The 144,179-nt window shown below is 41.4% G+C and overlaps 5 protein-coding genes and 1 long non-coding RNA gene across 31 annotated transcripts; 3 read left to right on the top strand and 3 right to left on the bottom strand.

Annotated features, from left to right (window-relative positions):
* Nucleotides 1-45,767: 45,767 nt before the first annotated feature.
* On the top strand, nt 45,768-52,172 carry LOC135679353 (uncharacterized). Its single transcript, XM_065193021.1, has 3 exons — nt 45,768-46,103; nt 46,189-46,763; nt 51,935-52,172. The coding sequence occupies exons 1-3, from the start codon at nt 45,768-45,770 to the stop codon at nt 52,170-52,172; spliced, it is 1,149 nt and encodes a 382-aa protein (XP_065049093.1).
* Nucleotides 52,173-52,650: 478 nt separating this feature from the next.
* LOC103974959 (uncharacterized) lies at nt 52,651-53,913 on the top strand. The gene has a single exon (XM_009389865.3). The coding sequence runs from the start codon at nt 52,651-52,653 to the stop codon at nt 53,911-53,913; it is 1,263 nt and encodes a 420-aa protein (XP_009388140.3).
* A 32-nt stretch (nt 53,914-53,945) lies between these two features.
* LOC135676477 (serine/threonine-protein kinase STY46-like) lies at nt 53,946-75,903 on the bottom strand. 8 transcript variants are annotated; one of them, XM_065187714.1, is made up of 17 exons: nt 75,506-75,902; nt 74,971-75,085; nt 70,019-70,116; nt 69,735-69,851; nt 69,413-69,467; nt 68,428-68,538; nt 62,129-62,179; nt 60,586-60,761; nt 60,272-60,484; nt 59,355-59,428; nt 59,044-59,249; nt 57,269-57,364; nt 55,880-55,960; nt 55,729-55,782; nt 54,617-54,751; nt 54,442-54,538; nt 53,946-54,083 (listed from the first exon to the last, which is right to left on the bottom strand). In XM_065187714.1, exons 1-16 carry the CDS (start codon nt 75,709-75,711, stop codon nt 54,461-54,463), a joined length of 1,866 nt encoding a protein of 621 aa, XP_065043786.1. In that variant the 5' UTR covers nt 75,712-75,902; the 3' UTR covers nt 53,946-54,083; nt 54,442-54,460. The 8 variants fall into 8 exon arrangements, with proteins under 8 accessions (XP_065043786.1, XP_065043796.1, XP_065043777.1 ...); XM_065187724.1 differs by lacking the exon at nt 53,946-54,083 and having other exon boundaries at nt 54,441-54,538; nt 69,735-69,788; nt 75,506-75,903; XM_065187705.1 differs by lacking the exon at nt 53,946-54,083 and having other exon boundaries at nt 54,441-54,538.
* A 4,077-nt stretch (nt 75,904-79,980) lies between these two features.
* LOC135585776 (serine/threonine-protein kinase ATR-like) lies at nt 79,981-94,136 on the top strand. Of its 6 annotated transcripts, none has more exons than XM_065187668.1 (15): nt 79,981-80,602; nt 80,914-81,026; nt 81,115-81,446; nt 81,549-81,673; nt 83,064-83,208; nt 83,285-83,860; nt 83,967-84,042; nt 85,466-85,814; nt 86,543-87,796; nt 87,886-91,195; nt 91,275-91,841; nt 92,559-93,057; nt 93,130-93,176; nt 93,242-93,436; nt 93,548-94,136. In XM_065187668.1, exons 1-15 carry the CDS (start codon nt 80,271-80,273, stop codon nt 93,713-93,715), a joined length of 8,088 nt encoding a protein of 2,695 aa, XP_065043740.1. In that variant the 5' UTR covers nt 79,981-80,270; the 3' UTR covers nt 93,716-94,136. The 6 variants fall into 6 exon arrangements, with proteins under 6 accessions (XP_065043740.1, XP_065043730.1, XP_065043734.1 ...); XM_065187662.1 differs by adding an exon at nt 80,670-80,814 and having other exon boundaries at nt 80,326-80,602; nt 92,559-93,176; XM_065187658.1 differs by having other exon boundaries at nt 79,984-80,602; nt 92,559-93,176.
* Nucleotides 94,137-95,388: 1,252 nt separating this feature from the next.
* Nucleotides 95,389-97,039, bottom strand: LOC135580870 (transcription factor BHLH3-like). 2 transcript variants are annotated; one of them, XM_065187647.1, is made up of 5 exons: nt 96,949-97,039; nt 96,287-96,849; nt 96,052-96,219; nt 95,808-95,978; nt 95,389-95,721 (listed from the first exon to the last, which is right to left on the bottom strand). In XM_065187647.1, the coding sequence occupies exons 2-5, from the start codon at nt 96,794-96,796 to the stop codon at nt 95,635-95,637; spliced, it is 936 nt and encodes a 311-aa protein (XP_065043719.1). In that variant the 5' UTR covers nt 96,797-96,849; nt 96,949-97,039; the 3' UTR covers nt 95,389-95,634. The 2 variants fall into 2 exon arrangements, with proteins under 2 accessions (XP_065043719.1, XP_065043715.1); XM_065187643.1 differs by having other exon boundaries at nt 96,287-96,992.
* An 8,109-nt stretch (nt 97,040-105,148) lies between these two features.
* On the bottom strand, nt 105,149-129,366 carry LOC135676436 (uncharacterized). Of its 13 annotated transcripts, none has more exons than XR_010514281.1 (7): nt 129,210-129,362; nt 116,985-117,059; nt 107,521-107,624; nt 107,023-107,190; nt 106,169-106,942; nt 105,823-106,033; nt 105,149-105,588 (listed from the first exon to the last, which is right to left on the bottom strand). It is a non-coding gene; the product is annotated as an uncharacterized LOC135676436 (long non-coding RNA). The 13 variants fall into 13 exon arrangements; XR_010514289.1 differs by having other exon boundaries at nt 107,541-107,624; XR_010514286.1 differs by lacking the exon at nt 116,985-117,059 and having other exon boundaries at nt 106,169-106,269; nt 106,848-106,942; nt 129,210-129,356.
* Nucleotides 129,367-144,179: the final 14,813 nt, after the last annotated feature.

Below are 144,179 nucleotides of genomic sequence, written 5' to 3'. Positions count from 1 at the left end.
TTTACACAGTTTTAAGTTACACAGATTTTTGCACATCAATCTTCACACGATGACAAACATATCTTTGGAAAATTGGGGATTTTGTTTTATGTTCTTCCGTTGTGCATATGATGTCGACCCCGAAGATTTCCCAATAGTGGTATCAGAGTCAGGTTGTTCGTGCGAAAAATTGGTTATCATGGATAGGATACCCTATGCCTCAGCGATATGGTCTATCATGTATGTCATATTATGTACCAGGCCTGATATAGTACATACTCTGAGTGTCACGAGCAGGTATCAGATGGATCCAGGCTTGGAGCACTCGAAAGCAGTAAAGTGTAGCCTTAAGTACTTGAGAAGGACTAAGGATCTTTTACTAGTATATGGAGGTAGTAGACTTAGGGATGAAGGCTAGTCCGATGTTGATAATAGCAAGTCAAATTCTGGGTATGTGTATACCCTGAATGGAGGAGCAATGTGCTGGAAGAGTTTCAAGCAAGATACTACTACTGACTCGACCACAGAAGCGGAGTACATTGCTACAGCAGAGGCCGCAAAAGAGGGAGTTTGGATGAAGAAGTTCATCACAGATCTAGGAGTGGTGCCAAGCAACGAGGAGTTGATTCCCTTATATTGCGATAACAATGAGGCGATTGCTCATACGAAGGAACCCAGGTCTCATCAGAAGTCTAAGCACATTCTGAGGAGGTTCCATCTAATCAGAAAGATCATGACCCGAGGATTAGACACATAGGTGATTGGCTTTAGGTCAAGTGGGAGATTGCTAGTCATAGGTGCCCTGTAAGCCAATCACGTAAGTGATGGCACATATGACTTGATACGTAGTATTTTTATTTATTATTATATTTTAACATTTTATCACTTTATATTGCATGTTGCTTGAATATATTATGATGTTCATGGATCTATGCAATGGAAATCGGATTATAATGAGATCACAATAATGAGACTAATTCACCTTTAAACATATATCCTAAATAATCTCGATCATATGTTACTCAAGAGGGATATCGAGATAATTGAACAGATTGGTGTGTTGTATACCCATCCATATGATGGATGTAGCTGGTTGCATAGTTGCTCGTGTGGGGACACTAGGGATACAGTACAAGTGCTTATTGGAGAATGAGTTCACTGATTGATCAACTTACGGAATGTTGGATGGTTGATGATGCCTTATTATCAAACAATGATTCTATAGTCCCAGTGGTGTATCTGGTACTTAGACTTGAGACACCAAGAATGTCCTATATGAGTACTCCACTCCTTGATACCAAACTTATAGGTCTGGAGGTTCCAGATCTAGTATAGTTGGTTATCGGGAGTGGTAGCCAATCTTACGAGGACTATTAAGTGTTGATAAAGGATTATCTACTCTCCGTGTCATGAGAGGAATATCCGATGTATTCTTAATCAGAGAAATCCCTAGCTATGGTCATTCAGATTAAGAGAGAAAGAGTTCTCCGGGAGAATCTGATTAGAGCGAGACTCGAATAGAAACTATATTGGTCTAACAACACCATACCTAGTATACGGTCTTCGGGATATTAGATGGATGAGAGACTATAGGTACATGGTAACTGAGGACAAACAGGTCCAATGGATTGGATTCCCATGTATCGTCTAGGGATTGCGACGTAGTGGCATAATATATCCGCAGTCGATATGTCGAGTGAATTATTATGGAGATAATAATTCACTTAGCCAAAAAGAGTTCTGATAGGTATAACTCATAGCCAACTTGATATTGGGCCTAGAGGGTCATATATATATGGTAGGCATTGCAATGAGTATAGGTTCGGATATGAGATATCCGTCGGAGCCCCTATCTTATTGGATATCCAATAAGCCCCTGAATTATTGGATCCTATGGATGAGATCTAATAAGAGCTCATGAGAGATTATTGGATAGATATCCACTAATATATGAGGCTTGGGTAGTTGGATGGAGATTCAATACCCAATAAGGTAGGATCCATTATGGTTAAGTTAACAAGAGACCTCTATAAATAAGAGGGAACTAGTGGTTCATAGGCTAAAGCTTTTTGGTTACCTCTCCTATTCTCCTCTCCTTCTCCTCCTCAGAGTAGGCCTAGAGTTTTTGATAAGACCCTAGTAGGGTTAGGTCCTACTTAACTAAGAAGCAACAAATAAAAAACCTATAAGATTGTAATAAACCCCACCTAACCGCCACTATCCTATAAAGAAGAGTGGCTAGGGTTTATATTTAGGCCTTTGGGCTTTCTAGCCATTGCCCCCCTTTTACTAGGCTGATCGACTAGGGTTGAGGGCAAAAGGGGGAACTCACTTAAGAAGTAGGCCCTAGGGCTAGGGTTTGGAGCCCTATATAAGTATGTAGCCTCCATCTCTATGAGAATAAGATCTATCTACAATTGTAGCCATTTCGTCGACTTCCAGGAGGGTGGAACTCCTATAGCGTTCCAAGGGTTGATCCCCCTCAAAGATCAATCTATAGAGAATTCCTCTAGGGTTCTATCATCTTGTATCAGAGCAGTGATCTTACTGCTTTTGCTACCACCCCTGCCGCCCACCACCAGCCAAGCAATTCCCACAACTGCTCTTAACGTCGCCATCTCCACCGTCATCTTCTGTTGTAGATCAAATCAATCTATTGTCGTCACCCATCAAGATGTTCGACCACTCGCATACACCAGCAAAGCGTTGTCTCCCTTCCATAAAAAAATATCAATATATGATAAGAAGATGCTTGCCATTATACACGTGGTAACGAGGTGGAGACCCTACCTGATCGGTTGGTGATTTCAAATTAAAACCGACCATAGAAGCCTCAAGTACTTTTTAGAGTAAAAGATATCATCCCCTAAGCAGCAAAAATGGGTAACCAAACTTCTAAAATTTGATTATAAAATTATTTACAAAAAAGAAAAATAAAACATTATTGCAGATGCATTCTCACGGCTACCTAGGCAAGCTAAATTGTCAGCCATCTCCCTTCCTAGTACCGACTTCCTCGATGACATTAGAGAGGAATAGATGAAGGATCCAGAGATCAATAACATCATAAAAAAATTAGAAGAGGATCCAAGCGCAATAGCCCACTATACTTGGGATTCGAAAGATCTACGTTACAAAGGTCGTATTGTGCTTATACCTGACTCCCCTTGCATCAAAATCATTCTGCACGAAATGCACTCCACATCTTCAATAGGGCACTCTAGATTTTTGAGAACCTACAAAAGTGTGAAGCAAATTTTTTATTGGAGATGGATGAAAAAAATTATTTCTGAATATGCGGCACAATGTGATGTATGTCATCGGTAAAATGGTGAAATAGTGGCGAGTTCAGAGAAGCTACAACCACTACCCATACCAGACTCGGTGTGGACTGACATCTCTATGGACTTCATCAAAGGGCTGTCACCTTCCAAATGTAAAAAAATAATCCTCGTGGTGGTTGATTGACTTATAAAATATGCTCATTTTTGTGTTGTGTGAAATCCCTACACTGCTACTAGTATTGCTCAGAATTTCATAGAAAATATTGTTAAACTGCATGGGATGCCAAGGTCCATTGTAAGTGATCATGACAGGATCTTTACTAGTAAATTTTGAACTAAGTTATTTCAATTACAAAGCACCAAACTTAAGATGAGCACAGTATATCATCCACAAATTGACGGCCAAACAGAGGTGGTGAACAAGTGTTTAGAGATGTATCTTCGTTGTTTCGCTAGTGACTGACCAAAAGAGTGGACGAAATGGCTTCTTTGGGCCAAATGGTGGTATAATACTACATATCATTCATCTACAAAATGTATCCCATATGAAACACTATATGGTCGGTCGGCCCTTGTGATTCCAAAGTATATAATTGGCTCAACCAAGGTAGATCAGGTCGACCAAGATTTAATTGACAGGGACAAACTCCTACAGCTGCTAAAGGATAATCTCTCTACCGCTCAAGCCAGAATAAAGCAGCAAACCAACACATGATGAAGCGAAAGAGAATTTTCAATAGGAGATTGGGTTTATCTTCGCATATAGCCATACAAGCAACTCTCCATCAACACACAAGCCTCCATGAAGCTATCCCCATGTTTTTACGGGCTCTATCAGATCACAAAGCATATTGGAGTCATAGCGTACAGACTTAAATTGCTTGAGGATGCCAAAATTCACCTTGTCTTCCATGTGTCATGTATGAAGCCCAAGTTGGGAGAACACGAGTCATCCCAGATCCAACTACCCAACACCACTGATGATGGAGATATTCAAGCCCAACCACAAGCTATCCTCGATCGCAGAATCATGATGCGTCGTCGACGTCCCTCTACTGAAGTACTAGTACATTGGAATAATTTATCACTCAAAGATGTCATATAAGAATCATATGAGGAGCTGAAGACCCTATTGGGAAATCTTAAGGGCGACATCACATGCGCAGCGAAAGAACAAGATAAACAAAATCCCCAATTTTCTAAAAAAATGTTCGTCATCATGCGAAGATTGGTGCGTAAAAATCCGCAAAACAAATTATGTATAAAATAGATTATGTTACATAGGGAGATCGTATATCCCTAAATCTTTGTAGATCTTTAGGAGAGGGTGAAGGAGGTCAAGCGTCCTCCTCTTTGGCGGTAATCCACACAGTAGGGGCTCCGACGGATATATCATATCTAAACCTCTACTCATCATAATGCTTACCATATGTGTGTGATTCTCTAGGCCCAATATCGAGCTGGCCATGAGTCATACCTGTCAGAACTCCTTCTGGCTTAGTGAATTATTATCTCCATAATGATTCACTCGACTCATTAACTACAAACGTACTAGGCCACTATGTCGTAATCCCCAAACGATATAGGGGAATCCAATCCATTGGACCTGTCTGTCCTTAGTTACCGTGTACCTATAGTCTCTCATCCATCTAATATCCTAGAGACCGTATACCGGGTATGGTGTTGTCAGACTCATACAGTTTCTACTCGAGTATCACTCTAATCGGATTCTCCCGGAGAACTCTTTCTCTCTCAATCCGAATGACTCTAGCTAGGGATTTGTCTGAGCAAGAACACATGGGATATTCCTCTCATGACGTTGAGAGTCGATGATCCTCTATTGATACTCAATAACCCTCGTAAGGTCGATTGTCACTCCTAATGGCCGGTTGTACTAGATCTGGGACATCTAAACCTATAATTTCGATATCAAAGAATGGAGCACTCATACATGATATCCTTGGTGTCTCAAGTCTAAGAACTAGATACACCACTAGGACTATGAAATCACTGTCTCACAATAAGACCTCATCAACCATCCAGCATTCCGTAAACAGATCAATTAGTGAACTTATTCTCCAATGAGCACATGTACTGTATCCCTAGTGTCTCCACACGAGCAGCTATGAGACTAGCTGCGTCCATCATATGGACAGGTATACAGCACACCAGTCTATCTGATTATCTCGATGTCCCTCTTGAGTAATCTATGACCGAGATTATTTAGGATCTATATTTAAAAGTGAATATGTCTCATTATTGTGATCTCATCACGATCCAATTCTCATTGCATAGATCCAAGCACATCGCAATATATACATGCATATATGCAATGGTCAATATAAAGTGATAAATGTCAAATATAATAAGCAATAAGATTCCGTGTCAAGTCACACATGTTATGACTCATGTGATTGGTTTGTTGGGCACTTATAACTAGCAAACCCAGTTCCTTAAATTCATGGAACCTCAAGGACAAGGCTGATTTGAAGAGGGCAAGCTTGATAGGACCCTGGCAGGGTTGGGTCCTACTCAACCAAGAAGCAGCTAACAAAAAACCTGTGAAATTATAATAAACCCCACATAGCCGTCTCTATCCTATATAGAAGAGTGGCTATGATTTATATTTGGGCCTTTGGGCTTCCTGGCCACTGCCCCCCTTTTACTGGACTAGTCAACTAGGGTTGAGGGCAAAAGGGAGAACTCACTTAAGAAGCAACCCCTAGGGCTAGGGTTTGGAGCCCTATATAATCATGTAACCTCCATCTCTTCGAGAATAAGATCTATCTACAATTGTAGTCATTTGACCAACTTCTAGGAGGGTGGAACCCCTATAGCGTTCCAAGGGTTGATCCCCCTCAAAGATCAATCTATATAGAATTTCTCTAGGGTTCTATCAGTTTTCAGGAGTATCGTCATAGTCTTACTATGTGAATCACCACTAGAGAGGAGAACGTTTGACCTCATTCACCCTCTCCTAGAGATCTACAGAGATTTAGGAATATATGATTTCCCTAGGTAATACAATCTTTCATTTATACAGTTTTAAATTATGCGGATTTTTGCGCACCAATCTTTGCACGACGATGAACATATCTTTGGGAAATTTGGGGTTTTGTTTTCTATTCTTCCGCTACGCATGTGATGTCACCCCCCAAGATTTCTCTACAAGGTCTGTAGGATTTAAGGGATATATAATCTCCTTAGGTAAAATACTATCTCACATGTGGTTTTCAATTTCGTCAGTTTTGCGCACCAATCTTCGTACAATGACGAACACTTTTTTGAGAAATTTGGGTTTTTTTTATTTTCTATTCTTCCACTGCGCATGCGATGTCACCCCTAGATTTCTCTACACTTTTTAATGGGAAAAGATCAACTACCCTTGTTATAACCCTTTCTCCTTTCAACAGGCTCAGGAGAGAACTTTCGCACCTTTCTTTTACAAAAGATCTCGCTCCTCCCTTAGAAGACTTCTAATTCTAGAATGAAGAGATTCAAAAATTCAAGATAGATTACTGTTAGGATCAAGAGCACTAAGAGGGGGAGGGGGTGAATTAGTGCAGCGGAAAACCTTCTGCGATTAAAATCAAAAACTGCTTTCGTTCGATAGAAGTGATTTTGGTAAGAAAGCCAATTCATAAATCACTTCAACTTTTGACTAGGAGAGATGCAGCAAAGATATGAACGCAGTTTGCAGTTATGATGGAAATCAGAATATAAGCGCAAACTGAAATACGACGTTCGTACGATAAAAGCGATTTCGGTATAAAAGCTGATTCGTAAACCACTTTAACTTGAGATAAGGCGAGATGCAGTTAAAGCAAAGATATAAAGTCAGTTTGCAGTTATAATGGAAATCAGAACGTAAGCGCAAACTGAAATACGAAGTTCATACGATAAAACTGATTTGCGTCTTAAACCTCGATTCGGAAAGCACTGAACTTTGAAACACGTTCGTAAAAACACAGAAGGTAGTAAGCTATTAAGGAGGTTTGCAGTAAAGATAAGATGCTCAAAGTAAATGCAAACCGAGATTTAGAGTGGTTCGGTCAATCTTGACCTACTCCACTTTTGGCTTCCTCCACCGACGAGGTCACCGACGTCAACTAGAGGCCTTCCTTCAATAGGCGAAGGCCAACCACCCTTTTACAGTTTCACTCCTTTTGACGGGCTTAGGAGACAACCCTTACAGAATTTTCTCTCCTCTCTTTACAACTCAGAACTTGGAAGAAAAGAGGGAGAAGAACTTTTAGCCTTTACAACAATTTTGAGCTCTAAGAATCATAGAAAAAGATCAAGATTTCGGTGTAAGTTCATGTTCTTTCAGTGCTAAATGGGTGGGGTATTTATAGGCCCCAACCCAGTTCAAATTTGGAGCTCAAAACTGTCAATTCCCGGAATTCCGGGATCAGGCGTTTGCACCTCCTGACTGGAGCGGTTGCACCGCCTAGCAGAGATCGAAGACTGAGCCTTTGGGCGGTGCTACCTCCTGTCAGGGGCGGTTGCACCTCCTGCCAGAACTCGAAGACCGAGCTCAGGCGGTTGCACCTCCTGACTGAGGCGGTTGCACCGCCTGGCAGAGCTCGAAGACCGAGCTCAAGCGGTGCCACCTCTTGTCAGGGGAGGTTGCACCGCCCAGTCTTGCTCGGAGACTGAGCCCCAGGCGGTGCCACCGCCTGGCTGGAGCGGTTGCACCACCCAGCCTCGCTCGGAGACTGAGCCCAGGCGGTGCAACCTCCTGCGTCACTTAAAACGCATATTAAATCATAAACATATATCAAGTAGTTTCATCATCAAAATACGAGATTCAACAATTACAACTCTTTGCTTACAAGAATTCTTTTTCCTTTCTGTTGAATCTCGTATTTTGATGATGAAACTACTTGATATATGTTTATGATTTAATCTGCGTTTTGAGTGACGCAGGATGCTTTGATCAGGATGAGACAATTAGAGCAGGAAAATCATGTTGTGCCGGAGAAACATGTCAGAAGATTGGACGTCGGGCCGGTAGATCGGTCGACGTATCGATAGAAGGCTTCGGGCCGTGGACTCGGGCATCGGGCCAAGAAGAGCGGGTATTGTGCCAAGGATATCGGAGTTGCGGAGTCAACAGGCCGATTGGGCAATAGGCTGCAGGAAAGGACGATGCGCCGAAGAATCGGACGAAGCGTTGAGGGACCAATGACATGCCGGACAACTTGGTAAATTGCTTAGGATTAATTGTCTCAATCGAAGTTTTGCTTTAAGTGTGCAGGATTAACTACGATGAAAGTTAGACAAGCAGCAGGAGTTGCGCCGGAGTCAAGTTCATGATCACGTTGGGAGTTCGAGAGTTCGACGGAAGTTCATGATCACGTTGGGAGTTCGAGAGTTCGACGGAAGTTCGGACGGTCGTCGGAGGTTCTGCGAGAACAGATCCGAGAAGTCCAGAAGCTTGACAAGCGAAGCTCGTCGGAACTCGCCAAGTGGATCGTCGCAAAGTCCAGGAGTTTGCCGGAAGTCCGCAGGAGCATCACCGAGGGTTCATCGGATGATCGACGGAAGTTCGCCGGAAACTCGCCGGAAGAAGCGATTGACGCACCGAAGCAAAGCTGCAGAAATTGTCTTAGATTTAATCGTAGTTAGCACGTTGATTAAGTTGGAAAATGGGAGGTGATCCCATTGGCTTAATCTTGGGGCAATTGGGCCCCTGAAAGACTGAAATTAGGCCGAATGGAGCTAACCATTCGGACCCTGATTGCACCAGGAGGTGCAACCGCCCAGGCCAGGAGGTGGCACCGCCTGGGCTAAGTCTCCCAGCGAGACTGGGCGGTGCAACCGCCCCAGCCAGGAGGTGGCACCGCCTGAGCTCAGTCTTCGAGCAAGACTGGGCGGTGCAACCTCCCTGACAGAGAGGTGGCACCGCCTGAGCTCGGTCTTCGAGCTCTAGCAGAGAGGTGCAACCGCCTCAGTCAAGAGGTGGCACCGCCTGGGGCTCAGTCTCCGAGCCAGACTCAGGCGGTGCAACCGCCCCTGACAGAGAGGTGCAACCGCCTGAGCTCAGTCTTCGAGCTCTGCCAGGCGGTGCAACCTCTCCAGTCAAGAGGTGCAACCGCCTGATCCCGAAATTCCGGGATTTGATCGTTTTGAGCTCCAAATTTGAATTGGGTTGGGGCCTATAAATACCCCACCCATTCAGCACTGAAAAGATACAGACCTACACCGAAATCTTGATCTTTTCTGTGATTCTAAGAGCTCAAAAGTGTTGTAAAGCCTTTAAGTCTCCTCCTTCTGTTCTTCAAGTTTTGAGTTGTAAAGTGAGGAGAGAAAGGTCTGTAAAGGTTGTCTCCTGAGCCTGTCAAAAGGAGAGAATCTGTAAGAGGGTAGTTGGCCTTCGCCTATTGAAGGAAGGCTTCTAGTTGACGTCGGTGACCTCGTCGGTGGAGGAAGCCAAAAGTGGAGTAGGTCAAGACTGACCGAACCACTCTAAATCTCTGGTTTGCGTTTATTTTGAGCACTTTATCATTACTGCAAACCTCCTTCATAACTACTGCTCTCTGCGCTTTTACGAACAAGTTCTAAGTGTTGTTCTTTCCGAACCTGCATTCAGACGTAAATCGGTGTTTTCGTACATTACAGTTTACGTTTACGTTTTGATTCTGCAAAACTGTCTTCTGCGCCTTCACGAACAAGTTTCTAAGTGCTGATCTGTCCGAATCTGCTTTCAAACGTAAACCAGTGTTTTCGTACGATATTTACATTGCAGTTTACGTTTACGCCTTGATTCTGCAAAACTATCTTCTGCGCTTTTACGAACGAGTTTCTAAGTTCAGATCCCTTTGAAACTGCATCTAGACGTAAAATTACGTTTAGACGTAAAACTGCCCAAACTGTGTTTAGACGTTTTAGACGTAAACTGAGTTTCGACGTAAATCTGCGTTTAGACGTAAATCTGCATTTAGACGTAAAACTGCGTTTAGATGCAAACTACGTTTAAACGTAAAACTGCGTTTTAGACGTAAACTGAGTTTAGATGTAAATCTGCGTTTAGACGTAAATCTGCGTTTAGACGTAAATCTGCGTTTAGACGCAAACTGCATTTAAACGTAAATTGTGTTTAGACGCAAACTGCGGTTAGACGTAAACTGCGCTTAGACGCAAACTGGGTGTAGACGTAAACTGCGTTTAGAAGTAAAACTGCGCTTAATCTTAAGTAATCTTAAAATCAGCTTTTACATCGAAATCGTTTTTATCGAACGAACGCAACTTTCATTTTTAATCGCTGAAAGATTTCCGCTGCACTAATTCACCCCCCCCCCCCCCCCCCCCCCCCTCTTAGTGCTCTCGATCCTAACAATTGGTATCAGAGCCGGGTATTTCTCATTTCGGATTTACACCCGAGAGAAATGGCTCTTCAAGAGGGCTTTTCGGTCTTTCGTCCACCGTTCTTTAACGGATTGGACTATACTTATTGGAAAACTCGAATGAGAGTTTTCTTGATTTCTCTAAATCTGGATTTATGGAATATCATTGAAAACAGTTTTCAACTTCCCTCTAAACCGACAAACGAATGGTCGGATTTGGAGAAGAAGTATTTCTCTTTAAACGCAAAGGCTATGAATGCCTTATTTTGCGCTTTGGACAAAAATGAGTTTAATCGGATTTCTACGTGCGAAACAGCTTTTGACATTTGGCGAACACTTGAAATCACGCACGAGGGAACTAGTAGTGTCAAAGACTCGAAAGTTAACTTTTTATTGAATGATTTCGAGCTTTTTCGAATGCAACCAAGTGAGACTATAGGCGACATGTACACCCGTTTCACGGATGTCGTCAATAGTTTAAGAGCTCTTGGAAAATGTTTTTCGGACTTTGAACTCTTAAACAAGATTTTGCGTTCTCTTTCTAAGAAGTGGGATTCAAAAGTAACTGCAATACAAGAAGCTAAAAACCTAAACAACTTACCACTTGAAGAACTAATTGGTTCATTGATGACATATGAAATGGTACACAATGCACATGATGAACATGTTGAACACAATCACCTTCCAAAGAACAGGAAGGATTTGGGACATAGAACATTTGAAGACCACTCGAGCATAAGCTCAAGTAATGGTGAACTTAAACTACAAATGAAACGAAAATTAAAAAGCAAAAAGAATCGAACTACTTGCTTTAAACGCAAGAAGAAAAACAAAAATTGGGATGAATCGAGCTCCTCCGAAGAAGAGAAAGTCAACAAAAGCAAGGCGGCAAACTACGCCTTAACAGCCTACAATGATGAGGTAATCGAAATCCCCCTAATTTATTTTGAAATTACTTGATGCTTTCATGATGTATTTTTCTCTTTTAGTTTAGAATTAATTTTCTTAAAAATTACATGTTAAAAAAAAAAAATTATTATGATCATACTAAGTAATTTCGAAAATGATAATATTGCATATTTTATGATAAACAAATAAAATGATCTTGATTGAAAATATGAAATCATGGTTAAGAAGTAATAATGTGTATTACGTTGATTTCCATTGTTATTTCTCAATTTTGATTAAAGATCATGTTTGATTTGAAGAAATGCATAATGATGAAATTAAATATTTTGATTAACAATTTTATGTATGAGATTTTAAGCCGATGATAAGCATGTGTTATTCTCATGAGTATATTTGAAAAACTATGGCAAAAATGTGCTCGAATGCATGAACGTGTTAAGATTATTTTTCGGACATTCTTGATTCAATGTTCAAAACACTTAATTGCCATGATGATTTTACACTATAACATGTTGGAAATTATATGTTTTGGATACATAAATTTTTATGATCATGAGCATGTTTTATCTTCATAATTGAACTTGAAAATCTATAGCAAAATCTTATCCGAATGCATGAAAGTACTAATTTCATTTTCGGATTCACTTAACAATTGGTATCCTAACAATCGGATTTTCTCATACACTTTTGAAAAATATTTTTCTAAAATGGATTTGATGAAATGATTCCTGCTTATAAATTCCATCTTGAAATATGAATGATAGTGTCTTTGCTTGCAAAGATTTGTTTCACATACATATCTCCTATGATTCATGTGCAGAAAAAGAATTTATAAATCATAATACAATGAGATTTCTTATGCAAAAATAAAGTGCTTTTGTGATTCTTTGCTAAAGAGAATAATTATTAAAATCATGATCTTGATAATTATAACATGAAGCTCTTTATAAATCAAGATCGTTCATTATGCTCCCTACATTTATCAAAAAGGAGTTCTTCAAATGAAATGCAACTTGTCTTTTGATTTCATGATATTTTGTGAATTTCGAAATTAATTTTAATGACTTGATTATGAGTTTCAAGTTGACGATTTGATTTGAATAAGTTATGTCTAAATCATAATCATGATCTTGCAAAATTGAAATCACAAATAATATCTTTTGGTATTCATGAATTGATACTCACAATATGAAAGTATTGGTATTCATGACTTGATTTTGATTGAAACATTACATGCTTAAATTAATCATTCTTCTATGTTTCAAAAATTCTTTAAATGCCTTATGTGATGACTGAAAATTAATTTGCTTTATGATGAATCACGAATCATGACTTGATCTATGATATTGAAATATTTTAATCATGATTCTTGGTTATATAATTCCTTTGCCCTATTAAAAGGATTTGTTGAATGGATCATGTCCTTCTTGAACTTTCTTGATATCATGACAAGATTTTGTAATATGGCCTGTATAATAATTAAAAAATTTTGACCATTGATTTCTCCCTTCTTTTCGACAAAAACAAAGGGGAGAAAGCTTTTGCTAGTTAGAACATGCAAAGAAAGGCAAGTGCAATCTTGCACATGAAGCAAGTGTTGAATTGCCATGATTGAACCTAAGAATCTTGCTATGCTTTTGTGCTTATATGTTGTGATGAAAATATAGCTTCATGTTATAAAAACTTGCATATATTTTAAAATAGCTAGAGCTACTTCTCCTTTTGTTGATGATAAAGGGGGAGAAATATATGAATTAATACTATAAGTGCCATATTTGAATTTTCATCATGTTAAGATATCAAGAACTTGCATCGTAATTCTACTTGATGATATCTTGCCATGTGATGAAATGCTACGATTTGTTGCTAAAATGATGCATGCAATACTTATGCTTTCTACGTAATGTATTGCATATGATATGAACCTTGATTAAAATTGCCTTGATTTGAATTGAAGGTTTATCTCAATTATGGAATTTTGAAATAAAAATGATTACTCACCTTTGTCATGATTTAGAAATTGACAGAAAGGGTTTTCCCTTCTTTTTGACAATGACTAAGGAGGAGATAACTTGCATGCACAATTCAAGAAGAAAGCAAATTTTCACTTCTCAAAAGAGAAGAAATTGCTATCTTGAACATCTTAAGAAACAAAAAGAACAAAGGTGCTATCTTGCCTATCTCAAGAAGCAAAACATGCTAACTTGCGCATCTAGCAAAGTGGACAAAATTTTTATATTTCAAGAAGCAAGAGTTGCCTTCTTGAACATCTCTAATTTGCTAGCTTGCATGATGTAGAACTTGCTATCTTGAACATCTCTAATTTTCATACCAAGTGCTATCTTGTATGCTATAAAACTTGCATATCTAAAACTTGATAGCTTGAATATTCTAAGCATGATTCAACACTTGCTATATTTTCTAGCAAAATTGCATGATGATAAAACTTGATATTATGTTTTTCATGCAATGAGTTGAACCAATATCACAAACACTTGATTATGGTACTTCTCCTTTTTGTTGATGACAAAGGGGGAGAAGTATTTGATGACATGACATGCATAAGTATTTGATGACATGACATGCATAAGTATTTGATGACATGACATGCATAAGTTTATGCATAAGTTCATGATAACGTGTTGCAAGTATTCATGATTAATATTGCAATGACTTGAATTCAGTTTGAATTCAAGGTTCTATCAATATGGCATATTGATAGGGGGAGTTTGTTTAAACTCTGGGAGTTAAGGTTAACTCCGTTTATGATGACATGTTGCTTAGATTTTTGAATCTAAGAGTTTCTATCAATATGGCATATTGATAGGGGGAGTTTGTTTAAACTCTGGGAGTTAAGGTTAACTCCGTTTATGATGATATGTTGCTTAGATTTTTGAATCTAAGAGTTTCTATCAATATGGCATATTGATAGGGGGAGTTTGTTTAAACTCCGGGAGTTAAGTTTAACTCCGTCATCAAGTGGTTGTCATCATCAAAAAGGGGGAGATTGTTGAATCTCGTATTTTGATGATGAAACTACTTGATATATGTTTATGATTTAATCTGCGTTTTGAGTGACGCAGGATGCTTTGATCAGGATGAGACAATTAGAGCAGGAAAATCATGTTGTGCCGGAGAAACATGTCAGAAGATTGGACGTCGGGCCGGTAGATCGGTCGACGTATCGACAGAAGGCTTCGGGCCGTGGACTCGGGCATCGGGCCAAGAAGAGCGGGTATTGTGCCAAGGATATCGGAGTTGCGGAGTCAACAGGCCGATTGGGCAATAGGCTGCAGGAAAGGACGATGCGTCGAAGAATCGGACGAAGCGTCGAGGGACCAATGACATGCCAGACAACTTGGTAAATTGCTTAGGATTAATTGTCTCGATCGAAGTTTTGCTTTAAGTGTGCAGGATTAACTACGATGAAAGTTAGACAAGCAGCAGGAGTTGCGCCGGAGTCAAGTTCATGATCACGTTGGGAGTTCGAGAGTTCGACGGAAGTTCGGACGGTCGTCGGAGGTTCTGCGAGAACAGATCCGAGAAGTCCAGAAGCTTGCCAAGCGAAGCTCGTCGGAACTCGCCAAGTGGATCGTCGCAAAGTCCAGGAGTTTGCCGGAAGTCCGCAGGAGCATCACCGAGGGTTCATCGGATGATCGACGGAAGTTCGCCGGAAGAAGCGATTGACGCACCGAAGCAAAGTTGCAGAAATTGTCTTAGATTTAATCGTAGTTAGCACGTTGATTAAGTTGGAAAATGGGAGGTGATCCCATTGGCTTAATCTTGGGGCAATTGGGCCCCTGAAAGACTGAAATTGGGCCGAATGGAGCTAACCATTCGGACCCTGATTGCACCAGGAGGTGCAACCGCCCAGGCCAGGAGGTGGCACCGCCTGGGCTAAGTCTCCTAGCGAGACTGGGCGGTGCAACCGCCCCAGCCAGGAGGTGGCACCGCCTGAGCTCAGTCTTCGAGCAAGACTGGGCGGTGCAACCTCCCTGACAGAGAGGTGGCACCGCCTGAGCTCGGTCTTCGAGCTCTGGCAGAGAGGTGCAACCGCCTCAGTCAAGAGGTGGCACCGCCTGGGGCTCAGTCTCCGAGCCAGACTCAGGCGGTGCAACCGCCCCTGACAGAGAGATGCAACCACCTGAGCTCAGTCTTCGAGCTCTGCCAGGCGGTGCAACCTCTCCAATCAAGAGGTGCAACCGCCTGATCCCGGAATTCTGGGATTTGATCGTTTTGAGCTCCAAATTTGAATTGGGTTGGGGCCTATAAATACCCCACCCATTCAGCACTGAAAAGATACAGACCTACACCGAAATCTTGATCTTTTTTGTGATTCTAAGAGCTCAAAAGTGTTGTAAAGCCTTTAAGTCTCCTCCTTCTGTTCTTCAAGTTTTGAGTTGTAAAGTGAGGAGAGAAAGGTCTGTAAAGGTTGTCTCCTGAGCCTGTCAAAAGGAGAGAATCTGTAAGAGGGTAGTTGGCCTTCGCCTATTGAAGGAAGGCTTCTAGTTGACGTCGGTGACCTCGTCGGTGGAGGAAGCCAAAAGTGGAGTAGGTCAAGACTGACCGAACCACTCTAAATCTCTGGTTTGCGTTTATTTTGAGCACTTTATCATTACTGCAAACCTCCTTCATAACTACTGCTCTCTGCGCTTTTACGAACAAGTTCTAAGTGCTGTTCTTTCCGAACCTGCATTCAGACGTAAATCGGTGTTTTCGTACATTACAGTTTACGTTTACGTTTTGATTCTGCAAAACTGTCTTCTGCGCCTTCACGAACAAGTTTCTAAGTGCTGATCTATCCGAATCTGCTTTCAGACGTAAACCAGTGTTTTCGTACGATATTTACATTGCAGTTTACGTTTACGCCTTGATTCTGCAAAACTGTCTTCTGCGCTTTTACGAACGAGTTTCTAAGTTCAGATCCCTTCGAAACTGCGTCTAGACGTAAAATTGCGTTTAGACGTAAAACTGCCCAAAATGTGTTTAGACGTTTTAGACGTAAACTGAGTTTAGACGTAAATCTACGTTTAGACGTAAATCTGCGTTTAGACGTAAATCTGCGTTTAGACGTAAAACTACGTTTAGACGCAAACTACGTTTAAACGTAAAACTGCGTTTTAGACGTAAACTGAGTTTAGACGTAAATCTGCATTTAGACGTAAATCTGCGTTTAGACGTAAATCTGCGTTTAGACGTAAAACTGCGTTTAGACGCAAACTGCATTTAAACGTAAATTGTGTTTAGACGCAAACTGCGGTTAGACGTAAACTGCGCTTAGACGCAAACTGGGTGTAGACGTAAACTGCGTTTAGAAGTAAAACTGCGCTTAATCTTAAGTAATCTTAAAATCAGCTTTTACATCGAAATCGTTTTTATCGAACGAACGCAGCTTTCATTTTTAATCGCTGAAAGATTTTCGCTGCACTAATTCACCCCCCCCCTCTTAGTGCTCTCGATCCTAACACTTTCTACTTTTTTTCTTGCTATACTAAGCAAAAATGAGTGGGGTATTTATATACTCCAAATAACTTCAGAAATGGAGCCAAAAATTTGCATCCCAGGGTTTTCGGGATCGTCGATACCACTACTTGCATTGGGCGGGACCATCGCCTACCACCCTGTGCACAGATGGTACCACCACCTAGTCTGGGTGGTACCATCGCCTAACATAGTTTGGGAGACTGTGTTTGGGCAATACCATTGCTAGTTTGGGTGATACCACTACCTAACACTAGCGATACCACCGTTGGGTCTTTCGGAACTGTACACTTCGTACGTTCTAGCTCATAGGTGGTTCCACCACCTGGTCTAGTGGTGCCACCACCTAACCCAACTATAGGTCACTAAATGGCCCTTCCAATAAGCCTAAATCAACCTTGATTCAGGCCCAATGAGCCCCTAATTGAGTTTGCACAGTTACACCCAAAACTAACTCAATTAAGACCTAAACTACTTCGATCAAGATACAACCAATTACAAACATGAATTATGTGTTGTCTAGTATGCCATTGGTTCATTTGGCACTTCGTCCGAACCTTTGGTGCATCATCCTTTCTTTCAGGGTATTGTTCGATTTATTAGCATGACCTTCTGCAATATCTAATCTTCTATGGGCAATGTCCGATCCTTCTAGCCCAATGCCCGAACTCACGGCACGAAGTTTGTCTTCCGGCATGTCGACCAATCCTCTGGCCCGACGTCCAATCTTCTGACATGATCCATTCCGGCCCAACGTTTGATTCTCTTACTTAAATTGATTTATCTTTCCATGATCGAAGTTAGTCATGTATCACTCAAACAGTCATTAGATCATAACTTCATCAATTATTTTTATCATCAAAATCCGAGATTTAACAATCATAACATATCTGTGTACTTCCACACTACACATCATAGAAAATACGTACACACTCACATCATACGTCGTTATATATGTATGCACATAATATATTTCCATTGTAATTTATATATTCGTATGCTTATGTAATGTATACATTAACATTAACTTTATGCCAAGCTCATAAAAATCATATCATTTGAAATATATTTTCTAAAATATATTATGAATATGATAATTTATATGACCACTATTTTATAGAAAATTAAACTTATACTTAATGATTTAACTCAAAATGAAGATGCTAGTAAAAAATCATGTTCCTTAATAATCGAGTATGCTATGAGCGATACACCTATCGATTTTAGAGCATAAGATCATCAGATACTTCAATTAAGAACCTTATCTCTTAAATTATTATTTTAAAAATTCGTAGCAATAATTCATAAAAATTTTAATAAAATCCCTTCGTAAATGGACTATACTTGCCTAAAATTTATCTAAATTTTACTATAATTGTTTTAACAATTCACTATTATCAAATGAACTAGTTTGTTTCAATAAAATTAATGTACAATTTTGTAAAATAATTTTATTTCACTATTCTAGCTGACATCTTGAATTATCATGAAATTTTACTAAAAACTAGGAGATATATAAAACTAAAAATACATCAATTTTTAGTTTAAAATAAAATCATTTGGAGGCTAAACAATCTTCTTAATTCAACTACTAACACATATTCTATTATAGTGAAATTAGGTTAGAACTAAATACTAGAGATTTTAAGTATCTTAGATTGGGACACTCATAACTCTATACCCCAATCTTATATTAAAGTCATACTATAGGCCTTAGAAACATAAGAGATTCATATAAAATATATTTAAAAATTAAAGATTAATTCAAAGCATAAGTTACTCAAAAGCAACTAAAAAAATTAGTTTATAATCTTTAAGATTGAAATCCTATCTATATTAAGGAAAGAATTGAGCTTTTCTTATGTCAATCTTCCTTGGAGCTGGGTTTTCTAGCCTCTATGAAGATATGATAAAAAGCTGACAAAATGATTGAAGAATGAGAGAAAATATCATAGGTTATTAGGTGAGTAAGAAGGATGAAACCAAAGAGGCACTTAAGAGGTTACTCGAGGTTTAAAGTTCAATCTTATTATGCCTCATTTTAAGGTTTTTTTTTTATCTTTTCTTCTTTTACTAGTATAATTTTAAGATTTTCACAACTTCAATAAAATCTAATTTGGTTTGATAAAAATTATATTTTTGGTCTAAACTTATCCTTTAATCTCACTTATGTATCCTAATATTTTTAGTATAACACTTCTCTTTGATTTTTATCTCCATTTAATTTTTCATTACTTCATTCATACCTAAGTAATTTATTATCCGTAACATATACGATGTTTAAAACTCAAACTTCCTTACTTTAATCATGGTCAAACTCATTTAAGTTTTGAGATTTGTTTAAGGTAGTTAACAATTCAACCATTACTTCTAGTCATTATATGCATATTTATTATTATTGATTAATCTTATACTCAAATTCGCTAGTACACTTAGGAGGTTACTTGAGGTCTATAGTTCAATCTTATTATGCCTCATTTTAAGGTTTTTTTTTTATCTTTTCTTCTTTTACTAGTATAATTTTAAGATTTTCACAACTTCAATAAAATCTTCGCAGCTTCCACACCTAGAGATGGTCATTGCTCTGCTTTTTTTACCGCTTTCATTTTGTCCATCGATCAATTAGAGTTCAAAGTATGACTAGAAGACGTTCCTATAAACAATTGCTGGCAAAAATGAGCATTGAAATCGTGATTGGTGGAATAACTGAGGCTGCCACACCCCGGCGGTTCTCCGAACCATTTCTCAACTGTTCCATAACGGTAAAAATAACAAAGCCGTTGGATGTTGTTAGGACTCTAGGAGAGTCCTAATTGAGAGGGACATTCATGTAAAACTTACCTAAGTCGATCCCTATTAAAGAGGTGAAGTGATCGGGTAGGATTATTAGGTTATTTTTTAGAGACGAATAAGGAGTTGTAAAGGAGTAGGAGTCTTGAGTAGGAGTCCTATTAAGAGTTGGTTAGAAGTATGAGTCTTGATTAAGAGTATATTAGGAGTTGGTTAGAAGTAGGAGTCTTAAGTAAGAGTCCTATTAGGAGTTAGGGTTTAAAAGCCCTATAAATAGTCATGTATTCTACCTCTTTTCATAAGCAATAGATGAATCTTTTCTATAGCCTTTGAGTAGCAACTTGGAGGGAGGAACCCCTATAGAGTTCCAATGAGGCCGATCTCCTAAAGAGATCAACCCCAAGTTTAGAATCTGCAAGGGTTCTAACACTTAGTATCAAAGCAGTGTTCTTGGTGTCTCGCTGCCCTTCCACAGCTATCCATCAACCCTCCACAACCGTCCAAAGCAATTCCCACAATTGCTTAAGAGATTGTTGCCAAATTTCGCCGTCATCTCCACCACCACGGATCATCCTTTGATCTCCCCGTGAATTGCAACAGGTTCTAGTTTTCTACCTTACTACTGCTGCAATTTAGTTATCCTTATTTGAAAATCCCAAAAAAATTATTTCTATATTACTGCATAAACTTTTCGTCATAAAGTTTTCATCTCTACGACGAAAGATACATTGCGGAATTCCAACCGTATAGCACCGTTTGTTTGATCTTGCTATTGTATTTTTTCTATCCAAATCTCTACGAAATTTTTATGACATCTTTGACATTTCCTAACAGCATATTTCATTTGGTTTTGTCAAAAAATTCTCAATATAAACCATTGATATTTTACGTCTAATCTGCTATACTTGAAAATCTACACTGTAAAATTTCAGCCGCATAGCACTGTTTGTTTGATCTTGATACTACGTTGTTTCTATCCAAATCTCTACGAAATTTTTATGATAGCTTTGACACTTCCTAACAATTGAATTTCCTTTGGTTTCATCAAAAAAATTCTCAATATAAACCACTGATCTTTTACGTCCAATCAGCTATACTTAAAAATCTATGCTGCAGAAAATTTTAGCCGCATATTGTTGCCTTAACCCATCTATTTGCAATCCTTTTTGAATAAAATTTCTTATACACTTCATAGATCATCTTGGCTTCCATCTATGATTAATCTATTAAGAAATTCATCTCTAAAAATGATTTTATTGTGCTATAAATTTTCATCGTAACCCGTTGAAATATCTCGACGAGAATTCTGCAATCGCAACTTGCACCAATTTCCTTGCTGTTATACTACCAAAATTTTCTTGATTAAATTAGATATCCTTGCTGTCATATATTCTGTGATTTTGCTATCGATTTCCTTCTCAATTCTCTCAAGTTTTTGGTGGAAATTACGTCGAGAAACCGTAATTTCTTCGACGACAATTCTACTCTTACAAGACAGCACATACTTGCTGAACTTCCATTGATTTCTATCAAACCTTTGCTACCATCTACTACAGATCCAAAACTTTCATCAACAGCCCTAAAACTCTACCAAGCCACACCCTCAAATTGCACCCAAAATAACCACAAAATAAGCCCAAACCGTAGCCTACATCTACCAATCCACCAACCCTTTTGACCATCACCTCTCTCAACCAATACATGCCTTTAACCCGACAACAAAAAAAAGATCTTAACATCACAGATTTGGCGGCATATACTATGGCATCTGAGGAGATAATCAATGCTAAATTTGAAGCCTTCGAAGCGCGAATGGAGGATAAGATTCAGATGCTCTTTACCGAACTCAGATTGGGCCGACCACTAAGCCCGAAGAAATCACATCAAGAAGAGAGCTTTGCCCAATCGCACCAAGCCCGAAGATATGACTTCCAAGAGAAGGGAAGCTCTATGACCAACCCCAACTATTCATGCATGAGAGTGGACTTCCCTAGATGGGAAGAAGGAGACCCAATTGGTTGGATCCCGTGCGCGGAGCGATATATTCGGTACCATAAAACCGCGAATGCATCTATGGTGAAAATTGCAGCTATACATCTTGAAGGGGATGCTATACAGTGGTTTGATTGGTTTGAACATACTTATGGAGTCCTTTCATGGCGGCAATTCAAAGAAGGATTGACGATTCGCTTCAAACCAACCGATTACGAGAATATTGACGGACAACTAGCAAAGATCCGACAAACCTCTACCATTCAGGAGTACCAAACCAGGTTTGAAAGGTTATCTAATCAAACTCATGATTGGTCTCAAAAACAACTATTGAGGACCTTCATTAAGGGCTTGAAGCCGGAGATCCGGGGAGAAGTTAAAGCGCGACAACCGTACACGCTTATGGCAGCCATCTCTTTCGCACGACATCAAGAGGAGCGATTGAATCATGAAGCTTGGAGGACTAGAGTTGCTCCTCAACCAGAAATACTGAAGCCCTCAGCCCCACCTATTGTCGATTGAGTCCCTGCACTAAAGAAGTTGACAAGAGAAGAGCTTCGGGAGCAATCTGCGAAGCGGTTATGTTGGCATTGCGACGAGCCGTGGAGTTACAAGCATTGCTGTAGAAAAGGGAGACTTATTTTGATTGAACCAGTAGAAGAAGAGGTCATTGAGCATTCAAAAGAGAGCCTTAAACATAACAAAGAAGATGCGGAAGAAGAGCCACAACCGACCGACGTTACAGTACACACAATAGTTGACTACTCAAACCCACAAACGATGAAAGGGAGACTTCTTATGTTTGAACCAATAGAAGAAGAGGTCATTGAATATTTAGAAGAGAACCTTGAACATAAAGAAGATGTGGAAGGAGAAACTATTGCTGCAGGACCAAGAGATAATTACAGATTTCTTCCTTCTCCCTCTTAACAATCATGAGGCCATGCTCAGAATTAAATGGTTGACGACATTAGGTGATATTTCCTAAAATTTTATGAAACTAATTATGAAATTTTACAGTAAGGAGAAACAGGTGACATTGCATGGGAAACGTGGGGGCGACATAACAACGATTTGCACACAACAAATGGAGAAGGTTTTGCATAAAGTATGCAGCGGATTTTTGGTACAACTTGAGCAGCAAACTAAGGGAGAGCCAATAGAATTTGAAGATCCAAATCTACTTCCTTTGCTTGCTGAATTTTCAAATATATTTGACGAACCGCGCAACCTACCTCTTACCCGTCGGCATGATCATTGTATAACTATCGTTCTAGGCAAATCTTCAGCAAATGTTCAGCCATATCAGTATTCACATCTCCAGAAGGATGAAATAGAAAGGATTGTAAAAGAGATGCTCGAAACAGGAGTTATTCGGCCAAGTTGCAACCTCTACTCTTCACCGATGCTACTTGTACGCAAGAAGGACGGAACAAGGCAAATATGTGTTGATTACCGAGCTTTCAATGGCATAACCATCAAGGACAAATACCTTATTCCAATTGTAGATGAATTGTTAGATGAAAGGGAGCACAAATCTTTACAAAGCTGGACCTTCGATCCGAGTATCATCAAATATGAGTATGCGAAGAAGACATACCGAAAACCACCTTTTGAACACACAACAACCACTATGAATTTTTGCTTTCTTCAAAAGAAGGTAGAATATCTTGGGCATATCATATCAGAGGAAGGTGTGGCAGTAGACCCCTTCAAAATTGGAGCAATGCAAAACTGGCTGACCTCGAGGAACATAAAATTGCTACATGGCTTTCTGGGTTTAACAGGCTACTATTGCAAGTTCGTGAAAAACTATGGAGAGATTAGTGCACCACTTACTTCCTTACTGAAAAAAGATGTCTTCCAATGGTCGGACAGAGCCTCCACTGCCTTCGACAAACTTAAGGCAGTCATGACGACGACGCCGGTGCTAACACTACCAAATTTCAACCGACCCTTCATTATTGAGGCCGACGTATCTGGAGTCGGAATTGGAGCCATTCTCATGCAAGATGGTCGACCACTCACATACACTAGCAAGGCATTATCTCCCTCCTATCAAAATAAGTCAACATATGATAAGGAGATGCTTGCCATTGTGAGCGCAGCAACGAGGTGGAGACCCTGCTTGATTGGCCGACGATTTCAAATTAAAACTGACCATAAAAGCCTCAAGTACTTTTTGGAGCGAAAGATATCATCCCCTGAGCAGCAAAAATGGGTAACAAAACTTCTTGGATTTGATTATAAAATAACTTACAAAAAGGAGAAAGAGAATGTTCTTGTAGATGCGCTTTCGCAGCTACCCGAGCAAGTTGAAGTTTTAGCCGTTTCACTTCCGACCAACGATTTTCTTAAGGATATTAATATGGAATGGCAGGAAGATTCAGAGACTAGTAAGATTATAAAAAAATTGGAGGAAGCACTAAGCCCCATGGCTCATTACAATTGGGACTCAAAAGAATTACATTATAAGGGTACTAAATTGAAAAGGAGTATGGCATATCACCCACAAACCGACGGCTAGACGGAAGTTGTAAATAGGTGCTTGGAGACAGCCCAAAGCCACCCACCAAATATGATTACCCAAAGAGAACTTCAGACTAAGCCAAGTGCCATTATTGATCGACGGATCGTGACTCAACGACGACGATCCACTACTGAATTGCTAATACAGTGGACAAACCTACTAACAGAAGATGCCACTTGGGAGAACTATGATGACTTGAAGATCAAATTCTCAAAATTCATGAATCGTCAGCCTCGAGGACAAAGCTTATTTGAAGAGAGCGGGTTTGTTAGGACTCTAGCTAGGAGAGTCCTAATTGAGAGGGACATTCATGTAAAACCTACATAAGTCGACCCCTATTAAAGAGGTGAAGTGGCCGGGTAGAGTTAGGAGGTTATTTCTTAGAGACGAATAAGGAGTTGTAAAGGAATAGGAGTCTTGAGTAGGAGTCCTATTAGGAGTTGGTTAGAAGTAGGAGTTTTGATTAGGAGTCCTATTAGGAGTTGGTTAGAAGTAGGTGTCTTAAGTAAGAGTCCAATTATGAGTTAGGGTTTAGAAGCCCTATAAATAGTCATGTATTCCACCTCTTTTCATAAGGAATAGATTAATCTTTTCTGCAGCCTTTGAGCAGTAACTTGGAGGGAGGAACCCCTATAGAGTTCCAAGGAAGCCGATCCCCTAAAGAGTCCCACGAATAGCTATATGGACAGGGCTTCGCCAGCATCTCGTCAAGCTCACCTCCCATTTCTTGAGAAGCGCCTCCGACTACCTCCGCTTCTGCGCCGTCTGCAAGTGTTGGCGTTTCGCCGTCCCCCCCGGCCCCGTCACTTCCCCGCTCAGCTCCCCTTCATCCTCTACCTCTCTACCCCGGAACCAAGAAACAGTTCCGCCTTCTGCCTCGCCAACGCCTTTAATGGAAGCATGCGCCGCCTACCTCACACCACCAGCATGTATTGCATCGGTTCCTCTTACGGGTGGCTCATCCTCATCTCCGAAGCCACCTCCGCGGTCTCCCTCTTCAACCCCGTCACCGCCGAAGACATTCCTCTCCCCCCACTCTCCACCCTCCAATCATTCGTACTGTTCTTGTTCTACTAATCGGAGGACGACATCGGATCTTACTTCATCAAAACGGACTACCCCAACATTACGATCGAGTCCAACACCATCGTCGACAAGGTCGTCTTGTCCTCCGACCCTACCCTCGACAAGGACTTCGTGGCAATCGTCTTCCTCGACGGCATATACAAGCGCTGCTTTACCTGCCGCCCAGGGGACAGATCGTGGAAGGACAACGTCAACGAACCTTTCGATGATCTCCATTGGATTTTCCCAGGAGTGCCGCAGGTGTTCAACCTGACTGACGTCGTGCCCTACGGCGAGCGGAGGTTGTGCGCTATCTACAATGACAAAAATTACTTAGCAGTCTTCGACGTCGACCCAGGCCCGCCGGGGAGGGCGACGATGATCGCATGGAACTCCATGCCGCCCTGCGTGCCGCGCGGTGGTTTACCCACCTACTTGATTGGGTCGGCTGGAGAACTACTCCTGGTTACCGAGTTCTACAAGAGGAGTGCAGCCAGGAAGAACACCAGGAGCTTCCGCGTCTTCAGGCTCGATCCAAGCGACAGAGACCGGCCAGCGAAGGCGATTGAAGTGCAGGACATCGGCGACCGTATGTTGTTTTTGGGTACGAGCCATTCGGTGTTGTTAGAACCCTTGCAGATTCTAAACTTGGGGTTGATCTCTTTAGGGGATCGGCCTCCTTGGAACACTATAGGGGTTCCTCCCTCCAAGTAGCTGCTCAAAGGCTGCAGAAAAGATTCATCTATTGCTTATGAAAAGAGAAGGAATACATGGCTATTTATAGGGCTTCTAAACCCTAACTCCTAATATGACTCCTACTTAAGACTTTTACTTCTAACCAACTCCTAGTAGGACTCCTAGTCAAGACTCCTATTCCCTTACAACTCCTAATTCTTCTCTAAGAAAACACCTCCTACATGAATGCCCCTCTCAATTAGGACTCTCCTAGCTAGAGTCCTAACAGAATGTCCCTCTCAATTAGGACTCTCCTAGCTAGAGTCCTAACAGTTTTACATGAATGTCCCTCTCAATTAGGACTCTCCAAGCTAGAGTCCTAACAGACCCACCCTCTTCAAATCAGCCTTGTCCTCGAGGCTAATGATTCGTGAATTCTGGGAATTTGATCTTCAAGTCATCATAGTTCTCCCAAGTGGCATCTTCTATTGGTAGATTCGCCCATTGTATTAGCACTTCAGTAGTGGATCGTCGTCGTTGAGTCACGATCCGTCGATCAATAATGGCACAGCTTAGTCTGAAGTTCTCTTTGGGTAATCATATTTGGTGGGTGGCTTTGGGCTGTCTCTAAGCACCTATTTACAACTTCCGTCTGGCCGTCGGTTTTTGGGTGATATGCCATACTCCTTTTCAATTTAGTACCCTTATAATGTAATTCTTTTGAGTCCCAATTGTAATGAGCCATGGGGCTTGGTGCTTCCTCCAATTTTTTTATAATCATACTAGTCTCTGAATCTTCCTGCCATTCCAACTTAATATCCTTAAGAAAGTCGCTGGTCGGAAGTGAAACGATCGAAACTTCAACTTGCTCGGGTAGCTGCGAAAGAGCATCTACAAGAACATTCTCTTTCCCCTTTTTGTAAGTTATTTCAAAATCAAATCCAAGAAGTTTTGTTACCCATTTTTGCTGCTCAAGGGATGGTATCTTTCGCTCTAAAAAGTACTTGAGGCTTTTATGGTCGGTTTTAATTTGAAATCGTCGACCAATCAAGTAGGGTCTCCACCGCGTTGCTGCGCGCACAATGGCGAGCATCTCCTTATCATATGTTGACTTATTTTGATGGGAGGGAGATAATGCCTTACTAGTGTATGCGAGTGGTCGACCATCTTGCATGAGAATGGCTCCAATTCCGACTCCAGATGCGTCGGCCTCAATAATGAAGGGTCGGTTGAAATCTGGTAGTGTTAGCACCGGCGTCGTCATCATGGCTGCCTTAAGTTTGTCAAAGGCAGCAGAGGCTCTGTCCGACCATTGGAAGACATCTTTTTTCAGTAAGGAAGTAAGTGGTGCACTGATCTCTCCATAGTTTTTCACGAACTTGCAGTAGTAGCCTGTTAAACCCAGAAAGCCATGTAGCAATTTTATGTTCCTTGGGGTCAGCCAGTTTTGCATTGCTCCAATTTTAAAGGGGTCTACTGCCACACCTTCCTCTGATATGATATGCCCAAGATATTTCACCTTCTTTTGAAGAAAGCAAAAATTCATAGTGGTTGTTGTATGTTCAAAAGGTGGTTTTCGGTATGTCTTCTTCGCATACTCGTATTTGATGATACCCGGATCGAAGGTCCAACTTTGTGAATATTTGTGCTCCCTTTCATCTAGCAACTCATCTACTACTGGAATAGGGTATTTATCCTTGATGGTTATGCCATTGAGAGCTCAGTAATCAACATATAATCGTCATATTTCATCGTTCTTTCGTATGAGGGCACCGGTGAAGAGTAGGGGCTGCAACATGGCCGAATAACTCCTGTTTTGAGCATCTCTTTAACAATTCTTTCTATTTCATCCTTTTGGAGATGTGGATACTGATATGGCTGAGCATTTGCTGGAGATTTGCCTGGAAGAATCGTTATACAATGATCATGCCGACGGGTAAGAGGTAGGTTGCGCAGTTCGTCAAATATATCTGAAAATTCAGCAAGCAAAGGAAGTAGATTTGGATCTTCAAATTTTGTTGGCTCTCCCTTAGTTTGCTGCTCAAGTTGTACCAAAAAGCCGCTGCATGCTTTATGCAAAACCTTCTCCATTTGTTGTGTGCAAATCGTTGTTACATCGCCCCCATGTTTCCCGTTCAGTATCACCTGTTTCTCCTTACTATAAAATTTCATAATTAGTTGCATAAAATTCTAAGAAATATCACTTAATGTCATCAACCATTTAATTCTGAGCATGGCCTCATAATCATCAAGAGGGAGAAGGAAGATATATGCAATTATCTCTTGGTAAGGCCTCATGATCAGCAATAGTTTCACTTGCGGGCGCCTTCGATTATACTTCAAAATCCGTCCGTTGGTGACCTTAATGACAAACCTGCTACAATTCTCAATAGGTAAGTTCATATGGACAGCAACCTTACTGTTTACGAAATTATTAGTGCTACCCGTGTCGATGAGAATAGTGATCGGTTGTTGTTTGAGAAGGCCTCCAACTTTCATCGTTTGCGGGTTTGAGTAGCCAGCTAGTGTATGTACCGTAACTTCGGTCGGTTGTGGCTCTTCTTCTACATCTTCTTCTTCATGTTCAAGGCTCTCTTTTGGATGTTCAATGACCTCTTCTTCTATCGGTTCAATCATAAGAAGTCCCCCTTTACTACAACGATGCTCACGGCTCCACGGCTCGTCACAATGCCAACATAACCCCTTCGCATATCACTTCCAAAGCTCTTCTCTTATTAACCTCTTTGGTGTAGGGCTTTAATATTACTAGTTGAGGAGCGACCCTAGTCCTCCGAGCTTCATGGTTCAATTGCTCCTCTTGATGTCGTGCGAAAGAGATGGCTGCCATAAGCGTATATGGTTGTCGCGCTTTAACTTCTCCTCGGATCTCCGGCTTCAAGCCCTCAATGAAGGTCCTCAATAGCTATTTTTGAGACCAATCATGATTTTGATTAGATAATCTTTCAAACCTGGTTTGGTACTCCTGAATGGTGGAAGTTTGTCGGATCTTTGCTAGTTGTCCATCAATATTCTCGTAATCGGTTGGTCTGAAGCGGATCAGCAGTCCTTCTTTGAATTGTTGCCATGAAAGGACTCCATAAGTATGTTCAAACCAGTCAAACCACTGTATAGCATCCCCTTCAAGATGTATAGCTGCAATTTTCACCATAGATGCATCCGTGGTTTTGTGGTACCGAAAATATCGCTCCGCGTGCAAGATCCAACCAATCGGGTCTCCTTCTTCCTATCTAGGGAAGTCCACCCTTATGCGTGGATAGTTGGGATCGATCATAGAGCCTCCCCTCCCTTGGAACTCATCTCTTCGGGCCTGGTGCGATTGGGCAAAGCTCTCTCTGTGATATGATTTTTTCGGGCTTAGTAGTCGGCCCAATCTGAGTTCGGTAAAGAGCGTCCGAATCTTATCCTCCATTCGCGCCTCCAAGGCTTCGAATTTAGCATCGATTGCCTTCTTAGATGCCATAGTATATGCCTCCAAATATATGATGTTAAGATCTCTCTTTTGTTGTCAGGTTAAAGGCATGTATAGGTTGAGAGAAGTGATGGTCGAAAGGGTTAGTGGATCGATGGATGTCGGCTACGATTTAGGCTTGTTTTGTGGCTATTTTGGGTGCAGTTTGAGGGTGTGGTTTGGTGGAGTTTTAGGGCTGTGGATGAAAGTTTTGGATCTGTGGTAGATGGCAGCAAAGGTTTGAGAGAAATCAGTGGAAGTTGCAGCAAGTATGTGCTGTCTTGTAAGAGCAGAATTGTCGTCGAAGAAACAGCGGTTTCTCGACGTAATTTCCACCAAAAACTTGAAAGAATTGAAGAGGGAATTGATATCAAAATCATAGTTTATATGACAGCAAGGATGACTAATTTAATCAAAAAAATTTCGGCAGTATAATAGCAAGGAAATTGGTGCAAGTTGCGATAGCAGAATTCTCGTCGAAAAATTTCAGCAGCTTACGATGAAAATTTATAGCAACACAAAAATCGGTTTTAGAGATGAATTCCTCAATAGATCAATCTTAGATGAAGCCAAGATGATCTATAAAGTGTATAAGAAATTTCATTCAAAAAAGATTGCAAATAGATGGGTTAAGGCAACAATATGCGGCTGAAATTTTCTGCAGCATAGATTTTTAAGTATAGCAGATTGGACATAAAAGATCAGAAGTTTATATTGAGAATTTTTTGATGAAACCAAAGGGAAATCCACTATTAGGATGTGTCAAAACTATCATAAAAATTTCGTAGAGATTTGGATAGAAACAACGTAGTATCAAGATCAAACAATCAGTGCTACGCGGCTGAAATTTTACGGTGCAGATTTTCAAGTATAGCAGATTAGATGTAAAATATAAATGGTTTATATTGAGAATTTTTTGACAAAACCAAAGGGAAATCTGCTGTTAGGAAGTGTCAAAGATGTCATAAAATTTCGTGGAGATTTGGATAGAAAAAACATAGTAGCAAGATCAAACAGACAGTGCTATACGGTTGGAATTCTGCAATGTATCTTTTGTCGTAGAGATGAAAACTTTATGACGAAAAGTTTATGCAGCAATATAAGAATAATTTTTTTGGGATTTTCAAATAAAGATAACTAAATTGTAGCAGCAGTAAGGTAGAAAACCAGAACCTGTTGCAATTCACGGGGAGATCAAAGGATGATCCGTGGTGGTGGAGATGATGGTGAAATTCGGCGATGATCTTTTAAGCAATTGTGGGAATTGCTTTGGGCGGTTGTGGAGGGCTGATGGATGGCAGTGGAAGGGCAACAAGATGCCAAGAATGCTACTCTGATACCAGGTGTTAGAACCCTTGCAGATTCTAAACTTGGGGTTGATCTCTTTAGGGGATCGGCCTCCTTGGAACACTATAGGGGTTCCTCCCTCCAAGTTGCTGCTCAAAGGCTGCAGAAAAGATTCATCTATTGCTTATGAAAAGAGAAGGAATACATGGCTATTTATAGGGCTTCTAAACCCTAACTCCTAATATGACTCCTACTTAAGACTCTTACTTCTAACCAACTCCTAATAGGACTCCTAGTCAAGACTCCTATTCCCTTACAACTCCTAATTCTTCTCTAAGAAAACACCTCCTACATGAATGCCCCTCTCAATTAGGACTCTCCTAGCTAGAGTCCTAACAGAATATCCCTCTCAATTAGGACTCTACTAGCTAGAGTCCTAACAGTTTTACATGAATGTCCCTCTCAATTAGGACTCTCCAAGCTAGAGTCCTAACAGGTGCGTCGCCGCAGGGGACTTCCCAGGGTTCCTGGGGAATGCCATCTACTACGTGAAGGAAGAGAAGATGAGTTTGGAGGGGGAAGATACCCTGGTGTCGACCGTGAGCGTGGTCAACCTAGAAAATGGTGAGATCACGGAGGTTATCGATTCTGGCGGGTCTGAGCCGGATGGGCTCGAGTGGCTATCGGACCGGTTCGACATCCCCTGGTGGGTGGCCCCCAATCTAGGCAGGGGCAAGAACTAGAGATTACTGGACGTCTTACATTCTGACGAGTGCCGCCGACTATGAAATTGGCACAAATAAAAAAAATAAAATCCTTTCTATGTGGCAAGATTAAAGAATATATTTAAGTCTAACAAATAACATTCCACCTTACGAAGTGGTAACAAATAACAAAAACACAGAGAAAAGAATTAAAAGCATAAAAATTAAGAACCAGGGAAAACAAGCCATGAAATTTGAACACTGTACAGTTTAAAGGTACTATCTCTATCTATGGCTGGAAATTACCGGTGATGAGATCGTACCTACATTTTGATCAAATGAAGTTTCAGTGGCCACGTCGTAGAAGAGAAAGAAATCCACCTGATGACTTATCCTTACGGCAGTCATCGGATTCATCTTCGACCTGTTTGATAGTTTCAAAACCATTATGTCAAAGAAGTTTTGGAATTTAGGAACATAATCCTAGGCTTAGATGATGAACCTCTTTAGCAATAAGCTGTAGTATCTCCAATATTTCTGAGAAGTCAGGCCTGGCAGCTGGATCTTGTTGCCAACACTTGTGCAGCAGCTCATCAAGCTTTGGATGAGTATTCTTTGGTAAGGTAGGCCTCAAACCCTATAGAGTAGAAATAGAAGTAAAAAAGAATGTTGTGGAGGCACATATATAGTTTTCAAACATATATGTTTTTGCTATTGGGGGGAGTCCGAGGCATTATTACCCCTATCATATTCCCCCCCGGAAGAAGCTATGCGTCGGTTTTTGCTATTGGGGGGAGTCCGAGGCATGGCTTTGTCCCTTGGTGTTTGCAGCAGTCTCAGGCGACGTGAGGTCGAGCTCGTCTCGAGCGGGCAAGCGAGAGTATAGAGCCGAGGAGGATGACGCAGGCGGGCTGGCCGCGATGGTGGTCTCGGGCATTATGCAGCCGAGGAGCACAACGCAGGCGGGCTGGCCACGCGGGCGTGTCTCGGGAGCATGGAGCCAAGGAGCACAACGCAGGCAGGCGAGCCGCGTAGGTGTGTCTCGGGAACATGGAGCCAGGGAGCACAACGCAGGCGGGCTGGCCGCGCAGGTGTGTCTCGGGAACATGGGGCCAAGGAGCACGACGCAGGCGGGCTGGCCGCGCAGGTGTGGTCTCGGGCATTATGCGGCCGAGGATCACGACGCAGACGGGCAGACCGCGCAAGCGTGGTCACGATGGTCATGCGGCCGAGTAGCACGACGCAGGCGGACAGACCGTGCGGGTGTGGCTGCGATGGTCATGCGACCGAGTAGCACGACGCGGGCAGACAGAGCGCGCGGGTGTGGCTGCGATGGTCATGCGGCCGAGTAGCACGACGCGGGCGGACAGACCGCGCGGGTGTGGTCTCGGGCATGATGCGGCCGAGGAAGTGGCCTCGGGCATTATGTGGCCGAGGAAGTGGCCTCGGGCGTTATGCGGCCGAGGAGGTGACCTCGGGCGTTACGCGGCCGAGGAGGTGGCCTCGGGCGTTATGCGGCCGAGGAAGTGGCCTCGGGCATTATGCGACTGAGGAAGTGGCCTCGGGCGTTACGCGGCCGAGGAGGTGGCCTCGGGCATTACGTGGCCGAGGAAGTGGCCTCGGGCATTATGCGGCCGAGGAAGTGGCCTCGGGCGTTATGCGGCCGAGGAGGTGGCCTCGGGCATTATGCGGCCGAAGAAGTGGCCTCGGGCGTTACGCGACCGAGGAGGTGGTCTCGGGCATTATGTGGCCGAGGGTGTGGCCTCGGGCATCATGTAGCCAAGGAACAACTTTGTTTTGGTCAGCTATTGATCGTTCAACCGCGGGCGCAGGCGGCCAGGTTGCTTTTTCCCTGGGGAAGGTCAAAGGGCCGCCCCTTTCGGGAGTTGTCGGCTTTCGAGGCTGATATGATTAGCGCCTCCGTACTTTGCATCGCGCTGCCGTTAGCTGCCACGTCAGGCTATATTTATGGCGAGGTGACGTTTGCGTCTTCGTAGCACACTTCCGGAGAGGAAGGGTTGCTGTTTTGGCAGGATGTGGCTTGTTTATAAGTAGCGTGGGGCAAGCCCCCTGAGGGTCTCCTTATCTATTCCGACTCTGCTGCTTCGGACTCCACTATTTCGTTTGCATCGATCGTTCTCCTCTTTTTACTAAAGGTCAGTAAGGATGGTGTCTTCTTCCTCCTTCTCTTCTTCCTCTTCTTCGGCTAGAGCTGGAAGAATGGTGGTAGTGTCGAATCCAAGTTCGTCATCCGACGAAAAAGCGGCCTGGGCCCTCGAAGCCCTGATGTGGCCACACGACCATGACTCAATTATGAGCGAGTCATTGCTTAGTCGCCTTCGGGATCTCTACAGCATCCCGGAGGAGTTTGTTCTCCTGGCACCTGAACCGGGCCAACGGTCGTACGACCCAATTCCGAGGGGTTTTGCCCTCACCATTGATGCTTTTGAGGCCGGGCTGCGCCTCCCCCTTCACCCCCTCATAACCTCTTGTATTTCACGATGGCGCATCTCACCGTCTCAGATGGCGCCCAACTCCTGGCGCTACATCGTGGCGTTCCTGGGGGAATGTCGTTATGCCAATATCGCCTCGACCCTGTCTCTCTTTCTTTCTTGCTTTCGCCTTTCCAAGGGGTCAGGGGGCTACTATCTGTCCGCCCGAGCGGGCTTTCGAGTTAGCAGGGCTCCCTCCAGTAATAAGGGGTGGAAGGAGCGTTTCTTTTTCGTCAGCCGCTCAGAGGACTGGGGGTTCGGGGTCCGGTGGGCGGCGCGCACGATAGACAATGCAACCCCGGCTTTGGACGACGTGGAGCGCCGAGAGCTCCGGAGGCTTAAAGAAATCCTCCCATCCTCAAAAGCCATCTGGAGTATGTCCGAGGAGTGGTTGGTCGAGGCGGGTCTTAGCCCGGTGCCTCGAGGTATGCCTTAAAGAGGGTAGTGGCGGGTCCTCATGTTTTTCGGCGTTCTGACTGAGTTCGGTTTTTTCGCTCAGAGATGGTGAACCTCACTGTCATGCGCAGGAGGAAGACTTCGTCGGCCGCATCATCCCATTCGTCGGCCGCGGCGAGGGTTGGTTCGAGGGAGACCCCGGTGGACGTCGAGGCCGGTCTCCCGCGGAAGAGGGCGAGGGTTTCCTCGGGGGAGGTCTCTGGAGAGGTCACGGTCCAGACGGCGGGGTCCATCACTTGACCGGCGAGCCATGCTGGGGGGAGCCCCGGGAGATGCGAAGCGGGTACCAGTAGGGATGCCGCGGTGGAGGCTCCCCGAGGGCCCTCCGTCCGTGACCTTTGTTGTCTGCCGACCGGGAGGGAGGATGAACCCTACCAGATGCGGGTGGTGGGCAGTCTCCCACGGGGCGAGGCTTCCGATCCACTGGTGGCCCGCTGGCAGGGCCTCACCCGGGGCAGTCGGGTGTGGGCCGAGGGGGATTCAGCCGCCGAGTTTGTCCGCGGGGGGCTTCATCCCGACATAGCTCGGGATTTGTATACGTTGCCCTCCGAGGTCCTCCTCGGCAAGTTTGCTAAGTCACTATTATGGGTGAGTGTTATCCCGCTCCTTTACTTACGTGTGCCCGGATAGTTTTTTGACTCGTTTGTCTGCAGGGCAATCATTACGCCACGGCGCTGATGGACCGCGTTCATGACACGGGGCGAGTCATCGCTGCCATGAGTGGCCGTAACGCCGAGCTCCGGAAATAGGTGGACGAGCTTCGCGCCGGGGGGGGGGGGGGTCTCGAGGCGATCGCGGCGGCTAAGCAGCGCGTCGCGGATTTGGATGCGGAGGCAATGCGCCTTCAATCCAAACTTCAGGCGTCTGAGGCACGAAGTATGGAACTTCATATGCATCTGAAGGCGTCTGTGGCCGAAGCTCGCTCGGCGCAGGCGGATTCACTGGAGTTGATCCGCTGCCTAGAAGAGGCGCGCGCCGAGGCACGGGGGGCTTCCGAGGCCCTTGACGCCGAGGTCCGTCAAAGGCCGGAAAAGGACAAGAAATTGATCGAGGACTACAAAGCTTCCTCGGGCTTTCAACTTGGCCTTGTTCGGACTGGGCGGGTCTCGTACGAATACGGGTACCGGATTGCCCTTGCCCGTTTTAAGGGGCGCTACCCTGACCTGGAGATCACGGAAGACCCCTTCGACTCCTTTCCTGAGGACATGGGTGTCGACATGCCGGAGGAGGTGCCTTTTGACGACAGCCCCGACGCTCCTGAATAAGTGTTGTCGCATCTGTACTTTTCCTTTGTTTGTCTTGTCGCTTGGAAGTTTTGACATGTAATGGGTTTCTTGAATGAACGCAGTCTTTTTCCCCAATTTGTCTGCTTGTGTCTTTTGATGTTGCAATACAATTCTGTCTCTTAGTCAAGTCTCTGCTCACGGGAAGAACTTTTTGAGGTTTTGCGCGTTCCAAGTCCTTGGCAAGGGGCGGCCCATCATCGTCGCGAGTCGAAACGTACCGACCCTGACAACTTCAGTCACCCGGTAAGGGCCTTCCCAATTGGGAGCCAACTTACCACGCGCTCCGGTCGGATCGCTGACCTCGGTCCTCCGGAGGACTAGGCGCCCAGTTTGATGGGTCGGGGTCGTACCTTTCGGTTGTAGACCCTCACGACCGCTCTCTTATAAGAGAGGGGTTTTAAGTGTGCGTCGGCACGCTGCTCCTCCAGCAGGTCGAGGGCGGCTTGAAGTCCTTCGTTCGAGACTTCCTCGTCATAGCTTCCTGTCCGAAGGGTGGCAATGGCTACCTCGGGCGGAAGGACAGCTTCGGTTCCGAACACGAGGCTGTAGGGGGATTCTCCAGTCGCGGTCTTGGGAGTGGTGCGTAGCGACCATAAGACGCTCGGGAGTTCGTCCGTCCAAGCCGATCGGGCAGCGGACACTCCTCTTTTGAGCCCGTCTAGAATGGACCGATTGGTCACCTCTGCTAATCCGTTCGTCTGAGGGTAGGCCACCGAGCTGAACCTTAGCTGGATTCTGTGGTTCGTACAGAACTCTTGAAACCTTCTGCCGATGAACTGGGGCCCGTTGTCTGTGATGATGGTTTTGGGCAAGCCGAACCGAGTCACCAGGTTCTTCCACACGAACTTTTCTATTTGTCGTTCCGTGATCATCGCCAGTGGTTCGGTCTCAACCCACTTTGTGAAATAATCCACACCTAGGACGATGTATTTTCACTATCCCGAGGCTGGGGGGAAAGGACCGAGCAGGTCCAGCCCCCATTGCACGAACGGCCATGCATAGTCGATGGGGGTGAGCGGGACCGCGGGCTGCCGGGGTGTGCGGGCGTGTTCTTGGCACGAACTACACCGTTGCACGTGGGCCTTCGCATCCTGGCGCATGGTCGGCCAGTAGTAACCTTGGCGAAGTATTTTGTGTGCCAGGGTTCGCCCGCCGATGTGTTCCCCGCAGATTCCGTCATGGACCTCAGCCAGAACCATCCGAGCTTCGTCGGGCTCCAAGCATCGTAGGAGGGGGTATGTGAAAGACCGCTTGTAAAGCCGTCCACTCACCTCGGTATACCATGCGTGCGTGCGACGCAGGAGCCGAGCCGCCGCTTCGTCGGGCGGAAGAGTCCCGTCCCATTTGAAGCGCAACAATTCTTGTACCCAGGTGGTAGGCACGCCGCTCGAGGTTGCCTTCGCGACTTCGATGGCACGGGCAGGGAGCTCCTCGACTTCGGGCCCAGCTTCTGGGGCCGGCTTTGATGCTAGCTTAGCTAGCGTGTCGGCTCACCCATTCTCTCCCCTCGGGATACTAGACAATGCAAAATGAGGGAACTTGGCGGTCAGGTTCATTACCTGTGCCAGGTACTTGGCCATGATCGGGTCCCGAGCCTCGTATCCCCCATTGAGTTGCTCGGCTACCAGTTGCGAGTCAGTGAGGACGCGGATGGCGACCACCTGCATCTCGAGGGCCAGCCTGAGTCCTGCTAGGAGCACCTCGTATTCCGCCTCGTTGTTAGTGGCCTGGAACCCGAAGCGGAGGGAACATTCGAACGACCGCCCGTCGGGAGCTTGCAACACCAGCCCCGCGCCGGCACCTTTTGAGTTGGCCGATCCATCGACGTGCAGGACCTAAGCCTCAGGAGGTTGTTCGAGATCCTTGTCCCCGATCTGGGTTAATTCTGCGATGAAGTCGGCCACGGACTGGGCTTTGATAGCGGTCCTGGGCACATATTGTATGTCATGCTCGCCGAGATCCACCGCCCATTTGAGGAGCTCAGCGAGGCGAATTTGCGCAGCGTATTTGCGCAGCGTATTTGGCAGCGTGGCGAACGTCTTGGCCAGATCGGCCAGGTGGGCTCCCGCCTCTTGGCTTTTGACAATCATGTCGTCGACGTAAACTTTCATGTTCCGCCCGATCTGGTGGGCGAACATCTTGTTTACCGTTCTCTGGTATGTAGCCCCGGCGTTCTTCAATCCGAAGGGCATGACCTTGTAGAAGTAGACCCCCTGATCGGTGAGGAAGGTCGTATGCTCTTGGTCTTCGGGTGCCATTCTGATCTGGTTGTATCCCGAGAAGGCGTCCATGAATGAGAGGAGGGCGTGTCCGGCCGTGGCGTCGACCAACTGGTCGATTTTTGGAAGGGGATAGCAATCCTTCGGGCATGCATTATTAAGACTGGTGTAATCAACACACATCCTCCAGCTTCCATTAGCTTTCTTGACGAGGACTACATTGGATAGCCATTGTGGGTGTCTGGCTTCTTCTATGAAGTCCGCTGCCAAAAGTCGGCCTACTTCTTCCCGTATGGCCAGCTGCCGATCAGGGGCCTGTCGTCTAGGTTTTTGTTTTACCGGGTGGGCGTCGGGTGAAATGTTGAGGTGATGCTGCGCTACCTCCGGGTCGACGCCCGTCATGTCAGAGGGCGACCAAGCGAAGACGTCGGCATTCTTCTGTAGGAGGCCGACGAGTTGTCTTCGTTCTTGCTCGGGTAGCCCTGACCCGATCCTAACCGTCTGCTCCGGCCGATCTTCTAGCAGCAGCACATCGATGGTGGACCCCCTCGGCTCAGGATGGGAGGCTGGCTTCTTCGCCTCACGGGGGTCCGCCAACGGTGGTTCGATCCTGGCCCTCTTGGGAAGCGAAACGATGGCTAGGTAGCAACGCCTGGATTCTCGGGGACTTCCTGCGACCTCTCCGATCCCGGCATGGGTCAGGAACTTCACAGTTTGGTAGTAGGTCGAGACAACAGCTCTGATTTTGTTGAGGGTCGGCCGGCCGAGAATGGCGTTATATGCAGCGGGAAGGTCGATTACCAGGAAGGTGGTCATCACCGTCTTCGACCTCGGCGGGGCTCCCAGGGTCAATGGTAAAGTGATCGCCCCCAGCAGCGAGATTCAATCACCGGTGAATCTGGTGAGTGCCGAGAACATCGGCTTCATGTTATCTCCGGATAAGCCGAGCTTTTGGAAGGCGTCGAAGTAGAGTATGTTGGCCGAGCTCCCGGTATCGACCATGATCCTTCTTACTTGCGCATTGGCTATTCTGGCCGATATCACGAGCGCGTCGTCATGCTCGGTTTGTTCGGATGCCTCGGCCGGGAAGGTGATGTTAGGCTCGGGCCCGTGCCTGGGAGCTTCGGCCGGAGCGGCTCTGGCGTACGCCTTTCTTCTGGTCATAGAATCCCCGCCAGATGAGGGGCCGCCAGCTATTACGTCGATGTGTCATTCAATGGGACCCTCCGGGCATGGTGAAAGTTCCTTGTCCGGTCGGAGGTACTGACCGAGGTGTCCCCTACGAATGAGCTCCTCGATCTGCCTCTTTAGCTCCCGACACTATTCAGTGTCATGCCCATGTTGCCGGTGGAAGCGGCAGTACTTCGATTGGTCCGCCAGCGCCCGCGGATTCCTCATCGGGTAAGGTTCATTGAGCAGTCCCTTTTCCCTTATGTGGAGGAATATTTCCGTTCGGGATGAGTTCAAGGCTGGGAGAGGGGGCCTCGATGTCGGCGGGTCGGATCTGTCCAACCTATGCCGAGACGCAGCGGGTTGTTGCTGCCGGGGCAACTCCGTCTTGACCCTCTTGTGCTCTTCGCGCTTCCCGGCCATCCATGTCTCTACGACGACGAACTAGCTCGCCCGCTGGAGCATCTCGGGTACCGTCGTGGGGGGTCGCTCCACCAGAGACCAGAAGAACCTGGAGGGCCGCAGGCCTATCATGAACGCCTGCATCAATAGAGAAGGGTGAGCGTCTGAGAGTCCTCGGATCTGCGTTGTAAAATGGTTTACGAAGTGGGAGAGGGGCTCGTCCTCCCTTTGGTGGAGTCCGAGGAGCAACGCCACGGACGGCTTCGGATGGGGCGTAGGCCAGGAAGTTGAGCTTGAAGTCTCGGGCGAGCTGGTCGAAGGAAGAGATGGTCCCGGTCTTCAGGCCGTTGTACCATGCGCGGGCCGGTCCCCTTAGGGTCGTTGGGAACGCCCTGCACATCAAGGCGTCAAAAGTCCCATATAGCGCCATTTGGGCGCGAAACGCGGCCACGTGATCCGCGGGGTCAGCGGTGCCGTCATAGGCGTCCAGGGATGGGAGCCGGAAGTGTGGTGGAATCACTTGATCTTGTATTTCGGGTGCGAACGGTGATCCTTGGTATCCGTCCGCCCCGAACTCCCCCTTTGACCTGTGAACCTCCTATTGTACTTCGTCGAGGCGTTGATTGAAGAGGCGCAACTGGGCTTGCAGGGCGTTCGTCGAGTCAGCGGGTGGCACCTCAGGCTCTGGGCGGCTCGACGTGCCTTCCGCCTCTCGGTCTCCAAGCTGGGCCGTTCGGTTTCGAGGTGAAATTGGGTGCTTAGGGAGTGGCGCACGCGTCCGGGCGGGGGGCTCACGCTATTGCAAAGGCTGGGTTACATGTGGGGGCGTCGGCTAGGGGACGAGCGGGATGATAGTCTGCATCACGCCCGCCAGTGCTCGGACTTGGTGAGCGAGATCGTGGATGGCTTCGGGCGAAACAGGTCGCGGGCCAACGGGGACGTCGGGCGGCGACAAACCCGGGTCGTTGACCAGCCGCCAGTAGCGCTCCGATGTCGTGGCAGGGCGCTCGTCGCGGGGTTCATCCCGCAGGGGATGTTCTTCTGGGGTGTTGATCGGACGCGACCCCATGGTTGTGGGTTCGCCAGAGTGGATTTGCTGATCGCTCGACATTCGGGCCCTTCCTCTAGCGCCAAAATGTTGCGGGAAACAATTGTATGCCATGGCCTCGGGGCCGACGCGGCTTGGTTTGGATCCGAATGTGCGGGGATCCAGTGCGGCGCTCCTCGGGGCAGTCGTGGTGGCCGGTCACGGTGGTCCGGATGGAATGTAACGTGGGGGTGAAGCCTCACCGCTGCGTCGGGAAGGTGCGACCTCGCCTTCGTTCCTGCACACAGGTCGGGTCGGAAGCTCGGCCCGACCCCTCCGACGATCAAGTCAGATGATGTGGAAGGGAGTTTTTCTCGTGAAGAAGTGTCCTCCCGTTTTGTTTAGAACTCGGGGGTATTTATAGGGTAGTTTAGCGTTACCTGATGTGCCTGCCTGCGGGAGGTAGGATCGTACCTCTGATGGCGTCTGACATTGCTATTGACGTTGTGTGGAGAACCGGACTGCCGCAGGGTATGGGCGAGGGTCGGTCGTCGTCCTCCTCTGCCTCGGTCAAGCGCGCGGGGTCAGAAGTCGTTGCCTGAGAGCGGATGATATCAGCGCGTGTCGAGTCAGCGTTATTGCCCTCCTCCTCGGATAGAGTGGCGCCCAGTGAGACCGACTTCGTGACACGTCATGTCGCCATTATTACCCCTATCACATGTGATTGGTTTGTTGAGCACTTATAACTAGCAAACCCAATTCCTTAAGTTCATGGAACCTCAAGGACAAGGCTGATTTGAAGAGGGCAAGTTTGATAGGACCCTGGCAGGGTTGGGTCCTACTCAACCAAGAAGTAGCTAACAAAAAACCTATGAAATTATAATAAACCCCACCTAGCCATCTCTATCCTATATAGAAGAGTGGCTATGATTTATATTTGGGCCTTTGGGCTTCCTAGCCACTGCCCCCCTTTTACTGGACCAGTCAACTAGGGTTGAGGGCAAAAGGGAGAACTCACTTAAGAAGAAACCCCTAGGGCTAGGGTTTGGAGCCCTATATATCATGTAACCTCCATCTCTTCGAGAATAAGATCTATCTACAATTGTAGTCATTTGACCAACTTCTAGGAGGGTGGAACCCCTATAGCGTTCCAAGGGTTGATCCCCCTCAAAGATCAATCTATATAGAATTTCTCTAGGGTTCTATAAGTTTTTAGGAGTATTGTCGCAGCCCTACTATGTGAATCACCACTAGAGAGGAGAACGTTTGACCTCATTCGCCCTCTCCTAGAGATCTGCAGAGATTCAGGGATATATGATTTCCCTAAGTAACACAATCTTTCATTTATACAGTTTTAAATTACGCGGATTTTTGCGCACCAATCTTTGCACGATGATGAACATATCTTTGGGAAATTGGGGGTTTTGTTTTCTATTCTTCCGCTACGCATGTGATGTCAACCCCCAAGATTTCCCAACAAGGACTGTAGGATTTCAGGGATATATGATCTTCTCAAGTAAAATACTATCTCACATGTGGTTTTTAATTTCGTGAATTTTACGTACCAATCTTCGTACAATGACGAACACTTTTTTTGGAAATTTGGGTTTTTCTATTTTCTATTCTTCCACTGCGTATGTGATATCACCCCTAGATTTCTCTACACTTTTTAATGGGCAAAGATCAACTACCCTTGTTATAACCCTTTCTCCTTTCAACAGGCTCAGGAGAGAACTTTCGCACCTTTCTTTTACAAAAGACCTCGCTCCTCCCTTAGAAGACTTCTAATTCTAGAAGGAAGAGATTCAACAATTCAAGATAGATTAAAACTCTTTTCTTACAAGAATTCTTTTTCCTTTCTACTTTTTTTCTTGCTATACTAAGCAAAAATGAGTGGTATATACTCCAAATGACTTCAGAAATGGAGCCAAAAATTTGAATTCCAAGGTTTTCGGGATCGTCGGTACCACTATTTGCATTGGGTGAGACCATCGCCTACCACCCTCTGCACCGATGGTACCACCACCTAGTTTGGGTGGTACCATCGCCTAACATAGTTTGGGAGACTGTGTTTGGGCAATACCATTGCTAATTTGGGTGATACCACCGCTTAACACTAGCGATACCACCGTTGGGTCTTCCGGAGTTGTACACTTCGTACGTTCCAGCTCATAGGTGGTTCTACCACCTGGTCTAGTGGTGCCACCGCCTAACCCAACTATAGGTCACTAAATGGGCCTTCCAATAGGCCTAAATCAACCTTGATTCAGGCCCAACGAGCCCCTAATTGAGTTCGCATAGTTACACCCAAAACTAACTCAATTAAGACCTAAACTACTTCGATCAAGATACAACCAATTACAAACATGAATTATGTGTTGTCCAGTATGTCATTAGTTCATTCGGTACTTCGTCCGAACCTTTGGTGCATCATCCTTTCTTTCGGGGTATTGTTCGATTTATTAGCATGTTGACCTCCTGCAATATCTAATATTCTATGGGCAATGTCTGATCCTTCTAGCCCGATGCCCGAACTCACAGCACGAAATTTATCTTCCGACATGTCGACCAATCCTTTGGCCCGACGTCCAATCTTCTGACATGATCCATTCCGGCCCAACGTTTGATTCTCTTACTTCAATTGATTTATCTTTCCATGATCGAATTTAGTCATATGTCACTCAAACACTCATTAGATCATAACTTCATCAATTATTTTTATCATCAAAATCTGAGATTTAACAATCATAACATATCTGTGTACTTCCACACTACACATCATAGAAAATACGTACACACTCACATCATACGTCGTTATATATGTATGCACATAATATATTTCCATTGTAATTTATATATTTGTATGCTTATGTAATGTATACATTAACATTAACTTTATGCCAAGCTCATAAAAATCATATCATTTGAAATATATTTTCTAAAATATATTATGAATATGATAATTTATATGACCACTATTTTATAGAAAATTAAACTTATACTTAATGATTTAACTCAAAATGAAGATGCTAGTAAAAAATCATGTTCCTTAATAATCGAGTATGCTATGAGCGATAAACCTATCGATTTTAGAGCATAAGATCATCTGATACTTCAATTAAGAACCTTATCTCTTAAATTATTATTTTAAAAATTCATAGCAATAATTCATAAAAATTTTAATAAAATCCCTTCTTAAATGGACTATACTTAACTAAAATTTATCTAAATTTTACTATAATTGTTTTAACAATTCACTATTATCAAATGAACTAGTTTGTTTCAATAAAATTAATGTACAATTTTGTAAAATAATTTTATTTCACTATTCTAGCTGACATCTTGAATTATCATGAAATTTTACTAAAAACTAGGAGATATATAAAACTAAAAATACATCAAATTTTAGTTTAAAATAAAATCATTTGGAGGCTAAACAATTTTCTTAATTCAACTACTAACACATATTCTATTATAGTAAGATTAGGTTAGAACTAAATACTAGAGATTTTAAGTATCTTAGATTTTGACACTCATAACTCTATACCCCAATCTTATATTAAAGTCATACTATAGGCTTTAGAAACATAAGAGATTCATATAAAATATATTTAAAAATTAAAGATTAATTCAAAGCATAAGTTACTCAAAAGCAACTGAAAAAATTAGTTTATAATCTTTAAGATTGAAATCCTATCTATATTAAGGAAAGAATTGAGCTTTTCTTATGTTAATCTTCCTTGAAGCTGGGGTTTTCTAGCCTTTATGAAGATATGATAAAAAGCTGACAAAACTATTGAAGAATGAGAGAAAATGTCATAGGTTATTAGGTGAGTAAGAAGGATGAAACCAAAGAGGCACTTAAGAGGTTACTCGAGGTCTATAGTTCAATCTTATTATGCCTCATTTTAAGATTTTTTTTTTATCTTTTCTTCTTTTACTAGTATAATTTTAAATCCGAACCCTTCCCAGCAGTACTTCACATTTATCTTTTCCCATTAGATTGATGACATAACCGCATCGATTAACAAACTTCGAACTGCCCCAAGGCCCGGCGTTTTGGTCTCACTTTCCCGGGGCCCACCAGTTTGCTCCTTCAAACATCAATGTGAGTGTGCTTCTTGCACAACCACCGCCCAAAAGGACAATGAAAAGAGAGAACCATTTCTTTGAGCGAGAGAGAGAGAGACAGAGAGAGAGAGAAGGGGGGGGGGGGGGGCGGTGGGCGAGCGTAGAATGTGCGCCACCTTCGAGAACGAGTATTGGGCGGTCTTCGAGGTCAATAATGGCCCGCCGGCGACGCTGACCGCTACCCCGTGGGGCACCCTTCCCTCCTGCGTACCCCGCAGCGATCTTCCCTTCTACTTGGTTGCGTCGGCCGGAGAAGTGCTGTTGGCTTCCCACTGTAACAAGACGACTGCAGATGGAAAGATCGTCGACAGCACCCGTGTCTTCAGGTTCGACCCTGGCGACATAGGCAGGCCGGCGGTGGCCGTGGAACTGGAGGATATCGGGGATCGTATCTTGTTCAAATAACGTACTTTTAGTTCTTTTATGGCAATTGATCATTTTACTATTTATATTAATGTTAGTTGACCATGACCATTGCTTACGTATCAAAACTATTTTTAGTAAGACATATTCCTTTATAGTGAGTCATATTATTTATTAATTCTTTTTTATTCATAAAATATTTCAAGTAATTCCTTGCAAGGAAAGGAAGTTTGAAAAGAGTCAAGTAATTCCTTGCAAGGAAAGGAAAGGTCATTGCTCTGCTTTTTTTACCGCTTTCATTTTGTCCATCGATCAATTAGAGTTCGAAGTATGACTGGAAGACGTTCCTATAAACAATTGCAGGCAAAAATGAGCATTGAAATCGTGATTGGTGGAATAACTGAGGCTGTCACTCCGATTTAAGATTAAACTAATCGAAATCAATCAAGAGAACCAACAACCGTTCCCTTCCCTCTTTCCCCCCCCACCCCCCCCCCCCCCCCCCCTTCCCTTTCCATCCAATCTCCCCCCCCCCCCCCCCCCCAACACGCGCGCCACGCTCCCCCCGCTCCCCCGCCGCGGCTCTCCGTACCATATCTCAACTGTTCCATAACCGTAAAAATAACAAAGCCGTTGGATGCCGTCAAGATGCTGAGGCGGACATCATCTAGATAGAGGTAGAGAGAGTGAGAAAGAGGGGACGCACAATGGCCGACCATGTCCCAAGAATAGCTATGTGGACAGGGCTTCGCCAGCATCTCGTCAAGCTCACCTCCCATTTCTTGAGAAGCGCCTCCGACTACATCCGCTTCCGCGCCGTCTGCAAGTGTTGGCGTTCCGCCGTCCTCCCCCGGCCCCGTCACCTCCCCGCTCAGCTCCCCTTCCTCCTCTACCTCTCTACCCCGGAACCAAGAAACAGTTCCGCCTTCTGCCTCGCCAACGCCTTTAATGGAAGCATGCGCCGCCTACCTCACACCACCAGCATGTATTGCATCGGCTCCTCTTACGGGTGGCTCATCCTCATCTCCGAAGTCACCTCCGCGGTCTCCCTCTTCAACCCCGTCACCGCCGAAGACATTCCTCTCCACCCTCCCATCATGCGTACTGCTCTTGTTCTACCAATCGGAGGACGGCATCGGATCTTACTTCATCAAAACGGACTACCCCAACATTCCGGTCGAGTCCAACGCCATCGTCGACAAGGCCGTCTTGTCCTCCGACCCTACCCTCGACCGGGACTTCGTGGCAATCGTCTTCCTCGACGGCATATACAAGCGCTGCTTTACCTGCCGCCCAGGGGACAGATCGTGGAAGGACAACGTCAACGAACCTTTCGATTATCTCCATTGGATTTTCCCAGGAGTGCCGCAGGTGTTCAACCTGACTGACGCCGTGCCCTACGGCGAGCGGAGGTTGTGCGCTGTCTACAATGACAAAAATTACTTAGCAGTCTTCGACGTCGACCCAGGCCCGCCGGGGAGGGCGACGATGATCGCATGGAACTCCATGCCGCCCTGCGTGCCGCGCGGTGGTTTACCCACCTACTTGATCGGGTCGGCTGGAGAACTACTCCTGGTTACCGAGTTCTACAAGAGGAGTGCAGCCAGGAAGAACACCAGGAGCTTCCGCGTCTTCAGGCTCGATCCAGGCGACGGAGACCGGCCAGCGAAGGCGATCGAAGTGCAGGACATCGGCGACCGTATGTTGTTTTTGATAACAGAGAGATTTTCTCTGATAAGAGAGAGATATTCTCAACTGCATGAGGAAATCTCTCTGTTATCAGTTAAAGAAATATCCTCTTTCACTATGTATAAATAGACTTCACATGATACTTGAAGTGTGCCTTTTGCTTTATCCTTATAATTTCATTCTTCATTCTCTCATTCTATCATGGTATCAGAGCGGCGTTCTCCTCTTTGAGTCTTTCAACCTCACCCATCAGCTTCACGTCAGGCTATGGAAGCTGCTGCTGCATCATCATCTTCCCACCTTTCATCACTGCCAGCGCCTCGTCACTGACCCTCTGCTCCAGATCTGCCAGATCTGCTCTGCTTCCGCGTGCTGGTCCATCGACCAGCTCCTGGCCTTCTCCCTCCAACGCCTCCGCCACCGCTATCCTCGACTCCGGCAACATTATCCTCACTGCTTCCGAGAGGACCTTCTAGGTGCAGGCCTCCCAGCAGCCAGCATCCTGCTCTGCCTTCGCAGAGACAAGCAGCCTTCGATCTGTAGTTGTCTTGCACAAAGCTGATCACGCCACTGGCTGCATCACTGCCCAGAGTCCCTCCTATAGAACTGTTGCATAGAAATCTACAGCTTTACACCATCTTGCATAGGTCTTTTCCTTCAACGAAGACCTTATTCTTTCACAGATCTTATTTGCCACAACCTCAGGTGACATTGATCTATACTAACACTTCTTTCTCCCTGATCATATCTTCCATATGTCATCATCATCTACCTCTGATGCTCCCATTACTGTTCCCGCAGGGAACCATAGTATCTTCCCACATACAAACCTTATCTCCATAAATGCAACAACCCTCATCCCCTTCAAATTATCCAACGGTGGTAACTACGCATCATGGCGTGCTCAATTCTCTAATATACTATTTGGCTATGATCTTCTAGGCTATGTCGATGGCTCTCTTCGTTGTCCACCAGCGATGCTCAACATCCCAGGCGCATCCGATCCAGTACCAAATCCGGATCACAAACTATGGTTACGCCAGGATCGCCTCATTCTTCAAGCAATTCAAGCCTCGGTCGCTGGATCCCTTGCCCCACTCATTTCTTCATGTGACACTGCTGCCGAAGCTTGGCGCAAGTTGCAAACCACCTTGGCCAATCGTTCTCGCACTCGCATTCTTAGTCTTCTATCCAGCCTCATGAAGATAAAACAAGAGGGAAGTAATATTGCTGATTATTTACATAACATAAAGGTTATCATCGATAACTTGGCCTTGGTAGGTCATTCCCTCAGTGATGAAGAAGTTACTGTTCATATCCTCAATGGCCTCGGAGACGAGTACAAGGAATTGGCAACAGCAATACGGGCGCGTGATTCACCAATCACATTCGAAGAACTTTTCGACAAGCTGATTGACTTTGAGATATATCTCAAGCGCGAGGACAAACCGCCAGGACCATCCATCACAGCTCAAGTCACTCAAAAAAGGAGGGGCAATTCGTATAACAAGATTGTCAACAAAGGTTTGACCAAGACACCTTCTGAACCTGTGAGCTCCAAACCAACTATTCCTCCTCCTCATCCTCAACATTCCAATCACAACAACCAAGGTGGCTTCTTCAATCATCCGCAGTCCTGGCGCCCTCACTACACAAACCAACAAAGAATTGTTTGCCAACTATGTGATAAAGTCGGTCACTCTGCAAAGGTCTGTCGATCTCGACCCAGACTTCCTGCTCAATCACATTGGCCTCAAGCAAATCTCACGACTACTCCAACGACCAGTGATCATAATTGGATTGTGGACTCTGGCGCATCCCACCACATCACCTCAGATCTCTAGAACTTGTCCATCCACAACAACTATGGTGGCACTGAGGACATCATCATCGGTGACGGTAAAGGAATTCCTATTACTCATACGGGTTCTACATTGCTTAATTCACCTACCACAACCTTTACACTTGATGATGTTTTATGGGCACCTTACATTAAACGAAATCTCATTTCCGTTTCTCAATTTTGCAAACAAAATAATACCTCCATTGAATTATTTCGTAACTCTTTTCTTGTTAAGGATTTGAGCACGGGGGCATCATTGGTCCAAGGCCAAAGTAAGGACAATGTTTATGAATGGCCGTCACTTCCACAAATAAAACAGCCCACTGCTTACTCCTCCGTTGCAGCTTCAATCGATGTGTGGCATCGTCGTCTCGGTCATCCCTCTCTCCCTATCCAAAATAAATTACTTTCTCGTTATTCTCTTCCTACTCTTACAAATAATAGGGTTGCCACTTATTGTGATGCTTGTCTTCATAATAAAAGTCATAGACTTCCTTTCAGTGTTTCCTCTATATCATGTTCTAAACCATTTGAAATTATTTATACTGATGTTTGGGGCTCTGCTCCTGTCACTTCTTTTGACAAGTTTAGCTTTTATGTTATTTTTGTCGACTATTTTACTAAATACACATGGCTATATCCTCTTCGTCATAAATCAGAAGTTTCAAAAGTCTTTACCAACTTTAAAAAGCTAGTTGAAAACTTTTTTCAGTCTACAATTAAAACAGTCTACTCTGATGGTGGAGGTGAATTTCAAGCCCTCACATCCTACCTCTCAACTTGTGGCATCCAACACCTTAAGTCACCCCCACACACTCCTCAACTAGTTGGCTCTGCTGAACGTAAACATCAACATATCGTAGAAACTGGTCTCACACTTCTACATCAAGCCTCCATGCCACCAACTTTTTGGTCTGCCGCCTTTCAAACTGCTGTCTACCTTATTAATCGTTTGCTCACTCCAGTTCTTCAATACTAGTCTCCATTTGAAAAACTATTTTCTAAATCCCCAAACATTCAAAAACTTAGAATATTTGGTTGTTTATGTTATCCGTGGCTACGTCCCTATGCCCCACACAAGTTAGCGCCAAGATCTAAAGCTTGCATCTTCATAGGATATTCTCTTGAGCATAATGCCTTTCGGTGCTACGAACCACAATCTCAAAAAGTCTTTATTTCATGGCATGTTGTTTTTGTTGAATCTGCCTTTCCATTTCAAAACCATGAATCTCCTACCATTCATAACACTCCAACAAATATTCATTCCTGGAGTATACCCTCAAACGAACCTCCTCCCACACCATCCAGTCCTATTGTTGAAGATCCACACTCTTTTGTTCTCCCGGTTCAACAACTCTCCACTCCCCCCATTCCTTCTCCCCTCCCTTCTTCACAAGTATCCCCTACCACTGAAGTCGTATCCTCAGAAACACAACAACTTTCTTTACCTAGTGCCATCGATGTATCTCAACCTCTCTTGCATCCTGTCGATGCCTCTCCACCACTCTTACCAATAACACAACCTGCAGTTCCTAGCCATCCAATGACAACACGCTCAAAAAGTGGTATCTTTAAACCACGTCAGGTTCTCGACCTCCATACTATCACCAATTCTTCTCTTGAGACCAGTGAACCCACCACAATTACTCAAGCACAAAAATCTTCACATTGGCGTCAAGCTATGTGTGAAGAATATGATGCTCTTATACATAACTCCACATGGACTCTTGTACCCTCTCATCCTGCACAAAATATCATCGGGTGTAAATGGGTATTCCGAATTAAGCGAAACCCCGACGGGTCCGTTGCTCGATATAAAGCACGATTAGTAGCCAAAGGGTTTCATCAATGACCTGGAGTTGATTTTACAGAGACTTTTAGTCCTGTAGTTAAACCCACAACAATTCGGCTTATTCTAAGTTTGGTCATCTCCAGAGGTTGGAACTTACGACAACTGGACGTTAACAATGCCTTTTTACAGGGGACTCTAACTGAAGATGTCTTTATGCAGCAACCCCCTGGCTTTATTCATCACCAGTATCCGAGACATGTTTGCAAATTACAAAAAGCCATTTATGGTCTCCGTCAAGCTCCCAGAGCTTGGTATACTGAACTTGGATCGTTTCTGATATCAATTGGCTTCATCAACTCCAAGTCTGACACCTCTTTATTCCTCCGACAACATCATGGCAATACAATATATCTTCTAGTTTATGTAGATGATATTATTGTTACAGGCAATGATCCCTTGGAGGTTCAGACATTTTTAAATCAATTGGCTGATCGATTCTCCCTCAAAGACTTAGGACCATTGAGCTACTTTCTGGGAATGGAAGCAACATTTACATCCTCCGGTCTCTTTCTCTCTCAAAGAAAGTATATTCAAGACTTATTATCAAAGACAAATATGCAGGATGCAAAAGTAGTTGCTACTCCTCTCTCTACTGGTGAATCACTCAAATTATGTGATGGCAGCCCTACCACAGACTCAACTCAATACCGGCAAGTACTTGGCTCCTTACAATACTTGGCTCTCACCCGTCCAGATATCTCATTTGCAGTCAATAAATTGTCTCAATACATGCACCAACCTTCTGCTATACATTGGTCTGCGGTTAAACGAATTTTGCGATATCTTAAAGGGACCCTTGATCATGGTCTCTTTCTCCGCAAAACCACTCAACTTCATCTCCATGCCTTTGCTGATGCTGATTGGGCGGGAAACTTTGATGATAGAACCTCCACGTCAGGATATGTCATCTTTCTTAGGTCTAATCCAATCAACTGGAGTTCTAAGAAGCAAAAGACAGTGGCCCGGTCTACAACTGAAGCTGAATATCGTGCTATTGCTACCACTACTACTGAACTCAACTGGATCACAAATCTCCTCAAGGAACTCAAAGTCAGCTTTACTCATACTCCCACAATATATTGTGACAATGTTGGAGCTACCTACTTATGTGTCAATCCAGTGTTCCACTCGCGCATGAAACACATCGCCATCGACTTTCACTTCGTGCGAGATCAAGTTGTCAGACATCAACTTCGTGTCTCTCATGTCCATACGGCTGATCAACTTGCAGACTCACTCACGAAGCCTCTAGCACGCAAACTATTTTTGTTTCATCGATCCAAGATCGGTATCCTTGATAGGAGCTCGATCTTGCGGGGACATGATAACAGAGAGATTTTCTCTGATAAGAGAGAGATATTCTCAACTGCATAACAGATGAGATTTCCTCAACTGCATGAGGAAATCTCTCTGTTATCAGTTGATACTACTTGAAGTGTGCCTTTTGCTTTATCCTTATAATTTCATTCTTCATTCTCTCATTCTATCAGTTTTTGGGTACGAGCCATTCGGTGTGCGTCGCCGGCAGGGGACTTCCCAGGGTTCCTGGGGAATGCCATCTACTACGTGAAGGAAGAGAAGATGAGTTTGGAGGGGGAAGATACCCTGGTGTCGACCGTGAGCGTGGTCAACCTGGAAAATGGTGAGATCACGGAGGTTATCGATTCCGGCGGGTCTGAGCCGGATGAGCTCGAGTGGCTGTCGGACCGGTTGGACATCCCCTGGTGAGTGGCCCCCAATCTTGGCAGGGGGCAACAACCAGAGATTGCTGACGTCTTTGTGCTCTTTAGGCGTCGAGGTTAGCAAGGCAAGTTGAGACTCGGTGTGCTCTGGATCGAGGGTCAATTCATTGTGCTATGACGTGACTCGACTCACTATATTTCCATGTCGCTAGTCAAAGTAAAAGTCAGCGTCGTCATCGCCCCGTGTGCTATCGAGGAGACTCATCTTGCCACGTCATCGGTCTACACAGAAGTCATGATCGTCGTTATCATTGCTTCCTCCTTTTGTTATCCGTACCACCTCGTAACTGTCACGGAACGGGGAAGCACACGCGATCATTTTCCCCTTCAAGAAACTACTAACCCAGGAAGAAGACTCCAAGAACATAAAAGGAAGGAAGGAGCCCCAGTTGCAGATATAGAGACCAGAGAGGAAGAGTAAGAGAAATAAAAGATACGCAGCCGACGAAGTCCCAAGAGAGGACATGTGGGCAAGGCTTTCTCCCCGGCTCGTCAAACTCACCTCCCACTTTCTGACGAGTGCCGCCGACTACCTTAGCTTCCGGGCCGTCTGCAAGCCGTGGCGCTCCGCCCTCCCCCTTCGGCCTAGCCACCTGCACACTCATCTCCCCTTCCTCCTCCTCCTCTCCCCCTCGGAACCAAGAATCCGCTCAGCCTTCCGCCTCTCGGCCGCCTCCTACTCCGGAAGCATTCGCCCGCTCCCTAACACCGTCAACAAGTTCTGCATCGGCTCCTCCTTCGGGTGGCTCATCCTCATCTGCGAGGCTTCCTCCGATGTCTCCCTCTTCAACCCCATCACCGCCGAAGAGATTTCGCTCCCCAGCCTCTCCACTCTCCCGGCCGACGTGCTGATCTCGTCCGCCCAATCCGACGACGGCGTCAGAATGTACACCGTCAAGACGGACTGCCACAATCTTCCGGTCGAGTCCGACGCCCTCGTCGACAAGGCTGTCTTGTCGTCCGACCCCACCCTCGACCGGGACTTCGTGGCCATCGTCTTCCTCAACGATGTGCACAAGAAATGCTTTTCGTGCCGACCAGATGACCCGTCGTGGAGGGCGAACGTCAACGGCCCTATCTTGGACCTCTATTTCTTTGCCCCCGGAATACGATTTCTGTTCCGTTTGGTCGACGTCGTGCCCTACGGCACGAGGAGGCTGTGCGCCGTCTACGATGACACTGAGATGTTGGGGATTTTCGAAGTCGATCCAGGCCCGCCGGGGAGGGTGACGATGATCGCATGTGATGTCATGCCTATCAGCGTGCCGCAGAATCGTTTACCCTCCTACTTGGTTCCGTCGGCCGGAGAACTGCTGCTGGTTACCGGGTGCTCCAAGAGGACTGCAGACGGGAGGGACATCGAGAGCTTCCGCGTCTTCTGGCTCGACCCAGGAGACTGGAACAGGGACGCGGAGGCCGTCGAGGTGGACGACATCCACCTCATCAGAGACCGCATCTTTTTCTTGGGCACCAGCCACTCGGTGTCGGTCGATGCTGGGGACTACCCGGGGTTCGAGGGGAACAACATGTACTTCGTGTACCGAGACGAGGTGACCGAGGAGGAGGAAGAGTCGGTGTTCAGCATCGGCTTGCTCAGGCTGGGAGACGGTGAGATCAGAGTCATCGCCGATTCGAACCAGGCTGAGGGGCAAAGGTTCGAGTGGCGGTCTGACGGGTCGGACGCGACTTGGTGGGTGTCCCCTAATCTTCGCGGCCGCTACGAGTAGACATCGACGGACATGGTGGTGAACCCCCATCTCTTTTACGGGTTCCGTTCTTTCTCGATTGCCAAGTCATTAAGTTCCTGACATGATTTCCAAGATTTAGATCTCATGGTTTAATGATGTTGACTGTTTTGACGCTATTCTGTGTCTCTCTTTTTCTCTTTCTATTTTTCCTGCAAAATTTTGAGCAATAACATTGAGTTTGTTACAAATATAACTAATCAATCCCGTAAACTATGAAATTGGCACAAATAAAAAAAATAAAATCCTTTCTATGTGGCAAGATTAAAGAATATATTTAAGTCTAACATACTGAAATGAATTGTTAGACGACCAAAAAAACAAGAGTCCTCCTACTCATCACATTCCACCTTACGAAGTGGTAACAAATAACAAAAACACAGAGAAAAGAATTAAAAGCATAAAAATTAAGAACCAGGAAAAACAAGCCACGAAATTTGAACACTGTACAGTTTTAAGGTACTATCTCTATCTATGGCTGGAAATTGCCGGTGATGAGATCGTACGTACATTTTGATCAAATGAAGTTTCAGTGGCCACGTCGGAGAACAGAAAGAAATCCACCTGATGACTTATCCTTACGGCAGTCATCGGATTCATCTTCGACCTGTTTGATAGTTTCAAAACCATCATGTCAAAGAAGTTTTGGAATTTAGGAACAGAATCCTAGGCTTAGATGATGAACCTCTTTAGCAATAAGCTGTAGTATCTCCAATATTTCTGAGAAGTCAGGCCTGGCAGCTGGATCTAGTTGCCAACACTTGTGCAGCAGCTCATCAAGCTTTGGATGAGTATTCTTTGGTAAGGTAGGCCTCAAACCCTATAGAGTAGAAATTGAAGTCAAAAAGAATGTTGTGCAGGCGCATATATAGTTTTCAAACATATATGTTAAGAAACATAGAGAAGCACTGATACTAATACAAGTATGCAACTCCTACAGAAGTATATTCTTTTCCTTAATAACTAGTTAAGTTAATTTTAGTGATTGGAGGATCCAAGTTCTACGCTGATTAAAACCCATACAATATGGTGTTGGAACTCTGTAGGAGCATCGATCAGATAAAACCAGTCATGTATGGCAAGCAATCATGTGTTGAATGATTTATGGTGATGGAAAAAACTGCTCTATGTGAAAAGGGGAGCAAGATATCTTCATGTTGATATGAAAGTATAAAGATCACCTATGCATGATTATATCTTATCTTTACTTTAAATACACCTTTACTAGTTCTTGCATACTTGGAAGTATTTGTCATAAATTAGCTTCTACTTTTCAACAAGCTATGTTGTTCATGTGATCTCCTCACCTAATCTAAGTCATAGGTATAGAGTTCTAATAAAATAGATTGCAAAACATTCGGCATAAGTAGCATAACCTGCTTTCTCAAGATCCCTCATAATTCTAATAAGATAGATTGCAAAAACATACAGCCATAACATACTCTGCTTTATTCAAGATCCCTCATATCAGAACATATTGTGTCACATAAAACACTGTTTACACATGTTTGTGCTCCATAGGAATGCATGATTTATTGGCTTCAATGCAAGTGGCAAGGAGATTTAGTTTTTTAATTGTTCCAATCCAGTGCAGAAATCAATACATGAAGCAAAAGACAAAGACAATTTTTACAACAAGTCACATTGTTGGTATCATGTAAAGTTACGTTGGTCAAGAATTTGGTAGAACAATATTATCTTGATGAAAAGGAAGGATGCGTATGATGGATTCCTATGAATGTGTATTATAGATTGTTATATTTCTGACAACATAAGTGAAACCGGAGGTGAGGTTACCTTTTGAACAACGCCTACGGCTGCTTGAAGTGGGGTTAAGTATTCATATGGGAGCTGCACAGAAAAATAGAATATAGACACACTAAACTTCATATGAAGTTTCATTTTGAGTGTAAAAAAAAAGAATTCGTACTGCATGAGTTGAAGTTACCTTAGCTGTAAGCAACTCCCACATTACAATTCCAAAGCTAAAAACATCAGCTTTGTGATCATAGGGCTTGTGTTCTATGACCTAAATATAGAGGAAGTGCAGAATTTGTTGGTTCGTTGGAGATCTGAATTATAAATAATGAAACCACAGAATATTCAAGGAAAAACCAACTGAATTGCCAAGAACCAATAAGACAGGATACCAATACAACTAAATCAAGTTAAACAATATTCAAGAGACCTAATCATGCCACCATGTAAGCTTTGCAGAATTAAGATAAGTCTATAGTTGCACACAGTTTTAATGGAAAATATAGCCAGTTACAGTTGAACCCATAGTATATGGATTATGTATACATCTCCATATTTTACAGCCGTATTTGCTTAAATGTGCCTGTCGGGTTTGTTTTCCTCTACTATCAGAGAGAGAAAAGGACCTTTCAAGAGTGGTAGTAAACTCTGCCTAGCAAAGAGTTAAGTCAATGCCATCAGTGTGCTATTTTCCAGTGTATACACAGATCCTTAGCCATCATTAACCTCCCAACTCTTCTTTATCTTCCATATTCCTAAACAAGGAACTGACAGTGATCCACAACTCCAGCTAAACATTTATTTCAAGACACTGGCAATATTAGAAATAATTTGCAACTACTCTTTGTTCAACACCACAAAGGTACTAATTTGTAGAACACTCAGATCAAAATGAAATTTAAAAAAAAGTTCCTTGCAAGATCTAGATCTAAAGCTCAACAAGCTCCTTGTTTTTATCATGGGTGAACCATAAATTTCAGTTAACATTCTCTTGAAGTCAGAAGACTCAGAACTATCTTTTCTAGGATTAGCATTTTTAACAGAAACCTGGAAGTTCAAAAAAGTATCAAAATTTACCACATACAATGACCCAAAAAAAAAAACTAAATGAGCAAGCAAATTGTATCAAAAGATAATCATCATCCTCAAAAGTTATAAGTCAACTGCATGACCTATCATGGAGACCCACACCAGAATCATGATTTTTTAATACCAAACCCATAGAACTACTGAAAAGATGGGCTTGAGCTCAAAACCCGATTGGCAGGAAATCGAAAAGCTCCCTGAGAGAGTTTTGTGTTGTGGAAACAAAACTGAAAGGGCATGCAGAACCTTGGGAACGTTGAGCAAGTGCATATATAGATCAAGAAACAAATAATGAAAAGGACAAAGTAGCAATGCTGATTCTCCGACAATTTCCATATCTGTTGGCACATATGTTGACAAAATTGGTGAAAAGTGCAGTCAACAGTATAAACTATGATCAAATTATGGTGTGAGACAAATAAAAGCAACAATGTGGTAGGAAGTGAAATTAACACTAGAACTTGAATTAAAAAAATTAGCACTGGATCATAACCTCAGGTGCCATCCAGCGATATGTGCCTGTTTCAGCAGTCATAACTCCAGACTCAGCTTTAACACGTGCTACACCAAAATCTGCAACCTTAACAACCTGCGATGAATAAGTAGATTAGTTGAGGGAACTAAAGCAAATTCAGCTACATTGATACAAATTTACATAGGCCAAAACATAAGGCAAGGTATCTAGAGATAAAACAATCAGTTTCATGTAATAGAAATATTTACGACTTGTATGTAACAGAAATATTTGATAGTGAATCAGGGAAGATACACAATCCACTAACATAAAGAGAGAAAAAAATCATTTAAATGCAACTGAAGTTTTAATCTTCAGGTCAACACAAAATGACACAAAGCAATTTAACCTTCACCTAATCAACTAGCCTCAACTTGTTGATTGGCTCGTTAATTATTGACAGCGAGCCCTGACAAATGTTAACAAGAACTGTCAACTAATTCCATCCACTTACCGATAGGTTCATGAATTCTATATAACGTGGTTTCCTAATCAACCTTTCAAGCATTAACATTCTTCATATATTTGAATGTTACCTAAGGCCACCAGCAATCATACACCTACATCTATGTGCTAGGGTATCATACACAAAGAAACACACAAAATTGAAGTAATTTTGTGCTAATTCTACAAACATCACATGCATCTAACGAGGAAGTTCACTACAAAATTCATAAATAAAAGAGTAAAATTAGTTAACACAAGAATTCTTTCACCCAAAATTGCAAAATAAGCTGACTTGGAGAAAGTTGTGTAGATAATGTATCCATCATCTCCCATTTTACTTGGGGAAAAAACTATCATATGTGTGGCTTGGTAACATCGGTTTTTCTTTACATGTCAAAATGCAGATTTCCAAGTCAACACACATTGAAATTGTTCTTGATCTGTTTAATGATTTTTCAATCAAGACCTTACTATCATACAGTCAAAGTCTTAACCAACTAACATAACTCGTTTCTTCGAATATATTGAATGAGATTTTGAACCTCAACCTTTTGATGAGTGGTTCTAGTATACCACTACCAATCCAATGTTTAAGGTGTCAGGGGTGTGATTTCAAACCCTCAATCTTTGAAAAACGAGTTAGTACATAACCACCAAACCAATATTTTAGGCAAGGTTTGAAATATCGTACCGTACCATACCGGCATTTCGACATTCGCTCGGTACGGTACGGTACAGTATACCGAGCAGTATACCGTTCGGTATACTGCTCGGTATATATATATATATATATACATAAGATTTTTTATATATATAATATTATTTATATATATATATATTTTCCTTCTTCGGGCGACATCGTCGAGGCGACGCAACGTCGCCTAAATATATATATATATATATATATATATATATATATATATATATATATATATATATATATATATATATATATATATATATACCCTCCAGTAACGGGCGGTCTGTGTACCGGTCAACTGACGGACCGATACGTACCGTCTAGTACGAGTGGTATTATTCGAAATTGTATACCTTGATTTTAGGTGTTGATTAATGATATTTGTGTGGCATTTTACAATGTAAAACCGAATCTTGTACTTACGCTGATCATAAGAAAAATTAGAATCTAAATGATTGAGCTACCGCTCAAATTCACCTAGTAGACTCCTTGCTCTCCAGATGCACATGTTACAAACATGTGCTCAACCAAAGTAGCAGACAAATGGAGGGGACCACATACCCACATTGCCTGACAAGAATACAAACAAGTAACCCAGAAGTCTCACCAGCTGGTAGAATGTGCTGAAATCACTTGCCTCATTCTCATCCATCAGAAGATTGGCAGCCTTCAGATCCCGATGGATAATGTTATTTTGGTGCAAGTAGTTCATCCCCTTAGATACATCAATTGCCACTCGCAATAAAGCTGGAAGCTTGAAGACTCCCTTCTGTTTATGAAGAAAGTCATAAACACTTCCACCCGACATAAATTCTGAAAATAAAAATACAGAAAATGAAGAAGTTTCATAACAGCAACATATCTCAATCTAGAAAAACAAATAGCCACACATACTCAAGCATCACCAGATATTAATACCTGTAACAATACATAAGCTAGGAGGTTTTGTACAAGCACCAATAAACTGCACCACATTCTTGTGACGAACCTTTCTGCGACACCAAGAAAACAAGGATAAAGCAGAAGGTTGAGAAAAATAAAATAGAAGAGGAACAACCTCTAGGAAGCCTGGTTGATATGGTAGTCAATGTATGTCAGCACATGCATAAAACAGTTTAATGCAGTGCAAAACACCACCTAGAAAAGGATAAAAGAATATCTTATCTGATTGCTACATGGCAATAGAAAAGACAAACCTGATGAATCCAAACCATACAGACTGGGACTACAAATGAATGGATTCCACTGCATCCAAATTAAGTCCCATCCATTGTCTTCAATGTGGTGCCTCCACAGGGTGCAACTTGATGCAGACTATTGACTGACACTAGTGGCACTCTGTTTCTCCTAATGAATGATTTTATTGGAAATAGTTATTCCTTATTAGATTATCTAAAAGAAAATATCTATGGAAAGACTCATATCAACTCATTAAAAAACATGTATATGCCCAAAAACAGCTGGATTTCTATCCTAGGGAAGCGAGAGAGCAAGAGAGAGATCGGAAAGGCAAAATCTTGATGATGTCCCAGATGTCTTAGTTGGTACATCCTACATGCGTACATAAAACTCAAATGAACTTTTTTGTCTCTATTGGCTACTCACAAGAAAATCTATATTTGTGGCTTGCATTTAAAATATTCTCATGATAATTAAGGATGAACTTAAGCTTGAAAGCTGTAAAATTATAAATACTGATGACTAAGAACAATGTAGCACAAAGCACACACATAAAGCATGTAATTGCAAAACCTAACGGAAACACAGCAAAGCACATCGAAATATGTTGTAGCATGATTTATGTGAAAAGACATGATATAACAAGCATGTCATACCTAAAGTCCCTGAAAAGACATGATATAGTACTATTAGCACTATATACACTCAAGCCACTGGATGTTGAGAAAATAATACTGATTAATTGTACAAATAGAACCAACCGCATGATGAAGACTTCCTGAGCAAACTCTTGCTGCATATCAACATTAACACGCTCAGGCTTTAATACTTTAATTGCCACATCCTGGCTACAGTATGTTCCACGATAACTGAAAAAGAAAAGCATTGGTGTTTAGACAGTTTAAAGTGTTAAGCATCCCATTAACTTAATCTACTAATATATGTTGGTAAACTAACTAGTGAAACTTACAGATCACCATATGATCCAGATGCTACTTTATTTCCAAACTTCAGCAGCTGAAAATTGATTTCCCAAACATCAGTCCCATCTGTTGGTATCTGGACATGGTCAGGCAGAAAGTTCTCTCCAGATTGTGCATTCTTAATTTGAGGAGACGATGAATGAGACTTTGACCATGCTTGTCTCTATATAGGAAGGTGTTCAACAAACTTAAGATCACAAAACTTAAGATCACAATCTTCTAACAAAAGATTAAAACATAAAAAAAAAGATATCATCACCAAACAATGTCACAAAGTAGATGAGGTAAATTTAGAAAGGACCATATATTGAAGCAACATGAAACTGAATATTATGCATATAAGAATCAACTACTGAACCATATATTTAAACTAGCACCAGAGAGAAACATATGACTCCTCTTATCATTTCCTGCTGTTTACTGTTGAGTGTTTATACAAGATTTCAAAGAAAAAATAAATGACATGCAGGTAGTTCTCACTTGAAAAGATAATGAGGCATGTATGTTGATTTATGGGGAAAGAATTACTGATCATGTCAAAATGGAAATCCTAGTGAAGGTTGTCTGCAAAGATTCATGATTATGATTCAAACAGAACACCGCTGTCTCTCTTGTTATTGCTCCAATTCTAAAATACAAATAACCTCTTCTCTAAAATGAATGCATACAATGAAAAAATACAAGAGACCCTATAATATATGCATGCCATCTTTTGAAGTTCAGATAAGAACTTTAAGCTAAGCAGGGTTCTAATAGTAAAAAACAGTTAGAAAGTTGAACCAATGTGCAATCAATTTAGAGGTAACTGACTAGTTCACTCAAGCACCAAATAAGGTCTATTTTTTACAGCCAAAAATGACAGGACAGTTGCTTCAATAACTTGCATATACTTTCAAACATTAAATCTCGTAACCTTAAAAGTATTTATATAACATAATACTATTTGTTCAACTCTTAAGGCTTGCATCTAAAAGTCCGATTTCATATTATTTCTTTCTACCTATCCTTGAAACCTCACAGCAGAAGGAGCTTCTCAGCACCACAGCCTCACTAAATTTCAAATAGGCAACTTTCTCCACAGTTTCCTCTTACACTTCCTGTGACTTATTAATACTCCTTGTTTATTGTGCTTTCACTAAGTACTTTCTTAGACCTAAAGTCAAAAGTTTGAGAACAACATTTTTAAGCAAAAAATCCTGGCCAGAACCAGACTAATGCAAATAAAAGAATATAAATACTAAGTTCACCAAATGCCTAAATTTGCGAATGAGAAAAACAAATAACAAGCAACAAAAAGTTGCTTAACAAATTGTCCATTAAAGGGACCATGTCCCATTGTAACAATCCTGTTTTTGTCCCCTAAGCAACTAAATCAGTCATGAATTTATAAAAATGTAATGGTCAAGGACAATCCTTTGCAAACCTGAGCTATTTGACCTCAAAGAGGTGATGGTTACGAACAACGAAGTCCATCGACGATGGAGTCAATCAAGATTCAAACTAATGGGAAAAATAAAGAAAGAAAGTTACCCCCATCTTGTGAATTTCCTTTTGCAACAAGTCCTTGAGTCGATCAGTTTCCTACATGCTTTGAAGAGCAAGTAAGCATTCTTCCTTGATGGCTAAAACATTAGTGAAAACTTACACATAACAATTATCTAGAGACAACCCATGAAAGAATTTATAGTACTCATAAGTGAATTAACATCATATTCCAACAAAATGTTGCAAAAACAATCATATCTGAGCAACAAACTTGTCAGAGCACCAATAAAGTATTAAGAATAGACCAAGGATTAGCATTTTTCTATAATAAAAAAATTACTTATACACAATCATTTCTAAAAAATTGGGTCAATAGAAATTCATTCACGATGATGCAAAAATATGTCTATTATTGTGAAAATTACTCCTTTGAATATAACCTCAAGGCCTCTAGTTAACTAAAAGTTCCCTGGCACATCACCAAATACCATGTTATTTTAGTCTGACTTACCATATTCATCACCACTTAATAATTCATAACCTTATTCTGATCCTGTACATATCATGTAAAATGCAAGGGTATATCTATGTCAATATATAAAAATGTCTACAGTTTTTCTAAGGAGAATTCTATTGTAATCAAATCAAATAATTAAGCTAGGAATTAAATTTTTTCCTTATTTGCCATTGAAATTTAGGAAATCTTAATCTATTTCCTTGTTTGTTAATACAAATTAGGAAATAACTATTAAGCATTCCAAATAGAGTGATATCATATTTGTTAGTATATTAAATATAAATAATTTATATTAAATAAATATAAAAATGAAAATAGATTTCCTTTAATGGAGGCTCATATTTTTCTCATATTAAATAATTTATATTAAATATAAAAAATTTTCTCATATTTTTCTTCATTTTCATTAAAAGATCTTTTAATCGTCTCCTTTGCTCTATCCATAGCCTCATAAATATATCCCATTGCAGGCTTATTTTTATTATCCACCAACCGAATGACTCGAACAAGAGGGCCCATTACCTTTAATATATAAACTACATGATTCCAAAAGGATGACATTAAGATGATATCAGCAGCCCTCTTGTCTTTTATTTCTTTTGCCCATTTGTCTGTCACCCATTTCTCAGAGATAAACATATTTCTCAGAGTATGTTTTTGACGATGCACGCTCTGTAATGTTAAGAATGAAGTAGCAAATCGGGTGACACCATGTCTCACTAATTCTTTATTCCCTGTAAATTCTCTCATCATATTCAAAGCCTCAATGTGATTATAAAGAAATCCAACAACAAAAATTGCCCTTTCTAAGGTTTTCTTGATTTCTAAGATCTTTCCAATATCCTCCAACATTAAATCAATACAATGTGCTGCACATGGAGTCCAATACAAGTGTTGTCTTTTTTATTCAAGCAATTTACCTGAGACAAAGGATAACAAAAATGATAAGACTTAAGAGTTTAACATACTTAATTGAAGATAAAATAATTAAAAAATTCAAAAGATGAATATTACCAGCTAAAATATAGTTGCTTCCATTGTCGATTATGATTTGAACGATATTTTGTTCTTCAATTTTTTCCACGAAGTTGTAAGTAAATCATATATCTTGTCTCCAAATTTTACAAAAGATGAAGCATCTATTGACTTCACAAACATAGTCCCTAAAGAACAATTAACCATAAAATTAATTATACTCCTGCGCCTCCTGTCAGTCCAAACATCTGACATAATAGAGCAACCATGTGTTGCCCATGATTCTTTATGACCCTTTAGTAAGTCATTTGAATAATTCAACTCTTTTTGCAGCAATGGAACTCGCATCTCATAATAACTTGGAGGTTTTAATCCTGCACCATATCTTCTAATAGCTTCAATCAGATCCTTAAAATTGTTTAAACGAGTTGCACTAAGGGGAAGACCAGCCTGATAGAAGAAGCGAGCAATGTGTTGAATTGTTCTTCCTCTTATTTATTTATCACAAGCATCACTTATATTTGTTTGTCTAAATTTTGAGCCTCCTGCTTGCCCTTGTTGTTTTTGGAATCCTTGAAACATATATAGATCCATCAGTCCTTTTTTACCTTTCTTAGTACTCATAACTTCTTTTCCTTTTTTGTCGTATACTCTTTTTTCACTTGGGTTAATACTCATAGAATAATCTTCTTCTTCATCCCTGAGATGTTTAACATTGTCTTCTAGTAAATTCCCGTAAGATTCATTCTTTTGTGTCTTCTTTTCATTCATATAACTCAGCAACTCTTCTTTTACCTCAAGTGGACACTTTTTGCAAGCTGTTGCATTCTTGAAATTTCCTAGTAGATTTGTTTTGCACGAAAAATATCACCTCTAGTAGTTTTATCGCAGAATATGCAAGTCACTGCATTAGGATCTTTCGGATCCTTCAAATAATTATACTTCCATGCAGGATCTTTTTTTGATACCATTGGAGACTCTATTGAGTTGCTCTCTACACTTACCCTTTATGTTGAAACCTAGCAATAATTTCAAATAAATAAAAATTAACAACATTAAAATCAAAATAATATATTATTAATCTATTAACAGTATTGAAAATTAATCATTTTAAATAAACTTAATATTAACAGTATAAGCCTGTTGACTGAGAAAAGAGGATGCAGCAACGGCGGCAGCGGCAAGCGGCGACAACGGCGAGCAACGGCAGCGGCAGCGGGAACGGGAAAGGGAGCAAGAGCGGCGAGCAACGGGAGGCGCGAGCGACAACAGCGACAGCGATTGCGAGCAGCAACAGCGGCGAGCAGCGGCAGCGGGAGCAGGAGCGGCGAGCGGTGATAGAGGCAGCGTTTGCGAGCAGCGAGCAGCGGGAGCAGGAGCGGCAAGCAACGGGAGGCGCGAACGGCGACAGAGGCAGCGTTTGTGAGCAGCGACAGCGGCGAGCAGCGGCAGCGGGAGCAGCGGCAGCGGGAGCAGGAGCGACGAGCAGCGGGAGGCGCGAGTGGCGACAGAGGCAGCGTTTGCGAGCAGCGACAACGGCGAGCAGCGAGATCGGGATTGGGAGCGGCAGCGACGAGGGTTAGGGTTGGGTTCTCACTTATGTCGATTTTAGTTGGTTCGATTGAACCAACTAACCATCAGAGACCGAACCAGGACCGAACCAGACCTAAAATCCTGGTTCGGTCGCCTTGGTTAACCCAGGCGCTCGCCCGAAGCGCCCAGCGCCTGGGCTCGGGCGAGCGCCCAGGTGGCGCCTGTTTGAAGCGCGCCGCCTGGGAGATTAGCGAGGCGCTCGGGCCTCGCCTCGCCTCGCCCGAGCGCCTTTTTAAATCACTGATCTAGCCCAATATTGTTATTGGATTTGAGCCCAAATATTGATTGAACTAAACTAGGCTTGATTAGTCTAGATCGATTCAGGGTGATTTCGAATTGATTGACTTATTCAAATCAGTTTAACCTAAATTGAACCTAATCTAGTCCAAATTATACTAGTCTAGGGTGGTTCCAGACCAATTAAATGAGGATTAGAGATCGGTTCAGTTAGGTTCTAGTAAATTGAGTTCAATTGGATCGATTGAACTAAGGTTCAAGTCAATTGAGGGCAAATTTGTATTATTTGATATTGATGATATTTGAAAGAGATGTTTTAAATATGTTATTTCATCCCGATATGGACATAACCAGTGTGAGATTATGTTACTTCCCTACCGAGAGCAGATATGGCGATTCCCTTCGGGGATTAGTGGGCCGTCAGACGTGGCGGCTGGATGGTTCCTCCATCCGCTGTTGGGAGGAACGTGTCCCCACTTTGGCGGGTGAGGGACACCTCTCCATCCGCAGTTGGGAGTGCGATATGATTTTGCATCCATCCGCTGTTGGGAGAACACAAACTCATCCCATAGGATAAAGCCTCTCCATCCACTGTTGGGGGAGTGCTCCTTCAGGTATTTGATATACGACAATGGGATGATTGATTGAATTTTGATCATGTATTCATTTTGAGTTAACTTTTAGGGTTCCTACTCAGCATTGCTGAATTTTCTTTATTTTTGATTTTCAGAGCAGCCTCCCTCTAGTACTAAATCAGATTCCATTGGAGAGCAGACCTTCCTCTACCGCTATATAGAGTCACTTGGATGATTCTTGAAGTTAACATCACTATGTTTACTTTTCTACTTGTGATTTAACGAATAAATGAATTGTAATAAATATTTATGAACGAAGAATAAAGTGATGTTTATCTATTTGACCTAAATGTGTGGAAAGATATGGAAAAAAAAAATCCAGGATGTGACATCTATCCATTTTTATGTTCGAAATTTTTCACCAAGAAAAAGATTATTGAAGAATTATTACCAATATTAAATGTAAATAATACACAAAGGCATGATTCATACCGGAGAAGGCATGTAAAGAGGCCCTTTCTATACACCAAGCCAGTGAAAAATGTATTTATTCATTAAAAAGAAACAAAGTAATTATCCGTAACAAAAGAAAACCAAATTATAGAATAGTGTAAAGATAGTTAATTTGGAAAACGTTCTCAGTCCAAACCAAAAAAATCATGTTGTTGGGTTCAAATAAACTATAAAAAATTAGACAATTTTTTGTCCTAAACTAAGATAGATATGCTCTTATAGTAAGTATAAGTTGACAGTTAATGATAACACCTTGTTAGAATTCATGCATAAATTTAAACATCATGCTCATGAATTTTTATGTCAACACTACACTGGATTCTTGAATCTCAACTATTAACTATCATTAAGAAATATTAATTAAAATAAAGTGCCAAAAATATAATTTTTATGCTTAAGTGAATCCTCTGACTTATATATTTCAGTTTTTTACTGATCACTATGAATCAAGACATCAAGTAAAAGACAAAATTTAGAGACTTTTTTTTTATCATTGATATTTGCCAAAACATGAAGTACCTTGGCCTATCATCTCCAACAACCAAAGAATTTCATATTCGTTGATATAAAGTAGTGAAGTTTCATGTTTAACATACATTTTCAGATGAAACTTCCAAAGCACCTTCATGAATTATATGATAGAAGAAACTAAAATTCAATTGAACAATAAAGACTTTATCTTCAAATTGAGGACCAATGAATTTAATGTAAATATCAAGGTTCGCAATATTGTACCGTACCGACGTTTCGACGTTCGCTCGGTACGGTACGAAACGGTATACCGAGTAGTAAATCGAGCGGTATACCGCTCGGTATATATATATATATAATATATATATAACTCGACGACGTCGCCTCTCTCTTCTCTCAGGCGGGGCGACGTCGCTTCGGCGACATCACCTCGTTTATATATATATATATAAATTAATATATATATATATATATATATATATATATATTTATATATCTTTTTATTTAAAAGGCGACGTCGCCTTTTCCTTCCCCACGCAGGGCGACGTCGCCTCGTTTATTTAAATATATAAATATATATATATAATCCGAAATAGAGGTGCCTCGACGACGTTGCGTCGCCTTTTTCTAAAATATTTATATATAAATATATATATATATATATATATATTATTTTATTATTATTTTTCATTCCGTCCGGTAGCGGGCGGTCCGCGCACCGGTATGCCGTCGGACCGGTACGTACCGCCCGTACCGGGCGGTATCATTTGGTATTGCCTACCTTAGTAGATATAGTACCAAATGAGTCATTTCTAGATAAATGAGTGGTATCTGTCTTCCCTAATTTTCTACTGCAAATATGTAAAAGCACAACTCACGGCTCAGGCTACACAGCCTGAGTTCCCACCTAAAATATTCATCCATCTTTTAGCATATACAATTCACATACTTCTAAACAAATAAAAAAAGAATGGGATATTGAAACTGAAGTGATCAAAATAATCAAATCTATATCAATATTGCAGCTAGATAAAATTGTCAACCATTATGATTGCTTCTAATATCATAGTGCAAAGTAACATCTATGACCCATGGCAATAAGTGCATCGAAGCATGCCAATACTGTAGCTTCAGTTAACTCTTTTTATGTACAGCTATGTTTTAAAATATGTCCTTTCCTTTCGGAGTGAAGGATAAAAACATCATCACCTGCAATTGAGGAGTAATTTTCATACATCACACATACTCAAAACTATTTCTACCCAGTGATAACCATGTAAATGACTATAATTGTTGTACATGTGTATATCCTGTTATACCAATACTAAAATAACTAAAATGAGAATCCAAATTATGTATAAGAAAAAATTGTCAAAAATTAGTATAGTTCAAGAAGGATAGATGACTGACTGTCAACTAGACCAAGTATTTAATGCAGATTATTCAAAAGTTTACAAATATACCTCACAAGGCCAACCATCAACAACAAACACATCCAAGGAGTAACCATCATTTGTTGAAAAGGCATGTGCTTCTTGAATGTTAAGGCCAAGTTCAGCAAGCAAGGAAGTCAGCTGGAAGTACAAAAAAATAAAGAGATTTACAAAGATATCTCAATAGTCAATACAAGAAAAACCAAAAGATTAGATGCCTTCTATCTAGATTAATTTGTTACATAATATGCCATGCATTAGCCACTGGAAAACCAATGGAAAGAAGAAATACTTGGTATTTGTATAAAAGAAGTATTATGAATTGCAGAACATTCAACTTGGAAATATACATTGTATGCTGAAATTTTGGTTTCATTATATCTTGCAAAATCAGATAAATTTGTTCTCATAAGTTCTGAACCAATCCACCTGATTCCCTGAAAAGTTGCAGGCAGAAATAGTAAACAACTTTGGAACCTAACTCATAACAAATTTAAGTAACCCAAGCAAGTCAACCAACCAATAGACTAAAAATACCAATGGGGCGGGATAGTACCAGAACTCTTCAAGATTTGAGCTACTCATTGAGGCTTGAGCAATAGAATATTATCACCTTTTATGATAATCTATAACTTCATGTTTATAAGCAGAGCCCAAATATAGAAAACTTGTTGCTAGAGGAAAAATTCAAACAAGCTACAACCTTACAGACAATAAGACCAAAAGGACTAACTCCAACATGTCACATCACTCATTGGTGTCTAGATTTACCAAGTCGAAGCACTAAATCCTATGAAGTTGCTTCCGGAGACTAAAGATAGTGTATCAATTTCATATATACCAAAACTCCATGTCATTGATCTATTCTTCAACATAGGTATAACATATTCAGCAAATGACAGGTACAAACCAAAAGATATATAATTACTTAAGAAGATGGGCAGTCTCTGAATTTGCAAACATGTATTAAGAAAATGTTGTATGATGGATATAACTGGGGAAGCAGTTAGTTTACCAGACTTAGAAGCTTTGGCTTGTCATGTGTGGAAAATGTGATTTCATGCATTGGCCTGCAACAAAATAAAATCGACATTTCATGGTGAAGATAAATATCAGATGGAAAAAGAAACAAGCTCATTAAATACAGTACAACTAGCACAGAAAAATATAAAAATACAATATTTGAAAATAATAATGGGACCTACCATTTGGGTCTAATTAATTCCTGAACTTTTTTTGAAGTGCTTAAAACTTGAATGAAGTTAATGTGTCTTGTAATCTACAGTGAAGATCATGGAACAACATGCAGAAGAGAACAGAGAACACAGAAACAACACCTGGGATAAGGTGGAGCACTGGCAAAGTTATCTTCATCTTGAACTTGTTGCCTTCTGGCTTCAAGAGCAAGAGCCTCAAGATTAGGCGAAGAACCAAAGGCAGGAGGAGGATGAACACTGAAGATTGTGTAGGTGATTGAAAACGTTATCATGAATATAGCAATGGGAACAAGAAAGAGGAGTAGGAAGTTAAGTGTCGATAACACAAGGTAGAAAAGGAAGTAAAAAGGTATGCTTAGGAAATTTCACAATTAGAGAACATGCAGTAGGAAAAAAAACTGCACCTTTGCCTAAAGTAAGTTGAAGCAGACTGAGAATCTCCTATTCCTGGTGCATTAGAATCAGAAAAATCAGCTTGGCTTCCATCAGGAACTGGAGAAACCTAAAGAAGCAATTGATCAAGTGAAAGGACCACTAGTCAACTACAACCAAGTCAAGGACAAATAAACTAGATGCAGACACTAAAGCAGAATATTCATTAAATCCTATTATTATATGGAAGTTCAGAAACGTAATGTTCACAAGAAACCCAAAATCTATTGTGCGGGAAAGTCGAAAAAGTTTGCTAGAATTTGTTTTGAAAACAAACAAAAGAAGTGCCATCAAATTATTGCTTTATGTGGTAAATGATCTGAACATTAGTTTGTTTCTACCTATGCTTAGTGAAACAACCAAAAGCTCTAGACTCCAAAAATTTCTACCCCTGTTAGAATTAGCAATTTCAAACCTAAGAAGACCAGAAGTATTAGTCTTCAACTAACCTGGGTTTTAATTTACCTAATAAGGTTCTACGAGAAGTGTTTACCTTATTTTTGTTTAACATATTCTCATTCAGGTTTTATCACCTGCACCATTAGTTTGATCTAGTACAAATTAGCAACTTTTTTCAAGCTAGACATCATATAATGTTTCAATCAGATGACTAGCTCAGTAATGCGGAACAAGAAGAAGAAGACTATTCTCAAGGAGCCTAAAGTTGCAACTTATCACTTTTATTTATCACACATTGTTAATTTTATATTTTATGTTTCTTTCAATGATCCCACATTGTTAGTTAGTTAATTTTCAAGGCCTACAATTAATATAAATAAAGGCCTCCTCTAAGCCTATAAAATCATCAAAAAGCAATATTTTCAAGTATTGTGGAAGTTTCTCCACCATAAGGAGTTTTTTTTCTCATCAGGTTAGTTGCTAGAATCTTTTCTAGTAGTAATTTCTTATTTTCGTTCCTGTCCTACGTCAGTTGATATCAAAGCCTTGCTCTTGGTTAGCATAATAGGTTTTTGGTCAGAAAAATAACGAGTATGCTCTACACTCGCCACGTATAGTGGATCTTGTGTATCAGAAACTTAATTTGTTAAGTACAAGTACAACCCTATAGCCCATCAAGATGAGGTCTAGTGGTAATAATGGCGACAACGGCAACGGCATTGTCGGCGATGGCAGTAGCAAGTTCGATGATGATGGCCTTCGTGATGGAAGCAATGGCAACAACCCCAACAGTAATGATCGGGGAGGGCCAACCCTATGGGCAGAGTTCGAAGCACAAGAAGCGAGGATGATCCGGGAACTCTGAGAGATTCGTGACATGCTCGTTAACTTAGGTTTAGGCGCCAACAGAGTTTATGATGATGGTATGATCAATCGTGCCAGAGTTGATGCTTATGGCCAGCCTAATCATCAACACGGGCCTGCAATCCAGCGTAGGCAACCAGCCTATGAAGATGTGTCAGACGAAGAAGATAGAATTGTAGACCATCATAGAACCAACCAAAGAAGAGGTGCAAGTACAACTCAACCTTGACACTTCTACCAACGTGATACTATCCGTCCACAACAACCAACAGTATATTATGATAACTCAGAATAGTGAAAGGTACAGAAGACATCAAGCACCATCCAGATGAAATAGGTTATTTGAGGATTATCGCCTCAAAACAGATCTCCCCAATTTTAATGGCCACCTCAACATTGAAGCTTTTCTTAACTGGAGTTATTAAGTATAGACCTTCTTCGAGGTGATAGATGTTCCTGATCACAAACAAGTCAAGCTTATTGTATACAAGTTAAAAGGAGGTGCAGCAGCTTGGTGGGGGTACATTACAAAATAATAGAAGAAGATAAGGAAAGGCACCAGTACAAACATAGCGAAAGATGAAGCAACTTCTCAAAGGAAGATTCCTACCCCAAACTATGAACAACTATTGTTCTAACAATACCAAAACTGCATCCAAGGCACTCGATCTGTAACCGAGTATACTAATGAATTCTTATGCCTTTCAGCTAGATGTAAATAATCAGAGTTAGAAGACTAGCAAACAGAAAGGTACGTCAATGGACTAAAATTTATAATTAAAGATAGGATGTCTTTAATTCCGATAAGGACAGTAGATGAAGCACACAATATGGCATTAAAGGTTGAAATGTTGTTGACTCGACCTCCAATTGCAACCTAGCAATTCTCTACTCTGACAACACCACATGTTCTTGACAAAGAGGAGCAATTTATGACTGAATCAATGCAACCTACAACTCAAGGCACAAATACCGGAGGAGCAACAAGGCAAGCTAAGCATATCCCGACTATCACAAATAATCCATATGCTCGACCCCTGGTTGGGAAGTGTTTCAAATGTGGGGAGCCTAGTCATCGTTCCAACGAGTGTCGTGCTCGTAAGACTGTCAACCTTACAGATCACAAAGATAACTTTGAAGGAGATGCTCAAGATGATACGATTGATGATATTGACAATGCTAAAATAGCATAGAAAGAAGGGGAACACGATGAATGTGTTGTGAAAAGATTATTACTCACCCCAAGGCAAGAAGATCCATCTCAGCGTAAGAAAATTTTTCATTCTTAATACAGTGTTAATAACAAAGTGTGTGCATGATTATAGACAACGGAAGCTATGACAATATTGTATCCAAATCATTGATGAGGCATTTAAAATTGCACATAGAAGCTCATCCAACACCATACAAGCTAGGGTAGATTAAAGAAGGCCCAACTGTCATTGTAACTGAGATCTGTAGAGTTTCTCTCTCAATTGGGAAAAGCTACAAGGAGAAAGTTATATGTGAGGTAATTGACATGGATGCATGCCATGTACTACTTGGAAGACAATGGCAGTATGATGTGAATACAACCCACCTTGGAAGAAAAAATATCTATATATTCTGGTAGAACGGAAAGAAGATTCTCATTCTACCGATTAACAAAAAGGGAGATGAAACCAACACTTCCAAAGTGGAGGGGAAGTCTCACTTATCTATTTATAACTTTGTTCAAGAATTCATTGTCAATTTTAAAGAAATAAGAGTATGGTATGCTCTTATTGTAAAGGAAGAAAAACCACCTAAAGCAAAGATTCCAAACGAACTAAGATCGATATTGAAAGAATTCAAAGAGATTACCCCTGAAGAGCCAGATGGACTTCCACCCATGAGAGATATTCAGCACCAAATTGATTTGGCTCCAGGAGCAAGGCTACCAAATTTATCTCACTACCAGATGAACCGAAAAGAGAATGAAATATTGAGAGAGAATGTAAAAGAGTTGATACCGAAGGGATATATATTCGAGAAAGTATGAGCCCATGTGCAATTCTGGCTTTGTTGACACCCAAAAAGTTGAAAGCTACTAATGCTAGGTACACAGAAGTAACTCATAAGCATAGGAGAGAGAATGTATTCAAGGAAGGAGATATGGTATGGTGTACGTGCAAAAAGAGATATTCCACATAGGCACTTGCAACAAATTGAACATGAAGAAATATAGTCCCTACAAGGTCTTAAAGAAAATCATAATAATGCCTATATGATTGATTTACTAGATGATTGGGGAGGCTCAAAGACCTTCAATGTTACAGACTTATTTAACTACTTTGCAAGTGAGAATCCATTATATCTAGACATAAACTCGAGAGTGAGTTTTTCTCAAGTGGAGGGGATTAATGCAGAACAAGCAGAAGAAGACTATTCTTAAGGAGCCTAAAGTTGCCACTTATCAATTTTATTTATCCCATATTGTTAATTTTATGTTTTATATTTCTTTCAATAGTCTCACATTATTAGTTAGTTAGTTTTCAAGACCTAGAATTAGTATAAATAAAGACCTCCTATAAGCCTATGAAATCATCAAAAAGTAATATCTTCAAGTATTGTGAAGGTTTCTCCACCATAAGGAGTTGTTTTTCCTCATCAGGTCAATTGTTAGAATCTTTTCTAGTAGTAATTTTTTATTTTCGTTTCCGTCCTACGTCACTCAGTAAATTAACTGAGATGACATTTCTCAAAGGAAGAACTAATGAATGAAATTTTGAAAAGAAAAGAAAATCGCTAGAGAACCCATATCATTTCCCCACTCAGATAAATATGAAGTAACCGATGAATAAATACCTGAAAACCAATAAGTTTTCAAAAGTTCCTAAAACCAACATAGTAAATGCATGAAAGATCATAGAACAATAACAATATAAGCCAAATTAGACACGGCTTAGTCACAAATTAACCAATACAAAGATATATAGCCACCATTACATCATAAACTGCATGTGAAGTATATCAACTCTTTGGAAATAAATAAAGCTAATAACAGCTAATTATTCAGCAAAACAGACAAATGATATGTACACACCACAAATGACAAAACCGTGCACCGAAGTTATGGTGGCAACATGATCCACCTATAGCATAATGAATATATTAAAAGAAAAGTATAAAAAAACTTAACAATTGATATCAGAAACGCTAGAAAAATTTTAAATTGAAAACAGAAGCAAAACCAATTGCTAAAGGATAACTGCTCGATACAAGCTTCCATCAAAAGTATTACAAACATATTATTTGGTGATAACATCAACCTCAATTCACAAGGTGAAAGATAGAAACTAATACATCTGCTACTATCATGTTAACCAAAATATGCAAAAATTTCTTTCCTCCTATCATGTGACATATACTAGCCCTCTATATACAAGATTTCAACCGAAAAATCATGCAAAGGGACTGTTGCTTGTTGTTTCTCATTCTGTTTACATAAACAATGTTTGTTTCAGCCACTCAAGCCCTGGATGGTTCTGAGTAACTCATGCTCGATAATTTTAAGGAGAGGGCGACGAAAGTGCTATACCAGTTGTTTAGAATCCATCGGAACTACATTCATCCTTCGTTGAGTAGAGTCTTAAAAGTAAAAGCAACATCCAGATGAAGGAACAGCTGCTGAAGCTTTTACCTGCACCAAGCGTACAGCAAAGACAGGCCTATTTGCAGGTTCTTTAGCCAGTTCCAGCAATTTTTTGTGAGTCAAGACATCTTCTGCCCTCTCTACGTTTACATCCAATGCGTAACTGCAAAAGGAAAAGGCCAACAGATCAACATTTGATTCGAGGGAAAAGCACGGCAACAAGTTCGACCAATACAGGTAAAGTGTATCGGCGACTTCGGTTGTACACTCTTGTCAAACAATGATGCCATATAACCAACAGGACATTAAAACTCAATCGAGAATTCGAATTGGACTGGTCACATCCTAAGAACAAGTGGATAAAGAATGTACGCCAGCAAGTATCACCAATGCGTGGATTATTCGGACTAGAAACAATCAGGAACAGAACCCTTTCGAGAAAGGCGAACGGAGAACTATATTTCAGGGCCCCGACCGACGAAAAAGATCAAAAGGTCAACAAATCGACGACACCATCACTAATGATCCAAGAACGAGAAGAAATAAGATAAACCCACAGAAGCGGACGCAACGTGAGATCTACCGAGCCGGGAGACGATTGAAGTGGTTCCACAACCCGTCCTCGAACGACGGGGACTGCACCTCCGGCCGACCGTCCTCCCTCAGGCGGCAGAGGACCTCGTTGTAGACGTCCAACTTGTGTCGCTGCTGCTGCTGCCTGGTGTGGGCCTGGGACGAATCCACCGCAGCCCAGCTGCTGCAGCTCTCCGTCGTGTCCTCCATCGCCATTCACGAATCCAAACCCCCCAAAGAAACCCAGGGAAACCCACAAAAAAGTTCGAACTTCCGCTGGTTAATGCTCTCTTCTCGTCCAAAGGTTCTGCTTAGGCGATGGATGGATCGAAACGGAGATTGGGGTGGCGATCGCCCATGATCCACGTGAGACGAGGCGAGTGGGATAGGAGAAGGAAGAAGGGATTAGCTTTAAAATGGTTGTTTTACATATATATCCTTGCACCATATGCAAATAACATTCCATATGGCATACATCCCTCCAAAATTGAAATTAAAAGCCTCTACATTTTTTAATTCCTTTAGTATTTATTCGTCGGAAAACCTAATTTAATTAATTATTATCGGTTTATATATATAATTTTTTTGAATTAAAAATAGCAATATAAATAAAAAAAATTATAATTAATTTCGCTAAGAGTAGATATTGGAGATTGGCTAATAATCAAATCATCAATTGCAATCCAAAATTCCATTAGGTCGACCCAACTGTATTCATATTTTCATTTATGTTCTTCAATCTATCAATTTTTTGATAGGTTCAATAAACTTTATTTTTCTTTTCCTTCCTATCTCCAAAAAACCAAAAAAAAAGGCAAATTTCAAAATTTTAATAAGTGAAATTGTACTTCTAAGTTTTTTATTTCTTTATATATAAATAACTAGAATTTTAAAAAGAAAATAACAAGGCATCTGAAAATAAATTATTAATTTCTATAAAGCAACATTATATTTGTGCTCTAACATCCCCACAATTGTAAGGCGTTCCAAATAAAAAGATTAAATGAATGTCATGTATTATCTTTGGTGAAACATTCAATTGGTTAAGGTGCATTATATAAAGTCAATGATTTGAGTAGGCTAATTACATATTATCCATATAATTAGTTATTTTTAATATTTTAATTTCTACACTTTTAAATATTACATTGAAATCCTTATACTTACAAAAAAAATGAAACATTTAATCCATTACTCCAATTAATTTTTTTTAAATTAATCTTATAAAATTAGGGATATTAATATTTTGTTTTTGTAATTATAGAGATTCTAATATTATTTTTAAAAATATAAAAATTATGATGTTAAAAGTAATTAATTACAAGATGTAATCTATAAGTAATCCGGTTTAAATCTCACCCCAAGTTGCAACTTATAACAAAAGAAAAAGAAATAGGGTTCATATACAAATATGGGTAAACAATTAAGAGAGAGAGAGAGAGAGAGAGAGTAAAGAAAAATAAAGCTGAGGATGACATCTGACCTACTTTTATAATATAATAACGTTGATAAGAGACGAGTTAGGTGAAGCAAGTAGAGAAAAAGCTCCAACATTCTCAAGTAGAAGCTCTGACCTACACCAGATAATGAGCCATGAGTCAGCATCATGACTGACTTAAAACTCGTCTCTCTCTCTCTCTCTCTCTCTCTCTCTCCTTACATGTCCGATTCGGATGTGATGAGGATGGCGGTGGCATTATCCAGGTGGTGGACGACTCTCTGCTTTTTGTTCCCTTGCTTTACATGTACATGGGGCTCTCTCACTTGGCTTTTAGTATTTTGCCATTATTACGAGTCTTCTTTCATTTAGCACTAACAATATGAAGTCGAATATTTCACATCAATTTTGAAATCAAAAAGAGAAATCAAGTCATCAATAATCAAGAAATAAATCAAAATTTTGGTAAGAAAAAAATGCTAAATACAAAGAATAATTTTCTCTTTTGTTAACTTAAATTCATTCTCGAAATCTTCTTATACACCTCATATAAGCATACAAAACTCTTATCTCGGTCTTTTCTAAATTCACTAAAAAAACCCCTAATTTAATAAGATTTTCTTTTTAATGATTGAGTTCTTGATTTTAGTCCTTCAAGTAATTTGAATTTAATTATGATGCCTAAAATATTTATCAATCCTAATAAATCCTAAATTTACTAAGATATAATCTATGTTATCCATAAAAAATATTCTCCTAACAAATCAAACAAGGAAAACCATTCCTAAAAATATAGTTAAATTAAAATAGAATATTACCTAAACACTCTCTCGCTCATTGATTAAAATACTCATTTTCTAACCTCACATCATCTCTCTAATTTAAATGTCGATATTCTCTTTTCAAGCCTTGAGTTAGCATGCCTTAGCTAATCACTTTGCATCAATCTTTCCTTCTAGAGCTTGATAATATATATTTTATTGGGCAAATTGAATTGATGAACGAATTTGACATAGACCAACCATGTCGTTGTGCATATATCTTTTTAGAGGATAAGGAGGCCAACGCATCCTCCATTATAATAATTATTATTATTATCATCATCCAGCGATGTCATAAGTGTCGTGCATTGGTACGAAGCTTCCCTTCCTAAGGGCAGACCACTAAGTACGGAATGTTTAGAGGAATATTCCAATCATTAGCTTGCACAGGATTAAACCAAACGTGTAACGTGATTAGCCGCTGGATTTTGTTGGAGATAATGATATTTATGAAGTGGACGGCTAAGATTTCGGCTAAGTCGTTGATCTTTGATCACAGTTGATCCTGATCTCCCACGCCAAAAGTCAATGCAGCTCTAATTACAATGCAGTTAGTTAAACACGCTATTAGGATTGTGCAGCATCATTTTGATGTTGATGTGTGTGGTCATTTCATTATATGGAATTCTGAACTACTTGAGCTTAGTATAGCAAGAACAGTTTATATATATTTTCTCCTAATCAACTATTATCTTCGTGATAGTGTATTCTAAATTTACCTTAGGGGAGGATTTAAAATCTAATTCTTATCCTAAATTTGAGTTCGACTCGAAAAAAATTTATCGATTCATCGCAAGGTTTAGGATCAAATACTATGTTTATCACTTATCATTTATAAATGAATGTATTAAATCAAACAATCACTTATTATTTATAATATATTAAATCGAAACCCGATAAATATATGTAGCATCTCATGAAAGTATAGATAATCACTTTAGTATAGTCACAGTACCAAATTCTAAGAGTATACCTTTAATTTTAGCTATATTATAGTATAAATAGATGTCTCTCCAAATGCAATTTATGTATACTTAATATTTTACATTAACCTTGAATGTCTACAAACTTCGAGTATCAAGAGGTCTCATTCTATTGATTCGAGACTCTAACCAATTTGACTGCAACCCTCCCTAAGATCTGGTCAAAGTGATCGTCTCAGGATTATTAGTGTTTCATTTTTCTTCTTTCTTTTGCTCGAATCATCTACATGCGATCACATAAGATGGCATTAATTCGCATAAATAAAAGATAAAAGTAAACGGACTTCAGCTGGTTGATGTTGGAGAGAGACAAGAACTGGATAATCTCAAGGAGACCTGATGACAAGAGTTTGACAAACGCCCCCAATCCAGCTGAGATTAACGTCTAAGAAACGTGGGTGTTTCGCAGAGACGACCGCGGCGATTCGATGAGTGCGTGCGCTCTTCAGAATCCTTTTCCTTCCTCCGTTTTCCTTCGATCTGATGCGAAACCGAGGAGGGAGACATGAGCGTTCATAAGTATTGTCGTCGTCAGGGTGAGTACGTGGAAAGGACGGCTCTTGGTGGCGGCGAAGGGCCACCGACAGAGCTCCTGCGCGGCACGTGCCGTTCCAGCCTGGTCACTTTACTCGAGCCGCGGCGGCTGGCAGCCGCGGGTTTCAACCACCGTCCCAACCTTGTTGTCAACCCATCGAAGAAGAAGAATGATAACACCGCGACGATGCAACCATACGTGCAGGCCTTATCCATGGCTGCTTCCTGCGCCCCCCCCCCCTCTCCTCTCTCGCTCTGGGATATCAGATCGTGACATGGCGATCGGTAAGCGTTGACAAAAATGTAGTTGATTGGAATGAGTCAATCCAATTCAGGTTCAAGAGATTCGAGTTTGTCTTCTGCTAGCTTCAGATAATATTTCTTATACCTCGACTCTGCTCATTTGTTTAGCTTATCCAGGAAGTCAATACATTAATAAATTCATCTTATATCAGAAGAAAGATCTATAAACACCGCTAGATTGAATCATGAGAGAAGTGTCTATATGTGCATATAATAGATATATAGTGATTGATTCCATGGACAAGGAATAACATTATCGGTTAGACACAATGTAGCAGATAATGGGGACCAGTCAATGACAATGGGAAGGATGACGGAGCATTGAAGCAGAAAAGCTATTTGGATCCACAAGCTTATCCAATAGCATCTAATTTATACAGTATACTTCGTTATCATCTGACAGAGGTGAAGCACAAGCTATTTGTCTTCGGCTTGTATCACTGCACAGGTTCTGCAAGGGTGGACATCGGCCTCAAAGCAAGAGATGAACCTGTGGAAGTGTTCTATTTCCAGTAAAGCAATAATGAGCGAAGGGGAAGAAATGTTAATTAGGGCAAGTCCATTCTATTCCTATCAATTAGGTCCAATCCATATTATTTGGTTTCAATTGGGTGGGTCAGGACAGGGCTACGATTGCATATTATTTGGTATCAATTAGGCTCAATCCGTATTATTTGGTATCAATTAGGCTCACGAATGGGTTGGTTAGAACAGGGCTTCAATTGGAACATACCAATATGGGTCGACGCCCAACGGCCCATCCCGGATCGTTCAGTCGAGGGAAACGTCCTCAACCCTTTCCCTCTCAAAAGGGTGGGAGAAATCTCGGGCATAAAAGAGGAGAAGGAGGAGGAGGAGGAAAGAGAGGATGGCCAACCTCTCCAGCCTCATCCACGAGCTGCGGGAGCGGATCGCCGCCTCAGCATCCGCCCCCTCCTCCTCATCCTCGGGAGAAGACCCCCTCGAGACCAAGTTCCGCACCGTCCTGCCCAATCTCCTCCATGCCTATGTCGTTCCCTCTTCTACAGGTACCGGAACCCCCCTCTCTCTCTGCCTCCTCCTCTTTGATCGTCAAGTTAACCAGGTCTCCGGCAGCCAACGAGAGGGAGGTCACCGCGGTCCTCAAGCTGCTCTCCCACACCGCTCGCAACTTCCCCGGTGTGTTCTACCACGGCCGAGCCGCCGCCGTCCTTCCCGTCATCGGTCGCGTACTCCCATTTCTTGCGGAACCTGCCTTTCGGTCCCACTCGCAACCCTAGAACGAAAAGATCAATTTATGCTCCATCATTTTTGCCTTGTGAGTATCACAACCCTAAGCGTGGTCGTTCTACTTTCACAGTTCTCGCCATGGAGTCATCTTTGAGGCTATAGCCTCTCTTCTCTCGCTGCTCCGTACTGGAGACCGTGAAGCCTATCGCATATTCTTTTTGGATGCCATGGTGGTCGTTCAAGGTACAGTTCGTTAATTCGTTCTACTAATTTCCACATTTCTGTACCAAATGTCCGTTCTTTTTCATATTTTCTTGGGTTAACTACACAGATGTTGTTTATATTGCATCGAGTTATGTAAAGAAATCAAGAGCATTTTCTGATGGAGTATCACTGAAGTGTTTCAACGAGTCTTTTGCTCTGATTTCCAACTCGCCTGCACTTTTTAGTGAGCTTCCAGCTTGTTGCCGACCTCTGGATGGCCCGGGTGTACTAGTTGATCTGACTGACATAACAAGATGGCAACCATTTGCAGCGTGGAATATTAGACTTGTTAACAAGTGTCTAATGGAAGGAACACTCTATGTGGAAGGGCTCGTCAATGTCTCATTTGCTTATGCAGTCTGCTCTCTTCTGTGCTATGGGGATGCAACTTTGCACATGGTAGGTCAGTTCTTCTCGATTAGATCTGTCAATAGAATTCTGTATTCATGTTGTTCAACTTGTTTTTATGTACGCCATGGTGATTTGTTGTTGTACAAACAGGCTTGTTTTGATTTTGCACGTTTAGCAGCAACAGTAATAGATGCAGATATAATTCCTGTCGAAAATATCATCCGTTCAATAGCATGCATATTGGGTCAAGATGGCAAGGATTTTGTGGCGTTCAGGTATGCCAAGTTTGTTTCTTGCTAGTACTTAAGTTTCATAGGCTTATGTTTGGATTTGCTTCAATTGTCAGAACTTGGAAGTTGATAGCTACAATTTGATTCTTTAAGGATGTATATAAGACGAGTGTTATTGGAGAGTAATCAGTGGCATGCTTTTTCTTGGCAATATTTCTTTTAGTAAAACGTCATTTGGTGCAGAATAAAGCAAGGCCTGATAAGAAGCTATATTTTCATAACAATCTCTCTCATTTTGCATGGATAATGATGCTGATTTTAGCCGATGATCTAGACTATTACAAGGAAATAACCTTCTGACGAACAATGAAGAAAATGGAGTTTTAGGCATGATACAAATAAAATGAAGTCATGATACTATATAAGAACTCATAGTCCGAGAAAAATTTAAGCACTGATTTTCAGAAGTCATACAATGTTCTCTGAAGTCATATGCTAGCTACTCACATGAATTTTACATAACTTTGTTGACCTTTAAATTGTTAAGCCTTAAAAACTAACCCAGATACTATGATTATTACTTATGGATGTTTTTTTCCTCAAGAACTTGAACTACTTATCACATTGGCCTGGGTCAGTGATTATTATGTTTCCTTCAGAAATCTGCTTTTATATGTGTACCACTTAGGCTACCATGTTAGATATGTTTGTTTAAATTGCATAAGTGAACTCTAACATTCTATATTCCAAGTAAATATTATTTATATTAAAGGGTCTAGCTTAGGCCTTCCTTACATCCTATTATCTCTTATTTTATCGAGAAGCCTTGTTTTTGTATACTAATCATTTAGTAATGGCACTAACTTAATCCTTGACCATAAATACATAATTGCAATGTGCAATACTTTCTTTGTTTATTCTTAATTTGCAAAGTGAAGAACCCAGAAGCAGTTCCCGTTAAGGGTGGCACTACAATGCAAATATGTAACTTCAACCTGATATGTACACCCAATCTGCTGCTCAGATATTTTATGGATTCTGGGGCCTCCCAGATGAGGAGGCTCATTTCTGAAATATTTACTCGTGACATGGTATAATTTATACCTGTCTGATACGTGCACCGTATCTGCTGCACAGATGTTTTATGGATTCCAGGGCCTCCCAGAGGAGGAGGCCCCTTTCTGAAATAATCGTTTGTGGCATGGTATATTCGAACTCATATTAACAGGATATTTTACAATGCTCTTTATATTTTCTGGTTTAAGTTATAGCTGCATCTGTACATGATCAATTTATATCCCCAAAAATTGCCTATGGGAATTTTGTTATCTAGAATTTCCTTGTTCTTAAATCTACATAACTGTCAAGTCTATAACTTTTCTGTTTCTTTTCTAAAGTTTTTTTTCCCCTCTTGTGATACACTATCACTTTGCAGAAACACTGCATATGATTCTTCTATGGGTGCATGCCTTCATGTACTGCATTTGTCTTGTCAGCATGACATTCTTGAATCGACAGCTGGTGACGTTGTTAATGTTTTCTCTAGATCCTTAGAGAGCACTGAAAGCCCTGAACTTCAGGTCAATCTATATACATTTTTGGTATTGTTTAATTGTCTTTTGGATTCCCAAGATGGTACTGACTTAATTCTATCAGGTAGCAATCTGCAGTGCTTATATACGAATTGTTAAAAGCTGCCCTCTGCAAATTTGGGAGCCTGTAAACCTTGTTAAGATGCTATGCTTGCCAAGACCTTGTGTACCACTGATTGAGTGTATCCGGGTGGCAATTGATATTCTTTGTTCCAACAATGTTTCCGAGGTTGAAGATGATCATAACTTTGGCATGTCATTGGCCAGTCTTAAGAAATCTCATTTGCCTAAAGTTGGTGAGAAAAGATTGTCTGACACTGTTGTCAAAGTTCAGTGTAAGCGTCAAAAGGCAGCAGAAGCAAACACACTGGATGCTTCAGATTTTGCTGTAGATGTTGAATGTAATTCTTCTTTGGTGAATGAACGCAAGAAAGAATTTGCAAATGAGCTGTGGAGATCAATTTCTGTGTTTCTTGAATTATCAAAACCTGTTCATACAAAAACTTCTGCACTAAAACCAGAAACAACAATAAGAGCTCTTAGCATTCTCAGCCTCGTCTTTTCTGCTTATCCTAATGACAGTTTGTCTTCTAGAATTTTCCATCAATTGTTTTCCTGGATGCCTTGGATATGTAAGCAGGTTCGCCGATAATAATCAGACAAAAGTGTTGCAAACTAATGGCTTAGCATTTATTTTCATTTTTCTTTGTTAACTCTTTGGCCTAATTGAAGATTTTATGATACAGGCAAAGAATTCAAGCTTACTTTCATTTGATTTGCCTACCTATTTACAAGCAGTTCACAGCATATTGTGTCTTCAAGGTGCGGTCCTAAATATTCTGTCATCCTTTTCATTAGATTGGAGTAATAATCAACTCAGTTCATTCATGGGATAATTATGCCTTTAGTTTCCTGCAAATGCTTGTTTACCACGAACTTATAGGCGATCAGTTAATGCAAGCCATAGAACTTGCCAGTAATGAACTGTAGATTGTGACACCATTGCAATGTTACATAATATAATGCTGTTTAGATAGATGGTGGTGTTCATTTTCTTTAAGCTGACTCTTATGTTGCTGTTTTTATGATGCTGATACACTTCTTTTGCTTAAATTGTTTACCAAGTGGATGATTCAGTTATGCATTCATTTTAGCATAGTTTTTTAGGAAGTTCTTTTGGTGAATAATAACAAATGTACAGCACTGTGACCTTTCTTTCTTTTTCAATATTTTCAAAATTTTTTTAAAGAACCAACTGTGGGAAACCATCCAGAAAGAATTTATTTACAAAAAGTTTTACACAAAAGTTTAAAGGAGAAAAAAGAAGACAAAAACAACAAAATGAAAATGGGAACAAAGTAAGAAATAAGGGGGAAAAAAAGAGCAACACATTGCATGTCTAACTTTTATCTTCCATATTTCAGAGGTCATATATATCCTCCACTTTTGTCGTGTTTCCTCTGAGAATATTTTTCACCTTTCATTTCAAGGATCCAGCACCAGCCTATGATCATCAGCATTCTTACTCTCTTCTCTCTTCAGTTCACATTGGTAACCTAAGATTGCAAAGATTATAGGATCCCTTCACCTTGGTCTCCATATTATATGTTTCTACCATGCTAAATGAAAAAATGTTCTCACTAAGGTTCTGATTGCTAATCGAGAAGCTGGTGAAAGACTGTTACACCTTAATTTTGACCTTGTTGTGTATGTTGTTGCATCTGGGTACAACAAAGATGGTTGGTGTCCTGTATGGCGGTACCCATGGAGTAAGAACTGTTAAAAGATGAGAGATTGTTGGTTTAACCCATTACTTTTCTGATCCTGTACAGTGTCCTGTACATGGGATAATCTTGAACTTCAAAGTCATATTTTCAGCTAGTAAACATTTGTCCTTGCTTGTGGCCATATGCATGTGTGGTGATGTATGATTCATGGCACCATGTGTTTGATATATATCAAGCTCAGTTGTTTGGTTATGGCATGCTATCCATGTATGCACTATAAGAATTTGGGGTCTATGTGTAAGTTCGTCAACTTAGTGCTTTCGAATTACGTGGAGGCTCCATATTCCTTTACTGCCTAATATATCCAGTTTTTGGGCGAAATATTTATACTAATATAGTAATCTGAGCATGGTATAGTTTCTTAAAGATTTGCTTTTACTTTTAAACTGTAAGACTACAATGATAAGTACTTGCACATCCCAATACCAAATTGCATCATCCTATTGTCAATCATTCAGGTGTTCTGCAGTCACAGATGAAGTTGTTCCAGGATGATGACTCCATTGATGCAGACAGCGGGAGCTGTAGTTATCCACAATATGCTGATCTCCTGGAATTCTTGAAACTGCCTTGGACCAATAATTCTTTCATTGCTGAAGCTTTTCTAGTCAGGAAAGTAAAATGTCTGTGCATACAAGCTCTCTCCAAGATCGGCATTAAACTAAAAGATGAAAGTGATCTTGAAGTGATGGACTTGGCTATGCATGATGAAAGTGAAGAAGTCTGTATTGAAGCTATTACATCAATGCCAGTGATCATATTATTTTCTGGTCAGATTTTTCTGGGAAGCATGTTAAGAAAACTAGAGTGAGTAGATGTACGCTTGACATGCTTTGCCATTGCTGTTTGTCTTCTTCTATTGAGGTCTACTCATTATTTTCTGATGTCTGATTTTGTTTCATGTTATATTCTATTTGTTCTGCAGTAGTAACTTCCTCCTTTTGGGTAGATATTTTAAGATTGTCAATCAGTTTCAAATTCATCACCATGTTTGTCAGTGGAAAGCTGACTTTAGAGTTGATTGGTAGTTACCTAATTTAGCTTGACTTGATAATAACATCTCAAACAGAAATGGGTTTAAACTTTGTTAGATATGACCAACATCATGACTATGTCTACTTTGCAAGTATATGCAGGACTGGGTAGCAGCCGATGCCAACTTATGTAGATCTGATCCAACTTGATAATCAGTAAACTTGAAGACCTGATACCTTATAAGTGGTTTATGCTTCTTTGTTGATAAAATGGTTGTAATTAGATGTACCATAAAAAAAATCAATAAATCATATCATTTTTTAATTGTGTTGTGAACATTCCTATAGAAGGGATTTTTTGTTTTGTTGATTCACTACTTAGTAGACTGACGATGCTTTACTGGGAAGGTATTTGGTAATTAGACCTTGTAACAGCACAAAGGTACTAACACAATCAATATTGAAATGCATGATCAACAGACCTTTTAATTCTTCCAGTATGTTATATAAATGTCATCTTATTGAATTCAAGATATGATGAATAGCCGCTTAATGCTACAGGTCAGTGGGTCGATATAGAAGTGTCGAAATTGGTAAAAGTATTCTCTTTTCACTTGGCTATATGTCATGTTTGCATAGCTCTTCAGATACCTTTGACGATCAGAATAGAAGTCCTTGCAAATTATTTCTAGGTGATCACTATGAAAAGCAGACAAAAACAATGGATCTTCTGAGAGGATTTCGGTGCCCTCATTGTGACATGGGAGTAATGCACAATAAAGGGCTATCTTCTAACACTATATCTATGCCTAAGCAGCAAAGCATAAAATCTGATTGTGACACTAGTTTTGTTAGATTTCAGACACTGTTCTTTGAGTTTCTATATGATGATTCATCAGAAGAATTCTATGTTGCATGTGTTCAAATATTACCAAGAATTCTAAGGCATTCATCTCAAGATACTCTTCTAAGTACAAGAACGAAGTGGAGTGAGTGTATTGATTACTTACTCCTCCACAAGGTAAAGGCCGTGAGGGAAGCCTTTTGCATGGAGATAAGTTGCTTCCTAGAGGATAATATTTTGGAGCCATTGTTTAATGATGTGGAAGGAAGTGACAATACCAATGAACAAAGATTTATGGACAAACTAAAACATTCTTTGGCAGCTGCTGAAGATGCTGAGGTCCTAATGACACTATTGGAATCAACAGCTGCCATTATGAATTCTAGTGACATCCGTGGCCCCATGTTCTTTTACTCGCTTATTTTGTTTATCGAGCAGCTTGACAACTGTAATCAAATAGTTAGAATGACTGCATCAAGATTTATACAAAAGTCCCCCCATTTCTCTTGTAAAGGAGGATTTGAATCAGTCATTTCCAAGTTTTCTTGCATTCGTGATGAGCTTTATGAATATTTCTCTTCAAGACTTGTGAGTCGCCCAGCCATGATTAGAGAATTTGCAGGGGCTGTTCTTGGTATAAAGATTGAGGAATTTATTGGGAAAATTGTCCCTTTTGTCATACCAAAGCTTATTGTTTCACACAAGGATAATGATCAAGCAATTATCACTTTGCATGAACTAGCGATCCACTTAAATTCAGATGTTGTACCATTGATTGTCAATTGGCTGCCCAAAGTGCTTGCTTTTGCTCTTCTCCATGCAGATGGGAAGGAGCTATCCTCTGTATTGGAATTTTATCATGTTCAAACAGGATCTGGTAACAAAGAATTATTTGCAGCTGCTTTACCAGCACTTTTGGATGAACTTTTATGCTTTTCTGGGGAAGGGGATATGGATGAGACCGAGAGGAGGTGATAAATTTAACATTTCTACTTCATGCATTAGGCATTAGATAATGCTCCGTTCATTCTAAGTTCTTGTTATTTTTGTTGTCTTTCAGGACCTCTCGAATTCCTATGATGGTTGAAGAAATAGCCAAAATCCTGACATGTTCAGATGACCTTCCAGGATTTCTCAAGAATCATTTTGTTGGTCTCCTTAATAGCATTGACAGGAAAATGCTTCATTCTGAAGATATCTGGTTTCAGAAACAAGCCTTGAAGCGGATAGAAAAGTTGACTGAGATGATGGGTCCTTACCTCAGTACACATCTTCCCAAAATTATGGTCCTTTTAATGTATGCCATTGATAAAGAAGCACTTCAAGCTGAAGGTCTCAGTGTGTTGCATTTTTTTATTAAGCAGCTGGCTAAACTTTCACCTTCCAGCACCAAACATGTTATCTCACAGATTGTAGCTGCCTTTATTCCATGCTTGGAAAGATGCAAAGAAAACCCTTCTATTAATTTAAAGAAAATTGTTTGTATTTTGGAAGATCTTGTTGTTGAGAATCGGCTGTTACTAAGGCAACATATAAGGGAGCTTCCTCTGTTGCCCACCATTCCAGCTTTATCTGAAGTGAACAAAGTCATACAAGAGGCAAGGGGATCAACGTCTCTGCATGATCAATTGCAAGATGCTGTTGATGGCCTTAATCATGAGAGTCTAAATGTAAGATATATGATGGCATGTGAGTTAAGCAAACTGTTGATTTTGAGAAGAGAAGAAGTTACTGCACTGATTGCTGATGAGTCAATTGTAGATTTGGATGTCATGAGCTCCTTGATTTCATCGTTATTAAGAGGGTGCGCAGAGGAATCAAGGACAGCAGTCGGCCAACGGTTGAAGTTAGTCTGTGCAGATTGCTTAGGTGCCCTTGGTGCTGTAGACCCAGCTAAATTTAAAGGAATAGCTTCTGAGCGATTTAAGATTGAATGCTCTGATGATGATCTAATTTTTGAATTAATTCACAAGCATCTAGCAAGGACATTCAGATCTGCTTCTGATACCATTGTCCAGGATTCAGCTGCCTTGGCTATACAGGAGCTTCTCAAGCTAGCAGGCTGTCAAGCATCACTTGGTGAGAATATAGGCAATGAAAATCTACGTACATCTGAGGATAGGGTTGCTGGTGGTAGTGAGGTGAATACCAGGGGTCAAAGATTGTGGGATCGCTTTTCTAATTATGTTAAGGAAATTATTGCACCATGTTTAACTTCAAGGTTCCAACTTCCAATTGTAACTGATTCAGCAGGTATTGGCCCTGTTTATCGTCCTTCCATGTCATTCCGGAGGTGGATTTTCTTTTGGATCAGGAAATTAACTGCATATTCAACTGGTACACGCTACAGTATTTTCAGTGCATGCCGTGGAATAGTACGACATGACATGCAGACAGCTGCCTATTTGCTTCCTTATTTAGTACTGAATGTTGTTTGCCATGGCACAGTTGAGGCGAGGAACAGCATAACCGAGGAAATCTTAACTGTTCTTAATGCTGCAGCTTCAGGGAACAGTGGAGCTGCAGTGCATGGAGCTGCTGGTGGACAGAGTGAAGTGTGCATACAGGCTGTTTTTACTCTTCTTGATAATCTGGGGCAATGGGTTGATGATCTCAGACAAGAAACTGTTCTGTCCCAGACTTTTCACACTACAGCCTCAAAGAAAGCACTGGGATTGAAAGTTGAAAATGAGGCTATAGGTAATGTAGTTGAGCTGTTATCTTCCATTCCTAAAGTTACCCTTGCTAAGGCCTCCTTCAGATGTCAAGCTCATGCTCGTGCATTGATGTATTTTGAGTCATATGTTCGGGAGACACCAGGTTCCTTCAATCCAGCTGCCACAAGTGGTTTAGAATCTTTAAACAAGCCTGGGAAGTTAGGTTCCTTGGATCCAGCTGGTGCAAGAAGCAATTTAGACGATCTCTTTTCTGTTGAAGACATTTCATTTTTGATGGAGATATACAGTGGTTTAGATGAGCCTGATGGCCTTTCTGGTTTGGCAAATCTGCGGAAAGTATCAAAACTGCAAGATCAACTTCTAATAAATGAGAAAGCAGGAAATTGGGCAGAAGTATTGACATTATGTGAACAGGCCTTGCAGATGGAGCCTTCTTCAGTTCAAAGACATTCAGATGTTCTCAATTGCATGCTTAACATGTGCCACCTTCAGGCTATGGTAACACATGTAGATGGTCTGAAATCTAGGTTACCTCAGTATGAGAAAACATGGTGCATGCAAGGTGTACAGGCAGCATGGAGGTTGGGTAGATGGGATCTGATGGATGAATATCTTTCTGCTGCAGAAAAAGAAGGTCTAGCCTGTAGTAACTCTGAGAGCAATGCTTCATTTGACATGGGCCTCGCCAAGATAATCCAGGCAATGATGAATAAAGACCAATTCTTGGTTGCTGAGAGAATTGCACAGTCTAAACAAGCATTACTTGCTCCATTAGCAGCAGCTGGTATGGACTCATATGTGCGTGCATATCCATACATAGTGAAACTTCACATGCTATGTGAGTTGGAAGACTACAGTGCTCTTCTTGGGGAAGATTCATTTCTTGGAACAACTTTCACATTGGATGATCCAAAATTTTTAAAGGTGACTAAGGACTGGGAAAATCGTTTGAGGATCACACAACCATCGCTGCGTGCGAGAGAGCCACTGTTAGCTCTTCGCAGGTTAGTTTTCAGAACGAACAATTTGGGTGCTCAAGTTGGAACCTGCTGGCTTCAATATGCGAAGCTTTGCCGTTCTGCTGGTCACCATGAGACTGCTCAACGGGCTATATTAGAGGCACATGCTTCAGGTGCTCCAAATGTTCACATGGAGAAGGCTAAACTTCTCTGGACTATTAGAAAGTCTGATCATGCTATAGCTGAATTGCAGCCATTTGTCCCAGATCCAGACATTCCTATTACCACACAAGCGTCGAAGGAGAATCGAGATTTGGCTAAAATCATTCTCCTCTATACTAGATGGATCCACTATACAGGTCAAAAGCAGAAGGAAGAGATTTTGAAGAATTATTCTAGAGTGAGGGACTTGCAACCCAAGTGGGAAAAGGGATACTTTTTCATGGCAAAATATTGTGATGATCTTCTTGTTGACGCTAGGAAGCGCCAAGAAGATAATCTTGCAATGCAGTCCTGTATTGCTGGTAGCTCTTTGAATCCATCAACGGAGGAAAAACCATGGTGGTCTTACCTACCTGACGTGTTGCTGTTTTATGCGAAAGGACTTCACAAAGGACACAAGAACCTTTTTCAAGCACTGCCAAGATTGCTAACACTCTGGTTTGAGTTTGGAAGCATATATTACAGAGATTGTTCTTCATCTGATAAACTTATGAAAACTGTTTTCACAAGGGTAAACAAAATTTGTTCTTGCATATTTCAGTGTTTTTTTTATTTTCTAATTGCTGCGATGCTCATTTTCTGTTTGTCAGATCTTGAGCATTTTGCGGGGTTGTCTAAAGGATCTGCCGACATATCAATGGCTAACAGTACTATCTCAATTGGTTTCTCGCATCTGCCACCAGAGTCAAGAAATAGTTCGAATTGTCAAACATATAATTACATTAGTTCTACAAGAATTTCCACAGCAAGCACTTTGGATGATGGCTGCAGTTTCAAAGTCAACAGTTGCTGCAAGGCGTGATGCTGCTGCTGAGATAATACAAGCTGCAAGAAGATCTCGAATTGGGAGTGAAATTAGTGGCCTATTTATTCAATTTGCCAGCCTGATTGATCACCTGATTAAGTTGTGCTTTCATCCTGGACAGCCAAAGGCAAAAACAATTAATATCTCAACTGAGTTCAGTACCTTGAAGAGAATGATGCCTCTAGGAATCATATTGCCAGTCCAGCAGGCTCTTACTGTCACTTTACCGTCTTATGATGCAAGTCTTATGGATTCTCCTAGCTTTGATGTATTTTCAGCCTCTAATCATGCTATGATATCTGGCATAGGAGATGAGGCCGAAATCCTTTCCTCTCTTCAGCGACCGAAAAAGGTACCAATCATACTTATTGGTTTTCCAACGTGCGGCCGACAAGATAGATACGTTGTAAGGTGTCCCTATAATGTGGGTGGAGAACAACTGAGATCACAAAATTTAGTACAAGTATTTAGATGGGACTTCTTGCACAAGTTGAACTTATGATAATTTGAAACCCATTTGCATAATGTAAACTTCAAATACGATTTATTAACATGATTATCATCTCCTTTTATTGCTTATTTCTTCAAGATATATAGTCAAGTCAACCTATTTTCTATTTTAAAGTAAAAATAATTTATAAGAAAATAAGATGATTAAGAAAATGATTTTGTTAGTTATTGTCAAATGATCGGCGAGAAAGATAGAAGTTTTAGGCTCTCGCAATTTTGTGGTGTCTAAGGATTTTTTTTTGTACAAACTTATATGGCTACTAGGGGCATATCCATCCTATCCTTGATTTGATGCATTTTTTTTTCTTGATTCTTATAAAAGTAAATTCTAGAGCAACATACACAGCACGTCAGGCAAAATATTTTCACATGGTTTCATGACCATTTCCTTTATGCACTTAAAAGTTACTTGTCAATGACAAATACGTCACATTTAACTAATCCTGGTATTCTGACCGTTGAGGGAAAAGCGTGCTAATAAGAGGTATGTTTCTCATTAAGTTGCATGTATGTTCCATGATAATCCAATTTTGGTGGGATGATAAATTTGGAATTTCAGGTGGTTTTTCTTGGAAGCGATGGTGTTCAGCGTCCGTTCCTCTGCAAGCCAAAGGATGACTTGCGGAAAGATGCACGGATGATGGAATTCACTACAATGATTAATCGTCTGTTATCCAAATTTCCTGAGAGCCGCAGAAGAAAGCTGTACATACGAACCTTTGCTGTGATCCCTCTTACTGAGGATTGCGGGATGGTGGAGTGGGTCCCGCATACTCGTGGCCTCCGTCACATTCTTCAGGACATCTACATAACTTGTGGAAAGTTTGACAGACAGAAGACAAATCCTAAAATCAAGAACATATATGATCAGTGCAAGACATCTGAAGAGGAGATGTTGAAATCACAAATCCTTCCCATGTTCCCTCCTGTTTTCCACAAATGGTTCTTGACCACATTCTCTGAGCCAGCTGCTTGGTTTCGAGCAAGGGTGGCTTATGCACATACCTGTGCTGTTTGGTCCATGGTTGGGCACATTGTCGGTCTAGGTGACAGGCATGGTGAGAACATTCTATTTGACTCAACTACTGGTGACTGCATTCATGTTGATTTTAGTTGCTTATTTGACAAAGGTTTACTACTGGATAAGCCTGAGCTGGTGCCTTTCAGGCTAACCCAGGTAAATTCTATATGGTATTTATTTTTGCCTATTTTTCCTTCCGCTGCTCACATGCTTTTGTGCAGAACATGATCGATGGTCTGGGCATTACTGGATACAAAGGTGTCTTTTTGAAGGTCTGCGAGATCACACTTTCAGTGCTACGAACACACAGAGAGACTTTGATGAGTGTTTTGGAAACTTTCCTGCATGATCCCTTAGTGGAATGGACCAAATCTCACAAATCAAGCGGAGTGGAAGTTCAAAATCCTCATGCACAGGTTTGTTATATACTATATATATCTTTATATTTTATCCACCATTACTTGACGAGCAGACTTGTAACCACTACTAGGTTTTGTCTAATGATTCTGTATGTGCAAAAATTTCAGAGGGCCATCAGCAATATCAAGGCACGTCTTCAAGGAATAGTGGTCGGGGTTGGAGCAGCACCCTCTTTGCCCTTGGCTGTAGAAGGACAGGCTCAACGCCTAATCGATGAGGCTATCTCACTCAAAAACCTCGGAAAGATGTATATATGGTGGATGGCTTGGTTCTAAGAGTTGCTTGGTAGCCTTGCTGTCGATATTTGCTTGTTTGTCTTTAGTATTACGCGTGCTCCTGCTCGGTGAATGGACAAATGTGTCTGCAGCATTGTCACCGTAAGTGGGAACTAGAGCAGGGTCATGACAGGGCCATGGTAGATTTTTCACACGTTTTTTGGTTCTTTCTCGTGATGATCATTGAAATCATGTGGTTTTCTTGAGATTACATTTTTCACAGGCATTTTGGTTCTCGCTTGTGATCATTGTATTTATGTAGAACTTCTTTTTAGAGCTGTGCTGTATCATATGATAACAACTTGAGGGTATATATATTGAAATTAGATTCGCAGAGAATCATATACGTAGCGGTCAATTCAACCGACTTTATGTCACCGAAAACATATGGCAATCAATGTCAGTTTTGCAGGCTTGGAAACGTCATGTGACGTGGCATGGATTTGAATTAAATTGTTGGCTTTCTGGTGTATATCAAATTGGATTGATTATACTCTGATGACGATCGGATCAGATTAATCCTGTTGTTTCTTGGGTAAATTAAAAAAAAAATTTAAAAATATTTCCCTTCAAAACGTCTTAATTCTTGTAATAATATTTTTTTTAATTTATTATTTTATTATTGTTGAATTGAACGAGACTCTCATGAGGAGGACAAGGCGTTAATGGATGAATTACGAATAAGGATGAGGCTGGAGACGACAGATGAGGACAAGACTAGAGATGGAGATGGCCATGATGGCACGAACGACAAGAGTAATATTATTTTAAAAAAATAAAAAAATACGCCAAAAAGATGATCTTGAAAAAAAAAAAAGTAGAAAATTTGCCATTGTTTCTTTTCTCTTTTGGCAGAGGAACAAATCCATTGCTAGCGTCATAAAGCTGTAGCTACGTATTCAGATGTCGGATTGTACGGCACTCACGAGATGGACATCACTTCAATCCTTTGAAACCGCGCCGTTGGATATAGCAATAGTTCCAAGTGATCTCAAACAGGGGGGTCGCAACTCCTCTTCACTTTTGAGCCTCACGGGGGTGGGAGGAGAAGAAAGATTACTCTCGATTCTGCAGCGTTTGCGATATGGTAAGAGTCTCCGACAGCTTCTCGCGAAGGCCAACGGAAAAGACAACAGTTCCAGTTTCCCTGATTGCCTCAATCTTGACCGTCTATAAAGTTATATAATATTACTACTTTGCTGTGGCGGCCCCCCCCCCTTGGCACATGATATATAACATAAAGATTGAGTCAACATATTTCGCATCTCAATCACAACATGCGAAAGCTTAAATACGTCATGTAACATACATTGTTACATACATCCATACATGTAGCCTTTCCCGATCCTTCATCTACTAGTACTTATCTCACCTTGAATCTAAAGCACGTAAGCCCTAAGCTCACACGGTTAACACATCAATCTGTTCTTCCTCGTAGAGACATCTGATTGATTAATGCATCATTAATTATACCGAACATCGTACTAAATACGTCAAACCAATGCAAATGGTCAAATTGATCATGATAGAGGACGCCGATTCAATCAAGAAATTAACCTTTCTAAATTATGGATAATTCTTAACAATATTAAACTATTCTTTAATTTTTTTTTAACCATTATCATGTATGAATATTCTCATTATATATATATATATGTATACATTTATTTGCTTAGATTGAATATGAATGTCTCAGTGAAAATGGAGACTAAAGCAGTCATCAGGATACAGATCGGTGCCAACAACACACATCTTCTAAGCACAAATCCTCTCACACCAAAGCAAATCTCATCTGCCGTCACAATGCGAAGTAGCTACACAAACACCCTTCACATAGGTAGTCACCTTCCGTACCAGTAGTACTAAACCATTACAGTAATCGAGAGATCATGTACACGAGACCCGGCGTCATCTCCTCCTTACAAACACCTCCCTCCGTATCCTGCGTTCCTGAACAGTGCTTGCTTTATGTCCTCGGCGCTCACCACCGTCCTCGGATCCATGTCCTGCGCCGCCGCCAGCAGCAGTTCAAGATTTTAGCAGCTAAATCGTCGCAAAGATCAAGAGAAGAGCGAGGGCCACTGATCTTTACCAGCTCGGAGCAAGAGGCCTGCATGCCGAAGTCGTTGAAGCAGCTGATGACGCATTGTTGGATCTCCATCCCCAGCGCCTCCAGGGTGTTCACCGTGGAAAGCAGCAGACCGGGCTTGGCCGCGCAGCAGATCTCTATTCGAGTGTCGTTCTCCCTTCTCTCCACGTCGAACTACGAGGTCGATTCAGAGTCGGTCAGTGAGGCGTAGCTTCAGCCAAGCACGGGACCGGCGAATGTTACCTACCTTGGGGGAGTTCCTCACCAACACCTCATCGGAGTTCAACTCCTTGATGATGCTCAACAGATTCGCCTGCTCCGGGCCGACCTCGATCTCCTCCTGCAGGTGCTTGATCCTCTCCAGGAGCTCCTTCATGTAATCGATGGTGTCCCCGAGAATGGACGTCCTGTCCATCTTGTGGACGCAGATTTGTGTCAGTGCAATCTGGAGGTCGAATGAACCCAAGGAATCATCCACATACCTTGCTGATCTTTGGAACGACGGATCTCAGCATAGAGAGCCTGTCATTGAGCCTTTTCCTCCTCCGCCGCTCCGCCATTAGATTCTTGGAAGGCATGCCTTCCAGCTTCTTCTTCTTCTTCCTCTCCACATCGCCACCCGGTCCAAACATCACCGACGCCTCCGCAGACTGGCCCATCTCCACTTTGCAAGCACTCTGCCCATGGTCACCGTCATCCAGCGTCGACCGCACCGACGAGGACTGGATCTCCGGCGCCGCCGCAGTCGCCGAGTAGACGCCGCCGAGCGGACAGTACACTTCGCTCAAGAAGTCGTAATTAGGCTCCACCGGCATGGCAACGCCGGCGTCGAATGCCGTGAAACTGGGAGGGACCAACCCAGGGGTCTGCTGGAAGCAGTCTAAGCTCCCGTCGCACGAGAAGAACTCCCCCATTGCAGCCGGAAACGAGTCCCACGCGTCTCTCCTCAGGGACATAAGCTCCTCCAAGAAGCCATGCTCGTCGAGCTCCATTTCTTTCAAGGCAGCAGAAGGCACACAAAAGCCACTGAGCTTCCCGAACCAGCCTGAGGAATTATATATACAACCTTAAAGGAACAATTATTCCCTGCAATAAATGCAATATGCTATCCAATAAGGTATGTTGGCATTGCATTAGAACCTACAGAGCGTAGCTAGATTGGAATGGAATCTCCTTTCTCTCTCTCTCTCTCTCCCTCCCTGTGCGGTCTATATCATAGAAATCTGCAGTTGCGGAGAGGGTGACATTAATTATAATGGAATGGCCTGAGAGGTTTGACCCACAAGTGTGTCGGAGACGTAAAGAACGAGAGGGAGGGAGCCGAGGCCAATGTCAGGGTTCCCTGCACATGTATGTACGTTACCTTCGCACATAACTGGGCGTATAAATATCGGTACAGGTCGTCACGGCAGCCTATGCTCTGGAGTTTGGAGGTTGGCTACTCGGCTCTGATGCAAGTTGGCGGTGGCGTGGGGGAGGGAGCCCTTTCCTCTGGGCTCCTTGTGGAATGTTTCTTGTCTCCATCTATCTGCCTGTGAACCCCACTCTTCCACCATCAGTACTCCTCGGTGCAGTGTGATACAGATCGTCTTCTTCTTTCTCTCTCTTTCTGTGAATGCAGTGGTGTTGGTGTTGCTTATCAAACACATGGATCGGAACTTTCTGCAAAAAGCTTATGAAAAGTGTTGGTGTTGCTTAAACTGACTGCATCACTATCATACGATGCAACCGGATGATGCCAGGATGGAACGAATGTCTAATACCATATTGATATGAAAGCAAGATATGGTGATAATTCTACAGTGGAGACAGAGACTCGACACGCAAACACAAGTAGAACATTAATCAATTCATCAACTTTGGCTTCTCAATCAACCACAAAATGTTCCAAGTACAAGCAAGCAAAGTTGTGTTCATGTTAACAAGATTTGTTCGAGTGGTTTCAAACAGTGACTGCATTTGCTGCATTCTTATTATAATCGTTACTGTTCATTCCTGCGAGGTGCATGCATGTGAAGAAACTCCATCCGAACCTCCGATTCCGATGGGCAAATACTTATGCAAGAAATATAATGAGTCGATTTGTTTGTATCTCTTCCTGACACAGACTCAAGTCTATATTTCTTTCATGTCTCATCCTGCCATTTTCTTATTTAGATGATTTTTCGTTCCGTTTTCTCATGCCTTCACTTAAACAAATAATTTGTAGTTAATCGGTCAAATTACCGAAGTATTTCTTTAAGAAGATAAGTTTAAAGTTACAAAAGAAGTTGCTATTAAGCATTAAGTCACAAAAATAATCTCTCTCTATTTGTAAAAATAACACACTACGTAAAGCATACATGAGTCATTAGGATTATATATGAAAGCCAAAGCTTTTCGATTACATTCAACATGAGTCTTTATCATCTATAGTTAGTTATCTTTAACCTCTCGATCCTTATACTTTCAAAAGTTAGATTGAGATTTCTATATATACGAAAATGAAATATTTGATCTCGTTGCTTCAACAAAACCTTTCTCTTTATTGATTTTTAATATTGTATAGAGATCTCAATACTTTATTTTAGTAACTATAAATATTTCAATATAATTTTTAAAATATAGAAATCGAGATGATGAAGATAACTAATTACAGAAATAATCTAAAATAGGCTCATATCATCCACCTATTTGTTGCAAATCGCTATATATATATATATATATATATATATATATATATATATATATATATATATATATATTGTGGGAAACAACTTTGAGCCGTAGTCTCGGGGCCGACGCAGCTCGGTTCGGGTCCGGACGACGGGGATCTCCCTGGGGCGTTCCTTGAGCCCGCTGAGGCGGTCGAGTGCGGTGTCCGATCGGGACGGTGTAGCCGTCTCCTCCGGGCAGGAACTCCTCGCCTGCGCGTCCGGAGGGGACCTTCGGCTTCGCACCTGCACAAAGGTCGGGTCGAGGTGCTTGGCCCGACCCATCCGACGATCAAGTTAGCAGATGTGGAGGGGGTTTCAGATGAAGAAGTGTTTTTGTGTGTCTATCTCTCCCTCCCTCTTTCTGATGAACGAGAGGGTATTTATAGGGAAGCTTACTGCTTCCTGAGCTGCCCGCTTGCAGGGGGCAGGCTGGTAGCGTCTGACTTTGTGTTGGAGTGGCGTGAAGAATTGAGCTTTGGCAAGATGTTAATGCGCCTCGGTCGGCGTTCTGGTCTGCATTGACCAGGTGCTGTTGCGTGAGGCGTCATCTGACGTCAGCCGAGTCTTATCATAATTACTATCCTCATCATATTCCCCCCCGGAAAAAAGATATGCGTCGGTCGTTGTAACGGGAGTCCGAGGCATGGGTTCAGCTTTCAGGTGGGCTGGCCGCGCAGACGCGGTCTCGGGGAGCATGGAGCCGAGGAGCACGAGGCAGGTGGGCTGGCCGCGTAGGCGTGTCTCGGGTCATGGAGCCGAGGAGCACGACGCAGGCAGGCTGACCGCGCAGGCGTGTCTCAGGTCATGGAGCCGAGGAGCACGACGCAGGCGGGCTGGCCGCGCAGGTGTGTCTCGGGTCATAGAGCCGAGGAGCACGACGCAGGCGGGCTGGCCGCGTAGGTGTGTCTCGGGGCATGGAGCCGAGGAGCACGACGCAAGCGGGCTGGCCGCGCAAGTGTGTCTCGGGGCATGGAGCCGAGGAGCACGACGCAAGCGGGCTGGCCGCGCAGGTATGTCTCGGGGAGCATGGAGCCGAGGAGCACGACGCAGGCGGGCTAGCCGCGCAAGTGTGTCTAGGGGCATGGAGCCGAGGAGCACGACGCAAGCGGGTTGGCCGCGCAGGTGTGGTCTCGGGCATCATACGGCCAAGTAGCACGATGGAGGCGGGCAGACCGCATAGGTGTGTCTTGGAGAGCATGGAGCCGAGGAGCACGACGCAGGCGGGCTGGCCGCACAAGCGTGTCTCGGGTTATGGAGCCGAGGAGCCAAGGAGCACGACGCGGGCGGGCTGGTCGCGCAGGTGTGTCTCGGGGAGCATAGGGCCGAGGAGCCGAGGAGCACGACGCAGGCGGGCTGGCCGCGTAGGTGTGTCTCGGGGAGCATGGAGCCGAGGAGCATGACGCAGGCGGGCTGGCCGCGCAGGTGTGGTCTCGGGCATCATGCGGCCGAGTAGCACGACGTAGGCGGGCAGACCGCGCAGGGGTGATCTCGGGGAGTATGGAGCCGAGGAGCCGACTAGCACGACGCAGGTGGGCTGGCCGCGTAGGCGTGGTCTCTCTGGCCTCATGCGGCCGAGTAGCATGACGCAGGCGGGCAGACCGCGCAGATGTGGTCTCGGGCAACAGGCCGCCCTGAGGGGGGCTCGACAGTCTACGACCGAGGGATATGGCAAAGGCCGAAGGACATGACTCAGGCGGGTAGACCGCGCAAGCGTGGTCTCTCTGGCCTCATGCGGTCGAGTAGCACGACGCAGGCAGGCAGACTGCGTAGGCGTGGTCTTGGGCAACATGCCGCCCAGAGGGGGGCTCAGCAGTCTACGGTCGAGGGATATGGCAAAGGCCAAAGGACATGACTTAGGCGGGCAGACCGCGCAGGTGTGGTCTCTCTGGCCTCATGCGGCCGAGTAGCATGACGTAGGCGGGCAGACCGTGCAGGCGTGGTCTCGGGCATCATGCGGCCGAGTAGCATGACGCAGGCGGGCAGGCCGCGCAGGCGTAGTCTCTCTGGCCTCATGTGGCCGAGTAGCACGACGCAGGCGGGCAGACCGCGCAAGCGTGGTCTCGGGCAACAGGTCGCCCTGAGGGGGGCTCGGCAGTCTACGGCCGAGGGATATGGCAAAGGCCGAAGGACACGACTCAAACGGGAAGACCGCGCAGACATGGTCTCTCTGGCCTCATGCGGCTGAGTAGCACGACGTAAGCGGGCAGATCGCACAGGCGTGGTCTCGGGCATCATGCGGCCGAGTAGCATGGCGCAGGCGGGCAAACCGCGCAGGTGTGGTCTCTCTGGCCTCATGCGGTCGACTAGCACAATGCAGGCAGGCAGACCGCGCAGGCGTGATCTCGGGCAACAGGCCGCCCTGAGGGGGGCTCGGCAGTCTACGGCCGAGGGATATGACAAAGGCCGAAGGACACGACTCAAGCAGGCAGACCGCGCAGGCGTGGTCTCTCTGGCCTCATGCGGCTGAGTAGCATGACGCAGGCGGGCAGACCGCGCAGGCGTGGTCTCGGCAACAGGCTGCCCTGAGGGGGGCTTGGCAGTCTACGACCGAGGGATATGGCAAAGGTCGAAGGACACGACTCAGGCGGGCAGGCCGTCCTGAGGCAGAACTCGGGCAGTCTACGGTCGAGGGACACAGCTCAAGCGGGCAGGCCATGCTGAGGTGGACTCGGCAGACTTCGACCGAGCCGTGTATATTTAGAAAGATTTAGGCTGGGGCTAACCGCGAGCCGGGAGGTAGTCAAGTAGATACTGAACTTTCGCTCGGAAGATACTGAGGCAGGGCCTAAATTTCTTTTCACGAGGACTACATCGGATAGTCGTCGCGGGTGTTTGACCCCTTATATGGAGCCCGCTGCCGAAAGTCGTCCCTTCTCCTTACGGCCGCCCAGGCCTCCGCCGCGATGCATTGGTTAGCCCACTGGAGCATCTCTGGCACCGTGGTGGGGGGTCGCTCCACGAGGGACCAGAGGAATCTGGAAGGTCGTAGGCCTATTATAAACGCCTGCACCAACAGAGAAGAGTGAGTGTCTGGCAAACCCCGGATTTGCGTGGCAAAGCGATCCACAAAATGTGACAGGGGCTCGTCCTCCCTTTGTTTGAGTCCGAGGAGCAGTGCCGCGAAGGGCCTTGGCCGTGCATAGACTACGAAGTGGAGCTCGAAGTCATTGGCGAGCTGGTCGAAGGAAGTAATCGTTCCGGTCTTCAAGCCGCCATACCACGCGTGGGCCGACCCTCTCAGAGTGGTAGGAAACGCTTTGCACATCAGGGCATCAGAGGTTCCGTATAGCGCCATTTGGGCGTGAAAAGCGGCTACGTGGTCCGTCGGGTCGGCGGAGCCATCGTAAGCGTCCATAGAGGGGTTGCAGGGGGCAGGCTGGTAGCGTCTGATTTTGTGTTGGCGTGACGCGAAGAATTGAGCTTTGGCAGGATATTAATGTGCCTCGGTCGGCGTTCTGGTCTGCATTGACCAGGTGCTGTTGCGTGAGGCGTCATCTGACGTCAGCCGAGTCTTATCATAATTACTATCCTCATCAATATATATATATATATATATTTATTTATTATGATGATAATTTTTTCAGCTATCATTTATCAGGCATATCATAACGCATATGTTATCATCATCATGATAATAAAAATATTCTGAAGACAACCACAGCATTTGTGTTGTGTCTGACAGACACCGGTCGGAGAGGACTGTGGCCAGGGCTTATTCCCCAAGGTTGGCAACATCACCACCAGGTGTAAAGGCTTGGCTAAGGGTACGACATCGGTGTACAAATCACAGGGTGGTCCCATTTAAAGTCTTAGCTTTATCTACGCTTGAGTACACGTACATGAGTAAGATGGATGACCACTGCCTCTTGAAAACTTCTACCGCTGCCTCTTTGTTGATTGATGAAGAACTATTGAGTTCTGAACCTGCAATCATTAGCCATGCTGGGTTGCTGGATCATGTCAACGAAATCAGTCTTACGAACAGTACCATATAATGGTGATAGGGCCATCATGAGAAGTTTAAAGTAGTATCTATCATACGACGGATGACTAATGAATGATTGCTTAGATGATAACGTTTTTAATAAAATCAAATAAATATAAATAGCATAATGTTAAGATAACCTTATACTAATTTAAAGGGGTATCATATCATCATGCCACGTCTAAACGGACACTGAGGAGTCAAATTCAGAGTAAAGTTCTCTTATTTTATTTTCATCTCTATTTTATTTTAATCTAAATGTTAATATTATTTTGTAAAGTATCTGTCCACGTTGACAAGTGTTTTTGGGATCCGAACATTCTAACAATTAATCTTACTATTTGGTTCTCTTATAAATATCTCATAAGGTGAAAAAGTAAGATGAAAAGAAAGAATTTGAGTGTTAGATATGAAAGAAAAAATGTAAATTTAAAAATATTTAAAGAGGATTTCTTTTAAGTATAACTCATTTCACATGACAAAAAAAAAATTAATTTTTTTTCTTTAAATAAAGAGTTATCATAGTATATTAATTATGTGTCAAAATTTTGTTTTTTTATTATTATTGAACTTTAAAATTTTCTTCTGATTTGAAAAAATATTCGCTGATTGCACATTTTGCTTTGAGAGGAACACAAGTCGGAATACACAAAACCAGGGCAGTGAAACACCGGCCCACAATATTGGTGCCACCAGCCTCTCAATACCACCGCCCAACGCTGGCATCCTCTCTCTTTGCCCTCGAATCTTTTGTCTTGTTTCATCCCTCGTTAGAGACAGATGAGACATGGAAGGTGAGGAGGAGCGGCCACAAAAGGCCAGGGCTGGAGGGCTTTTTTTTTATCTCCCCTACAACTTTGATGTGTGTGTATGGATATAGTAAAAGCAGGGAGTGGTACAAACTACAAACACACGCAATGGGCAGCCTATTCAGCCTTTGGACTCGTGCAGGCAGAAGGTTGAGAGGCTTCCGTGAAGGTCGGCAATCTTTGCGTTGCTCTCTCTCTCTCTCTCGATCTTTCCAGCTATCGAAGAGAGAGAGAGAGAGAGAGAGAGAGAGAGAGAGAGTAACTTCGCTTTGTCCTTAAATAACTAGCAACAGAGGGCTAAAATAGATGGGGCAGAGAGAGGGAAAAGGTGGAATCATCATCACAAACCAACGAAAAGGAACCTGAAAAGGAGGCGCAACCGACAAGCGGAAGGCGACACCAACGTCGGATGCCCTGCGACCGCTCGGCCGCGCGAGCGAGCGAGCGGGCGCCCACCACGACCACGTGAACATGTGGCCGCCTGACGATGCCTTTCCGGCTCGGGCTTCGGTGACCACATCGTTGGTTGTTGTTCCCCAGCCTCGGCGTCTTCAACTCGGGTCATGTCAGCCAACTACTTGACTCGCTTCTTGTCCTAAAGAAACTCGTGCACGCACCCACTGCAGATACCGTGCGAGTTCATGAGAATACGAAGATGCCAATTATTTAGCCTAAGACTTTGGGCAAATTTTTTTTTAAAAATTATAATTTTTAAAACTTTTCCTAGAACGTTTTTACTTTAAAAAAATTTAAAAATAATATTTTTTTAATGATCATTATCAACCATTGCATGACGACCCCCTTCGTCCCCAACAACTCATCATTGCTGCTTGTAAAACCGTCCTCTTCCCTTGACATCGATCGCAAGCGAGATATGCAACAACTAAGTCGACGAGATCATCAGAAACGACAACAACAATGAATCTGACAAAAGAAAAGATAAAATAATCTTTTCACATAATTAAAAATGATCTTATAAAATTTTTCAAATTAGTAAAATAACGTAAATTTTTTTAAAAATAAACTATTTTATTTTTTTTATCAAATCTCATCATCATCATTTATCTTATATATATATATATATATATATATATATATATATATGCCAAATGATGATGAGTCTAAATTAGATCGATATATTTACTATATAATAGAATTATTCTTTTAGTCCATCATTTTATTTGAACATCTTCTATTCATATGCAACTGATCTTTATACCTTCACTAATCAATCTTATCTTGTTTATTTATTTTGATTTGTTCGGATCAAATTGTCCACGATACTAATAATATCAAATAATGATGAGTTTAAACCAAACTAATTAGAGTTGATAAAATTTCAATCAGACTCAAAAGAGTTTTAGTAGTTTAAGTTTGTAAGTTAGGGACCAAGTTCGATATATGCAACTCGATTCTTTCAATTCTAGGCCTGAATTTCAAATAGTAACTCAAGTAAGATCAGATTACGGCCACAGTCCTCATTCCTGGACACAACTCAAACAGACACCTGTGACTCCTCCTGTCCGGGAATCAGTGAATTCCATACCTTGCCACAGGACTCTTTTTCTCTCTCATTTACTGACGAATCCAGTCCATCAGTATATGACCATGGCTTTAAGCTGATCTTAAGCATTGGTTGAGATGCTTTAAAGCATTTGGCATGAGAAAAAAATTTCACAGAACTGTAATAGGACGGTACCTCTTCTCATCCTTGCTGTGGTCTTGCAATCCTGAAGTGATGGGTACGAACTCCATTTTGCTTGTGCCAAACCTTCACGAGGTCCTGCAGGTACAAGGGCCAGTCACAGTGGCATCTAGCGTATGCCACCCCAGCCTCAATGTCCAAGAACGCTCTGGGAAAAAGAAAACTTTCAGATTGCACAGTGCAACAGTACTGAGTTATCATGTACCACCATACTGCCTAACTTACAACCAACACGGTTCTCACTGGCTCTAATTTCCTGTGGGCTATCTATCTCCTCCCACCTCAGAACCAGTGCTTGGTGCAGCGGGGTATGGGATGAAGGGTACGTTGAGGTACGAAGATACCATACCACGACGCGCAGCATGGGGCACAGGAGGAACCGGAAAGGTCTGCACCACATGGCAGGCACCCGACCACAATGGCCAAAGCGTCGTCCTCGGGCATCCTCTCCATCGCTCGGCGTTCCAACAGACAAGCGATAGATGGCCGCAAGTAGCTGTCCTTTATAAATTTCAAATTCCAACAACAGTTTCATTCTGTGATTACGGAGACTGGCATCATCCCATCGATTATGATATCAAGAAGCTGCCTGTACAGATCAAAAAACAAACTCTTTATAGCCACAGTAAAAACATCGTTCATGAGTTTCCCTATTTCTTCTACAGTCTAAAAATAGTCTACAATCTTTAATAATGATAAGCACAAAACGCAAAAGTGCAGTAGACAGATTGGAAGAATTAAAAACTCAAAGAACAAGATAATTGAACAGCAATGCCAGCCAGATTGACAACCTGGTTTAGGAAAAAAAAAAGACCAAATTTACCTATCATAGCCATCAGACCGAGGCCTATTGTCTGCTCTTTCTCTCGGCTTCTATCTGGAGAACAAGGTGATCTAGACTGTTCTCTTCTTTACCTAATTTCATAAGGTATTCACAGCCATCACCACAATAACAACTTCTCGAAGATCAACGATAGCAACCGCATAATCATCACAGACCGCAAAACCTTCTAAAGTCATGACTAGGATTAATGCTGCATAGGGTCAGGAGCAGATGGCCATAACCAGTAGAGAACAGTTAAATCAAATTTAGAAAAAAAAAACTAACTATCAAGTACTTATACACCGAGGTACTTTCTACATATAAATGTTTGTGAATGTCATCTCACCGACTGAAAAGAAACAGGAAATAGTGTCTCTTTAGATTTGCCTTTTCCCAAATCGAGCAACTCACCATACATGAAGAAGGAGAATGGTGGAGAATAGGTTGCTGAGGACCACAAAACAGAGAAGAACAGCAAGAATCACAGCCTAATAACCAAAGGGACAAAAAAACATCTACCGAAGAATATTAGACTTAGAGAACACAAATATTAAGGCATGGCAAGTAGCCTTCACCGATTACCACAACCGAGGTATTATTAAGTCCAATGGACTATGAACTGGCAGTGTTCGTTGGTTAGTTGTAAAAGTTGAAGGTGATACTGTTATTTAGTTTAATTTTTGCTATGTTAAACTGATCTGATGCCTCGAAAAATTGAGGCTGGTCATTATTAAGTAAATGTCCAAGTTGAGTTGAGACATTGATGAACTCATCTTTTTCACTGTTAACAGTTATGACTGTGAAGCAGTCATACCTTTTTCACTGTCATTTGTGGCCTTTCACAATCGAGTGATTGAAATAATTGATAAAACAGTCTATATCTTCATCGGTATTCATGGTCACATGCAGAACTACAAGAGGCACATGTACGAAGTTCAACAACTAGATGACAACGAGCAACCTAACAAATTGAGCTGTGAAGACCACTTTACAGAAAATTATAAAGTAAAAAAGCTTAAACCAACCTTCCCCTTGGACAAGTGACTTTCTAGGTCCCTTTCTCTGACCGCAGATAAAAAGTCAGATATATGGAGTACTTTCAGCATTGTCTTCTTCATTCCTGCCATCACATAATTGAGATAATAAGGATAAAGATTAATATATCAAGCATCATAGTCAAACAGATGGCCAAGAATATACCATTGCTTCCAACGGAAACCTATATCCCAGTCTTAGATTGCATTAATTCAGAGTCAAAAAGAAGTAAAATTATCTGAATCTGGTATCTGACCAAGTTAAGTTACACCTTCTAGACTCTCAAGTGTTTCGCAGTTAAACCAATAACCAACTGGTTGAACCTTCTTAATCCTGAGCCAAATGCAACCATAAAGAGCATTAGTAAGACAGGAAGAGAAACAGCAATTTACTTGGAAGCAAAGGAATTCAGTTTTTACCGGAATCTCCACCTTAATATATATGATCATAGTTGTCACATCCTGGATTCTTTTTTTCATAGGATTACATCTTTTCATATGTACAACAAGAGCCAAATAAATAAATATTAATTTATTAATATGCATAAATTATAAATATTTATTATAACTCATTTATTCATCAAAATATAAATCAAAAGTAGCCATAGACTTTATTGAGAAATATAGTGATGTCAACTCAAAAATAAAATCCAACTACCTCTACCTAGTTGTCATGAACTTAGCTGGTTTTGTCTAAGTCGTGCGGCACCCTTGCGTATCCGTCCGCAAAGGCCAGCCTCCCCGAAACCTCCTATGGTCCCTTAGGACCTACAAAAGAGAAAACAAATTAGAGAAAGTGTTTCACTCATGATCCACAAGCAACTATTTTAGCAAACATTTTATAGCCAATACAAATTACAAACATAGACTTCACAAACTCTAAACGATCACACAACAAAAGGTCCAAAATGGGTTACTATTGATCGAAATCCCCACAAGTGCCCACATGACATAGTTTTGGTCGCCTCTAGGATTGTACCGTCTTCTCCATCATCTCTGCAGCCTACTCCTCCGAGGAGCAAAGGTATAACACCGCGTATTGTCTACTTCGTTCCTTGGTTGAGCACTCTTGCATCGACCTGAAGTCCTCCACTTTCGCTATCTTGATGAGAAGCTCGTTGACACTGTTCTTACGAAGTTTCCTGGCCTATGCCCTTTAGCCTTATCTCGGTACTTGGAGTTTGCCTCTGCATTCTCCACCTCCTCAGCCCTTTTTACGACCAAGCGCTCTCCCTTCATGAGAGCAAGGGATCGATGACTCCATGAAAGTCCCACGTCTGCGGTACCATGGCGTTGCCATGCCCATGGCCTTACTATCCGTCGCCTCACATCTGCATCCCTTTCTTTGCGATCGGTAGATCTGCCTCAGCGACACTATGACACTCATTTGAGTCTACCTCCATTCTAACCGATACTTGGTTTTGGGTAGCTAGGTCCCTCTGGACTCGTCATTGCTTCCTCGCCCATTTCAACCACCTGCTTCACCTCTGTTTTCTTCGAGCAATTTCCCTTGATCGATGGAAAGACAGACTGCAACTTTAATGTATGGCCTCCGCCATCATGTTGTAGGGCTTGCGTCGATTCTATTCTCCTTAGCTTCCTTGGTAGCAACGTTCACTTACTCGGCCTTGTCCTCTGACTTGCCAGGCTCCCTTAAACGAATATGAGCTTTGGAGCAGTCCAACTCTCCAGCCGCTTCGCTTACTCGGCCTTGTCCTCTGACTTGCCAGACTCCCTTAAGCGAATATGAGCTTTGGAGCAGTCTAACTCTCTAACCACTTCGATCATACCTTTGTATAATCAAGTCCCCCATGGGACTCAATGGTATTTGCACTCGGAATTTCCTCTTGGTGGTACACAACCCCCATATTGTCACGGCCTTAGTTGGAATTGCCTAAGGCGTGAGGCACCCTTGCGGCCAAGACGCGAACTTAGCTTGCATTGCCTAAGTCGCGCTTCGCCCTTGCGATATTGCTCCACAAAGATCAGCCCATTTGTAACCTCTCGCAGGTCCCGAAGGACCTGTAAAAGAGAAAGTTGATTAGTTCGAAAGAACGAGCGACGGACAAGTCCCGACGTCTCGCGAAAAGAGGGGAAGCTTTACAAGCAATTCAGCGAGCACCTTGCGTGCACAAGAGAAAAGAGGGAGAGGGGGAAAACAAGGGCTTTAGAAGGTTGAACGAACAGCTGCAAGCCCACAAACAGCTGCTCATCGAGTCCCGGGTGCGACAACAAGTTCCCGTCAAGGCAACGTGCGAACTTGCGAATGAGTGTTCAACGCTTGGTACTATACCGAAGCCCCATCCAGCCCTGTGCCACTCGGGGGGTTCAAAGGGGCTGAGATGGTTGACGTTTTGGTGAGCGGAGGCAGATTCCAGAAATTAGCTCGCGGCACACGAAAACAGAGCTGTTTTGGGGCTGTTTTGCTCGGTTCGGTGAGCGGTCGCTTTGTAACGCTGCAGCTTGTTCGAACTTACATGTTTACAAGAAAATGACTCAAAACTAAGGCAAAACAGGCTGCCAAGTAACTGTACATGTAGATGAGAGCGACGAACGGTTCGTTGAACGAAGTTGTTGCGCGTGCGCGACGACCGTTCGTGACATTCTCCCCCACCTAAACTGTCGACGCCCTCGTCGACGCTTGTTGGTAGTTGTCGATGATCTCTTCTTCATGTCGCAGGGCATCTTCAGGCTCCCAACTGGCTTCAGTTCGGGGAAGCTTTCGCCACTTCACCAAGTACTCTGTCTGCTCAGCTCCGTTGGGTAGCTTTATCTTGCGGTCCGCCAGAATGGTTTCAACTCGCTTCTCGTAGGAGGCTGTAACGGGAGGTAGCCGAGTTGGAACACTTTGGGAAGCATCATGCGGATCCGAGTGGTAGGCTTTTAGGTTGCTGGCGTGAAGAACGTTGTGAATTTTGAACCACGCCGGCAGCTGCAACTTGTAAGAGACGTTGCCTACCCTGCTGATAATTGGGAAGGGCCCTTCATACTTGCGCACCAATCCTTTGAGGACTTTGTTCCTAAAGAATTGGAGTGATGCTGGTTGGAGCTTTACCAACACCAAATCGCCAACTTTGAACTCTTGCGGTCGCCTTGCCAAGTCTGCCCACTTCTTCATCCTTTTTGCCGCCTTCTCCAAGTAAGCCCGCGCAATATCTGCATTTCGATGCCACTCCTTTGCGAAATGGTAGGCTGACGGACTACTCCCAGTATACCCAATGGCCATGGTGTGCGGAGTCGATAGTTGTTGTCCGGTAATGATCTCGAAGGGGCTCTTGTTGGATGCAGAGCTCCGCTGCAAGTTGTAGGAGAATTGGGCAATGTCCAACAGCTTCACCCAATCTCGTTGGTTGGCACTCACGTAGTGCCGAAGATATTGCTCCAGGAGCGAGTTTATCCTTTCAGTCCGGCCATCCGTCTGAGGGTGGAGGCTTGTAGAGAAGTATAACTTTGACCCCAACAATTTGAATAGCTCGGTCCAGAATCGTCCCAGGAACCGAGCGTCTCGATCACTAATGATATTGTGCGGGACTCCCCAATACTTCACCACATCCTTCATCATCAGCTTGGCCGCCTCCTCTGCTGAACAGTGTAGGGGAGCAGTAATGAAAGTTGCATACTTTGAAAACTGATCAACCACCACGAGTATCGATCCGAGTCTCCCTACAAGTGGCAAGCTTGATATGAAGTCCAAGGAAATGCTCTCCCACGGCCTTTCTGGTACGGGCAACGGCTCCAAAAGTCCCATCGGCTTCCGCTGCTCCACCTTGTCTTGTTGGCAAGTAACGCATGTTCGAACATATTCCTCCACATCAGTCCCCATCTTTGGCCAGTAGAAGGCCCTCTCCACGAGAGCCAACGTTTTGTGCATGCTTGGGTGTCCAGCCCAAAGGGAATCGTGACACTCTTTTAAGAGTTCACGCCTCAAATTGTCTACTCGGGGAACATAAACCCTATTCCCTTTTGTGTAAACGAGTCCCTCCTGGACCCAAAATCGTCGTGCCTTGCCTTCTTTGATGAGCTGCATCAGGATAACTGCTTGGGGGTCACTATACAGTCCATCCCTGATCCTGGAAAGGAAGTTGGAGTGCAACTGACTTGCTTGGCCTCCGCCCTCCAATTGTGCGGCATTCACACGCTCCACTTTCCGACTCAATGCATCGGCCACAACATTTGCCTTCCCAGGCTTATACTCCATTGCCATATCAAATTCAGCAAGGAAGTCCTGCCAACGCGCCTGCTTTGGGGAGAGCTTCTTTTGAGTTTGGAAATAGCTCAGAGCAATGTTGTCCGTCCTCAGCAGAAATCGCGATCCGAGGAGATAGTATCGCCAAACTCGTAAACAGTGGATCACCGCTGTCATCTCCTTCTCATGCACTGGATACCGCCGCTCGGTCTTGTTGAGTTTGCGGCTCTCGTAGGCCACCGGATGACCCTCCTGCATGAGTACTCCCCCAATAGCGAAGTCCGAAGCATCTGTATGGACTTCAAAAGGCTCCCCATAGTCTGGCAATTTGAGCACTGGTTCTTCCATAACAGTAGCCTTCAGATCTTGGAATGCTATTTCATATTTGTCAGACCACTTCCAAGGCTGCTCCTTCTTCAGCAACTCCGTCAGTGGGTTTGCACGCTTCGAATATCCCGCTATGAAGCGTCGATAATAGTTGACGAAACCAAGGAAGGATCTCAACTCTAGCACCTTCTTTGGAGTTCGTCATTCCGCAACCGTTTGCACCTTCGACTTATCAACCGAATGGAGCCATCACCGATTCGATGTCCCAAGAATAAGATCTCAGTTTGAGCAAAGTAGCATTTCTCCCTTTTCACGAACAAAGTGTTCTCCCTGAGAACCTTGAAAATTGTCCGAAGGTGTTTGACGTGCTCCTCGAGCGTTTGACTGTAGACGACGATATCGTCCAAGTAGACGACTACGAACATATCCAAATACTCCTTGAATAGCTGGTTCATGAGAGTGCAGAACGTGGCCGGAGCGTTGGTTAAGCCGAAAGGCATCACCAAGAACTCAAACGCTCCATACCTGGTCAGCAATGCGCACCTGCCAATACCCCGACCGAAGGTCGAGTTTTGAGAAATACTTGGCTTTGCCCAATTGGTCGAACAAGTCCGCAATGAGCGGGATGGGATACTTGTTCTTCACTGTCACTTTGTTGAGGGCTCGATAGTCGACGCAAAATCGAAGGCTCCCATCTTGTTTCTTCTATAAGAGAACCGGAGCTCCAAAAGGTGCTTTAGAGCTGCGGATGAGACCACCACTTAGCAGTTCACCTAACTGCTTCCTGAGTTCTGCAAACTCTGGCGGGGGCATGCGGTAGGGTGGTCTCGCTGGAGGCTTCACTCCTGGCTCCAGCTAGATGTTGTGATCCACGCCCCTGCGTGGTGGAAGAGTCTTCGGAAACTCGGGTGGCATAACGTCATTGAACTCTTTCAGGACGTTCGCCACCACAATAGGTTCTTGAATGGCCTTCTCGTCAAGTGGCTCTAGCTTCATCGCAGCCACGAAGGTTAATTCACCTTTTCGCACCCCTTTCTTTAGTTGCAACGCCGATATATGTTGCGGTTCCTTGGTTCCTCTCCGAGAGATAGGAACCACGCAGGGATCGTCGCCTCCCATCACACATAGGGAGTTCAAGAACGACATTGGCACCAACTTCGCCGCGTGCATAAACTCCATTCCAAGAATCACTTGGAAGTCATCCAATGGCACTGCCATCATGTTGGTGTTCCCGCTCCATGTCCCGATTTTGATGGGGACTCCCTTCGCCAACCCGGAGATTCGCCTGGCCTCCGAGTTCACCGCCTTCATTCGACTTGGGCTCTTCTCCAAGATCAACCCAAGTCGCTTTGCTTCTCGATCGGCTATAAAGTTGTGGGTAGCGCCCGTGTCCATCATTGCACGAGTTGTTTGACAATTGAGCTTGATGTCAACATACATTAGCTCGCCACTTCCTGCTTTTTGTTGCCTTGTCTTCGGGTTCTCCCCCACTTGACCCCGCATGGCGTTCAACAAACGCATGGCTCCCATCCGGGGTCCTTGCGACTCCTCATCGTCGCTGCTGGCTTCAGAACTACTCGAACTAAGGGCGACAGCCTTGCCCTTGTCCGATTTGGGAGGGTGGATGGAAGTTGTTAGCGCATTGAGTGCCTGTTTTTGTGGGCACTCCCTCACCATGTGTGGTCCTCCACACAAGAAGTATCCGCCAAGTTTCGAGGCCTTGCCTTTCGGGCTTGGCCCTTTATGTGAACTCTTCTTCTTTTGTTCGCCCTCGAGCTCTTCCCTTGAGAATGTTTTGGAGGGCGATTGCCTGAAGATTGTTTCCTTCTCCCTAGGTCTTCGGAGGAAACAAAGTCGGTGAGCCTTTCTGCAGTAGCAATTGCCCCGACCACATCGGTGACGTTCCTGTTGAGCCCATGGCTTCAAACCATCGAGGAAGCTGAACAACTTGTCCTTCTCGGACATGTCCTATATGTCCAGCATTAGTGCAGAAAATTGTTTCACATAGTCTCGAATGGTGGAACTCTGGCGGAGTTGTCTCAACTTCCTTCTTGCGACGAACTCTGTGTTCTCAGGTAGGAACTAAGTTCTCAACTCCCGCTTCAAGTCTTCCCATGTGTCAACCCGACACCGACCTTGTTGGATCTCCTCCCAACGGGTTCACCACCAAAGTTTCGCATCTCCGTTCAGATACATTGTTGCTATAAAAACTTTGGTATCTTCAGAATCGGGCCTCGTAGCTCGAAAGTATTGTTCCATGTCGAACAGAAAATTCTCAAGCTCTTTGGCATCTCTGGGCCCTCCATAACCATGAGGCTCGGGTGCCCTCAAGTTTTGTGGTGGTGCAACGCGGGTGTTGCTTCCTCCCGCATTTAGTGCTCTTGTGAGCATGGCCACCTTTGAAGTGAGTTCCGCCACAACATCCTGTAAATGTTGCACGGAGTCTTTGGTGTCATCAGACAGTCGGTCGACTAGGGCCTCGACCTTGTCGATCTTGGACTCCGCTTCCTCTTGCGAGCTCTCTACCCCAACAAGCCTTTGTTGGCCATGGTAGAGTTCCTCCACGCTCGCTTCAAGAACATCCAGGCGGGTTTCTGCCGTTGTGAGTCTCTCCTTGTGACTCTTTTTCCCAGTTGGCGCTCCAGATTGCGCCTCCTCCGCTCATGGAGAGTAGCCAACTTCTCGCTCATCATGTTCGCTGCTGTGCTCCTCTTGAGCGGCTCCAACAGCATAAGAGCGAGTGTGCACATGCAGCCCACCTGCGGCTGCTTGGGGCAAGGGTCCGGCTTGCCCCGTCTTGCTGGATTCGCCACGATGCTTTGCCATGGCAAAGTTGCAAAGTTCCTTCGCTGCTCGCTCGAAGTGCTTGCCCGCTCTGATACCACAATGTCACGGCCTTAGCTGGAATTGCCTAAGGCGTGAGGCACCCTTGCGGCCAAGACGCGAACTTAGCTTGCGTTGCCTAAGTCGCGCTTCGCCCTTGCGATATTTGCTCCGCAAAGATCAGCCCACTTGTAACCTCTCGCAGGTCCCGAAGGACCTGTAAAAGAGAAAGTTGATTAGTTCGAAAGAATGAGCAATGGACAAGTCCCGACATCTCGCGAAAAGAGGGGAAGCTTTACAAGCAATTCAGCGAGCACCTTGCGTGCACAAGAGAAAAGAGGGAGAGGGGGAAAACAAGGGCTTTAGAAGGTTGAACGAACAACTGCAAGCTCACAAACAGCTGCTCACCGAGTCCCGGGCGCGACAACAAGTTCCCGTCAAGGCAACGTGCAAACTTGCGAATGAGTGTTCAACGCCCGGTACTATACCGAAGCCCCATCCAACCCTGTGCCACCCAAGGGGTTCAAAGGGACTGGGATGGCTGACGTTTTGGTGAGCGGAGGCAGATTCCAGAAATCAGCCCGCGACACACGAAAACGGAGCTGTTTTGGGGCTGTTTTGCTCGGTTCGGTGAGCAGTCGCTTTGTAATGCTGCAGCTTGTTCGAACTTACATTTTTACAAGCAAAATGACTCAAAACCAAGGCAAAATAGGCTGCCAAGTAACTGTACATGTAGATGAGAGCGACAAACAGTTCGTTGAACGAAGTTGTTGTGGGTGCGCGACGACTATTCGTGACAATATGGTGATGACCAAGGCTTTCATTCGATGCAAAATTCGATGCACGCATGGAAGACTCGCCTCTATGGTACCATGGTATTCACTTTTTGAATCCATAGCCCTTCTTGCCGTCGTGTTGTTCCCCGAAGTGGAGCTCTCAATCATACCTCTGTATAACCTAATCCCTCGCGGGATTTGTCCCATGTGTGTCGCATTGCATTGAATTGTTTCACCACGATTCGCTGCACTATGTCGCCTCTTAGTGACATCTCATTTATATTCTGATCATTGTGGGATGAACTCATATTGCGATCTCTTCATACGTGGCCTTTGTCAACACATTACAGGGCCTCTGCTACCTTCAATTGTGTTCGCTCCTTTGACAATCGACCTCCGTCCACTTGCTCTCAGGTCACACTCGGATGAAGCACAGCTCTAGGATAGTTTATCACTTAACAGCTCCCGAAGTCCACTAACTTCGCTTAAATTGGTGCACGATTGTTTGGATCCTGGGCCTCTGCCCTCACTAGCATAATCTCCACTGCGCATCGCTTCCTTCATGGTAACTCGAATTACAACACTGTGGCATATTCTTCAAGAGTACCTGTCTTCGCGTCCTCTTGCCTCGTGCCAAGGTCTTCTAACCCTAACTTCGCCTTTGTAAGTTGAGTCACCTTAGTTCTTTCGTCAAATGCTTCATCGAGATAAGGTGTATGTGCCTCGAAGCTTCATTCGTCTTTGGCACCGTGCAGGATGAGTCTGCTCCATCAGAATAAAGGACTCATGGAATGACATGATCCCACTCTTGCCTCTGCAAGCGTTCTGTCCAAGGAAAGGTTCGTGCCTCCGCTCTATATTCCATCTTCTATACCAACTCCCTTCATGCGGCTTGCGAACTTCACCAAGTTACACCCAACTTGCTCCGCTCCTCGATTTGCATTGAATTGATGGTGGCTCTTGCACCCACTATTCCACGAGTTAGCCCTCCGTTAAGTCCGATCTATATCGGCTCTAAGTGTGCCTTCATTTGGTGTTGCCTTGGGGTCGCACCCCCACTTGATCTCGCAATACATCCACCAATGCATTACCTCATGTGAGATCATGCAACGACTCCTCGCCACTCGCTCTGTTCGTTGAGCTTTGTGGAGTTGTTGTCTTAAGTTACTCCTCAACATATGCGTTCCGTTGTACATGATTCTCTCTCTGGAGAACTGAGGCTTATCTCTCTTAGATATCTATCCCATTGGAGCAACTTCTCTCTTTGCATCCTTCCCTCTAAAAGTTTTAGAGACAACCATCCCCTTAGACTACTTCGCCTCGTCGAATAAACGATGCATTGATCTGTCCTCGTAAACGCACTTGCTAGATTGTGACTCTTTGCCAATACAGCCCACACTACACCCGTCAAGGCCTAGCAATATGTTGAACTTGCTGCACACTTCAGCCTTTTACGTACGTATCATTCTCATGCTAAAGAGAAACTTGCTAGATGGCACTGAGTTTCAGTCGCATTGGGATGGCCATGAACATTCCATCGTCCACATACAAGCCCTTGCATGAGTACCGAATTCTTTGAGTTAGCAATTCCCCTAACCTCTGCGAGTTATACACAATTATTTTGGTCGTTGAGCAACCCATCCCACTTTGCACGGTCTCATCATTTACTAAGTGCCCCGCTTGTCTTGAGCACTGTCAAATTTGGTTACCAACGTCGGGCCGTAGCTCAAACTTAGCCATCCCAACCTTTGTACGCTAGGCATTCTTCCCAGCTTGTTTATCCTTGTGGTACCTCTCGCGTGAAGGGTTGGTCATTCCTCTGAATGCCAATCTTGGATGCTTGTTCCTCTGAGCGACTCCTTTCCCTACATCTCAATGCTTGTTTCCCCCAAACGGTTGCGCATGCTGGCTGCCCTCAACACAACTCCGTTAGGTCCCCCACGTTTGTATACTAAGTGTTTATATATGTGCTTGTCTCGCTCTGATACCAAATGTCACGAACTTAACTGATTTTACCTAAGTCATGCGGCACCCTTGCGTATTCGTCCGCAAAGGTCAGCCTCCCCGAAACCTCCTATAGTCCCTTAAGACCTACAAAAGAGAAAATGGGTTAGAGAAAACGTTTCACTCGAGATCCACAAGCAACCATTTCAGCAAACACTTTGTAGCCAATGCAAATTACAAACATAGACTTTGCAAACTCTGAACGATCACATATCAAAGAGTCCAAGATGGTCCACTATAGACTGAAATCCCCACAAGTGCCCACATGACACAACCTTCATTTATAAGCCTAAATCGACCACCAAAGCCAACTAAAATAGGGCTTCTAAGCCTATTGTCAGCCTTCTACATGCTGTGCAAGGCATGAACAAAACCGAAAGATACGGACATAAATGAGCATTACATTAAACACCCCGTTTACAACTTTGTTCGTGACATAATGGTAGAGGAAGGTCTGCTCTCCATTGAAATCCGATCTAATGATATTGGGAGGTTGCTTTGAAAATAAAAAATAAAACGAAGAAATTTTAGTAACACTGAGTAAGAACCCCTATAAATCAACTGAAAAACAAATACATATCTAAAAGTCAATCATCCCACTAGTATATATCAAATACTCAAAGGAGCACTCCCCTAACAGTGGATGAATATATTTTATCCTATGGGATGAATTTGTGTTCTCCCAACAGCGGATGGAGACAAACCCATATCGTATTCACAATAGCGGATGGAGTGGTGTCCTTCACTCGTCAAAGTGAGGACACATTCCTCCCGACATCAAATAGAGGAACCATTCAGTCGCTACGTCTGATGACCCGTTAATCTCCAAAGAGAATCGCTCTACCTACCCTATGTAAGGAAACAAAATCATCGCATACTGATCATGTCCATATCGGGATGATATAATATATTAAAACATCTCAATTTATCTTTCAAACATTATTAATGTCAAATAATATCAATTAACAATCAATTGGCTTGAGCCCTAACTCAAGCAGTCTAATTGAACTTAATTTACTTAGAAACTAATTGAACCGATCTCTAATCCTTATTTAACCTGTTTGGAACTGCCATAGACTAATATAATTTGGACTAGATTGAGTTCAATTTAGATTAAACAGACTAGTATAAATCAAAGCAGTTCGAGATCATCCTGAATCGATCCAAACTGATCAAATTTGATTTAATTCAATTAATGCTTTGGCCAAAATTAAACAAAGTAAAGGCAATGGGCTAGACTACATAGCACTGCGCTAAGTTGGGTCAGCTCATGTGGACTGCATATGACTGTGCATGTACTATACTAGTTTAGGTGTAATCAAACCAAATAATTAAGTTAGGAAATAATTTTTTTCCTTACTTGCCATTGTAATTTAGGAAATCTTAATCTATTTCCTTATTTGTTAATACGAATTAGGAAATAACTATTAAGTATTCCAAATAGGGTGATATCATATTTGTTAGTATATTAAATAAAAATAATTTATATTAAATAAATACGAAAATAAAAATAAATTTTCTTTAATGGAGGCTCATCTCCTCCTATTTAAGGGGAGGGATTTCTCTCCTTCGATCCTCACATAGCGAAGCCTAACAACGAGAGGAACGAGGAGTTACACCCTGTTGACTTGAGGTAGGTTTCCCTACCTTTCTTGAAAATGAAAGTTTTAGTTTTTATTTTGATTTTTTAAATGTTGAATGTTTTATAGTTTGAAAAATATTTATCAATTCTTTAAATGTCAAAATTTTTATTATTGCATTAAAGTCTATCAATTGAAGTTTTTATAATGTTCTTTGACCTCTGCTTATGGTTTTTTTTATTTTTAGATTTAAACACGTTAAAAATTTACATGTTTCATGTATTAAATATATGATATTTCCTGACATTACAACTTGCCTTTAATCTTATTTGGATTGAGATTTTTGTTAAATTAAAATATGTTATCTAGAATTTTTGATATTCTTTAACTGAAAATTAAAATGTACTATCCTGAATGATTTAAAATTTATTTGACTAGAATATTTTGAAATTATACATGTGTTGAAAGTATGTTTTTTATTTGAATTTAAAAGGTTATTTCCTTATATTAAAGCTTATCTTATAATATATCTTTTAATGTGTTATTATATTTTTTTGTTTATATAATTGTTAGCGAATATTTGTTGTTGTATAAAATTGGATATGAATTGGATTGAAATTGCTCACAGGCCAAGCCTAAATCATAGGTTAAGGCCATAACCCACTAGCTAGGCCCAGCCCATAAGCCAAGCCCAACCCACGGGTCAGGCCTTGGCCCGTAGGCTAGCCCAACCCAACCATCATGGGCGGTCACATGCGACGCACATGATCAGTTCATGGGCTAGGGCTGGGCCAGCCTTGTGTGATGCACGCCTAGTCATATGTAATGCACATGACCAATAGATGGGCTGGCCCAATCTAGCCCAATATTGTTATTGGATTTGAGCCCAAATATTGATTGAACTAAACTAGGCTTGATTAGTCTAGATCGACTCAGGGTGATTTCGAATCGATTGACTTATTCAAGTCAGTTTAACCTAATCTAGTCCAAATTATACTAGTCTAGGGTGGTTCCAAACTAGTTAAATGAGGATTAAAGATCGATTTAGTTAGATTCTAGTAAATTGAGTTCAATTGGATCGATTGAACTAGGGTTCAAGTCAATTGAGGGCTAATTTGTATTATTTGATATTGATGATATTTGAAAGAGATGTTTTAAATGTGTTATTTTATCTCGATATGGACATTGACCAATGTGAGATTATGTTATTTCCCTGTCGAGAGCAGGTAGGGCGATTCCCTTCGGGGATTAGCGGGCCGTCAGACGTGGCAGCTGGACGGTTCCTCCATCCACTGTTGGGAGGAACGTGTCCCCACTTTGGCGGGTGAGGGACACCACTCCATCCGCTATTGGGAGTGCGATATGAGTTTGCCTCCATCCGCTATTGAGAGAACACAAACTCATCCTGTAGGATAAAGCCTCTTCATCCGCTGTTGGGGGAGTGCTCCTTCGGGTATTTGATATACGCCAATGAGATGATTGAATTTTGATCATGTATTCATTTGAGTTGACTTTTGGGGTTCCTACTCAGCGTTGCTGAATTTTTTTTATTTTTGATTTTCAGAGCAACCTCCCTTTAGTACTAAATCGGATTCCAGTAGAGAGCGGACCTTCCTCTACTGCTAAGTAGAGTCACTTGGATGATTCTTGAAGTTAACATCACCATGTTTATTTTTCTACTTGTGATTTGATGAATAAATGAATTATAATAAATGTTTATAAATGATGAATAAAGTGATGTTTATCTACTTGACTCTGAATGTATGAAAAGATATGAAAAAAAAATATCCAAGATATAACATCTTTTTATGGTATCAAAGCATGATCTAGGGTCTGTATGTATTAGGTCCCTTGATTGACTTTAACCGATGATTGTCTTTAACCTATTATAAAAGTAATGGAGCCAATTTCAGAGATTAACGGTCCTGTCACTCGGGGTGCTTATGGTCAGGTGTTCGAACAAACAATAACTTAGAAGTTCCACGCATCGTAGAGCAAACCCAGTCCTCATATATATTTGTCACTGATTATGGGCTAGCTTCTCCGACTTCGCAAAATGCACCTCATGCCCCAACACCCGTCAATTGTCAAGATGACGTACATGGAGTCCTCAATGCTATTAGAGGATACTTTGAGGGTATGAATAATACCTTAGATCACTTTAAGAGATTGGGACCACCAATTTTTGAGGGCAAACCAAATCCAATCTTTGCTGAACGTTGGATTCGTCAAGTGGAGAAGACATTCGAAGCTATTGAATATAGGCAAACCGGATCCTTTTGCTTCTTTCATTTTGGAAGGGAAGGTAGACACTTGGTGGACCTAAAAAAGGAGGATGTTGGAGGCTAGAGGTAATGTGGTGACTTGAGAGCAGTTTAAAGATGCATTTTATGAGCAGTTCTTTCCTGATTCAGTTCGCATTGAGAAGCAACAAGAGTTCCTTAGCATCCACTAAGGAAGTAGAACTGTAATGGAATATGATCATTATTTTATTGAGTTGGCCTAGTTCTCTCCACATATTGCTTTCAATGAAAGTCAAAAAGCTCGTCATTTTGAGAGGGGACTTCGATCATCAATTAGAAAGTCCGTCACAGTACTAATTTTACCAACATATGCTGAAGTGTTAAATCGAGCTCTGGTGGTGGAGAAATTGGATAATGAACTACAACAAGCAAAGGATCAAAAGCGACCTTTTAATGCTACACCATTTGCGTATGAGGGATCACATTCTGGACCCTAAAAAAAAGGCAAAGGCAAACAGTTTGGACATCAACAAGTAGGAGCTCCTAGTAATCAAGTCATCATAAGATGTTATTTCTGTGGGAAGACAGATCATGTTGGATCATGTTTCCACCTCATGCCCCATGGGATAACGTGTATGTTTTTATTATCAACAATTAGGGCACATGTCGAAGGACTACCCACGGAAGCAACATCAACGCCGAGCTCCACCCCAAACAGTTGGACAGCAACAGTTAGGACCCAGAGAGGGAAGACAGGCAAGAGTCTACGCACTAACTCATCAAGATGCTAAAGCATCGGGATCTATTATTAAAAGTATCATCACACTCTATGGTATGCCAACATCTGTGCTTATAGATTCTGGTTCTACACATTCTTTTATATCATCCTATTTTGTTATGAAACTATATAGGAATCGTGAGACAATGAGTAATGCATTAATGGTAGTAACACTAGTTGGAAACTCTTTGATAATTGATCATATATATAGAAACTACGTTATTACTATTGAAAGTCACGATTTGCTAGTAGATCTTATTTTACTAGAATTTCAAGATTTCGATGCTATCTTGGGTATGGACCGGCTTTCAGCATACCATGCAAGTGTCGATTGTTTCCGGAAGACTGTTACTTTCTCACCCCTAGATCAACCATCTTTCAAGTTTATTGGGATTCAAGAAAAGTTCCCTTATATTATTTCAGCCTTGAGTGCTACCCAACTATTACTGAAAGGATGTCAAGGATACTTGGCCTTCATTTCTGGAGAAGAATCTAAGAAGCTAGTATTAAAGGACATCCCCATTGCACTGCTACCAAATAGGCAGATTGAATTTACAATTGATCTTCTACCTGACACTGCACCTATTTTTAAACCTCCGTATAGAATGACACCAATTGAGTTAGAGGAGTTAAAGAAACAGATCCAAGAGCTTTTGGACAAAGGTTTTATTCGACTCAATGTATCACCTTGGGGTGCTCCTGTCTTATTTGTGAAGAAGAAAGATGGATCTATGCGACTATGCATCGATTATAGACAACTCAACCAAGTGACCATAAAGAATAAATATCTCCTTCCCCGAATAGATAACCTATTTGATCAACTTCAAGGTACTCAGGTATACTCGAAAATTGATTTGAGATCCAGGTATCATCAATTGAAGATAAGGGAAGGAGACATACAGAAAACTGCTTTTAAAACAAGATATGGTCATTATGAATTCATAGTAATACCTTTTGGACTCACAAATGCACCGGCTGCTTTCATGGATCTCGTGAATAGGGTGTTCCACCCTTATCTTGATAAATTTGTAATTATGTTCATTGATGATATCTTGATCTACTCCAAAAGCATAGCAGAGTATGAACACCATCTTAAGACAATTCTAGAAGTTCTAAGGCAAGAGAATCTATATGTCAAATTAAGCAAGTACAACTTCTGGCTCAATGAAATTATATTTCTCGGTCATGTAATTTCGAGTGCTGGTATATCTGTTGACCCTCACAAGATTGAAGCTGTGATAAAATGGAAGCAACCTTCTAATGTTTCATAGATTAGAAGCTTCTTGGGTTTGGCTGGAAACTATAGAAGATTCGTAGAAGGCTTTTCAAAAATAGCAACACCATTGACCAAGTTGACACAAAAGAATATAAAATTTGTGTGGGATGATAACTGTCAACAAAGTTTTCAAGAATTGAAGAAGAAATTAACCAGTGTTCCTATCTTGGTGATTCCTTCAGGGGGAGAAGGTTTTGTAGTGTATAGCGACACCTCACTACAAGGGTTTGATTGTGTTTTGATGCAAAACGAAAAGGTAGTTGCTTATGCATCTAGGTAATTAAAGTCTCATGAGAAGAACTATCCTACTCATGACTTAGAGCTAGCAGCTATCATTTTTGCACTGAAAATTTGGAGGCATTGTCTCTATGGACAGACTTTTGAAATCTTCATAAATCATAAGAGTCTCAAATATATTTTCATACAGAAAGATTTAAATATGAGACAAAGAAGATGGTTGGATTTTCTAAAAGATTATGATTTTAATATCAACTATCAGGAAGGCTAATGTAGTTTATGATGCCTTAAGCAGAAATACCTATAGTCTTGTAGCCTATATGAATATTCAAAGGAATTCTATTATGATAGAGTTGACAGACTTAAAACTTAAACTTTTATCAGAGACAAATAAAGGTCTTGCGTGTCTGATGGCACAATCATATTTGGTAGAAAAGGTTAAAGAAGGTCAGAAGGAAGATACATATATTTAGATGATAGTTAAGGAGATAGCTCAAGGATCTAGACCCGAATTCCTTCAAGCCAAAGATGATTCTATTACATTCCACAATCGACTTTGTGTTCCCGAAAGCCATCCAATAAAGATGCAATTATTAGAGGAGACACATAGATCAAAATTTAATATCCATCCCGGGACTACTAAGATGTATCGAGATTTATGTCAAAACTACTGGTGGCATGGTACGAAGAGAGATATAGCAAAGTTTGTTTCTAAATATCTGATGTGCCAGCAAGTGAAGATAAAACATCGGGTACCTGCGGGAAAATTGCAAAGGATTTCGGGAATGGAAGTGGGAGCAAGTCACTATGAATTTTGTGACAAGATTATCCAATACGAAAAGATATGACGGAATTTGGATAGTAGTATACAGACTTGCTAAATCTGCTCACTTCCTCCCTGTTAACAAGAAGTATTTATTAGATAAACTAGCAAACTTATATATTAAGGAAATTATTCGATATCATGGGGTGTCAGTTAATATTATCTCAGATAGAGATCCAAGGTTCACCTCTAAGTTTTGGGGAAGTCTACAAAAATCTTTGAGCATACAGTTAAAGTTTAGTACAACTTTTCACCCCAAACTGATGGCCAATCTGAAAGGACAATACAAACTCTTGAAGATCTCTTAAGAGTATGTGCTTTGGACTTTGGTGGGAGTTGGGATATGCACTTGCACCTAATTGAGTTTTCTTATAATAATAGTTACCACTCTAGCATACAGATGGCTCCATTTGAAGCCCATTATGGAAGAAAGTATAGATCACCTGTATATTGGGATGAGATAGGAGAATGGAAGCTTTTAGGACCTCAATTAATTCAAAAAGATGCTGATAATGTTCGAATTATATGTCAAAGATTATTAATAGCACAAAGTCGTCAGAAAAATTATGTAGATCGAAGGCGAAGAGATCTAGAGTTCGAAGTTGGTGAGCACGTCTTCTTAAAAGTGTCGCCAACCAAGGGAGTTATGAGGTTTGGTTAAAGAGGGAAGTTAGCCCCAAGATTCATTGGCCCATTTGAGATCTTACAAAAGGTCGGGCCTGTGGCGTACAGATTGGTATTGCTCCCGGCTTTAGCTAGTATCCATGATGTATTCCATGCGTCTATGCTTCGAAGATATATCAAGGATCCATCACATGTCATATCGTACCAACCTCTACAACTAAGAGATAATATTACTTTTGGAGAACAACGAACCTAAAGCTTGGAAAGGAAAGAACATGTTCTAAAGAATAAAATTATACCTTTGGTAAAGATTTGTTGGCAACACCATTTAGACCAAGAGGCAACGTGGGAAAGAGAAGAAGATATATGAGAGTAGTATTCTCATCTATTCTATTAAGGTAAGCTAAATTTGGGGACCAAATTTCCTATAGGAGGGGAGAAATATAATCAAATCAAATAATTAAGTTAGGAATTAATTTTTTTCCTTACTTGCCATTGTAATTTAGGAAATCTTAATCTATTTCCTTGTTTGTTAATACGAATTAGGAAATAATTATTAAGTATTCCAAATAGGGTGATATCATATTTGTTAGTATATTAAATAAAAATAATTTATATTAAATAAATACGAAAATAAAAATTAATTTCTGTTAATGGAGGCTCACCTCCTCCTATTTAAGGGGAGGGATTTTTCTCCTTCGTTCCTCACCTAGCGAAGCCTAGAAGCGAGAGGAACGAGAAGTTACACCCTGTTGATGAGAGGTAGGTTTTCCTACCTTTTTTGAAAATAAAAGTTTTAATTTTTATTTTGATTTTTTAAATATTGAATGTTGTGTAGTTTAAAAAATATTTATCAATTCTTTAAATGTCTAAATTTTTATTATTGCATTAAAGTCTATCAACTGAAGTTTTTATAATGTTCTTTGACCTTTGCTTATGGTTTTTTTTTAGATTTAAACACGTTAAAAATTTACATGTTTCATGTAGTAAATATATGATATTTCTTGGCATTACAACTTACCTTTAACCTTATTTGGATCAAGATTTTTGTTAAATTAAAATATGTTATCTAAAATTTTTGATATTCTTTGATCTGAAAATTAAAATGTACTATTCTGAATGATTTAAAAATTATTTGACTAGAATATTTTGAAATTATACATGTGTTGAAAGTATGATTTTTATTTGAATTTAGAAGGTTATTTCCTTGTATTAAAGCTTATCTTATAATCTATCTTTTAATGTGTTATTATGTTTTTTTATTTATATAATTGTTAGTGAATATATGTTGTTGTATGAAATTAGATATGAATTGGATTGAAATTGCTCACAGACCAGGCCCAACCCATAGGTTAGGCTACAACCCACTAGCCAGGCCCAGCCCGTAAACCAAGCCCAACCCATGGGTCAGGCCTTGGCCCGTAGGCTAACCTAGCCCAACCATTATAGGCGGTCACATGCGATGCACATGACCAGTCCATGGGCTAGGGCTGGGCCAGCCTTGTGTGATGCATGCCTAGTCATGTGTAATGCACATGGCCAATAGATGGGCTCACTCAATATTGTTATTGGATTTGAGCCCAAATATTGATTGAACTAAACTAAGATTGATGAGTCTAGATCGATTCAGGGTGATTCCGAATCGATTGACTTATTCAAGTTAGTTTAACCTAAATTGAACTTAATCTAGTCCAAATTATACTAGTCTAGGGTGGTTCCAAACCTGTTAAATGAGGATTAGAGATCGGTTCAGTTAGGTTCTAGTAAATTGAGTTCAATTGGATCGATTGAACTAGGGTTCCAGTCAATTGAGGGCTAATTTGTATTATTTGATATTGATGATATTTGAAAGAGATGTTTTAAATGTGTTATTTCATCCCGATATGGACATGACCAGTGTGAGATTATGTTATTTCACTGTCGAGAGCAGGTAGGGTGATTCCCTTCGGGGATTAGCGGGCCGTCAGACGTAGCGGCTGGATGGTTCCTCCATCCGCTGTTCGGAGGAACGTGTCCCCACTTTGGCAGGTGAGGAATTCTACTCCATCCGTTGTTGGGAGTGCGATATGAGTTTGCCTTTATCCGTTGTTGGTAGAACACAAACTTATCCCGTAGAATAAAACCTCTTCATCCGCTGTAGGGGGAGTGCTCCTTCGGGTATTTGATATACGCCAATGGGATGATTGAAGTTTGATCATGTATTCATTTGAATTAACTTTTTGGATTCGTACTCAGTGTTGCTGAATTTTCTTTGTTTTTCATTTTCAGAGCAACCTCCCTCTAGTACTAAATCGGATTCCAGTGGAGAGCGGACCTTCCTCTACCGTTAGGTAAAACCATTTGGATGATTCTTGAAGTTAACATCACTATGTTTATTTTTTTACTTGTAATTTAATGAATAAATAAATTATAATAAATGTTTATAAATGATAAATAAAGTGATGTTTATCTACTTGGCTGTAAATGTATGAAAAGATATGAAAAAAAAAAAATTCAGGATGTGACAGTATGCCAGTCCATAACCCATGGATTGGTCATATACATTGCACATGAATGCCCATGTTGGGCTGGGCCGAACTAATCTATGGGCAGGGGCCTATCCTTTGGGTTGGGCTTACTCTACGGGTTGTGGCTTGGCCAATGGACTGATTTTAGTCCAAATACTAACCAATCCTCTTAATTTTGAATTATAACATCATGAAATTATAATAAAAAATCTACTTATTAACATTGAGTCATTACAACAAAATAAATAACAGTAGATTAAAAACGAAATTACATAAGGGAGAAATAATATTTTTAATCAACTACTATATAAATATAATAGAAATCAAATATTACAACTAATAAATTATTATATAAATATAATAGTAATCAAATATTACAACTAATATCATGCATACAAGATAAAAATTTTAGAAACTGCATATAGCATAAATAATTACAATATGTTTTAATCTAAAAATAAAATTTTAAACACTTAAAGGAATAGAAGAAAATTTTAGAAACTGCATATAGTATGAATAATTACATGCTTTAATTCAAAAATAAAATTTTAAACACCTTGAAGGAATAAAAAAAAATTATTTTTTAATAAAAGCAGGACAGTCTACCTCTCCTTAGTAGAATACAACTCCTCTTTCTTTTGCTGCGAGACTTAGTTTGGTAAGGAATGAAGTAGAAGACTCCCTCCCCTTAAATAGGAAAAGAGGAGCACTCCACATAAGGTAATATTTTTTATTTTTATATTTATTTAATTATTATTTTTAATTTACTGACAAAAATAACATCATCCAACTTGGAATGTTAAATATTTATTTTTAAATTTTATTAACAAGAAAGGAAATAAAATAATTATGCTTAAACGGGATGATTTGATTATAACAGTCATGTTCCAACTAACTGGATTCTATCCAAAATTGACATCTTGATGTCTTAAAACCATGCTAACACCTAAGCAATTTATATTAACAATCATGAACAAATAGCTGGAATAGCTGATGAGAAGAAACTGCTTGGAGCAGTTGCAGTTGGTAATATGTTCTAAGCGGAACAAGTCAGTCACATAATTGCAAATAAAAACAACTAGTATCTGAGGTTGGAGACATGACTCCTTTCCAATATTTGAGTTTTGTAGTTTAAAGTATGTCTAGTTAAACCAGAATATTCAAATATATTTTTATTGTTTCCAATAAATCTTCCTAGATCTCCTTCTTACTCTCTCACACCACTAATACAAAACAACTCACCTTGTCTAACCCAAGCATTGACAGGTCTCTTAATGGGGGTTATCAGAGTCAAATAAGAAAACAATAAATGCATCCTTAGTTCAGCTTTTATAGTTATGAGGTGCATGCATTACGACAATCTGAGTACATAATCAACCAGATCCATGAGATTGTCATAATGAAAGGTATAGCATAACGAAAGAAGCGTTCCCAAAGTTATGAACGATGGAATGAAGTAACTGCACGGGGAAGAAAAAATCTGTTTGTAAAGGAGAAGATATACCTGAAGCAATACAAGCAGATACAATAAATTCTAAGCAGCACCTAGTCTTACAGCTAGCATTTTTGTTCATTCATTGTAGTAAATGATTCTCCCAGGAAAAAAGCACAACATATTCATGTTGCAACAAGACGTACATTCAATCTTGCTTTCCATTTGGTCCATCTGTTTGGTTGATCACCCAAAAGCTCCCACATAGGTGCTATGATAGTAGCATCAACCTGGCATATAGGGCCATAAATTTAAGACAGTTTCGAGGAATCTTAGGATGCAGATCTCCTATCCACTTTGACCAGCCAACAAGCTCAAAGTTATATGAGACGCTCAGGGTTTAACAATTCCACATTCACACAGTCCACCATTTTCATTTCTGAGAGTGATCACATTGTACCCACATCGGCCCGACTCGCAGATCATCGACCACCCCAACAATCCTCTCCAATTCTCGACATCACCCCCTATAATTACCTCACAAACTCCATAATTCGAGACCTCGTATATGTCATCACACTTGTCTATGCAATACCGCAAGTTCCATCAGGTAATAGAGATGAAAAGGCCGGTTACCCAAAATTTAAAGCAAGATATGCAACACGAACTCATTAGAACTAAAGATGACAATCAGAAGATTCAAGAGAAGAATTGAGATCGATGGATGAAAGACTTACCTCGTGCGTGGAGAATGCGCCTAAAAGGAACCAAAGAAAGGGATCCGACGCCGGAGAGCGGAAGACCTACCAATTCATTTGGGAGCCGCTGCTTGCAATTCGGGTAGGGGGTCAACAGTGGGCCTCGGTAGCCCGTTTGTTTCGTGTTCTACTACTACAGAGCCCGTCAACTACGCCCGGAAGCCGCGATCTGTTGCAACGTGATCCGATCTACCCGTGCTCGGGCTAACCTACTCGTCGGTAACTTTACATGCTCGTCAACTTAAATTGGATTAATAGTCTTCAGTACTTTGATGTGTTTCTACAAATAAAAAAAAATATATATATATCATTTGGTATAACAGTTGAAATATAATTTTTGTCCCAATAATGAGAGGTAGGTGTAGTGATGTTTGATATCCTTATAATAAAAATTCATTGTATGACTTGTGCAGTAGAAACTATGTCTAAAATATCATTATAAAGGTTTCTTATACTCTTAAGAGTTTGTTTTATGGAGATGGATGAGTTGCAAGATATCTCCGCAGTTGAGAATATTCTTAAGATCAAGATTTATTGAAGTATGGTGGATAACATAACCGACTACAATAGAGAATTATGAATTAAATTCTCAATTTCTATTGTAGAAGTATTAGTGGTGAATGAATTATAACATTCTATGATAAAATCATGGAGGAACAATTGTACTAGTATTTGATATAAGGATATTGAAGTACTTTAAGAGCATCCAAATAGATGTTAAGAAATAGCATGTATAATGGGGGAAGAGTTTTTATCAAACAGAGTCATATGACATTTGACCAATCATCAAGATATTTGAAAAATATACAAAAAAAAAAAAGTCAATTAAAGAAGGTTAAAACTTCAAACCAATACTATTGGTAACAATGTGTATGGTATTATAAAATTAATAAAAAGTCGAAAATCAATTCTAGGAAGAATTATATAGACTTTTAGATATAGCCAATCCTGAAGGGTGTGGGATCCAAATCCAACAAATAAGTTAAATAGAGGATAAGTTTAAATAAGTCTATCGAGAAAAAAAAATTAAGGGTTTGTAGATTCCAAACATGATTATAAATAAGATAAAAAAAAGTTGAAATTAGAATATAGATTAAAATTTATGAAGGTTGATCGTTAGTCGAGTAAAATATTAACCACGAAGGCCTTCTCTCGTACAGTCGAGAGAGAGAGAGAGAGAGAGAGAGAGAGAGAGAGATAAAAAAGATTTTCAATTGATAGATGAATTAGAAAATTTTATTTTACAAGAGTGTGGGTTACCATATTTTGTAATAACAATAGAGCATACAAGTTATTGATCTTTATTAAGAATGTGAATAATTCAACTAGCACAAATAGAGAGTTTGAGTAAATAGAGATCACAATTTAACATTTTTGGGAGATGCGATGATATTCCAATTTACTAATATTGGTATGTAAAGATTTTATAAGAAAAGAACCTATTAGAGAGATGAGTTGAGTGATTTGGTCTATAGTTTTGTTAGAAATTACTTTTGTAGTAGTTATAGCTAAGGAATAAATAAGAATGAAAATAATAACTTAATTAATAAGGGTAGTTTTGCTTGAGAAATTATGTTTTTCGCCCACTATCAATTCTATTGAGTACTTTATCTATTAATTTGTCTTGAAAAATCTTGGGAAGACAACTACGTGAGATAAATATTCCAATGCAAGGAAGAGGTCAAGAATAATAATGTTAAGAATATTTTTTTTTTATATTTAATATAAGGAGAATAATGTTTTGGGAAGTAAATGAATGATTTTGAAACGTTTATTTTTGACCTAATAAGATTGGAGTAATTGTTCAAAATTTGCATAAGAAAATGACAGGATTTATCACATATAGCTATCTATCTTATGTGATATTTTGGCATCTTTGGTATTAAAAGGAATAAGTTTATTATGCATAATTACGTTATTAAGAAGTTTTGAAAGGATGTGTTGAATTATAACAAAAGGATGAGAGGTTCTTCTAGAATTGTTAAAAGATTAACAAGTAAAACCATTAATGAAGCATAAGTATAAAGGTGAAGCCATGACTCATTTAATTAACTTATTAGGAAAATGCATTCCATTGAGTGTCTCAATTACTATAGAGGCTGTTTGAAAATCAATTCTACTAAGGATTAGAAGTCTCGACTTTAGATTTATACATAGTGCAATTACTAATAACTATATTGTCTTATGACAAGAAATACAAATGTATTGTTCTTAGCTAATCAAGTGATTAAAAAGAGGTTGAATACGATTGATCAAAATTTTTACTAAGTTGTAGAAAGTTGAAGGACAAAAAAAGAGTGAAAAAATTCAATAGTAAATATATCTGCCCACGAGATTTACCGTATGCCACAGATTTGAGAGCAGTGATAATTTCTCTTTTCTAAGTAAAAGAACACTTATGAGTATTTAGTGACACTTGGAACTCTATTACCTTTGCCAACATCACATCAAGTTAATTACATATTATCCTCTATAATTAATTATCTTTAGTATTTAGAGTCATATACTTTAAAAAGTTACATTGATATTTCTATAATTAGAATAATTATGAAGGTAAAACATTTAGGTGACATTAATTTTATGAATAGAAATATAAAAATAAAGATCAAAAAGATAATTTTAACATTCCAGTTGATGGTGGTGGACGACGATGTTACTGGGATCATGGGTGGCTATTGTGGATGAGGAAAGCGGTGGAGAGAGGTGAATGCCACTCTACATCTATGTTAACACCGATGTAGTTGTCGAGTGGCTTTTCGTCGCTCTACATCTGCGTCGGGGCTCTGTCGCTGTAGAATTAAAATCCATTGTCGAAACCATCATGGACATCTGTTGTCTATCGAAATAGGACCCAAAGATGTGCGCCCCCCTTATCAACGCTAACACCATGTACCTCCTTGTCGCCTACCTCCTTTACCACCACCACCACCACCACTTGTTCGCGACCAAGGCCCAGGAGAACGCTATCGTTGCCCTCCTCAACCTCTCTATCTCTATCTACAAGGCGCTCATGTGCACCGTGAGCATTCTTGATGCCCTTATCGTCACCTAGCACATTGTCATAACCCTTTGCAACCTCCTCTCTGTTGAAGCATATTGCTCGATTATCGAATCAAAAAAGCATCTCATTATTGCCCTCATGGACCTTCTTTGTGCCATCAGCGTGCCAACTAGGTCTATTAAGAATGCACTTAAGGCCCTCGACCCGCTCAATCACGCTAATTAGGTCGAGCTTATTAAATCTCAAATTTTGATGATGAAACCAATTGATAATGTTTATGATATGATCTGTATTTTGAGTAATGTAGAAAGCTTCGATTAGGAAAGATAATTAAAGCAGGAAAATCATATTGGACCAGAGTGGAACACATCAAAAGATTGGACGTCGAACCAGAGGATCGGTTGACATATCGACAAAAGGCCTCGGGCTATGGGTTCGGGCATCAATTGACCGATTGGGCAATAGGCTGCAAGAGAAGATGATGCATCGAAGAATCGGATGAGGCGTCGATGTGCCAACTCAATCCTAACAATTGATATCAGAGTCACGTGAGTTAGAGATTCTAAAGTTAATCTTTTGATGCATAATTTTGAATTATTTCATTTGAATCCAAGCGAAACTATTGTTAATATGTACACCTATTTTACGGATGTCATTAATAGTTTAAAAGCTCTTGACATATGTTTTTTAAAATTTTAAACTTGTTAATAAAGTTTTACGATCTCTTTCTAAAAATTGATATTCGAAAGTAACGGCAATACAAAAATTAAAAAACTTGAACTATTTTCCGATTAAAGAATTTATTGGGTCTTTGATGACCTATGAAATGATGTGCAAGACACATGATGAATTTGATAAACATGAGAACAACCTTTAAAAGAACAGGAAGGAGTTGGCACTTACAACAATGATGATGACATAGAACTCGTCATAAGTAAATTTATAAAATTTATAAAACATAAAACTAAGAATAAAAATAAACTTAAAAAGAAAAAGTTGTCAAAGAACAAGAAAGTACCCAGGATGACTTGGGACGAAATGAGTGCATCTGAAGATGAGGAGCAAACCGATGAAGACGAAGTGGCGAACTTCGCTTTGATGACTCATGACAATGAGGTAAACAACTCAAATGAAACTCTTTTACATTACTATGAAATTACTTGATGCTTTTCATGAGTTATTTTTAAATTAGTTTGTAAAAAAAATTATAAAAAATATAATATCATGCTTCTCTTTCTAGTGTTTAAAAAAAAATTAAAAAATTGAGCATGATAATTGCATGTTAATGTTGAATCTCGTATTTTGATGATGAAACCATTTGATATATATTTATGATTTAATCTGTGTTTTGAGTGACGCAGGATGCTTCGATCAGGATGAGACAATTAAAACAGAAAAATCATGTTGGGTCGGAAGAACATGTCAGAAGATTGGATGTCGGGCTGGTGGATCGGTTGACGTATCGACAGAAGGCTTCGGGCCGTGGACTCGGGCATCGGGCCAAGAAGAGCGGGTATTGTGCAAGGATATCGGAGTTGCGGAGTCAACTGGCCGATTGGGCAATAGGCCGCAGGAGAGGACGATGCGCCGAATAATCGGACGAAGCGTCGAGGGACCAATAATATGCTGGACAACTTGGTTAATTGCTTAGGATTAATTGTCTCGATCGAAGTTTTATTTTACATGTGCAGGATTAATTACGATGGAAGTAAGACATGCAGCAGGAGTTGCGCCGAAGTCAAGACTATGATCACGTTGGGGGTTCGAGAGTTCGACGGAAGTCCTGACGGTCATCGGAAGTTCTGCGGGAACAAATCCGAGAAGTCCAGGAGCTTGCCAAAGAAGCTCATCGGAACTCGCCAAGTGGATCGTCGCAAGTCCAGGAGTTTGCCGGAAGTCCACCGGAGCATCGCCGAAGGTTCGTCAGATGTTCGCCGGAAGCTCGCCGGAAGAAGCGATTGATGCACCGGAGCAAGTTGCAGTAAATGTCTTAAGAAATATCGTAGTTAGCATGTAGATTAAGTTAGGAATGGGAGCCGATCCCATTAACTTAATCTGGGGGCAATTGGGCCCTTGATAGACCCAAATTGGGCCGAATGGATCAACCCATTCGGACTAGAATTCCTGCTAGGCGGTGGCACCACCAGGGTCGGCGATGGCACCACCTAGGAGATAGTCTCCCAGGAAAGCTGGGTGGTGCAACCACCCAGGTTAGGTGGTGGCACCGCTTGGGCTTAGTCTCCGAGCGAGACTGGGTGGTGCAACCGCCCCTGACAGGCGGTGGAACCGCCTGAGCTCGGTCTCCGAGCTCTGCAAGGGGTGCAACCGCCCTTGACAAGCGGTGGAACCGCCTAACTAGGGCGGTGGCACCACCTAAAGGCCCAGTCTCCAAGCTTTATCAGGCGGTGCAACCGCCCTAGTTAGGCGGTGCAACCGCCAGACCCCGAAATTTCGGGAGATGACAGTTTTGAGCTCGGAATTAAAACTGGTTTGAAGCCTATAAATATCCCACCCTTTCAGCAATGAAAGGGCACCCAAATGCACCGAAATCTTGATCTTATTCTGTGATTTTTAGAGCTTAAAAGTGTTGTAAGGTCTAAAAGTTCTCCTTCCTCTTTTCTTCCAAGTTCTGATCTTTCAAGAGAGGAGAGAAAATTCTGTAAGGGTTGTCTCCTAAGTCCATCAAAAGGAGTGAAACTATAAAAGGGTGGTTGGCCTTCGCCTATTGAAGGAAGGCCTCTAGTGGACATCGGTAACCTCATCGGTGGAGGAAGCCAAAAGTGGATGTTGGTCAAGATTGACCGAACCACTCTAAATCTCGGTTTGCATTTACTTTGAGCATCTTATCATTACTGCAAACATCCTCAATAGCTTACTGCCTTCTGCTCATTTATGAATGTGTTTCATAGTTAAGTATTTTCTAAATCGACGTTTAGACGGAAATTAGTTTTATCATACGAACATCATATTTCAGTTTGCGCTTACATTTTGATTTTCATCATAACTGCAAACTGCCTCTATATATTTGCTTTAACTGTAGTTCGCTTGATCAAAAGTTAAAGTGATTTATGAATCAGCTTTCTTATCGAAATTGCTTTTATCGTACGAACGTAGTTTTAATCGTCGAAAGTTTTCCGCTGCACTAATTCACCCCCCCCCCCCTCTTAGTGCTCTTGATCCTAACAATTGGTATCAGAGCCCGTTATTTCTCATTTCGGATTTACACTTGAGAGAAATGACTCTTCATGGCTTTCAAGAGGGTTTATCGGTTGTTCGTCCACCGTTGTTTAACGGATTGGACTACACTTATTGTAAAACTCGAATGAGAGTTTTCTTGATTTCTATGAATTTGGATTTACGGAATATTGTTGAAAACAGTTTTCAACTTCCCTCTAAACCGATGAACGAATGGTCAGATTTGGAGAAGAAGTATTTTTCTTTAAACGCAAAGGCTATGAATGCCTTATTTTGCGCTTTGGACCAAAATGAGTTCAATCGAATTTCTTTGTGCGAAACGGCTTTTGACATATGGCACACTCTTGAAATCACACAGAAGGCACTTCTAGAGTTAAAGATTCGAAAATCAACTTTTTGATGCATGATTTCGAGCTTTTTCAAATGAAGCCAAGCGAAACCATTGGTGACATGTACACCCGTTTTACGGATGTCGTCAATGGTTTAAGAGCTCTTGGCAAATGTTTTTCGGATTTTGAACTCATAAACAAGATTTTGCGTTCTCTTTCTAAGAAGTGGGATTCAAAAGTAACTGCAATACAAGAAGCTAAAAACCTAAACAACTAACCACTTGAAGAACTAATTGGTTCGTTGATGACATATGAAATGGTGCACAATGCACATGATAAACAAAACAACTTCCAAAGAACAAGAAGGATTTGGGACACAGAACATTTAAAGACCACTCGAGCATAAGCTCAAGTGATAGTGAACTAAAACTACAAATGAAACAAAAATTAAAAAGCAAAAAGAGCGGAACTACTTGCTTTGAACGCAAGAAAAAGAATACAACTTGGGATGAATCGAGCTCCTCCGAAGACGAGGAGAAAATCAAGAAAGGCAAGGTGGCAAGCTACGCCTCAAGGATATTCAACGATGAGGTAATCGAAACCCCCTTAATTTATTTTGAAATTACTTGATGGTTTCCATGATGCATTTTTTTTAATAATTATTTTTTTTTAAAAAAATTACATGTTTTATGTTAATGGAATAAAATGTTAGATTTAAATCTAATGATCACATGTATGTTTTTCTTGAGAAGAAAAATGTGTATCTTGATGATTTCCGATTTTGATTGAAACCGTGCTTGATGTCTTAATGAAAATATTAAGAAGTTTAATATCGTGCTTAATGATGATGCATGGCTATTTTATGAAAAACTAAGCATGAAAAGACAGATTCACCTAAAAAGAAAAATGCATAACTACAGCAAATAACAAAATAATTTTGGTTGAAAATACCTTATGCTCAATGAAGCCATGATTGATGAATATGCTTAATAATTTCTTTGTCTTGTATGTCCTATCATGATGAATATTTTGAAAATAAATAAAATCATGTTTGATTTGAAATAATGCATAATGATCATGCTTAATGAGTTTTCTTTTGAAATGATGCATGATGATTTTTGTGATTATCAAACTTTATGATCTTTTGAAAGATCTTTTTCAGCGTTAATGAATGATGCATGAATTTGGTATAAAAGAAAAGAATAAGCATGTATGAAGTCAATCAATAAGTTGAAACTAAAAAGAGGAAAACATTTTTCTTTAAAATTCTTTTTCTCTATCTTATTGACTTTGATGAAACTATTTGATCATGCTTTAAATGATAATGTTCGGTATCATGAATACTTCATTATCATACATGAAAATAGTGATAAATATTTTGAAAATAAATGTTTGTATCATGTTAGATGGTTTTACATATTGTGCATGATAAGCTATAGTGATGATGGAAACAATGATTGAAATAATATGAATGATGATTTGGAATCATACATATAATAATGAGTTTATATGTTTTGAAAATATATATGATGATAATGATGCATGCAATGATGAAGTATTCAGGATAAAATAACTGTTTTGACATTCAAGACTTGAATTTTCATCAATGCTATTTACCTTTGTCATAATTTAGAAATTAACGTAAAGGGTCTTTCCTTCTTTTTGACAATGACAAAGGGGGAGCAAAACATGCTAGAAAGCTAATTTGCTAGCTTGCATAATTCAAAAAAGGGGAAGGCAAAAATTGTACTTCTCAAAAGAGAAGAAATTGCTATCTTAAACATCACCAAGAAGTGCTATCTTGCAAATCTCAAGACGCACAAATGCAAACATGCAAAATTTGTAATTTTGCACATTATTAAAATTTATGATGCTTTGGTGATCATGCATGTTCTAAAATGTTATAAGATTCACTAGCTTACATGATGTAGAACTTGCTATCTTGAACATCACCAAAGAGTGCCATCATGCCTATCTCAAGAAGCAAAAAGTAACTTGCACATCTAGCAAAACTTATATTTCAAGAAGTAAGAGTTGCTTTCTTGAACATCTCAAAATTGCTAGCTTGCGTGTCTTAAAATGTTGAAATTTTTTTGCTAGCTTGTATATTGTAAACTTGCTATCGTACTATCATGATGATGAGCATGTTTTAACTTCATGATTGTATTTTGAAAATCTATAGCAAAACCTTGTCCGAATGCATGAAAATGTTAAATTTCATTTTCAGATTTGGTATCTTCTTGATTATAACAATCAGATTTTCTTGATACATCATTCTCTTTCGGACTTAATGTAGCTTTCATAAGCATATGTCATATCGAGTTTGATTCATATCATTGATTTTTGACATATGGAATCAATTAGCAAATGCATCTCTCAGAAACTTATCATGTGAAAAAATATTTTTTTGAGAAATGGATTTGATGATTCCATCTTATAAATTCCTTCTTGAAAAAGGAAGATATTTCTACGTACAAGGATTTGATTCACATACATATCTTGATCCTTATAAAAATGAAGCGTGCTTTAATATCTTATCGATTTTAACTTCATTCGAGTAAGCTCATAAATAGCTTTCCTCCTTCATACAAAGAGATAATAACAAATAAAAAGGAAGAAGTTTTCAAAGCTATCTCCATGTCATGTTTTCCTTGAGATGTTTGTATATTTGGTATCCTATCACTCATTATTGAAAAATGACATGAACCCAGTTATGGCATGAATCATTACCGCACTTATGTTTAAAATTTGCTTATATCGTTCTCCTTTTTATTGATGACAAAGGGGGAGAAATATATGAATTGATGCTATGAGTGCCATATTTGAAATATATGAATTGATCCTATGATTACCATATTTGTACTATGCCATGGTTGCATCATGTTAAGATATCAAGAAAAATATGAACTGATGCTATAATTATCATATTTGCTCTATGCCATGGTTGCATTATAATAAGATATCAAGAACTAGCATCACAACTTTACTTATTGATATCTTGTCATGTGATGAAATGCTACAATTGATAAACACTTGAAATGTTTGCGTTACGATATCAAAAGCTTACATCACAATTTTACATGTCGATATCTTACCATTTAATGATAGCAAACTTGCATGATGGTAAAAATGGATATTATGTTTTTCATGCAATGAGTTGAACTTATATCACAAACATAAGAATAGTTATACTTCTCCTTTTTGTTGATGACAAAGGGGAAGAAGTATGTTAATGACATGACATGTTATGCATAAGTTTATGATGACATGTTGCTTAGATTTTTGAATCCAAGAGTTTCTATCAATATGGCATATTGATAGGGGGATTTTGTTTAAACTTCGGGAGTCAGGTTAATTCCGTCATCAAGTGGTTGTCATCATAAAAAAGGGGGAGATTGTTGAATCTCGTATTTTGATGATGAAACCACTTGATATATGTTTATGATTTAATCTACGTTTTGAGTAACGTAGGATGCTTCGATCATGATGAGACAATTAAAGCAGAAAAATCATGTTGGGTCGGAGGAATATGTCAGAAGATTGGACGTCGGGTCGATAGATCGGTCGACGTATCGATAGAAGGCTTCGGGCCATGGACTCGGGCATCGGGCCAAGAAGAGCGGGTATTGTGCCAAGGATATCGGAGTTGCGGAGTCAACTGGCCGATTGAGCAATAGGCCGCAGGAGAGGACGATGCACCGAATAATCGGACGAAGCATCGAGGGACCAATGACATGCCGGACAACTTGGTTAATTGCTTAGGATTAATTATCTCGATCGAAGTTTTATTTTACATGTGTAGGATTAACTACGATGGAAGTAAGATATGCAGCAGGAGTTGCGCCGGAGTCAATACTATGATCACGTTGGGGGTTCGAGAGTTCGACGGAAGTCCTGACGATCGTCGGAGGTTCTACGGGAACAAATCCGATAAGTCCAGGAGCTTGCCAAAGAAGCTCATCAAAACTTGCCAAGTGGATCGTCGCAAGTCCAGGAGTTTGCCAGAAGTCCACCGGAGCATTGCCGAAGGTTCGTCGGATGTTCGCCGAAAGTTCGCCGGAAGCTCATCGGAAGAAGCGATTGACGCACCGAAGCAAGTTACAGTAAATGTCTTAAGAAATATCGTAGTTAGCATGTAGATTAAGTTAGGAATGAGAGGTGATCCCATTAACTTAATCTAGGGGCAATTTAGCCCTTGATAGACCCAAATTGGGCCGAATGGATCAACCCATTCGGACCAGAATTCCTGCTAGGCGGTGGCACCGCTAGGGTCGACGGTGGCACTGCCCAGGAGATAGTCTCCCAGGAAAGTTGGGCGGTGCAACCGCCCAAGTTAGGTGGTGGCACTACCTGGGCTCAATCTCCGAGCGAGACTAGGTGGTGCAATCGCCCTAGTCAAGCGGTGGCACCGCCTGGGCTTAGTCTCCGAGCGAGACTGGGTGGTGCAACTGCCCCTGACAGGCGGTGGAATCGCTTGAGCTCGGTCTCCGAGCTTTGCCAAGCGGTGCAACTGCCCCTGACAGGAGGTGGCACCGCCTAGAGGCTCAGTCTCCGAGCTCTACCAAGCGGTGCAACCGCCCCTGACAGGAGGTGGCACCGCCCAGAGGCTCAGTCTCCGAGCTCTGCCAAGCGGTGCAACCGCCAAACCCCGGAATTCCGGGAGATGATAGTTTTGAGCTCGGAATTCAAACTGGTTTGAAGCCTATAAATACCCCACCCTTTCAGCAATGAAAGGGCACCTAAATGCACCGAAATCTTGATCTTATTCTGTGATTTTTAGAGCTCAAAAGTGTTGTAAGGGCTAAAAGTTCTCCTTCCTCTTTTCTTCCAAGTTCTGATCTTTTAAGAGAGGAGAGAAAATTTTGTAAGGGTTGTCTCCTAAACCCGTCAAAAGGAGTGAAACTGTAAAAGGGTGCTTGGCCTTCGCCTATTGAAGGAAGGCCTCTAGTGGACGTCGGTGACCTCGTCGGTGGAGGAAGCCAAAAGTGGATATAGGTCAAGATTGACCGAACCACTCTAAATCTCGGTTTGCATTTACTTTGAGCATCTTATCTTTACTACAAACCTCTTCAATAGCTTATTGCCTTATGCTCATTTATGAACGTGTTTCATAGTTAAGTATTTTCCGAATCGGCGTTTAGATGGAAATCGATTTTATCGTACGAACATCATATTTCAGTTTGCGCTTACATTCTGATTTCCATCATAACTGCAAACTGCCTCTATATCTTTGCTTTAACTGCATCTCGCTTGATCACAAGTTAAAGTGATTTACGAATCGGCTTTCTTACCGAAATCGCTTTTATCGTACAAACGCAGTTTTAATCGTCGAAAGTTTTCCGCTGCACTAATTCACCCCCCCCCCCTCCTTAGTGCTCTTGATCCTAACAGTTAACTCCTAACACTAAGCATGAAAAGTAAGATTCATTTAAAAAGAAAAATGTATTACTATAACAAATAAAATAATTTTGATTGAAAATAATTTATGTTTAATGAAATCATATTTGATGATGCAAGATGTAATGAAAATATTAAGAGTTTTGATACCATGTTTGATGATTTTATACCATGCATGAGAATTTAAAGTAATAATAATTTTTTATTATACTATTAATCTTTGTCGTGATGAATTTTGCTTTTAAACGGTGATACATATTTTTATTTGGCATAAAAGATAAAGATATACTTGCATAAAATAAAAAGAGAATATATTTTTCTTGAAAACTTCTCAATCCCTATCTTATCGAGTTGAAAAGAGATTGATGAATCTATTTGTATGAATCTCTTGGACTATGAAAATTTTTTTGATGATTTGATGATTTGAATCTAAATGAGATTTTTCTAAAGCTTTCTCTTGAGATATCTTCTATTTTATGTGAATCAAGATTTCTTTTTTATTCTTCTATATTTTTTCTTACCATTTACTAAAGAGGAGATTTTCTATATGAATCATAAGATTTTTTATGAAATATTTTTCTCCTATGTTTTTTTTTGTAATTTACTAAAGAGAATATCTTTTTCATAATTCATGACTTCAAAATTTCTTTTGAAGATCTTTTACTATTTGATCTCCTAAGATTTTTTTTAATTATTTAAGAGAAGATTTGTCAAAATGAATCATATCTTTTGGTATTCACATGATCTCATCTTTTATTATATGATTTTTCTTTGTATAATTCAGTGTATTCATGAAGTATATCTCATCACCAAAATTTGTTTGATATCTTCTATGTGATGACTTGAATATTTACACCTTTATGCTATTCCCCTTTTTTTTTTGTCTATGACAAAAGGGGAGAAAGAATTACTAGTGTGCACATCTCAAGAAAAGCATATTGCTAAGAAAGACAAAACTCGCAAGCTTACATATTAAGAGAGATAGTTTTGCTAGCTTGGATAAATTAGTATAAAACTTACTTAACGTGCTTTCAAATACTTGCATTGTTGAATGATTTTTCTTTTTGCCTATGACAAAGGGGGAGAAAATAAATGATGAATGTTTGGTACCAACAATCATGAAGTGATAAATACTTAAAAATGTTGATTTAATGTTTCCAACAACATGCTTTCAAACACTTGCATTGTTGAATGATTTTTCTTTTTGCCTATGACAAAGGGGGAGAAAATAAACGATAAATGTTTGGTACCAACAATCATGAAGTGATAAATGCTTAAAAATATTGATTTAATGTTTGGTATCATTAATGCTTTAGTATCATGCATGGGAGAAATGATGAATGTTTGGTATCATGATCAAAATGTTGATTTAATACATGAAGTGATAAATGCTTAAAAGTTTTAATGTCTTAGCATCATGAATGTTATGTCCAAAATAATGTATCATGAATGCTTGAGTATATATGTTCATAGTGATGATTGATTTATATTTGGTATCATGCATGAAGTAAAGATGAAATGTAAGGTTTTGAAATTATACATGTTTTAATTTGAAACTATAATAATGCATAAACATATTGAATTAAGAATGATACTTTATCTTTGTCATGATTTGGAAATTGATATAAAGGAAAAAGAATTATAATATTATATTCTTCCCTTCTATTGGACAATGACAAAAGGAGATTAAAATTTGTTAGCTTGTATGTTCTAAAATAATGTAAAACTTACTAAAATTGCTAGCTTGCACTTCTCAAAAGAGAAGAAAGAACTTGCTATCTTGAACATCACCAAGAATTGCTAGCTTACAATCTCAAGAGAAGCAAAAGTATTATCTTGCCTATCTTAAGAAACAAAAGTGAAAACTTGAAAAATTTGTAATCTTGCACATCTTTAAAATTAATGATGATTTGGTGATCATGCATGTTGTAAAGTAATGAAAAATTTGCTATCTAGTATATTGTAAAACTTGCATATCTTAAAAACTTGAAAGTTGCACTTTTCCTTTTTGTTGATGACAAAGGGGGAGAAAGTATAATGATAATTATGCATGGAATAATATATTGAAATTTTGATTATGTATGATTTTATGATGACATGTTACTTGGATTTTTGAATTCAAAAGTTCTATCAATATAACATATTGATAGGGGGAGTTTAGTTTAAACTCTGTCATCAATTGTCATCATAAAAAAGGGGGAGATTGTTGAATCTTTAATTTTGATGGTGAAACCAATTGATAGTGTTTATGATATGATATGCATTTTGAGTAACGTAGAGGGCTTCGATTAGGAAAGATAATTAAAGCAGGAAGAATCATGTTGGGTCGGAGTGGAACATGTCGGAAGATTAGACGTCGAGCCAGAGGATCGGTTGACGTATCGACAGAAGGCCTCGGGCCATGGGTTCAGGCATCGGGCTAAGAAGAGTGAAAATTATGCCAAGAAAATCGGAGTTGCGAAGGACAATTGACTGAAGGAGTAATAGGCCGTAAGAGAGAACGATGCGCCAAAGAATCAGATGCAGCGTCGATGAACCAATGACATGCCAGACAACATTTGATTTAGCTTTGTAATAATTGTCTAGATCAAAGTTTGGGCTTTTTTTTAATAAAAGTCTAGATCAAAGCTTTGTAATAATAGTTGGAATTGAGCCAACTCAATTAGGGGCTAATTGGGCCTAAGTTTGGGCTATGTTGGGCCAAGTGAAAGGCCTAAGTAGTGACCCAACAAGTGGAATCGTTAGTGGCACAGACTCCAAGAATATGTCAGGCGATGGTACCGCCCAAACTCAGTCTCTAAGACTTTCAAGCAGTGGTACCACCAGTTTGGGCGGTGGTACCGCCAATCTGGGTGATGATACTACCCAGACACAATCTCCCAAGCAGTGGTACCACTCAATGTTAGTGCTACAAACGATGGTACTGCCCAACATAGACGGTGGTACTACTAGGACTCGGGATACCCAGGATAAGACATTTTTTTGCTTTGATTTTGAAGCTATTTGAGGTCTATAAACACCCCAGCT

Source organism: Musa acuminata, chromosome BXJ1-1, assembly GCF_036884655.1.
Source record: "Musa acuminata AAA Group cultivar baxijiao chromosome BXJ1-1, Cavendish_Baxijiao_AAA, whole genome shotgun sequence".
NCBI lineage: Eukaryota > Viridiplantae > Streptophyta > Magnoliopsida > Zingiberales > Musaceae > Musa > Musa acuminata.
The sequence above is the reverse complement of the archived record's forward strand: the minus strand, read 5'-3'. Positions and strand labels throughout refer to the sequence as shown.

Bases quoted from the DNA above. Each gene is read 5' to 3' on its own strand.
- LOC135679353 (XM_065193021.1), top strand. From the start codon at position 45,768: ATGGCCGACCATGTCCCAAGAATAGCTATGTGGACAGGGCTTCGCCAG. The intron at 46,104-46,188 runs GTCTCCCTCTTC...TACCAATCGGAG, and splicing joins TCTCCGAAGTCACCTCCGCG to GACGGCATCGGATCTTACTT. The intron at 46,764-51,934 runs GTTGTTTTTGAT...TCATTCTATCAG, and splicing joins CAGGACATCGGCGACCGTAT to TTTTTGGGTACGAGCCATTC.
- LOC103974959 (XM_009389865.3), top strand. From the start codon at position 52,651: ATGTGGGCAAGGCTTTCTCCCCGGCTCGTCAAACTCACCTCCCACTTT.
- LOC135676477 (XM_065187714.1), bottom strand. From the start codon at position 75,711: ATGGCGATGGAGGACACGACGGAGAGCTGCAGCAGCTGGGCTGCGGTG. The intron at 75,086-75,505 runs GTAGATCTCACG...TTCCTTTTGCAG, and splicing joins TTCAATCGTCTCCCGGCTCG to TTACGCATTGGATGTAAACG. The intron at 69,468-69,734 runs GTGTTGTTTCTG...ATTTTGTTGCAG, and splicing joins AGTGCTCCACCTTATCCCAG to GCCAATGCATGAAATCACAT.
- LOC135585776 (XM_065187658.1), top strand. From the start codon at position 80,271: ATGGGTTGGTTAGAACAGGGCTTCAATTGGAACATACCAATATGGGTC. The intron at 81,027-81,114 runs GTACAGTTCGTT...TTAACTACACAG, and splicing joins TGCCATGGTGGTCGTTCAAG to ATGTTGTTTATATTGCATCG. The intron at 83,861-83,966 runs GTTCGCCGATAA...TTTATGATACAG, and splicing joins TGCCTTGGATATGTAAGCAG to GCAAAGAATTCAAGCTTACT.
- LOC135580870 (XM_065187647.1), bottom strand. From the start codon at position 96,796: ATGGAGCTCGACGAGCATGGCTTCTTGGAGGAGCTTATGTCCCTGAGG. The intron at 95,979-96,051 runs GTAGGTAACATT...TCGACCTCGTAG, and splicing joins TGGTGAGGAACTCCCCCAAG to TTCGACGTGGAGAGAAGGGA. The intron at 95,722-95,807 runs GTAAAGATCAGT...GCGGCGGCGCAG, and splicing joins AGGCCTCTTGCTCCGAGCTG to GACATGGATCCGAGGACGGT.